Source organism: Protopterus annectens, chromosome 10.part0 (genome assembly GCF_019279795.1).
Source record: "Protopterus annectens isolate FY-2018-M chromosome 10.part0, PAN1.0, whole genome shotgun sequence".
Lineage (NCBI taxonomy): Eukaryota > Metazoa > Chordata > Ceratodontiformes > Protopteridae > Protopterus > Protopterus annectens.
Genome location: NC_056744.1, coordinates 917,226,907 through 917,371,085, shown reverse-complemented (window position 1 = coordinate 917,371,085; position 144,179 = coordinate 917,226,907).

Here is a 144,179-nt window from a genome sequence, read left to right as displayed (position 1 = left end):
TGTTGGTTATCAGTATATTTTGGTCTGGATTTTGCTTCGTTTTCAGTTTATTTTGTGCTATTTTGCACTAGCTCAGAGCATATCTGTGAGTTGCCACTTAGATTCTTGACATAGCTAAAGAAGGCTTTTTGGTTATCTTTCGAATCCTTGGCTATTTTTCTTTCAAAGTTAGCCTTGGATGACTTTATGAGGGACCTTAGTTTCTTACTGATACTGATCAGGGATGTCTTTCCTTCTTGGGATTTGCCTTTTTTCTGAACTAGTTTCCTCCTTCTATTGTACAGCCTGTTTATGGCAGGGGTCCACCAGACTGGTTTCCTTCTCTTAGGGGAGTGAGTCTTGGTTTTGTTAGGGATGGCACGATCCATGCATCCTTGTAGGTGCTCATACAGTGCATTTGTAAAGGTTCCTGCATCTTGGACACTGTTATCCTTTAGTGTGGGGGGCTGTGAAACTTACCACCTCTGTCTTAAGTAAGGTGAAGTTTGCTATAGGAAAGTTTTTCACTGTGGTTTCCTTGGTTGGGGGTGGTGGTGTGGTGTGGACATCCAGAGTGATTAGTTTATGGTCTGATCTAACCAGTGACGGGTTGACCATTGCTGCAGAACAACTGTTGCCCATGTTGGTGATGACCAGGTCCAATATGTTTTCACCTCTGGTAGGGGAGTTTACCAGCTGATCCAGGGCATTTTTAGTTGATAAATTCAAGGAAGCGCTGGACCTGGGAGTTTGTACTTAAGTAGTTTTTCCAGTTAATGGTAGGGTAATTGAAATTGCCCAAAATCAGGGTGTTCAGCAGGACCTTCATGTTTTCCAGTGTTTCCAGAAAGGCGGAGTCATGGTCCTGGGTCATGGAGGGTGATTTGTAGCAGGCCACAATTTGCATTGCAGATTTGCCTGATGTTAGTTGCACATGGATGATCTCAGAGGTATCATGCTGCACCAGTAACCTGAAGGTGTAGGTATCCTTCATGAATATTGATACACCCCCTCCTTTTGTGCTTATGTCCATGTTCTGTGGCCAAAATGTGTGGTATGAGTTGCAGCCCAGTAGTGCTGGGGTGCTCTGTGCAGCCTTGAACCAGGTTTCAATTACTGCACAGATGTCGATGTTCTCCATACTGAGGAGTGCTTCGAGCATGTGCATTTTGAGATTTAAACTCCTGGCGTTGAGTAGCATAACCCTCATTTTTTTATTTGTGCTGTTTACGGAGGTGGGTTTGACTTTTGAGCCTTGCCTAAAAATGGCACTATGGGGGCAGCAAGAGCCTTGGCCAGTATTCAAAAGCCTAGGGGTGACCAGTGCAAGCCGCCTCTTGTGAAGCAATGAGGCTTGTCGAGCATGTCGTCCCAGGCTGACAGACACTGGATCCCCTTTGAATGACACCAGAAGCTTAGCCAATTGTTGAAATTGATCATTTTTTTTCTTTATACTGCGGTATCATTCTTGGTGAGGGCAGGATGCTACTCAGGGTCAGGGTCATACCCGCCTGGGCTACATGATCAGAGAGCTCCTCCATGTCTCTTTTTATGTGGTCTAGGGAGATACATCTCAGGTAATTCACACCAACATGAACAATGACAGAGTCATATTTGTACTTGTTCTGGAGTGACCTGAGTGCTTGTGTTATGTGGTGGATTCTGGCTCCAGACAGGTAGCTATGAGTAACCTTCTCCTTGTCCAGCCTAGTGAGTGGGACATCAGTGTGCCTGACTATAGAGTTGCCTATTACTAGTGTGTTAGGTATGCTATTTCACCTTAAGGGCTGTGATTTTGTGGCACACTGATTTTGTGTTTTATGTGTTGTCTGGTTTGTGACGGGAGGTGCAGGTTTTTTGGGCATCTGCTTTGGAGGTCTCTGATGCTTTTGCAGGTTTTTCTGAGTATGATTTCATGTATTTATGTGTATTTTTGCCAGTGCTGGTTTAGTATGTCTATGTGAGGCTGGAGGTGTGGTGCAAGTGCTAACCTTCTCCTCATGACTGCCTGTTCCAGTCTTGGGTGGAGAGAGCTTAGCCTCCAATTTAACTATATAATTGCATCTCTTGCACATGTTAATGTTTTGTGGTAGGAGGAGAGGGTTGTCTGTGTACATGAGACAGTTGTAACATTGCCTCGGGATACCCAGGTTCACCAGCTGGACTGGAGAGTATACCTGAAATTGCCCTTTGGTCATGCCTGAATAGTAGGGTGAGCTGCTTAGTTGCTTGGTTGGTGAGGGGTGAATAGTGAGCCTTGCCCTGCTGGCAATCAAGTGTCGGGGTATATTAGTGCTTGCTATTAGGTCTGAGAAAGTGTTGGACTGTAGGATGCTTTTTAAATGCTTAGGTTGAGAGTGAGACTACTTTCAAGGGAAAAACTGAAGAGGAGACTTCGTCGAGCCGGGAATAAATTAGCTAACCAGCGCTGCCCGGACATGCAAAACCGTGCAAATGTGGTTTTTACAGCAGGGAAATGAAAGAGATAGAAATTAGCCCAAAATGGCCTATAAACTACTAACTTCTGGGCTGGAACCACTCCTCCAGGGACAGATGGCTGCTCAAAGCTCACTCTCTCACAGGTGAACAGAGAAAGCTCCTTCTATCCAAGTAAGGTATGGGCAACTCAGAAACTTGTAACACAGCCCTGAATTCAGCACTAGCCTGAAAACTGGACTATACTAGCTTAGAAAGGTGGGAAACAAGGAACATTTTTTTTAAAAGATAAGGCAAAAACATTTAAAAAATATACTTAAAACAGCTTTAAATGACTACAAACAGTTAAAAATACACTTAAAACAGCTTTAGATTACTACAAGCAATCAGAAAAGGCTTTTAAACAAATTACCCAATTAACCAGTAAAAAATCTCAAAACTGAGCCCTGTTCCTGTAGTCTTCAATCAGACAGGCTCTAACTGCGGACTCCTACATAACCTACATTTGTCTGTTTCTCCCACATGTTCAATGGACTTTGCAAACCAATGTGCTTGTAGTCCACTATCTTGGGCTACTAATATTAACCTTTCATCTTTTAGGTTTAAATTCACCTCTCCTTAACCATTCCTGTGTTCAATCCTGATCAACATGAGGTTGTTCCAATAGTTTTCTATACTTGCAAGTATATTTATACATTTTCCATATGTCTTGCCTTCTCATCTGATTCTTCTCCTTGTATTTTTTCTTTTGTTTTTTGGCACATTCAGCTTCTGCCTGATTTTTATTGACATCTTGTTTGATTTCCATTCACGCTTAACATCGATATACTTCTGATAAACTAAGCAGGGAAGTCATCTTAGACTTCTTCTCCTCATGTTTTGAAACTTTCATTATGTTTGGGTCTTGTGAGATCAGCAGATATGTATGCAGTCCTATGATTGCAGATTTATACATGTAATCAATTTCGAGGAGGCCCATACCTCCTTCAGAACAGGGAATTTTTATCTTGGTATATAATGATTTTATAATTCATTTGATAAACATGAACCACTTTCTTGTTTTCCTGTTTAACTGATCCAACACCTTTTGGGGTCAGTCAGTCACTCCAAATCTGTAAGTTAGGACAGGAAGAGTAGATGTCAGCGTTGTTTTTGGTAGCAACTTTAGTCTTCTAAAATATTCCTTACTAAGTTTTATTTACATTTGTTCATGTTTTGTTGTTGAGCCCTCATCAATTCCCCAATATTTATATACTCCCTCTTATTCAAGTTACTCTTTATCACATTCCTGTTCCAGGCTGAAGTTTTCTTGGTGCTGCAGCTTTCCTTCTTTAAAGGTTGCTTTCGTACATTTATCAAGACCAAATGACATTCTTATATCATTTGTAAAAGTTATGACCCCATGCACTTGTGTTTTCAGTTCCTCACCTGATGAACTATACAATTTTAAATCATCTACAAAAAGAAGATGATAAGTCTCGTTATTGTTTTCTGGGAGCCAAACTGTAGTCATGATCTAATCTGTTAAGTAAACAGCCTAATGGGTTAAGGGCAAGACAAAAGAGCAGCAGTTACAAAGAGTTACCCGGGAATATTCCCCTTTGAATTTTTATCCCTTTTATAATAATTTTTCCTTAATCATGGCTTAACTGTAAAGTGGTTTGTCACTGTTTCATGATCACTGTAATGTAATCAATCAGTTTAGGGTGTATCTTATACATTTGAAGTACTGTTTTATCCATGAATGTGTGATACTGTCAGATGCTTTTTTGTAGTCTATCCATGCCATACTTAGATTATTCCCCTTTTTATGTTCTCCTTTATGACTTTAACAACAAATGATCCATTGTTCCATATGAGCTTCTTTTGTTACCGTTTTGCTCTGTTGCCATGACTGAGTTTTCTTCTAAATGACTATAAACTCCGTCTACAACAATTCCAGTGTACAGTTTATACGTTGTCAGAAGGCAAGTTCTTCCCCAGGATTCAGTAAGGTTCCATGGGATCTATATCATAACATCAAAGTGTCAAAACTTCGAATGTTACAACATCAAACTCAAAACCAAGAAAGCTGAAAACCTCGAAAACTGAAAACAGCTATTTTTTTCCCCTGGGAAAAAAATCGCTGTTCCAGTACAAAATGTGAAACACACGAACACTACAAACTATTTCTAATGTGGGGGCTTCACCCCCCCACACCCCCAATGTGGGGGACTGTGTCCCCCACACCCCCCTATGTAAATATACCAACTCAGAGATCGCACCACAGTGGAGGAAATAGTGAAGCCGTGAAAATGGTCCACCAAATTCTTTCCCTGGGAAATAATTTGATGTTCCGCAGTTTCAATATTTTCAGTCTTCGATCTTTCAAGTTCTAGGTTTTGGTATTTACATTTTTCAGCGTTCGATGTTTAGATATATACCCAGTTCTGTGCAGGAATAGCTTATTCCTGCACAGAAGTGACCGTTTAGGAACAGCATGGCAGTGCGCCATGCATAGTAATGAAGGCACGCTGCCTCAGCGCCTAAACAGACACGGAGCATGGACAAGTGCAGGCGGTGTGTCTGAGAGCAGAGCTCTCACAATATACATGCCCCTGCAGTCAAGAACTGCCATTTGGCAATTACAATGAGCGAGACTGCTCATAGTAATTGCCAAACGGCAATTACTATGAGCAGTCTCGCTCATTGTAATTGCCAAACAGCAGTTGGCAATTACAATGAGCAAGACCACTCATAGTAATTGCTGTTTGGCAATTTCAATGAGTGAGACTGCTCATAGGGGGTTGTATACCTCCAACAGCATAGATCAATGCAGAATGTCCAGATATGTGGCACATACATCTGGCCTGGCCCTCATTTACCCTGCCAAATCACTGGAATGATCTCATCAATGAAGTCTGAAATAACGGCAAACATATGAGTGTTAGACTTCAAATCAGTCAGAAAATGTACATAAAAACAAATCCCATTACCCTAGCAACACCCCAAGTTTATAAGAGCAATACTTAAAATATAATAATGTAAACACCTTTTTTTATCAGATTAAATTTAACCGTAGGCGTGCGGGTTTGCCCATTGCTTAGCTACGCATACTGTAGCTTAAATGGCACAAGAAGATAAATATCAAGATACATGCAGATGAATCAGTGCTGCAATAGTGTAGTGGTCAGAGCATTCGCCTTACGAGCAGTCATTCCTGGTTCGATTCTCACTCCAGTAAATTCATTTTCTATGTCAAATCACTTTATGAATAATATTTTTGTTGTATAACCTACTAAATAAAATATGTTTGTGAACTGGAGTGCTACATTAAATGCAGATGTGAGGTGCTATTGTAATAATGTTGTAAAATCCACAGATAAACACAAGTGCCCCATACAGTATATGTACACGTGAATCAGGGATACAAATAGAAGGTATAGGTTCATAGGCTCATAGGTAGGTACTAGGCTATTGACCCTAGGGCCTATACAAGCCTAGCCAAAAAAGGTACCCTGGCTTTCACCACCCAAGAAAATTATTTAATATAATATATAATATAATATAATATATATATTTAATATATATATAACATATATATATATATATATATATATATATATATATATATATATATATATATATATATATATATATATGTGTGTGTGTATATATCTATATATATATATATATATATATATATGTGTGTGTGTGTATATATATATATATATATATATATATATATATATTTATATATAATATATATAATATAATATATTTAATATAATATAGTATAATGTGTATTGAATGATAACTTCATAGAGTGTCCAAATCCATCACCTTCTCAAGAATCATGTTACATTTCTGTCTAAATTAGTGCGGGGGTAAGTGTGAGTAAGCACTTGTAAGCAGTAGTAAGTGAGTTTCAGCCCATTTGTATGGGGACAAGCAATGCGCACACAGGTTAAGCAATATTGAAGCTAACTCTCTGTAAGCATATTTAACTGGAAGTTAGCATTGCTTACCATCGCACAAACCTTCTTCAATTGCTTAAAAGTGCCGTAATCACCCTGTAGCCAGCATCCGCTGTTCTGCCCAGCAACAAAATAAATAGCCCTTTCAGGTCTTGAACCCAGAACCCTGTACACTATAGTCACATTAGTTATCCAGTAACCAATCACAGCAGTCCATAAGATTGAGGTATCACCAAACAGATCCTCACTATAGGAAAATCAGAATTTACATGTGAAAGGAATCTATATACAGTTTTATGTTGTATAACCTACTACATAACATAAATATGTGAACTGGAGTACTGCATTAAGTCCAAATGTGAGATGTCATTGTAATAAAGTGTTGAAATCCCCCAATAAACACAAGGACCCCATACAGTGTATGTACACATGAATCATGGATACCAAACACATATATAACATGTAATGAATGATAAATTAATGCCAAACAGCAAATAGTGTGCAAATTAAAAATTAAGCAATGCTAAGCATTGCACACCCCTTCTTCCTAGGTGTAAGCAATGTGTAGGCCAGCTAAATCAGGTTGCCCATTGGTATACTCCTTTAACCAATGCCAACCTTAGGTAAGCAGGTTTGCCCATAGCTTAGCATTTTCAAAACCATCCAATCACAGCAAAGTGCAGGAAATTGGCCCTATTTAAACCCCACAGGTGGGAATACCTCTCTTAACTGGTTGCAGCTTCCTCCTGTAGGCACTATGACCAGTATGGGTGAAGGAGTGCACTTCCAGGTACAGCACTGGGGCATCCAGGAGTCCAAAGTCATGGCAGGACTCCTTATTAAAGACCATGACCAGAGACTGCTGCAGGGCCAGTGCCAGGGTTCCCAAAATAAAACAGAAGCCTGGGACCATCTTGCCCGTGACCTGACCAATGCCACTGGCATACCTCGAACTGATGAGCAGGTCAGGCATCACTATGCTGACCTGAAATGGAGAAAGAGGGAGCTCTTGGATCAGTGGATCCAAGTGGCTAGGCAGACGGATGATGTCCCAGCCGTGTGTATCAGTCTACTACCTGTTTAATAATTGCCAGCTCATGTATATTATGGATAGGTATGGCTAAATATTCCTCTTATGTTTTTGACAGTGGCAGACAAGCGGGCTTTGAACTGGGAAGCCCATGCCTGTAGATTGCAGAGGTTGCATTGTGAGACAGGTTAGTAATAATCTTGCATGTACTGTCATAAGAAATAAATCTAAAAGTATTAGAAAGTTAATTGCCAGTATAAAACCTGTTTTGTGTATGGCGTGTACTGAATAAATCAGACAATATGGCAGGAAGAGTCTCATATAGGTTTTATATAAATAAAAGGTTAACAGACTGACAATAAAAGTCTAACTGTTGGACTAATTGTGTCTACTCTGGTATCATATGGTAATGTAGTGTTGCAATCTCTTAATAGTACTGTTGTATTAAGCACTGTTACCCACACTTTGCTACATAAATAAAATGTGTAGGAATGTCTGTATATGACTGTTGTAATCACAATAGGTCATATTGTACAACTGAGAGAGACTTAGAAAACAGTGAAAGGGTAGACAACATAATCCAAATAGCACACTCAACTGAAATGTGAACTGTTGTATTTTTAGCACACATAGCCATGCTTCAAATCCTGGGAGTGGTAGTAAGCTGTGTGCAGAATCATACCCCACAACTGTACAGATATTGTCAGAAAGTCCAGATAATCGGTGTAAGTCCCCTGCCTGTCTCTCTATCCCCCTGGCAAATCAGTGGGATGATCCAAGAAGTTTAGGCAGCAAATGACATACAACTGATTGTCAGACATCATAACTGTCAGAAATATATCCATAAGAACAAACCTGTCACTCAAGCAACTCACCAAAGTGTTATGAGAGTAATAAGCTAAGTATGTCCCAACTCCACCCCCATGTTGTGAAGCTATGACCAGAGTGTGTGCAGTAACAGAGTGAGACGTATGTGCATAATAATAATCTGGAATCTGGGAATATGCGTAGAAACAGTCAAGTAGTGTTAACAAGCAATACCTCCATAGGTATACCAGGTAAGAGGTGTATACTTCAGGTAAAACACAGTTCAGGTATATAGTTGTCTACATCCATACCACTGTCCAAACTAAGGCCATAGGGTAGTGCAATAATAGCTGTAAGGTACAGATAACAGCACTGACTAGGAAAGTAATGATAATTACAGGGATATCCAAGTTAATTGACATCTTCCCCACCCACCATATCTGCAACAATAAACTAAATACACAACTCAACCAGTATGTGCACTATTAAATTTACTGTTGGGACATATGTCCTATTGTTTGATAAATACTGAAATTTGTTCTCTGCATGTGCCATGCTGAAATACTCCCACATTGGTGGCATGCTGATATCAATGTACCTGCATACTGTTGTAATGGCCACTGTGGTTCCATATATGCATGTGTTCTGTTTACTATGCAACTGTTCCACATCTGGTGTTTTGGGTTAATATGAATACCTATGCATGCTGTTATACCTAATCCTAGAATGTGTTGACTATTACTAACCCACATATGTTTTAAAATTGAAATACCATAGGACGTTTGGGAAGGACGGTCCCAGCGGACACACCTCTCCCACCTCATCTGGCTGTGGCACCAGGCACTAGCACATCTGAGGCCCATCCCGGGATCTCCTCACCCGCTGGTCCTGCACCACCTTCGGGTGGAACCGGCTCAGGGGATAGGACTCACCCCCCCCGGGAGTTGACACGAACAGGATACTGTCACCCGTCATCAGGTCCTGGGCCTGGTACATTGCAAGCTCCGCAGGGAGTTTGGAGATCTGCTATGCCAGCTTGAGGGCCACATGGTGCAACTAGAGGTTCAGCCTGCCCCTCCTACTCAGCCCCTAGCACAGCCACCTTCGGGGCCGTGAAGGTGCAGTGGTGACTGCTCATGGGTGGGGACCTCAGTCCCACTGTTTCCACTAGGGGTCCATGAGGGGACTCATGGACTTACGACTTCCAAGCACCCCTCCCCATCCAAGGTGTTTACTCCCCACATGTGTCATATACCACCACTATATGGTGTCTTGTCTGTCTTGTTTGTTATCCTACCCAACCTGCCTCCTCAAATATACCTACTATCCCTCCCCAACATCCCACTCTCACCTTAAAAAAAAAGGCAGTCTGTTCCCAAAACAAATTTCGCCCCCATACATAGCTGTCCATTTCACACACATGTCCACTGGACACATGTAATCGGGTCTGACTGACTTCACAACATATTATTGTTGTCTTGACCCCTCTCGCAGGAGTATGGGTGTCCAAATCTACCTCCAAATCAGTGTATATGGACAGCTATTTCTGTAGAAGAAATGGGAGGTTATGGACCTTCCCTACACCCATCCTGCACATCCCTAGCTATTTTCCCTACTGTCTTTCCCTCTTTGTGCCCCTTTTGCACCACTTTCCTATCAACCCTTTTTCATTTCTTTTAAAGAAATTAGTGCGGAGGTAAGTGGGAGTAAGCATTTTTAAGCAGCAGTAAGCAGGTTTAAGCTTGTATGTGTTGGGGTAAGCAATGTCTACACAGGTTAAGCAATTTAGAAGCTAACTGAGTATAAGAAACTGTAACCAGAAGTTAGCATTGCTTACCATCGTGCAAACCTGCACAAACCTGCTTACAACTGCTTAAAAGTGCCTTAATCACTCTGTATCCAACGGCCCTTGTTCTATCCAGCAACAAAATAAACAGCCTTTGCAAGTCTTGAACCCAGGACCCTACACACCATAGCCAAAGTGATTTACAATTAAGCCATGTCAGATACATAAACCTGCTGTTTTCACAAACATATCATCCAGCACAGTCATTCAACAGTACAGGAAATGTATTTATATATGTAGATGTATGTGTGTGTGTGTGTGTGTGTGTGTGTGTGTGTGTGTGTGTGTGTGTGTGTGTGTGTGTGTAGAAATATATATATATATATATATATATATATATATATATATATATATATATACATATATATATATATATATATATATATATATATATATATATATATACACACACACACACACACACACACACACACACACATATATATATATATATATATATATATACAGATATATATCTATAGATATAAAAAAGAACATAACAAATACATATATGACCAAAGGCACCGTTAATGGGGGAGAGGGGGCCCAAGCTAAATACCTCTTGTAAGTATCGCTATCACTTCCTCCCCCACAGCCAAACAGATCTGCCCTGCAGCACAATACCAACTGTTGCAAGTCCCATACCCAGGACCCTACACAACATGGCCACAAGACATTAACAGTAATCTGTCCGACCTGTATGATGTCAGGATGGTATCAATAACATATCATGCAGTACAGTCTGGCTACCACAGGGAATGTACAATGTGGAAGCAATAAACATTCCAAAGATACATATACACACGCACACATATATAGTTTCATAGTTTCATAGTATAGTACTAGGCTATCTGGCCTGGGGCATTTGTAAGCCTAGCCATAGTGATGTGGCTTTTGCCACCCCATGAAATGGTACAAAAATGTACAGAATAAGTTTAGAATACTGTGCCTCTGTCTAGTAGTGGCACAATGAAGGTCCCCTTATATAATAGAATTAGTTTACTGTACCCCTGTCTAGCAGTGACACAGATGTGACCCCTGGGGTAAACTTACAATCTCCCATCCACTCATCAAGATTTCTCTTGAAGAGAGTCAGTGAGGGGCTCTGCCTAATACGAACTGGGATCTTGTTCCAAAGCATGGGAAGCCTCCGGGTTATGAATCTATCCCTCACTAGTGAGATCTGACCACAAACTAATCACCCTGGATATACATATCCCACCTCCACACCCAGCACAAAAGACCACAGTGAAAAACTTCTCAAAAGCAGACTTCACTCTTCTTAAGACTGAGATGGTATCCTTTAAGCCCACTGTGCCAGTGGATACCACATCCTACAATGCCGAATCCTTCATAAATGCTTTTACACACACCCACACAAACACACACACACACACACACACACACACACACACACACACACACACACACACACACACATACACACACACACACACACACACACACGCGCGCATATCTATATATATATATATATATATATATATATTTAGATATATATATATGTAAATACACATACACACACATAGATATGGATAGGAAGATACATATTTAGAGGGTGCACAACATATTGAACAGCCAGTAGTCCTACAGTTGCCACCTTTTCAAATGGACAGTGTATGATTCACTCATACAAAAGGCAATTGTTGCATGAAACATATACCCACACAGAAGTCAAAGAATATGACACCACTCACAGGTTTGCATACATAAGAAATGTTTATTTGTGTGCTATTACAGTTATATATGCCATGTCATATAGCTGTTAGGTCTTTGAAATACATACTAACTGAATAATGCAACTCTCAAGCAGAATATTTTTATACAGTACTCCAGGAGCATAACATATGTTGCTGTCCAGGCCAAGGCCTTCAAGTAATACAACAGTAAAGAAAGACTGGGCCAGAGGATAACAATCAATCAACAGTAAGTAATGCAGATGTATAGTTCAGCAGCCTCAAATTACACTCTGTACTCAACCTCTAGGGGGAAAGAAGTAATTTGCCACAATGAGGCTGTATCTGTTACATAATGCTTAACTGAAAACATCACTATCACACTGACAAACAGAACAGTCTTTATGACAGTAAGCACTAGGCCACCAATGTTCCCAAGGTGAAATGTATGGAAATGTACAGCCATATACCTTAAGGCGGCTTACTACTGATATCCCTCACATGTTGTAACAGCCTAGGTTATATAGGGTGCATACCCCTCCCCCATAGACTGACTTCCAGGGGCATATAACACTGTTACATACACTGACCTCTGGACTGCAGAAAGGCACACATGTGTTGTGCAGCTGAAGCCCACATATATATGGACCCTACCCCACAATATGTGTGGGGGCCACAGCAGTACTGGAATGATGGCAGGCATGGCAGCACAACATAATCACAGGCCACTATATAACAACCTCTTACTGCATGTCATCTGGACAAAGCCTGGTATATAGGTGGAGGGCAGAGGCCGGAACACAGGGCCATATGTGAAATAGTGTTGATATACACTGAGAAATTTGCTGGTGTTACAGGATAGTCTGCAACATATCCTTAGTCAGGAATATGAAGTCAGAAACACAGATGGATGTAGCCATGTACTGATAGCACTCAATAGACACAATGACAGTGATATATCTGACACAAGACCTGTGTGGTGGACAGACAAAACATAACAGGCACTCCTCTGGCCATCATGTGGATAGGCCCACAGTTGAGAGCTATGCAGACAGACTGCATTCCATGTTAAACTAGTATGTACGCACAAACCCTGTAACACTGGTGCTATACAATGCATATAACAACACTACTCACACTGTCTGTAGGTCTGGAACCTTATACAGATATGTAGCTGGCCTGAGTCTGCAAGTCCTCTTGTAAGAAGTATTTTATTTATTTTACATTTGTTAATCGGGCTAGTCTAACTGGATACATGTTCATTTTCAGTAGAGGCCCGGGGAGAAAAGCTCCAAGACACATACATAAATACAATATTGTATAACAGCTGTTGTTAGTAAAATACAATGCTCCTAGTGAGCATAACACAAAACAGTACAAGGTAATGTACAAGAGATACTACTATATACATATATACATATTTTAAATTGCAATAACATGGTCTTTGGCTGATTAAGGATAAGTCTATAAAGATGAAGAGTATTAAAACTAGTGTATAGAGAGAAAGTTAGTCAGGGTCAGTACAGGGGCATAAGCAATGTGTACTGAGAAATAGTTTTAGATTCTGTTTAAAAAGTATTGCTACCTGCTGTCTGCAACACTGCTGCCCACATACAAGAAGGATGTCCTTCATACAGGAAAGGTAAAGGGACCATGCCCACATGATGTAGGAATTTATAGTAGTGGGTTGCAATCACAGTGGTAATTGGAAGTACTACACAGCATGCTGCATGCAGGTAGCAAGTGTTGGACACTGATTGGTGCAGAGGCCATCACCTGATCATGTGCTTCACCTACAAAATCCATGCTGAAATCTATTCAAAGCAGCTCAATCCATTTAGTGTAGAGAGACCGGCATATATATATATATATATATATATATATATATATATATATATATATATATATATATATATATATAGAGAGAGAGAGAGAGAAAGCAAAAAAAAAAAAAAAAATACAACAAACAAAAAAAAAAACACATTCATCCAGCCACCCACACAGCAAACTATCCATAAGAGACATCATTCCCACAACAGGTGTGTGGAGTATATATGCATGTAATTGAATGTAGTACTTGGTCCATAATAATGGGATAGATGATGTGGAATGATTTATATGTGCTATCAGGTGTTGTTGTAATGATGTCCAGCTGAACATCTGCTCGGGACAATAGTGTCTGTCCCTGTGGGCAGTGGGCCATACCTGTTAACTGTGCAGATCAGCACTGACTGACAAGATGTAAGCCATCATAGTGTGTGTTGTTTAATGCAAGATATGTATATAGTGTAACCAATAGCTGGTGGTGGAAGTAATGCCATTATGATGGATACGTGGGTTCCAGAGCTGACCACTTGCAGTACAGTCATGCTAACGTGTAATGTAGCATTCAGAAATGCCATAGGTGTGTAATAGGCTTACCTGCAATCTGTCCCTATATATACCCCCCTAATGATAGGCTGTGTCCACATGTGGCACCTGTCTGTGTTGTAGCAAGGCAGAACAGTGCAGCTGTGCAGGAAGGAGAGTTAAAGAGTGTGGACCTGATGTCTGAATGCACCCCATATAAATATAAATATATATATATATATATATATATATGTGTGTGTGTGTGTGTGTGTGTGTGTGTGTGTGTGTGTGTGTGTGTGTGTATATATACATGTATGTCTACAGATATACAGACACCTATATGTGTGTGTGTGTGTGTATATATATATATATATATATATATATATATATATATATATATATGTGTAGAGAGAGAGAGAGAGAGATACAACTCATAATATATATCTACACACACACACACACACACACACACATATATATATATATATATATATATATATATATATATATATATATATATATATATATGTGTGTGTGTATGTCTACATATATACAAACACACACACACACACACACACACACACACACACACACACACACACACATACACACACACACACACACACACATATATATATATATATATATATATATATATATATATATATATATATATATATATATATATATACAGCAGTAAGTGTGAGCAAAATGGATGGTTATGTAAGGTGTGAACCCCATGTTGGGAACACATTGCCCTTGTTTGTGAAGGTGGGATTGAGAATTTGGGGAAGGATAGCAGGTATATTTGTGGAGGTGGTTGGGTTGGAAGATAGAGAAGACAGCCTACAGGGCTATATATGACTCATGTGGTGGGTAACCACCCTAGATGGGGAGTGTCGTCTGCGATGTGGAAGCACCATGAGCCCCAAATGGAAACAATGGGACCAAGGCCTCCACCCATGGCCAGCCACAACATCAGCTTCACGGCCGCGAAAGTGCCTGGGCTGGAGGCTGAGCAGTAGGAACATGCAGACCCTGTGAGTGTGTACTAAGGGCCTCAAAGTGCCGTAGCACATCCCCCAAGTCTCTGTGGAGCTCCATATGCACCAGACCCTGGACCTGACCTCGGTTGACAGGATCATATCTTTGTGTGCTCCAGGGGGGGGGGTGTGAACACCATCCCCTGAGGTGGTTTCCCCTGAAGGTAGTGCAGGACCAGTAGATGAGAAGCCCCCAGGGTGGGTCCACATGTGATGTGGCCTAGTAACATGGCCAGATGAGGTGGGAGAGGTGGTTCTGCTGGCAAGTGTTCCCTAAACATGCTATTGCGTCACTGTTATACAACATATGTGGGTAGTAATTGTCCACACATTCCTGGATCATGTCCAACAGCATGCATAGATATCCCCAATAACACAAAACAACAGATATGCAGCAATCGCATGGCAAACAGACCACATGCATATATGGAACCATAATGGCCCTTACAATGGCATGCAGGTGAAATTGTCCGTAACAGGTCACCAATGATAGTGTCCCCACAGGGAACATGACTACAAACACATAGCACAAAGTGTTGTACAATACTATATATGTCCCTATGGTATGTACTCTATAGACATGCCTATTAAGTTGTGTGATCAGATTGTTGTTGCAGATATGGTGGGGGGAGACAGAGATGTGTGTTAAAAGCTATGATAACCTTGCTGTATGAGGTTCTCAGATCTGTTTCCATCTTTATGTCTTTCAGGCAAGATGTCCCGGGAGAGGCTTCCCATTTATACAGAGGAGGAGAATTATATCATCATCTCACACCTGGTGCAGCACTACCAGGTGTTGTTTGGCTGAACAGCCCATGAGCAGCAGGAGCGGACCTCACTGTGGAACGATCTTGTCCACAGGGTAAACGGTGGCCTGCATAACTGCAGTTATGAGCAGGTCCAGCATCATTGCACAGACCTACTTCGCAATGCCCATTGGCATGCTGCTGCAGTCAGGGGAGATCAGCTCACAATGGGGGGGCCATGCCATCCAGCTCCCCTGACACATGTTGAGGAGCTCCTTGCCAGCCTCAGGGCAGCTGCCCACCCACACACACAACGCTTGGCGGAGAACATAGTGGAGGTGGGTGCTACCCACACAATGGCAGAGGAGCGTGCAGGTAAGGCCACAGGGCACATCAGTAGACCACTGTTGTGTATCCATCTGCATCTGTACAGTTAGATCATGCATATGTGAGATGACATATATATATATACATATATATATATATATATATATATATATATATATATATATATATATATATATATATATAGTCTGTTGCTGAGTAGTAGTAATAAACAGATGTGCATAATCTGTAGTATTGTGGGCTTGTGCTGTTGATGTACTGTAATGCTGCATCCACCCTGTACCAATGCCACAGCTGTGGCTACTGACGTCACATCTCTCACACACTTATGTAGGTCCTCCTGGTATACATCCAAGGCAGCAGATTGTAGTTGGTGAGTATTGTGTTTGTTCAGGTTTGCCAATACACCGGTCATGTTATGGCCATGGTATATTCCATGCACACATTTAACACACCTACCCATAATGCATGCCGTACATGTTCACGTATTGGTTCTGTTAACTGCACTGCATCACAGTGGTCACCATGATGGTGTATCTGAAGGGTATGTCAGACTCCTGCAATATAACTAACATCCTGTCATTGTAAAATGTGTGCACAGAGATGAACATAATGGTGGGACAAATGGCCTACAGTAGGAACATGTGTGAAATATCACCCTTATACAGTGCTGCAACAGTGTATATACCAGTATTACAATGGCAACTGTTACAGATCTAAACTACTGCATATCACAATACTGCAGTCCACAACCCTTGCAACCTGCAATGTGGTCCTAACATGAGCAATGAGTGTGTAATATGGAATCGTATGTTAGAACAGCAAATGTGGGGAATACATACCTTCACAAACACTGGAAGCATATGTGTGCACATCCCCCCGATAAAATATAGCGGAAGCAGCTGTTGAGGTACTGACCACATGCATTTGTCATGGAAATGCACCTTCCAGCAAGTACATGTCCCCAATGTCACATCAAGAAATGGTCTGCTGTCCAAGACATTTGGCCTTCAAATGTGCCCACTTACCTGGAACAGAGGCAGCCGTGGCTTGCACATATCTTACATGCCATGGTGTGGACCCCATACCCAACAGGTAGCACCCAGGAGTTGGACATGTAGCCATACCTCACCATTGCATATACCATGGTAAACAGTGCAGACAGTCATGTATGTGGTGAGGATGTACGAGACAGGAATAATTTAGGAAATAAACAGATGGCCATCCAAGACGGATGATGTCACATGTAGCAAACCGGTCATGCAGGCTGCCTAGTAGCATGCCACAACAGTGAGGGAGTTGCAGGAATGTCTAGCAAGTACTAGCTGTGCAGTACCCATGTCAGCAATTGCATGGACTCTGCAAACATGAGGCCCATGGGTTAGGATAATCAGATGGGACATTTGTACTACAGGAAACATCAGCCAGGCCTCTCTACAGGTAGCATATGCATAACAGAAAAGGTCCCCAAAAGGCATGTGTTGCAATGTGTACTGGTGTACCAAGACCAAGTTGGAAACCTACAGACAGTATCACGTAAGATACATGTGCTGCACAACCAACACCTCACCCAACCTCAGGCCCACCATCCCCATCTGTACCGTGCCGATGCCAGTGTACACCTGTATGTTTGCCATTCATTAGCTGGGACTAGGCTGTTACATGTGGTGTTCAGTGTTTGGGACACTGCAAACTGACACACATGTGTAGGCCATAGTTGTCAAGCATCTGCAAAAAGGCTGAAGGTGGGGAGGGTTGTCATCATGACACAAAAGTGCACTGCAGCAGGGATCCAATGGATGCTACAAATGGCTGTATCTGCACACAGTCAGGGTCAGGAACTGTGGCAGACATAACCCTGACTACACAGCAATAGAGACGGCAGTGTGTGAATCCAAGGGATCTGCACATGAGTTGGCCTTGCAATCATGCAGAGTTGGGGGACATGTGTAGGGCAGACTGACCAAATACTGGCAAATTCAGATGGCCCATGCTGGTATACCCCTGCCAGGAATAGTGACTGCTGTAGTATACATAACAGTAGGTGCAACAAACCATCATGATAAGGATGTGCACACATATGCACCCATGAAGTGTATGCATCTCAATCAGCATCAGCACAACTAACACATTTGTTTGACACTGCATTTGATTTTACAGGACATATGTCAAATATCAGGCTCATGCAATGTTAACAAATGCAGTAATGTGGTCCCATGGCATATCAAGGAAGAGGGCGTCATATCAATATGGGTGTGTACACTCCCCTTAGCCACGGTAAAGTTTGACAGTTGTCAGTGTAATTGTATCGTATTGGTCATACATGCACCGCTGATGATGACATCTGTAAATCAGACATCAGGCATTCACAAATGACATCTGTCCACATATCATCCCAGGTATGTGTTGGACAAACACATAGGGGCTGTGAGCAGCAGGGCAGACATAAATGACACAGTAATATGCATTCAGCAATGGTGTGTACACCTGTGAGGTATGATGCACAGTACATGGCAGGGTGCTGAACAGGTGCACAGCAATACTGTGTACATGGGTGCAGTGTATCCCAGGGGAAGGGGCATCACCTACTAACACAGCCCATGCATCACACACATGTATACTGTTGTTATCATGGATTGACTATAGCTGCACTGCATGCTGTTGAGTACCATATGTTATGCATGTTGACAGATGGGTAATAGGAGGTCCGTGTGTAATATCTTCGTGCAACCTCACCTGTAAGTGTGTGTGTGTGGGGGGTAGGGGTGGGGGCTATTTTGTCTGTAAGTGCAGTCTGGTGGAGTGGAGGGGGGTTGATGTATGTAAGATGTGTGTGTGTGTGTGTGTGTGTGTGTGTGTGTGTGTGTGTGTGTGTGTGTGTGTGTGCATGTGTGTGCATGTGTGTGTCCATGTATGTACATGTGCAATTGTGGGGTTGTTCATACATCTCGACTTCCCTTTGAAATCACACAGTATATGGACATGGACTGACACATGAGACACCAGGAATACTTGTCTGATATGTAAACTCAGGACAGCTGATAGTATAATAAGGTCTGTAGCATGGAACATGCATTGGGAAGAAAACTAGACACCAGGTATACTGTTATAATTGCAATCAGCAGAAAGGTGAAAAATACACACGTATGCAGCACTGCAGATGCATTGGGGAATTACTAGACAACACCAGTGAGTGTATCCAAATATTATTGCTGTCCACATAATAAGTTAAAAGAGCAACAGATCTTGCATCTACTGAGCAATAGTTACATATAACACTCCAATGCGTGACATTATTGAGTGGCTGTAGTAGCCTCTAACATATTGGGGCCATGCTCACGATGTCTGGACATACCCAGGGTGAACACTGGATGACAGCAGTGAATCCTTGTAAAACTGACTTTAATCAAGTCAAAGAGGTAATGGAGTAACAGGTCATGTTTTGTAATCACTTGTCTAGGCAATTAGTAGAATGATACATTAATGATTGGTATTAATGAGTGTAAGTTTCAAGTGTGATGCAGTATGGGGAACTTAAGAGAATAAACTTGAGACAGTCTGTAAACTCAGGGACAGGTAGGTATTATGGTAGAATAAACTCAAAAGGAAGGCACTGGTAAGGCTATCAGTCAAGAAAAATGTATTGTTGACACCAAAGCACACTGATAAAAAAAGATAAATCCACACCAACGCTTTAACTGTTTTCACCACGTTTTCATCTTATAACTTCATCAGATGAGTTACCAACAGTTATTATGTTGGAATGTCAGGGTGTGTGTGTGTGTGTGTGTGTGTGTGTGTGTGTGTGTGTGTGTGTGTGTGTGTGTGTGTATGCATGTGTGTACTGTTAAGCAATGAGGTGCAGGTCTTAAAATGCTTTTCTTGTTTTCCCCTCACAGGTGGTGATGTATGTCAGGGTCCCCTCCTGCAGGGAATCTGATGTTGGTGTCTATACAGACACTGAAAATTATGATAGGTGTGTTGAGGCACAGGCGGAGTTCTCAGAGGCTGAAACTGCACCATCGTTTAACTTCCCCCTGTTATCCACCCCATCCTCACACACAGTCACAGTGCCTATAGATACCCCATCACCAGTGGCCATAGCAGAGGGACAATTGGTGGTTGGTGGCAGTGCACAGGACAGTGTGGTATCTATGGCTGCAGCAGCCATAGCCAGATGTCCAGCAGGGTACCACATAGGCAGATGTACAGGGGTGCTCGTGGGAGGGCTGCTGGTTATTGTGCCCCTGGCAGAAGTGCCACATCTGGTACCACCAGACTCATGTTTCAGGCTATCATGGAGGTGCAGGCATGTATGGAACGGTACACCAGACAGGGTCTGAGACTGCATAAGGCTGCTGTTTCAGCTGTGATAACATCCGTGATCTTGCAAGTGCCCTCCGTTATTTTACAGAGGTCATGGATAGATGGTGGGGTGAGATGGTGGGACTCCTCGAAAATGGATTGTCTGTGCTAGAGCATGTGGTGGGAGTGGTGCGGTAGCCACGTGGACATGCAAGGACACCAAGCCATTTCCATAGTGGCAGTACCAGCCCCAGCATGGCAGGGATGGTGCTGTCCACACCACACCACAGCAGGCCACGTGCACGTGGTCCTGGCCAGTTGCAGGAGGGACCTGGTTCCAGCAGACATATGTCGTCATCAGGGGAGAGTAGCATATTGAGGTTTGTACCTGGACGTGCCCGTGTAACCCCTGGCAGGTACATTTCTTGTGTCCATGGCCAGAGGAGATAAACTGCACATCCTGCCAGGTATAGTCTGCAGCTGTCCAACAAACAACTGTATAGGGCAGCCACATGGCAGAGCTGTGTGCATGCATACTCACACACAATACAAACACACCTAGAACAACACCATACCTACACACACCACATCACCACGACCATATCAGTAATTAAACCCCCTCACTCACACACATGATGTCAAATGTATGGCCCAGCCTAGGTCTCTGGCAAACCAACAACACACCCTGTGCATATGATGATACCTCTGCCACATCTCTGTCATCCATAACATCGATGCAGGGACAGGCTAATGTGGTTCTGATGCACACAGTGACTGTACTACAGTGTACCAATGTACTTCTGTGTAACATGTTGTCAGCAGTAACGTTTAATGCTTACATGTCAGGTAGTATAGCTGTCCAGCCATGATGCATTATAGCTGTTATAAACACTGAGGGATTGTGGTCTCCATAATGTTATCCATTTTTGTTGTAGGTATCCATGTGTCAGCAGGAAGATGATCTGCAGTCATAGCTCACAGGGGGTATGGCACTGTGGTGGCACCTTGGCTGTGCCATATCCTGGGTACAGGTGAACACATGTCATAGGCCTGTATAACAGTTACTGCCTGTGCCACATGGCCGATAGGTCTGGGGTGGTGTATACAGGTGAGTGCATGGTGGCTGTTGTTAGCAGCCCTTCTACAGTGGACAATGGTAGTTGTACTGGGTGGTACACACCACATGTTTGTGCATAACACACACAGAGGCTTAGGTGTTGATGCATTACACAGAGAATACTGTACACATGGATGTATGTACCTGTGCAAGGAACCCATTGTAGCCTATTTAATTCCACCAAACCAGAATACACAGAACAACACATTGTGCAATAAGCAGTCCGCTAATTTAATGTCATTGATGATGGTACCAGCAGGGTATATGTCCCCTTCCCAATGTAGTGCAATCTTCAACCCGGTAAACATATGTGTGCTGGTGTGGGTGGCACACACCTAGCCTTTGGAAGGTGAGAGGTGCTGTAGAACCACAGATAGTGTGATAGACAAATACCTAACCTGTTAACATGAACTGTACAGTATTACGGCCAGCTGCATGGGGGAATACACTCATCAGTAACCGCAATGATGTTGGATGTGTCCACAACAGCCACACCCAGCTATATATACCAACCCTAGTATAGCTGCACACCTATACAGCAGGGAAGAGGCCATTTACACAGCTAACAGTAGTTGTGATGGGATGTATGTCCACAGGATGATACCTGTGACATGTTAGCATCTGCCACACAGTTCTTGGACAGACAACCCCCTGGGACATGTATATTCTGCAACTTGAAGTATATCCCTCCACATACATGCACGCTCTTACTTGGCAACACTGGGACTAGACCCCTACCTAGGTATATAGTACTACTGATGTGTGTGGCTTTAATTGCACACACCACACAGCTTTTAGGATGAGGTGTGTTCCAAGTTACATGTTATATGCAGAACATCCCCAGACATGTACAGTATGGTAATAGGGGATGTAATGGTAGTATATGGACAATACATAGTGTGACATACTGTCATATACACATTGACAAACACATAACAGTCAGACACACATCTGAGAGACCTGGGCCTATCAGTGCTAACTACCTTGTCAGTATGTCCATTGTGTTACAGGTAGGTTGCACACAGCACATGCATAAGTGGGCTGGATAGTGTTATCATTTACCTGTATTGTTGAGGGTGACAGTGGTCACCATACAGTGGGTACCATGGTGTAATGACAGCATACCCAACACCCACAACCCACTGTGGATATTGTATGCAGTGGAACCCATGATGACACTCTGACATACCCACCATCACACATTGACCAGGACTGCAATACAATCCCTTGTCCATCTCAAGAGTGCTACTACAGGGATATGCATCTAATGCACATACCACAGGCATAGTAGGGTGATGCATTGTCATGCCTCTCATATGGGCAGCAACATCACTATCCCTAATACTGTGTGGCAATGCATATTGTAATAGGAGTATGTGACCTCAGAATACTGTACCCTACATATATACACACATGCATACATACACACACTTGCAGAACTCAGTGGGTATCCTATACCTATCAACCCATACCTATCAACCCATTTGAATAACAGTGTTGTGCTGGTACTGGAAGGCCCAGCCCTTAGGGAGAGGAGTGTAACAAGGTACATGTAATGTCCGGTACAGCAGCCACATCTAAGAATGGCAATGTGTGGTGCAGTTGGTGTGAAGAGCCTCAGAGTATTCCCAACTACAGGTCTACAAACACACAGACACTGATATTCTCAGTAATGCACACGTACACATTTGTCAATACTGGGGTGCATCGGTGCAGGTGTTCATAGGTGTGTACCAGGCTATTGTACACGGAGAAATGGGAAGTGCAGGGGATGTGTGCACGTGTCTATACTGAATCAGCAAATGCTTAAAAAAGCGAATGCTGATTCATCGACCCTAGTTCAGCAAACGCTGAAAATCCCGAGCACCCGGAACCGCAAATTTCTTCTCAGGCAAAGAAATCGCTGGGCTGGTTTCAGGAGTTTGCCATTTCCTCCACTGTGGTGCGATCTTGGAGTTGGTATATTTAAGTAGGGGGGTGTAGGGGGCACAGCCCCCCATAATTTTTACTGTTTTAAGTTTTTTTTTTTTTTATTGTGGAACAGCGATTTTTTTTTCCCCCTGGGAAAAAAATCACTGTTCTGAGTGTTCGGCATTTTCAGCTTCACTGAACTAGGGTCGATGAATAAGAATTCACTTTTTTAAGCGTTTGCTTATTTAATATAGACCCGTGTGTATGGTGGTATCATGCCATCTGCCATGTGCCAGCAGGCAATCTATCAACAGACACCACTGTGGTGACCCTCAGGCTGAGAGTGACATGCATCACCCAATCCTCTGGGTGCCTCCTGCAGAGGTCCAGTGAGGTGCTCCAGTTGACATGTATGCAACATGTATTACATAACATGGTTAGTGTTTGTCTTGGAGACCTGTACCCAAGCATGTACTGTTGACTGTGGTAGTGTAGTTGAGGTATCCATGACATGTGGTGTGTACAGGGTGTTGACTCCTATCTGTGGCATTTATAACGCAGCTGGGCAGACATGTCAGTGTCATTCAAGCATAGATTGCCTGTACGTATCCAAGATGGACACCTGACATCTGCACATCTGTACAGGGACTGACAGACATCAGCTCACCAACTAGCTATGCAGTAGGATGAATGTGTTGACAGATAGACATCTGACACCGATAGGTATGCCATTACTACATGATGGCAGCCCTCACTGACATGTGTTATACACACAGTAGTCTACAGTTATTTTCTACATGTCAGATCATTATCCAGTAGGAAATATATAATGAGACACAGCTCACACACCATTAACATGATAGTGAGGACTCAGACTCCATCTCTGCATGTGGGGGTATTTGTTTCCAGTACTACAATTAGCAATCTACTCTTACTTGGGAAAGCACTGTCAACAGTAGTAACGTAATGATACACTACATGCCAGTGTGACTGCATATAACCTGGGATACTACCCTTGTATGTAACACATTCACATGGATAAGAGTGCTGTACAAGCCATATATACTCAAGTGTCCCAGACAGGAGACTCACACCCCTTGCTACTGTAATGACAGCCCATAGATGCATGTTATGTACATGGCATTACATACACTTATTACAAATGTCATTACCCTGCTATGTTATCAGACAGGAATGTGAGCACTGGTTATCAGGGCTGAGCCATGCTTAGCAGGTATCAGAATTGCTGCCATATAACAGCTAAGCACATTTGCGCACTGATAAGCAAAGCCTACACAGTGTAAGCACCTGTACATTTAACCGTACCTTAGCAGCGCTTAGCTTCACACAAACCCACACAAACACACTTAAGGCTGCTCAAAATTGCCTTAACCACTCTGTATCCAGCAGCCCTTGTTCTGCCCAGCAACTAAATAAACAGCCCTTGAACCCAGGACCCTGTACACTATAGTCACAACAGTTAACCAATACACCATGACAGCTGTGAAGACAGTTGTTGTTTTTCCAATATATCTGTCAGTACACATATTGAATAGTATTGAACAATTGCTGTGACATCTACAATTGTGTAGTGCTTGTTAGTGATATTACTGTTGCATCATATGTGTTGTTATATCTAAATATACACATATCAGATACATGCGGTGTGCTACATCTGGGAAGGTATACACAACAGTAATGTTTACACATGACAAGGATATGGATATATACATATACATATGTAGATATATGTGTACATGTACATACACATATATATATCCATATATATATGTATTTATATACATCTGTATATTGTATTATATATGGCCATATATAGATCTCTCTGTGTGAATATATATATATATATATATATATATATATATATATATATATAACTATATGTGCATATATATATATATATCCATATATCTGTATATGTGTAGACATTGACGTGTATATGTGTATATATATATATATATATATATATATATATATATATATATATGTGTGTGTGTGTGTGTGTGTGTGTGTGTGTGTGTGTGTGTGTGTATGTATATATATATATATATATATATATATATATATATATATATATATATATATATACATTTATATTCCATATATGTATGTAGATATGTATATATATATATATATATATATATATATATATATATATATATATATATATATATATATACATTTATATTCCATATATGTATGTAGATATGTATATGTGTATATATCTATATAGATATATATATATATATATATATATATATATATATATATATATATATATATATATACATATATACACACACACATATATGTTTACCATATGTCTAGAACATGGAGTGGAGTCATACCTCAGCACCAATAGTCTCAACCTCTTAGTGCAAGGGGGTGTCATGTATGTATTGCATGTATATATGTAGACTGTTGCTACTGTAACAGGGGTTGTCTTAATAGCAATGTTGTGTGTGGGAGGTCACACCTACTATTGACATGTATTCCACCAGTTACTGACAGACATCCTAAGGTCATCAATTTACAGTACCACTGATATCACAGTAATGATCCTGTGGACTACAGCAGAGATATGACAAATAAATGCGGACAATCTGGCACACTCTGCTCAGTCCAGAAGTGTACACATATCCCCTTAGTGCGAGACATGTGGACCAAGCCTGACAATGTGAATGTTAACAGCCATGTCAACTGGTATATCACGTAAATACTGGACTACATATGCCCACACAGTTTATGCATTCACACACTCCTGTCTGTCCTGACACATAATAACCGATGGTACAGAGGTAACATGGCCACATACTACCCACTAGTTAGTGACATACATCTGTATGGCATCCCACTGCTTTGTCAGAAATACATAGTTATGGTGGCCCGGCAGCAGTACATCTGGCAAATATCTGGACATAACATAACACTGGGTAAGTACACTAAGTTGCTAGGCATGTAACAAAGCACTGTTCAAACTACAGCAAACTGCCACAACACTGGCCTACATTTCTTATGGGGGAATACACATGTACCTGCAAATATAGCAGACTCTACAGGCATGTCACAGCACAGAGTAACAGACAATTGTGTAAAAGTACATACCCACAACCAATGTGAACACAGCCACAGCCACATATGGTAAGCAAGCTTAATATTACAGTATATGGACTGTCTGATCCAAACCATCCTCATATGTGTCACTCACGCACTAACCCTACATATACTGGGCCATGGCACAGTGTGGTCCGATGCCTGTTTGTGGTATGGGACATATGTGTGTTTGGCCCTACAAACATGTAAGCCCATAGGGTATCATACACTGGAGCAGCATGTAACATCAGATAGTACAGGACCAAGAACAATGATATCTACCACAGTCCGTACATAGGCCAAGGTGTGTATTCACAATACACATACTGTAGACAATCACCATAAGTACACAGACCTCACTACTGAACACACAACCACAGAATGTCCAGTTTGTGTCATCAAATATAACACCTACAATATATAACATGTCTAGCAGTCTGATATCTCAGTGGCTTGTTATCAGGTATGATGTCAATAAATAGTGGTGTACAGAACATATGCACCTCTTACTGCATGAAATATGTACAAAGGCTGACAGACTTTGGGGCTGGAGGCACAAACACAGGGTCAATATTGACACGTTACTGTCATAACCTCACACATTTACTGTTGTAACAGGGTTTGTTGTGACATATGTCCTATGAGGGATATGAAGTCAGCAACTCTCATGGCTGTCACCATGTACTGACTGCTATCTTCAGACTATGCTTCTGCAGTTCTAAGATAGGTAATTTGTGAGTAACACAAGACACATAAGACTCCAAACACTAGCCAGTCTGCAGATAACACTACAGGTGGGAGTTTCCTCACACACATAACACTGTCATGACAGGTAATAAATCATGTAGACCAGCCATATCCACACAAACCCTGTTAAACCAACATTACTCCAAATGCAGAAGAGCAACACTTACATTCTGCAGTCATGTCTGGAACATCCCCCTCCTGTTTGTTGGCCTGTCTCCACAGTGTATGTTGTTAGAGGTATATCCCACTACCATCTGTGATGCTGTTTGCCAAACACCGTCATGAAGTCCTGCTCACAGTGAATGAAAAGGGCCAACACCCACATGATGTTCCTAGTTATAGGAGTGTGTTTCCATGCAATTGGCTATGGGAATGTTACCACAGCTGTTCCACATGCAGTCAGCTAGTGGGGGACTGCAAATCGTGCAGAGGCCATCAGCTGATCATGAGCATCACTTACAAAACACAAGTTGCTGCCTAAGCAAAGCAGGTGTACTTCTCCACATCCACCAGAGAGGGAGTGAGAGAGACAGACAGAGACAAAGTAAGACAGGGAGGGGCTGGGAGAGTATAAGCATGTTTGTGTCACACACTTACCAGTACGGGGTTTCAACCCCCTGCCTAATTATGTATTGCTATTACATGTCTATGCAGTTATTGCATGTGCCACAGAGTTTATATGTTGGAGAGTTGTCCAAAGGTATATTTGACAGTGAGTGACATCAGCAACAGTGATAAAAGAGGAATCAGGTAGGTGTAGTACACGTGCCTGTCCACAAGAAGAGGTGTCAAGGTTGACACAGCTACACTCTCTCAGGGACTCACACACATTATCACAGTTGGCAGGGTCAGGATTAGACTTCCTAACTAGCTAGTTTGCCACAATACAGTAATATACAGGTATCACATGCACCACAGGGGTTATTAGGATGATATATGGGCAAAGGGTATATCAAGGTGTCTGACATCATATACTCCACACACACACACACACACACACACACACACACACACACACACACACACACACACACACACACACACACACACACACACACACACACACACACACACACACACACACACACACACACACACACACACAGGTTTGCCAGTACTGACATGCATGGGTGCATTGCTTCACAGGTGTGTAGTGGTTGACTGTGCCAGAAGGCTGTACATGGCTAGGTAAAGGGTATACCTTGGCATCAGGCTACATGACAATGGTCTGCAGTGTGGCTCAGTGGTGTAGTGCCTGGATTGGCCCAGACAGGTGGGTATTGCATTCGCCATCCATTCATCTGGGTTACTATTGTGGGTGGCCAGTGCTGTGCAATGCTTACCATGTATGTGTTTTATACTCCATAACATGGACAGTGTTTGAGATGTGCACACGTCCCACATGCATGTTCTGTGACATGTGGAAGTGTACCTGGGGTGTCTGGGGCATGTTGTGTAGACAGATTGTTATCATCAGATGTCCCATTCCTGACCTCATGTTGTGAGAACTGGCAATGGAGACGGTTGACCCTGCACCTACATTGACAGCATGATACAGGTATTCCCTGGTGTCAGTGGCATCTGTCTATACAGGGCATGTGTATAAGGCATATTATGTCCTTTGTGAGTTACATTTGCTGGCTCTACAGTTGTTGCAGGCATTCAGTGGGGAACATAGCGAAAGAGCACTATATGCAATGATTTGCCTATTGTAGGGATGGGGCAGGGTGCCATGTCCTCTGTAGTCCACTGCAATTACACCATGGTTACTATCTGTGGGCAATATGCAGGGAACTACCAACATAGTGTTTATTGCCTAGCTGAGTGTGTTTGTGTATGAGACATGGGTGGAGAGTATTCTCTGGGTAATACAAGGGTTGCTTATATTGTTCCCCCAGCCATGATGTCACATGTATGGGTATGGATTTTCTACCCCAACCTCTCTGCTGTTTGACATCTGTTATCCTTGTAAGGCGGACACTGTGACATATAATAGGCCCACCATATGAGAAATTTGCAAAACCCATTCCACAATGAGTCCTGTTATTACACACTCACAGCTACTTCCACACAGGATAAGTATAACAAACATACACACACAAAGTCTCACATTTGCTATGTCTGGGATTAGAATACCTACCTAACTAGCATATCACACTACAGCATTACACAGTTATAGCACAAGCCACGGAGCTTATTGGCTACTCTTTCCCCAAAGGTGTATTTCAAAGTGAATGACATCATCAGGCTTGCCAAAGTAGGGCAATGGAAGTTGTAGTGACTGTGAATGGCCTCAAAAGCATTGATCCCTACACAGACAAACAAATGCACACATTTGTACAGTTGCCATGTCTGGGATTAGAGCTCCTACCTAATTTGTACATCACACTACAGCATTACACAGTTACAGCACATGCCACGGAGCTTACTGGGCTACTCCTTCTTCAAAGGTGTATTTCAAAGTGAATGACATCAACAGGCTTGTCAAAGTAGGGCAATGGAAGTTGTAGTGACTGTGAATACCCTCAAAAGCATTGATTCCTATACAGGCATACAAACACACACTGTTTTACAGTTGCCAGGTCTGGGATTAGAACTCCTACCTAAGTAGTAAATCACACCACAGCATTACTCAGTTATAACACATGCCACGGAGATTAATGGGCTACTCCTTCCCCAAATGTGTATTTCAAAGTGAATGACATCAGCAGGCTTGCCAGGGTTGGGCAATGAAAAGTGTAGGTCATAGGTTCATAGGTTCATAGGTTGCTACTAGGCTATTGGCCCTAGGGCCTATACATGCCTAGCCATGACAATTCCCTGGCTATGTTTTCCCACAATATTTGCTTCCCTGGACCCCTGTCTAGCAGGGCAACTGACATGATCCCTGGGGTCAATTTCCTATCTCCCATCCAGTCATCCAGGTTCCATTTGAAGAGGGCCAAAGAGGCACTCTGCTTGACATGTATGGGCAGTCTATTCCAGAGTCTGGGGAGTCTCTGGGTCAGGAACACATCTCTCCAGCATCTATTGTTCATTGTGATGACAAGGTTTGGATCCCTGGAGCATGTGGCTGTGAGGGTTTGGAATTCTTTAAGTGAAGCATGTCTGACAGCTGTGGATTTGACATGGCATTGTATGTTAAGCAGAGATCACCTCTAAGTACACGATATGTAACAGAGTATAGCTAAATGATTTTCAGACGGTCAGCATAGGGCATCTGGTTTAGGCCTGTGATTCCTTTAATGACGTATGTCTGCAGCCTTTCTAGTTGTTGTAGATGTCTTGTGAGGTACATATGTAATGGGCCATTGTAGTTTGTACTGGGTCTACTGAGAGATGACTACGGTGGGACGATGGCCTCCTTTTTCCTGGATGTAAAGCCCTTAGTGATGAGGTGTGCCACATAGGTGGATTTCCTGACTGTTGTGGTGATATGGTTATCAAAGGTGAGACCACTGTCCACCTGTGTCCCTGCATCTGTTATCACACTTTAGGTGTTTAATGTACTGCCACCTATGTGGTACTTCACAGGTACAAGTTCCTTCCTAAAGGGGATAACTATACATTTCTTGGCATTGATCTTGAGGCCATGGCTCAGGCACCAAGCATCTTTGTGTATAAGGCCCTTCTGTAGAATATCCACATCATGTGGGGATTTAATATTGGCTCCTAGTCTGCAGTCATCTGCGACCTCTGTTTGCCAGAGTCCATTAGTGTTGGACTGTACTTCAGAGCAGTAGATGCCAAACAAGGGTGGTCACAGAACTGAACCCTGAGGTACTCCAACTGTTACTTGTCTGGGGCTGGAGTTGTTGTCACCTACATTTACAGTGTGGGTTCTGTCAGTACAGCAGTTGGTAGCCCATTGGGTGACATAGGGATTACTGGCCAGCTTGGTACATTTATCTCTGATTCCAGACTGGGGGATGGTGTTGAAGGCCTTAGTGAGGTCCGGATAGGCTGTGTGAGCCACCCTACCCTCATCCACAGCTCTGGAGACTGATTCAAATTTGTCAATTAGGTTGAGGTGACATGATCGGCCCTTCGCAAACCCAACCTGATTGGGGTCCAGTGTTTGCAGGTTGCCAATGTCTTTGTTTTAATTTCCATGATAATACATTCCATGGCCTTGCAGATCAGGCAAATCATACTGCTGGGGCTGTAGTTCCTAGGATCCAAGGTGGATCCCCCCTTGTGTACTGGAATAACTCTAGATGTGTGCCACACAGTGGGCATGAAGCCTGAGGTGTGGCTATGATTAGACATGGCACATAGATGAGGTGCCAGTTCATTTTATAGTTCATGTAGTACACAGCCCAGGATGTTGACTGGTCCCATGGCTGCTGTTGTCTTAGCTCTGGAGAATGTGTTTTTTACCTGTGTGGCCATTATTACCAGAATCTGTCAATCCTTCAATGTTGAGATGGGCCATTTTGGGGGTGGGAGGGGGTACAGTTGGCACTGAATCGATCTGACAGGATACTGGCAATATCCTTGGGAGCAGTATATTTAATACCATCCTGTTGTAGCTCAGAGCAGATCTGAGCATTGCCATTTAGATTCCCGACATAGCTATGGAACTGCTTGCAGTTGTCTTTGGCATCTTTGGCTACATTATGTTCATAACTAGCTTTGGTGGATGTTATGCGGGATCTCAGCTTCTTACTATGGATGGTAAGGGAGTATTTTGCATCCTTGAAATTCCCTCATTTCTGCAACAGTTTCTTCCTTTTGCTGCACTGTATGTTTATGGCAGATGGCCACCACTTTGGCTCCCTTTTCTTGGTGGGGAGCATCTTGGTTCTATATTGGATGGCACAGTTCATGCACGAGTGGATGTGCTCATACAGTGCTTTCATGTAGGATTCAGCAGTCGTCCTTTCAATTCCCATCTGCATGGGTGTCATGACATTAGTCATGTCTGACGTGCAGCATGACATTGGGTTTGGAGATATGTGTTACAGAGGTTTCCTTACTGGGGTGTGGGGGAGAGATGTGGATGTTAAGGGTGATTAGCTTATGGGCAGACCTGACCACTGATGGTGTGACCATAGGTGTGGAGCATTGATTTCCCATTTTGGTAATGACCAGGTCTAGGATATTTGAGCCCCTGGTGGGACTATGGGTTACTTGATCCAGGGCATTAGGAGCTTTGACTTCCAAGAACCATTGGGCACATGTGTTGGTACACAAGTACTTTTCCCAGTTAATGGCAGGGTAGTGTAAGTCACCCAGTATTAGGGTGTTTGGTTGTATTATAATATTTCCCAGTATGTTTCAAAAGGTGTAGTGGGAATCTTGGGGCATGGTGAGGGATCTGTAGCAAGCTATAGAATTTGGATTACAGTCTGACCTAGTGTTAGTGGCACCAGGGGGATTTCAGATACATTCTGTTGGGCAAGTAGCCTGGTGGTAGGAATATGCTTGGTGAATATGGACACTCCTCCACCTTTATTGTTTTGGTCCTGGTTTGGTGGCCAACAGGTGTGGTGAGAGCTGTACCTGGTATTGCAGGGGTGCTCTCTGGAGCCTTGGATCAGGTCCCTGTTACTGCACAGATATCAATGTTCTCCATTATTAGGAGTGCCTAGTGACTGTGAATGGCCACAAAAACATTTATCCCTACACACACACAAAGCTTCACAGTTGCCATGTCTGGGATTTGACCTCCTACCTACCTAGTACATCACACTACAGCATTACACAGTTATAGGATGTACCAAGGAGATTACTGGGCTACTGCTTCCCCAAAGGTGTATTTCAAAGTGAATGACATCAACAGCCCTGCTAAAGTAGGGCATTTGAAATTGTAGTGAGTGTGAATGGCCTCAAAACCATTGAGCCCTACACAGACAAACACACACACACACACACACACACACACACACACACACACACACACACACACACACACACACACACACACACACAGTCGGCATGTCAGGGATTAGAACTCCTACCTAACTAGTACATCATACTACAGCATTACGCAGTTATAGCACATGCCACTGAGCTTATAGGGCTACTATTTCCCCAAAGGTGTATTTCATGGTGAAGACATCAGCAGGCTTGCCATAGTAATGCAATGGGGAGTGCAGTGTGTGTGCATGGGCCATAACCCATTAATCTGGAAGCAGACACAACACTCAGGCCCACACAGGTTTATATTTCACAGGTATGTGTATACAACTGCTAGATGACTACTGACTTGTACAGTCATGTTACACATTTATCACAAGCACCACAGACACTGTAATGCTGAGGGATACCAGAGGCAAATGTCTACAGTGATTGACATTTGCACTATCATGTGGTTTTAGCCAATTGGATGTGTGCTGGATGAGACAGGCCTCATGATGGGAGTCACTTTGTCACTTTCTGTTACTCTCTTCCACACATCTATGTATGTGTAATTTTGGCCTATTATAGTGTGTTGTCCTTGGATATATGTTTGTATTCCTATCCAATGTATGTGCAAAGCATGACTGGTGTGTACTGAAGAGTGTGTGCACAAACATCTGTGACTGTCAGATATGTATAGTCCGCTGTTGTTGCCAGACATGGGCTTCATTTCTGTAAGTGTGGGAGCATGCCCAGTATGACCTTCTGTATTGAATGTGTGAATCCATTTCAGTGCAGGCTTTTGTGTTCTACACCTACACCTAGCAACCTGTTTCTGTGGGATATCTGTAGATCGGTTGACAATATGGGGTCAAAATGGGCAAAGGATAGTGGGTTACTGTAGGTAATTGTGTCTGTGCTGCTTCTGCTAAATGGTCTTGGTTTTAGCAGAGATATTCAGACATATGTACTGTTTTACACAGTGATGTTTTATGTCATCGAGTACTGTCAGGTATACATATTTTCCTGCAGTAATATCCTGGGGAACATGGGGTGAATGCAGCTGTGTCCAGTATTGTGGTCTGCAGCCTACATATTCTTGCACAATCATGCCATTCTAGAGGGAAAGTTGCTGACACTTGCTGATGGGTCTATGTAAATGGCTCAGCACCTTGGTACAGTGGTGGCTGAGGATCCCATGTTTGTACATCCATCGACGTGACAGTATGGCCATATCCAGCTTTGGCCATATCTCACAACTGTACAGATTCACACAGGTTACCCTGAGGCAGCGGTCATAATTCTGGACATTACCCCTTCACATTGTTGTTTACAAGCAGGTTTGTAGCCACCCATTCCTGTGTTTGCAGGCAGGGATGGTATGTGCACATGGCTGAGTTTAAGACTTCACACACTCCATGCCATCCATGCTCCTACCCCACCTCAATTAATCTATTCTCTTACAAACATTATGCAAACATTATCTGATATGTTCCCTATAGTTATCACCTCATCCCAGCAGTAATTTGGTGTTGGTCCACAGTTCATGCAGAAGGACATGGTGGACATGTTGCTGTGATTTGTCCACATGGCCTTGCACTTGGGTTCTGTGGACTGTGTTATGTTGTTATTTGGGAGTCCATGACATAACATACATTGGCAGTATGGGCGAGACACAGACCTTTGGCAGAGGACTGTAGGTCATTTGCTAGTGTTGCAGGCCAGCTGTATCTGGCTGTTGCATTGTGTCACTCCTACAGTCCCAGACTGCAAGACACTATATTCCCCTGGGGTGACAAGGTAGGTGTGCAAGGTGTTAATGCCAATACTTTCTGTCATTATTGATCCAGTGGTGTGGATGCTGGCAGGGTGCTGCTTACAGCTAGGGACACACCTGCATGGGACTCCTGTTTTGCATGCTGCATTCTCTGGCTATTGCCATACAGAGGTGGGGGTCATATTGTACTCATTCCCAACAACAGGGATAAGACCAGAGAGGTACCTGTGGGTAATGCTGGGGTGAGCTGGGTGCATGTGTGCTATGGACACTACTTGCATCTGACTCACAGATATGCATGGGACATTCCACTTATGCTGGCTTGTGCAGGAACATAAGCAGTTTCTCAATACTTCATACCCGTGACCTTTGTGGTCTGCCAGTGTTTGGCCAGACGACATCGGTATTCCATACTACAAACCCAACTAATGTGCTGCTAACCTGTATGTACAATTCCAAAGGTGTGTCCATTTGACAGTAACATATTATACACTGCATGTCTGGGGTGTTTCCACTTGTGTACTGTTTGTATGTCTGGGCCCACATTCATGCCATGTCCATCTTTCAGATGGTGACAGATATTACTTCCAAACATTTACTATGGCTTACTGCTGGAATATGTTTTGCTGTGATGTATTGTTTTTGGCACTGCAGTTGTGTGAACTTGGCCCTGTCATCAGCAGTACTGGCCAATGGCCACCAGGACAAACCTCACCATGGCTACATACTGACCACTCTCACACAATATACAACACACACCAACCTAGCACACGCAGCCCTGCATATTGTACATAGGTTCATAGGTAAGTACTAGGCTATCTGCCCGAGGGCATCTATAAACCTAGCCAGAATGTATTGGCTTTCACTGCCCCTTTAGATTAGTTCCCTGTGCCTCGGTCCAGCAGAGCCATTAGTTCCCTGTGCCTCTGTCCAGCAGAGCCACTGCAGTGAACCCCGGGGTAAATTTTATGTTTCCCATCCACTCGTCAAGGTTTCTCTTGAAGAGTGTTAGTGAGGGGCTCTGCCTAATGTAGATTGGAATCACATGCTACAATCTATTCTGCTACTTTGGCTGGCTCAGATAATCTGTGCTCCACAGTTATTATACCTACACATACATGTTACTACATTTCTACATAGGATTGGGGGCACACCTGACACTTGTACACATTTGCTATGACTGTACTGGTATTTCAGGTACTCCATTTCATTCTATATTCTGACCTATCATGCTGACTAGAGGCATATCAGTGTACTAGAGGTCTTAGGTTTGATTGACCTATATTTCAGTTTCAGACTTCTTACCCTTCAGAACTAACATCCCACTGCCTGACCTGTTGTAGTCTGTCTGTGTAGGTCTGGAGGGGGATGTTTTCCATAGCCATCAATCAGAGGCCTTAGCACAGCCTTTGTTTGTGTTTGTCTATGCTTGTCCTGCTGGCTGAGACTGTTGTTGGGTATGTGAGCCTCCCTGACTGGCATGTGTGTGTCCTATGGACACACATGTGGCCCACCACATTTCCTGCAGTGAGTTTTGTCACCTTGTCTAGTACTGGCTACTATGGTGACACCAGTATTTGTTACAGATCTCATCCTGCCACTATAGGTGTCTACTATCTGCTGGCATCCCATTCAGCCACCCGATTCCCTTGCATGCTCACATCCATACCATAGATACAAGTAACAAAATATACTACTACATTTAGCAATTGATAGGGAGAGTGACTTACCTTGAGGCTGTGCCAGTATTGAGGATGGTGCTGGAGGGCTGACTATGTCAGATGCACATAGTACACTCTCTATACATGGTTAAGCACAGGTAGGATCATGTTTGGCATCCCTTTTACTGTATGTGCAAGTCAGAGAGAGGTGTCATTCCCTGGGTTCCTACCGTGTCAGTATATGTGCTATGCGTTGCCTCTGCCATGGTCTGGGCATACTGGATGCACCTTCTTCTGCCTACTGGGGCAGGCTCAAGTTGTTCCCCTCTGAGTCACTCTGTGCCTGTGCAGGCCTTGGCAATGGTGGGGGGCTGTGTGGCCTTGCCCTGTGCTGTTCCTGCTGCAGCTGTTTCTGCAGGATCATATTGTGTAGCATGGCACATATGATGACAGTTTGGGTACATGTAGCTGGTAAGTACAAGAAGGCTCCACCGGATGTTTCCAGGCACCAGAACTGTGACTTGAGCATCCCAAACACACACTCTATTATGATTCTGGTCTGTGCGTGTGCCTCACTATGGAATTCTTTTTCGGGTGTGTGTGCATTTCTGATGGGTGTCATCAGCCATGGCTCCAGTGCATAACCAGCATCCCCTACTAGGTGGCCATAATGGATGTCCCTATTGCAAATCTCTGGTACAGCTGCGTCATATACCAGATGTAGGAGTCGTGATAGCTTCCAGGACAGAGAGCACACACATTCATTATAATGCCTGTGCATCATATATGACCTGGTAGTTGATGGAGGGGAAGCCCTTGCAGTTGATGTAGACCCTACCCCGCACACCGCGTGGTGCTTTGATGCATATGTGCGTGCAGTCTATAGCACCCACTACCTAAGGGTATTCTGCTATTTGGTGGAAGTGATGCATTTTGCTGGTCAACACCTAATGGCTGTTGTGGAAATATATGTGCTCACTGGCATGTGCTGACATGACATCCAGGAATTGGTGGAGTACCCTGGATGCTGATGCCTGTGAGATCCCCATGATATCCCCATTTGGCCTTTGGAAGGTACCTGTGGCTAGTATTCTTAGGCCTTCACATACCTTGGTATCCACTGGGATGGGTTCCCCTCTGCTGGTTCTGTGTGTGAGGTGTAGCCGGCACAGCTCAACAATTTGCTGTAGGAGGTCCCTGTCCACCCTATAGCACTTCAGTATCTCCAGCTCATGTAGCCCCTGGTAGGTTACCCTGAGTCTGTGCACTCTTCTTCTTCTCCTCACTGTGGGTTGGTCATCAGCATTCTCATCCTCACCACTCTCAGCCTCTTTCACATGTTGATTTATGATAGCTGCTGCAGCCCCTATAATTTTGTGTCTTTTGTTTGGTAAAATTTCCCCGCTTGTGTACACCGATGGTGTAGAGTTTGTGGGAAAAACCAGAGGGAAAGGTGTTTGCATAATTTATAGTGGTGTGCTAGGCTGGGCCGATGCCTGTGTAATTGGCTGATTCTGATACATTTCACCTGCCAGCTATGCTAGTTCTCCTTGATTACCTTCCTACTGCTGTTTTCCCTTCCCATTGCTTTCCTGTTTAAGCCCAGAGGTGTGCTGCTCAAACACAGTGCTCAGATGTGCATGGAGCTGCTATTTCCTGGTTTACCTTTTTTTTCCTTTAAAACACTGTATGTGGTGTGCACACCCACTTAGGCAATGTAAAGAGTACTTGGCAGCTTCAGACACACCCCCTTGCTTAGCTCTGCTAAGCTAAGGGCACACCTGAGCCACAGGGCTCCAATAAGCTTGCAGTATGCCTGACACACCCCTCTATGATGTCAGCTAGCTCTTAGTCTTGCACCATGGTCTTCCTGCACCTATACGGTTGGGTGCAGGCTAGCCATGAGGGGGAATATGGGATTCAGTATCATTCCCCTCATTTGCATAGGATTGCCTGCTAATGCCTAGTTACAAATCTGATACTGAGCCTTCCCCCTTAGAAACCACTATTCACTGGCCATGTTGTTTTCTGCCTGCCATTGAGTATAATGGCAAAATTGTGATTTTGGATAGAATGCTTATTTCAATTTTTTTTTTCAAGCCGATCCCATTTGTGCACCACTGCCCTATGCTGAAACGGCCAAAATCGTCCCAAAAAAATAAAAGTTATTATTTTTTTTATTTTTGCAACTGTTTTCCATGCCAATGGCCATATATTTGGCCATTGGCATGCTTTACATGTTATATAAACCCTTTATTTGGAGCTGTCATGACTCCGTTTTGTAGTTTGCAGAAATGTACTGGGTTACTACCTGATTACATTTCTGCAGAATACACAAGTCTTGCATGGCTGACTGCTAGCTTTCTGGATCACAAATTCACCTCATTTTCATGGTTTTCAACTGCAAATGGGGTAATTTGCATACAGGAGCTGTGTCCATGCAGGAATACTGCAGGAGCACTTGTGCACATCCCAGGAGCTTGTTCCTGGATCTCTCGGCAGCCATATTGCCTCCAGCAGCTCCTGCACTATTCCTGCACACTGTGCAGAGCTTGCTAAATCCTGGGGATTGATTCATAGGTTCATAGGTTCATAAGTGTGTACTCGACTAATGGCCCTGGAGCCTATATAAGCCTAGCCAAAGAAGATTCCCTAGCATCATGCCTCCCGAAGTTAGTTCCCAGTGCCCTTGTCAAGCAAGGCTACTGAGGTGATCCACGGGGTGAACTGCCGCCCGAAGTTAGTTTCCAGTGCACTGTCTAACAAGGCCTTTGAAGTTATCCCCGGGGTGAACTTCCTATTGCCCATCCACTCGTCAAGATTTCTCTTGAAGAGGGCCAGTGAAGTGCTCTGCTTGACATGAATGGGAAGTTTGTTCCAGAGTATGGGAAGTCTCTGGACTAGGAACCTGTCCCTCCAGCATGTTCTGTTTATTGTGGTAATGAGGTTTAGGTCCCTGGAGTGTGTGGCATGGAGGGATTGGTAATTCTTTACATGTAGCATATCTAAACAGCTCTGGGTCAGACATGGCTTTGTAGGTCAAGCAGAGATTGCCTCTAAGTAGACGATATGAGACAGAGTATAGCTGGAGTTTTTTGAGACTGTCAGTGTAGGGCATATGTCTAAGGCCTGAGAACCTCTTAGTTAGATATTTTTGTGGCCTTTCCAGTTGTTGTAGGTGTCTAGTGAGGTACAGAGGTACATACCAAATGGAGCATTATATTCTATAATAGATCTAATGAGGGATGAGTAAAGAGGGATTATGATCTCTTTCTTCCTGGTTGAAAAACCTTTTGTAATGAGATGTGCTACATAGAAGGACTTTCTGACCACAGTGGCAATGTGGTTATCAAAGGAGAGGTTGCTGTCAACCTGTGTCCCCAGGTCTCTTATCACACCTTTGGTGTTTAGTGGACTACCGCCTATGTGGTTTTTCATGGGCACCGAATTTTTCCCAAAGGGAATGACAATGCATTTTTTGGCATTGAGCTTAAGGCTATGATTCTGGCACCAGTCATTGGTCTCAGTGAGCCCTTGTTGTAGGATGTCTACATCAGTTGGAGAATCAATAATGGCTCCCAGTTTGCAGTCATCTGCGAACTTGGTCAACCAGAGTCCCTTTGTGTTGGCTTGGACTTCTGAGAAGTAGATGCCCAACAGGATCGGACCTAGGACCGATCCCTGTGGAATGCCACTTATAACTGGTCGGTAGTCAGATTTGTAGTCCGCTGCTTTTACAGTGTGGGTTCTATCAGTGAGCCATTTGGCAACCCATCTTATGACATAAGGGTTTATGCCTAGTTTAGTGAATCTATCTATGATTCCTGAGTGAGGGATGGTGTCAAAGGCCTTGGTAAGATCTAGGTAGGTTGTCCGAACTACCTTGCCCTTATTCACAGCTCTGGTGACAGACTCGAAAAAGTCTATCAGGTTGAGCATGCATGATCTACCTTTCACAATCCAAAACTGTGTGGGGTCCAGAGTTTGGAGATTCCCTATGTCCCTGTTAATAAGGTCCATGATGATGTGCCCCATAGCCTTACATATTAGACTCATCAGGCTAATGGGATGGTAGTTCCCAGGGTCTGTAAGTTGCTCCCCCTTTGTGGAGTGGGATGACTGTAGCAGTGTGCCATTTGGTAGGAACAAAGCCTGAAATGAGGCTGTGATTAAGCATGGTACTCAGGTGTGGTGTCAGTTCATTTTGTAGTTCATGTAGAACACAGCCCAGGATATTATCAGGCCCCATGGAAGCTGTATTCTTGGTTTTGGACAGTGCAGTTTTTAGCTGTGTAGCCATGATGATGGGGACTTGGCATTCCTCAGGTATTGTGATGGGCCTTTTAGGGGTGCAAGAGGGGTGAAGTCACACTGAAACTGTCGGCCAATATGTTGGCAATATAAGTTGGTTCTGTATATGTATTGCTATTGTGCTGTAACTCGGAGCAGATCTGAGTCTTGCCATGTAGACTCTTGACATAGCTATAGAATCCCTTGTGGTTGTCTTTAGAATCTGCAGCTTTAGATGATTTGATGAGGGATCTCAGTTTTTTGCTCTGCCTAACAAGGCAGTTTTTTCAGTCTTGGGATTTCACTCTTTTCTGCAAGAGTTTTTTCCTTCTATTCCAGAGTTTGTCTATGGTAGGGGACCACCAGATTGGCTTCCTTTTTTGGAGGAAAGCTTCTTGGTTCTGTTTGGTATGCATGCACTTGTGTATGTGCTCATACAGAACACCAGTGCATGATTCAGCAGTCATGGACCTATTTTGCATTTGCGTGGGCATCGTGAAGTTTGCCACCTCTGTTTTTAGAAGCCCAAAATTGGCTTTGGAGAAGTTTTTTATGGTATTTTCCTTTAGTGGGAGTGTGGATGAGATGTACTAGAGGTCCATGGTGATAAGCTTGTGGTCAGATCTGACCAGGGAGGAATTGAATTCAGGTGTAGATCAACGGTCGCCGATGTTGGTAATGACCAGGTCAAGGATGATTCTACCCCTGGTGGGGGTAAGAATGAGTAGGTCCAGGGTGTTGGAATTAATGAATTCCAGAAAACATTGACCAAGTGTGTTGGTACATAAGTAATTTTCACAGTTAATGGAGGGGTAGTTAAAGTCTCCCAGTATAAGGGCATTGGGTTGTATACTAATATTTTTCAGTGTGTTTAGGAATGTGGAGTGTGAGTCTTGGGACATGGTGGGGGATCTATAGCAGGCTACAACCTGAATTGCAGTTTTACCCAGTGTTAGCTGTACCTGAAGTATCTCTGATGCGTTATGTTGGGCTACTTGTCTGGAGGTGTGCATATCTTTTATGAATATGGAGACACCTCTGCCTTTAGTGCTTCGGTCCAGATTAGGGGACTGAAAAGTGTGGTATGAGTTATAGCCTGGTAGTGCTGGGGTGCTCTCTGGAGCTTTGAACCAGGTCTCAGTCACTGCACAGATGTTGATGATCTCCATTTTAAGAAGTGCTTCGATCGAGTGCATTTTGAGATTTAGGCTTCTAGCATTGAGTAGCATAACCCTCAAATTTTGTTTGGTTGTAACTGTTACGGGGGTAATTTTGTCTTCAGGACATTGCCTAAAAAAGGCACTATAGTATTAGCAAGAGCCTTGGCCAGTATCCAGAATCCCAGGGGTGACAGGTGCAGGCCATCTCTGGTGAACCATCGAGGTTTGTTGATCATGTCATCCCAGGCAGACAGATACTGGATCCCCTTAGAATGACACCAGAAAATTGGCCAATTGTTAAAGTCGATCATTTTCTGTTTGTGCTGTGGTATCATTCTGGGTGACGGTAGGATACTACTCAGAGCTAGGGTCATACCTGCCTGGGCTACAAGATCCAAGATCTCCTCTGTGTCTCTTTTCATGTAGTCCAGGGTGGTACATCTCAGGTTGTTCACACCAACATGGGCAATGACAGAGTCATATTTGTACTTTTTGTGGAGTGACCTAAGTGCATGCATTATATGTCAAATCCTGGCACCTGACAGGCAGCTGATGTAACATTCTCCTTATTCAGCCTAGTGACTGGGACATCAGTGGGCCTTACTATTGAGTCACCTATGACTAGTGTATTGGGTAAGCTGTTTTGCCTTAGGGGCTTTGGTTGAGTGGCACACTGTTTATGTGAGCTATGTGTTTCATGGTTTATGCTGGGATGTGGTGGTTGTTTGCATTCCTGCCTCAGAGGTTTCTGTTGTTTGGGCAAATTTTTATTGAGAGCCTCCATGAAAGTAGGTGTGTGTTTTGTGTTATTATGTGAGGGCTGTGGTGATGTATGTTCTAGAGGGCTATGTGTTAAATGTGGTGTGGTGCAGGTGTTAACCTTCTCCTCTTGACTGGCTAATTCAATCGTGGCTGGAGAGTGCTTGGCTTCCGGTTTGGCTATATATGTGCATCTCTCACAAGTCATAGTGTTGCGGGGTAAGAGGAGAGGGTTTTCTGTATACATGAGGCAGTTGCTACATTGCCTCAGGATGGCCAACGTCACCAGGTTGACAGGAGAAAGCACAGGGAACTGACCTTAAGACATGCCTGGTTAGATGCTCAATATATTAAGTACTGGAGCTGTTATCTTACTTTCCTTTGTGGAGAGTTTAGGGCTGGCAGCAGTATATATGCTACAGTAAATGCTATAATTAGTTCTGAGCAAGTGCTGTTCTTAAATTATCTAGTTTGAGTGCAAAAATGTGAAAGCTAGCAAGATCTAAGGGAAAATTTGAAGAGTAGACTTCCTGGCTCTGGTAATGGTTTACCCTAGCTTAGTGGTGCTGCACGTTGCGCAAACCCACTCAAACATGGGTTTTTAAGGCAGAAAGTTAAAAGAGATAGAAAGTAGCCCAAAATGGCCAATATGGTACAATTTCAGAGCTGGAAACCACTCTTCTAGTGATAGCTAGGCTGCTCAGTGCTTACCACTCCCACTGACAAGCAGAAAGACTACTCTCTATCACAGCAAGGTCTGGACAACCCAGAAACTCAAAATACAGTCCTGGAATCAGCAAATCTGAAATATGGACTATTCTAACTAGAGAAAATGGCAGGAAATGAACAAACAGATATGATTTGTTTTTTTCTTTTTTTGGAAAATCAGTCAGAAAAACAATTTAAACAGCAGTAAACCCACTTTTAAGGCACAGAAAAGGCTAGCACACGAGCGTGTAGCCTACAACAGTAAGTGCAGTAGAAATAACTTAAGAAACGGCTAAAAAGTGCAGTAAGCAATCTTAAATAGCAAAATCCAGTATCAGTAAATGCAGTAAGCTAAAAATGGCTAGTTTAAAGTGTGGAAAGCAATTGTAGGCAAAAAAAGGCAAACGGAGGTACTTATAGTCAATCAAAGTCTCTCTTTCTCCTTTCTGCTGCTGTAGTAGTTAGTCTTATCTACTATTTTAACACCTAATGTTCTTGTGCAGCAAGAATCCATGTAAATATGTATATTTTAATAGTTACTTGATTATAATAACAACTGTATATAAGTACTCTCTCATTTGTCATATTATTATAATGATGGTAATAACAACTGTATATAAGTATTCTCTCCTTTCTTTTTTTCTCATTATTACCTTCCACCTACTTTGTACTTCATCTCTCTTCCTATGTAACTGCTTTTCTCTGATATATGTACCATCAGCTTTGTTTTTCTGTTTTCTTTATTGAATTGTTAATCTCAAATGTAATTTCATTATTGTTTGTATGTACACTGGAACTTTTCTTCGGGTCTCCACTGAAAATGGGCTTCTAGCTCAGTTGGACCAACCCAGTTAACAAATGTCAAATAAACAAAATAATAAATAAATAGTTTTTAGGATAGCTTGCAGGTTTGCTCTTAAGTAGGAATATTGTTTTTTCTGTTGTTAGCCAGGTTGGTGTCTGTTTGGGGTACACATAGAAATAGTTCTTACTCATGGCTAAATTTTCATGTGAGATGTTAATATCTTTAGCCAATTAGAAACTTTTCTTAACTTTGTTTCAATTTCTCAGGCCATTACTTCATCCTATTTCATATCTGTACATTTGAACTTCTTATTCTTTCTTTTACTTTGGAGTCTGCATGTCCTCCCTGTAATCGCATGGGTTTCCTCCAGGTGCTCTGGTTTCCTTCCACATCCCAAAGACATGCTGTAGGTGGATTGGACACTCTAAATTGGCCCTAGGTGTGAGTGTGTGCATGTGTGTGCCTTCTGTGGAAGGTTGGGCGCCGGGCTGGCACCTCGACACCATAAAACTCCACTGCCAATCATGAGCGGACAGGTGATCCACTGTGGCGACCCCTAACTGGGAAAAGCCGAAAGAAGAAGATTCTTTCTTTTACTTCATCTACTCATTCAGCATATTTGTTATGTTCCACAGGACCTTCTTAGATATTTCTCCAAAATGTATTTATTTCTTTTTTTTTGGTGGTGTTTCAATTCCTTCTGCCATGTCTTCCATTTCTCTATACATTTTTTTGGGTCATCAATAAATTGCTTATTTTGTACTTTTCTTTTATATTTATCTGCATATCTTCTAAGTTTTTTTTTGGCCTGTGCTGATATTTTTAGTTTATTATCTGCAATAGTACACAATAGATTGTGATCTGTTCTGAAACTGTACATTGCTTTTATCGCGTCTATCTTTTTGAGCATTTTTGTTGATCTGTTCCCTTTCTGCAGTCTTCCAACAGTGACACTTCTTGTCTTAATTGCTTTATAGTTTTCTCTATTCATTAGTTCCATGATGGCATGTGATTTCTCCTCTTCCTTTCCCTTACTGCCCTGTGTTCTTATGATAAGACATTATCTGTTATTAATTTAACTGCACAGTAATATATCCTGTTTGCACTCGTTATATTGCATGAATTTCTATAAACAGTCCTTATTACTGGGTTTATTTGTTTTATCAAACTTCTAACTTTTTGGGGTTTTATTGACTTTCTGTAGTCTACTTCTTTCATTGATCTTAACATGTCTGTCCATCTTCCTGTGCCACATTCTCTTCAGTTTCATCCTTTGTCATCCGTTCCTCTTTCATATGGGAACTCACTGGCCTATCACTCTACAACATTGACTGCATCAGAGTTGCCAGAGCTTCCTGTTCCTTTTCTTGCTCTGCAACTCCAACAGACCTTTTGTATTGGTTTCCTATGGAAGGCTCCAAAGTATCTCCATATGGCAAATGATCAGATGTTTCCCACTCCACTGGTTTCTCCTTAATTTGGGGAGCCATCGCTACATCCTGCTGTTGTATTATGAGAGTTAGATTTTCTACACTAAATCCTTCACTTGGCAGGTAATCCATAACCTCAGTTTCTGTTTCTTTAACTTCTCCATACTAATCCTCTTTTCTATGTTTCCTCTTTGTTTTCTTATTTTTTGTATTGTAAAATTTTCCATATCCAGATGCTTTTGCCTGTATTTCTCTTCAAATATCTTTGATGCTGCTCTTTTTGTATTGATTAGTTTTACTTTCTGCTTTGCATATGTATTGCACCATATTCATTTTTTTTTCTTTCTAATGTCCATATTTCTTCTTCAGATGTCTCCTGCTCCTCCTGTTTCTATTTACTTGGGGGACTCATTGTTCTATCATGCTGTGATATAACCTGTGTTAGACTTTCTACACTAAATCCTTCACTTTGCAGGTATTCCATAACTTCACCTTCTATTTTTTAATGTCTACTTTACTAATCTTCTATTCTGTCTTCCCTCTTTGTGATCGTATTTTTTATATTGTGAAATTTTCCATATTTAGATGCCTTTGCCTATATTTCTCTTTGAAATATCTCTTGTGCTACTTTTTGGGTTGATTAAATTGGCTTTCTCCTTTGTATAAATATTGCAGCATATCAGATCTCTCTTTCTTTCCTATGTCCATATTTTTTTTGTACATTTCAGAAATCTCTGTCTTTATATTTTTCCACTTCCTCAGTTGCTTCTTTTTCCAAATGGCCCAATGTTTCGTGGTCTATATAATATTTTTCATGAATCTGTTGTATTAATGAACACAAATCTGCATTTGAAGCTTTTGACAGTTTTTATTGTGCAAGTATTTTTCTTTCCTCTAGTTTCTCTCTTAATTTTTTGTATATCTTCTGTCTGGAAATTATGGGCTTCTTGCATAATAATAACAATCCTTTCTTATCCTCAACAGTCCACTCTATCTTCTTTATGGCTGTTTTTTGGCCCACCAGTTTTTTGTGGTTTTTGTGGACTACTACATCATTCTAAAATGGGGAGGCGGGGGCATCCTCCCCTGAACCTAGCCTAGCCACATTGTAGGAATGTTTTTGTGTGTTGAGGATTCTACACTTTCATTGTTTCCAGTCCTGGCACCAGTGCCTACATCAGGATTGGACACTTTTTTATCTTAGGACTTGTGCACCCAGCTGTCTTTTTAATTTTTTAACCTACTTCTCTCCATGATATATGCTATATAAAGTACAGTTTCTATATCAGTGTTGTCTTGGTGAAATTTTGTGAAAACAGGGTCCACCAGGTGATGGTACTCACCAAGACTTGAGGATGAATTCAGTTATAGCAATACTACTCTACTTTGCTTGCTGATTTATCATTTCTCCATTCAGTCCCCTATCTCTCCATTCAGACTGCCATCTCTCATTTGGACCTCTCCATTTGGACTGCCATCTCTCCATTTGGACTGCTGTCTCTCCATTCAGAGAAATGACGATGTTATAAATTCTTAGTCCTTCTGGTACAGTCTCAAATGCTATATATATACCTGGGTCTCTTAAATGAGTCATACAGCCTTACATACTAAAGCTGTTAAGAGCAGTAATGATCGAATTAGCAACATCATGAGACAATATGTCTGGTTGGAGCCCACTTGTAAGAGGCATATTTTATATGCCATAGCAATAGACATGCCTTTGATAACATCTGTACACAGCATTTCCTATTAAGGTGAATATTGTAGATGCTGTAAAAGTAATCTGGCTTACTTTAATGGGGAAAGCCTATGGAAAATGTACTGAATTCTTCATGATAAGTGTTACCAAAATGTAGACTGAAGAAATCATGCTTAGGCAAATAGACTAAACTATTACAGGACACAAGTAGAACTTTTCAGGATGGAATATCTTCAGAGAATTATGGATAAACGTTTTTGCAAGGATATCTCATACGTATGGAATTGACTATCAGCAATGCAAACTTCTCAACTGTCCCTATTTGGCAGACACATTCCTATTTTGAGGCCTGAATTACTCCTGTGGATAATGTACCTATTTTTGTTGGTTTGTCCCTATTTTCACGACTGATTTATCCCTTCATGCAATTTTGTGAATCCTCCCTATCACAAATTACTTTCGAAGCTTTTTAATACACACAAAACACACACACACACACACAAACACACACACACACACACACACACACACACACACACACACACACACACACACACACACACACACACACACACACACACTACATGACCGACATACTAGTGGAACCAGTAATTTAAAAGAAAGAAGGCACATATCTTACATCTCCTTTTTTCAGAAGCAAAAATAAATGACCTTGTATGGTAGAATTTTGGTATATGGTTCATTAAAGCCTACAGATTCTGCATTGTCTCTTTGAAAGTGTTCTTATAATTTTTATATTTTTTGTCACTCTTTGTTTTTTAAATGTGTTTCAGTAGTATGCCACATTCCTTTGGAAGCATGAAGAGATATGTGCTATATGTGCTATCGGGTGTTCATATTTTATGATAATTTGATTACAGATTTTTGGCTGGATGTACCTACCTTTTAAGAGTCTTTGTTCCTATTTTAAATGTCTGCAGGTTGAAAGGTATGGAGAAAAGTGTTGTGTCTGATTTCAGTGATAAGAAACTTGAGTGCTCACAAAACTTTTGATGTGTTTTTACAAATTTCTATGACAAGAAAAGGTTATAATAGCACCATCTGTGAAGAATGAAGCACTTACAGTCACTCATCTTTAAGTAATCCATTCTACATTTATACCCACTGCAAGAAAGGGATTTCTCAGAGGTGAACCAAAATTGATAGTCAGCATAGCCAAACAACAGTGTATGGCCAGCTCCTAGTACACCTGTGTGTATATATATATATATATATATATATATATATATATATATATATATATATATATATACACACACACACACACACACACACACACACACACACACACACACACACACACACACACACAAACACACATTTAATACACACACACATTTAATACACACACCCCGGAATTCATTAAGCTTGCGCCATGCGCCGGAGTAGTGTCGGCGATCTAGAACCAAATATGGCCGTCGAGCGATTCAGGTAAGAGCTGTTTCCACGTGCACTACCAGCGTACACCAGGGCTGCGTAGATCCCGGTGCATGTATGCTAATTACCCCATGTGCAGCAGTGTAGCATGCAAATGAAGGTTTATAGCGATTCATGAAGTTGTGCAGGCGTAGAGTAAGCATGTAGAAATGTAAACCAAAAAAACGGAGCCATGAAAGCAGACCAAACTTATGTGTTATAATGTTAATATATGCCAATGGCTACATATATAGCCAATGGCATAAAACAACATGCACAGCATATAAAAACTAACATTTAATTTCATGGCCACACCAATGCAAAGTAAAACCGCAGTGCATCGGTGCGCAAGCGGGATCATAATGAAAATATATTTAGATGTCATAAAACTGTAATGTAACGCAATTCATGATATCCTCATAATAGTCAATGGCATGCATGCTACACCACAAACATGGCGCAAGGGTTGCTAAGGGTCTGTAACTGTGTTCTGTGCGGTAACTAGGAATTAGCAGTCAATGCAATGCAAATGAGTCAAGTAATACTGAATCGCAAATGTCCCGCTGGCATAAGGATGTACCACACGGCATAGCATTACAACACCGAGGAGTGGCCTGGAGGTAAACATGACATCAAGAGAGGGGCGCGCCACCGTATCTGTAAGCACATTGGATCATTGCTAATCCATGTTGGGTGTTGCAAAGCAAAGCCGCAGGATAGGGGTGTGAAAGTAGCCATAGCTTTGCTTAGCTGAGAGCACACAAGGTAACCGAAAGTTCATGTGAACGTGGATGAAAACATGCATGAAACCCGATAAACAGATGTGCGTGGTGCGCACCACAGCTGAAACAGGAAGGATATGGGAAGACAATAAGGAAATGCTGCAGCATGGTAATTGGAGTACAAATGAGTAATTAACACCTAGGAATTCACAGTGGGCCATTGACAACAGCTAATAAGGCTGCTAGCAGCTACCTGCAGAACAGGAAAGGCAAGGTGCCGTACTGCAAAGAAAAGAGAACTGTCACAGCAGAACAAAGCAAACTTGCAGTAGATCAGCTACATAACACATTTCCCAACACAGTCCTGGGTTGTGGAAGCACAAAACAAGAAAGGCGGCAGCTGGATGCATGCCTGACAATGGGAGGTGAATCGGGTTGAAAACAGAAGTAAAGGGCAATAGATGAATCACGGCAGACAAGCGTAAGTCAACACCAAAGGACCCACAATAGCAGTACCTGCTGTAAAACCAATAATTAAGATACCCTACAGCTGGAATAGCACAAACACACCCAATTACACTAGCATCATCCATTGCATAATAGTATAAGGTGTGAAAGCCCCACACACACACACACACACACACACTTGTGTATTCCCAGACACTCTGCACCATTGGTGTATACAGACGGGGAACTTTTGATATGTATATGTTAGGGGCTGCCATAACTTTGATTCACCATCATGTGTTGGAGACTGACGGTGGTGTGGAGGATGATGCTGACAACCATCTCAGGCACCGGAGGAGGAGATGAGTGTTCAGACCCAGGGTAACCTACCAGGGGGCTACATGATCTGGAGATAGTAGAGTGTTACAGGGACATCATACAGCAACTTGTTGAGCTGTGCTGGCCACGCCTCAGAGCCAGAAGTAACAGAGGGGAACCCATCCCAGTGGACACGAAGGTATGTGTAAGCTTGAGAATACTAGCCATAAGTACCTTCCAAAGGCCAACTGGGGATATCATGGGGATCTCACAGGCATCAGAATCCAGGATACTCCACCAGTTCCTGGATGCCATGTTACCCCATGCCAATGAGCACATACACTTCCCCCGAACGCAGGAGGAGTTGGCCAGCAATACGCGTCTCTTACACCATGTGGTGGACTACCTGGAGGTACTGGGTGCAATAGACTGCACGCACATACACATCAAGTCATCACCCGGTGAGCAGGGTAGGCGCTACATAAACCGCAAGGGATTCCCCTCCATCAACTGCCAGGTTGTGTGCAATGCCCAGGGCATTATCATGGATGTGTGTGCTGGCAGTCCTGGAAGCTATCACGACTCCCACATCTGGCATGCCTCACAGCTGTATTAGGTATTTGTCAGGGGGGACATCCCATATGGCCACCTGGTGGAGGATGCTGGCTATGCACTGGAACCATGGATGATGACACCCATCAGAAATGCACACACAGCCACTCAAGAACACCATAATGAGGCACATGCATAAACCAGAATCATCATAGAGTGCGTGTTTGGGATGCTGAAATCACGGTTCCGTTGCTTGGACATATCTGGTGGATCCTTGCAGTGCTCTCCAGGAACATGTGCCCACATCTTCATAGAATGTGCCATGCTACACAATATGATTCTGTGGAAACAGCTGCAGCAGGGACAGAATGGTGAAGGCCCTCACAGCCCACCACCATTACCAAGGGACCCACAGGCACAGGGGGGCTCAGACCATAAACACCCTGTGCTAGCCCCAGTAGGCAGACAGAGGCATGCCCAGTATGCCCATGCCTTGGCAAAGAGGGAATGTATAGCACACACACTGACAGTGTAGGCACTCATGGACTGACACCCTTCTCCACCTGCACACACAGCAAACATGGATGGCACACACAAGACCACCTGTAAATTGTCATGTAGAGGTGGTCTACTGTGTGCATCCTACATAGGTAGCCCTCAACTATTGTACACACAGCTGCCATTGGCACAAGGTAAGTCAATACCTGAACAGTATATTAAGCTATCAGCATGTGTCCATACTGTATGTACAGGTTCATAGATACATAGGTAGGTACATGCCCAACCGTCGAGGCCACTCATAAGCATAGGCAAAACGTGTCTGCTGTCACCACCCCATCAATCAGAACTGTCCTTCTGTGGAGCAGAGCCACTTGTGGGATCCCTGGGGTGTAGCTACTGTTCACCACCCACTCTGCAAGGATTCCCCGGACTGTTAGTGAGGGGTTTTGTATAATGTAATCAGGGGTGTGTTTCCAAATAATGGGGAGTATCCCTGACAGGAATCTTCACAGATGTGTACATGTTACATAGTATACCTAAAACACAGTTTGAATATATAGGTAGTTTTCCACAGAATAATAAACATGTAGAACACACAACCGCTGAAATGTGCATTCATCATCCTTGCACTACCAGTGCCTGCACTGAGAGGTAAGATATCACTGCCAGGATTAGAACATGCAACCATGTACACATTCATCACCATAACATACCACTAAGCTACCTGAGATGTACCAATGGCAGTCGTGTATGCTGACAGGATGAAACACAAAAAGTAGGAATGTGTTGAAATAGGACAAACCGGCATGTACACAATGACAGGTATATGTTATTTTTATATATATATATATATATATATATATATATATATATATATACACACACACACACGTCATCATATATATATATATAGAGAGAGAGAGAGAGAGAGAGAGATATGTTGATATATGGGGATATACATATATATGTAGATATATAGATAGGTTAACAACAGCTACATAACCATGGAGGTACATATAAATGGGATATCTACCACATACCGACTGATTTATATACCGAAGAACGTAATCCCGAGGCTTAAGGTCTGAAAGAACACAGTACCAAAACACCAGATGCGCGAGGTGTAATCTCACAATGTTAATGGGCAGTTAGTCAGTGCTTCTGGTGTTGCGGTTTGGGTAGGTTACTATGTGTACGTGTGTTTCTTAGGGCTGTAGTGTGTATAAGTGTGTGTTCTGTGTGTGGTGTGTGTTGTTGAGGGACTATAATGTGTGGTTGTGGGTTAGCTTTGTGTGTCTGTTTGCGCGACCTAGGATGTAGAATATTAAAGTAGTGGGTGGTGTGTGGGGCGCAGACACCTACATGGGGTGTGTAGGGGGGCTTGGCCACCTGCTCATACATAGTGTAAGATTTTTTTTGGGTGTGTTGGGTAGCAGTGTGTCTGTGTGTGCATGTGTGTGTTCCATGTTCGTGTTACCTTCGCAAGTTACTGTCAATGTCAGTAATGTGGAGTATGGGAGTATTTTCCCGGGACTGTGTGCGTCGGAAGACTGTGGTTTCAGAATTCCGTAGGTCTCCATATACAGCGGTTGAAGTGTTCACATATGTGTATAACATAGACCATAGCAATCACACATTCCGCCACTACCAACCTTTATCAACAAAGGATATGAAGAGTATATGCCTATACACCATTACAAATATGTGCTATGGACATGAGCCAGTGAAAGTGTTACCACCTGTTCCACTTTGCGAGGGACACTCCCTCTTTGGGCGGTTGTGTCCTGACCAAATATATTAAACGTGGCAAATGTCCTGGGATTGTAGGACATAATTATGTCCCATATGTACTGTAATAGTTGCATACAATAGTTATTTCTGTATCTAAAGTACCTACATGGTACAGGAAACAGGATAAGCTACTAAACTGCTACAAGAATAAGCTTATAATTAGGCAAGAAAGGAAAGTTCTATCCCTTGTACTGACCGTGGGTTTGTGTTGGCCTGTAAAATCAGATGTGTGTCCCGAAAAGAACCCACTATGGACATATGAAAAGGTGGCAACCTTAGCCAAAGAGGGTCATTCACCAACACAACTACGATGACTACAAATACCTATGACAGAAATACTCAGCTATCATGTAGCAACACGTTATTACATTCAGATGTATTACCGAAGGGATTCAAGGACTAACATCACCTGCATGCTATACAGGAACCACATAACAGTGCCTTAATGAATCAGCCTGCAAACACCATTTTATTAGTCCAGAAAATGATAGGTGTTCAAATAGGGAAGGAATCCTCATGCACATAGCAATTATGTATAACAACAGTTCCTACACACCTGCATTTGCTAAGCACACCCACCAACATCACCCCCACACCCAAACATATTACAATACAAACTGTAATAACATCACAAATCATTCACACACTGTACGACATCTGCAGAAGCCTTAACATACCTTGTCAGAGACACACTAACATGGCCCTAAGTGAAATAGCAGCTGTTATATAATGGAACAGCTGCTGATGTAATAGGGTTTGTTTGCACGAATCCCATTTCAGAGGGTTGTGCGTACACCGGGATGTGTTAGCAATTAGTGAGTAACAGCACAGTATGCTACACTTGTACACCAAATCAAGATGTCTTGTGAGCACACTGTACACCACATAACAGTTAATGCATAGCCATATGGCCTTGAGCAGGCCAAACATCCTTGCCAGACTTAAACATCTGCAGAAGTATCAGGTACAAACAAACCCTGCATACGTAGCACTGTTCCAAAATATAACAGCTGTACTCACATGTAGAACTAAATCGTCTAGCCATTACACACAGTCCATGGGAGACATGAAGCTAATATATCCCTGTGTGTCTCCATATAGCTGTTGAAATATACCGCAATAACACATCAAGGCCATCTCCCTCAAAAGTAAGGCAAACGGACAATGCCTAAAAGGAGTACTCACTTATAAACCACTGTTGCCATGGTATCGGCTAATGGAGTAGCTGCACAACTGATGTGCATCCAGTTAACTACTTTGGAACAGCAATTGGTGGACAAGATACCACATGTTATCGTATGTAACTAGAAAAGGATGTGTCATCACACATTCAAACCATCCGTATATACCAGAGGAACAATACAAATAACATTGAAACACAAACCGAAAAGGATTGAATCAACTGTTAATGATACGTCAGGTTACTAATAAGGTATGTAGAACAGTCAGTATGTCTGTGTATGTAGTACTATTCTGTATTATTAAAAGTGCACACAATCTATATAGTGGAAACAGTTATCTTGTAGTGATGTATTGTTGAGCATAGTAACGCTTGTAGTATTGTATTTGTGTGTACTGCTGTAGGTCACAAGGCAAACACTGCATACACCACAAGGGATGCTATATAAGGGCTTTGAACAGAAATACTCCTCACCAGCCGATGTCAGTGGCAGGGTTGGTCCAACAAGTATGTGCTATAACAGGGGATAGTATATGTTGATATATTGTAACTGTAGCCATATGTATGGGTGTAATACAGAGAATAACATGTGGAAGGTTGGGCCACTGTGCAAGTATGTTTTGCATTGTGGGATATTGTGCCAATAACTGTGTAATGTACAGTATTATAGGCAGATATGTATTACAAGCTACATAGCATTACTGTAATGATAGGCAAACATTAGTTATGTCAATTGGCATTTACAATACACAATAACAGGATACATATGTCTTTTAGTGAGCCAACAGTTTATCAGCATGATAGCAAAGTAAAATGGAAGAGCTATTTAACTATCCATGCACATAAGACATGTAATATGTGCAAAGGTAGGTACTAGGCTGTCTTACCAAGGGTATCTGTAAGCCTAGCTAGCGTGTGTTGTCTTTCACCACCTGTGTGCCTCTGAACGGCAGAGCCAATAATTCCCTGTGCCTCTGTCCAGCAGAGCCACTGCAGTGATCCCCAGGTACATGTCTGTCTCCCATCCACACATCAAGGTTTCCCTTGAAGAATGCTCGTGAGGGGCCCTGCCTGATTTACATTGGAATGACGTTCCAAAGCACAGGGAGTGTCCGGGTCAGGAATCTATCTGTTCAGCATGTCATACTCATCGTTGTGGTTAGGTGTATATCCCTAGAGCATGTGGCTCTCAGGGGCTTCTGTTTAGGTGGAGCATATCCAGCAATACAAGGTTGGACATGGGCCTTGTATGTCAAGCAGAGATCACCTGTAAGTATGTGGTATGCAAATGAGTACAGCTGGAGTTTCGTAGGTTGGGCTGCATAGATCATCTGTTTGAGGTCAGTAATCCTCTTTGTGTGGTACTGGTGTGGTCTTCCAAGCTGTTGCAGTTGTCTTGTAAGGTATATCCCAAATGGGGTGTTGTATCCTTTAATGGATCTGATATGACATGTGTAGAGTCACAATGGCCCCTCTGATCTGGATGCGAACCCATTAGAGATTAGGGGGGCCATGTAGAAGGATATTCTAACCATCTTGCCATTATGGGTATCAAAGGAGAGATTGCTATCTACTGGTGTTTCTGGATCCCATATTACCTTTTTTGTATGTAGGGGACTAGCGCCTATGTGGTAGTTCGTGGGCAATTAGTTATATCCAAAGGGGATGACTATGCACTTTTAGGCATTCAGCTTGATGCCATGATATTAACACCAGGTATCTGTCTCAGTGCGATCCTTCCAGAGGGTTTCTGTAACAGCTGGGGAAACAATTATGTCCCCTAGTTTGCAGTCGTCTGCAAACCTTTTCAGCCAAAGCCCTCCTGTGCTTGTCTGTATGTCAGAGAAGTATATACCGAACATGAGGTGTCCTAGGACTGAGCCCTGGGGGACGGCAGTTGTAACTGGTATACAGTCAGACCTAGGGTATGCAACTCCTACTGTGTGTGTTCTGTCCATGAGCCACTTTGCAAACCATCACATGATGTAGGGGTTAATGTTCAGGCGGATGGGTATGTTGATAATACCAGAAGGAGGAATGGTGTTGAAAGCCTATGAGAGATCTAGGTAGGCTGTGTGGACCTCCTTACCCTCATCCAATGCCTTGGTAACTGTCTCTAAGAAGCCCACCAGGTTTAGAAGGCATGGTCCGGCCTTAACAATGCCAAACAGGGAGGGGTCAAAGGTTGGGAGGTACCCAATGTCTCTGTGACAGTGATCCATGATGTGCACCATAGCCTTGCAGACCAGGCTAGTCAGGCCTATAGAGAAATAGGTCCCATGGTCCATTGTGGTGCCACCTTTGTGGAGTGGGATAACTGTTGCTGTACGCCATTCAGGGGGCACTATGCCCGATGTGAGGCTATTATTGAACATGGTGCATTGGTGAGGAGATGATCCGAAGTTCATGTAAAACACAGCCTGGGATGTTGTCCAGTCCCATGGATGCTGTGATATTGCCTTCAGAGTGTGCAGCTTTGAGAGGGATCTGCCAGGATGTTGCCAATATCAATTGTTTCTGTAATGTTCATGCCTTTGTGCTGTAACTCAGAGCAGATCTGGTTGTTGACATCGGGACTCTGTTGTTGTTGCTGGTATTAGTTGCATTATAGTTTTCGTAGCTAGCTTTGGAGGATCATATAAGGGATCTCACCTTCTTACTGAGGCTGGCCAGGGATCTCCTCCACACATGGCATTGTACTCTCATTTGCAACAGTGTCTTCCTCCTGTAGTACAATATGTTTATGGCAGGGGACCACCAGATTGGTTTAGCTAATTATGAGTATAGCGTCCTGGTTCTGTTTGGGATAGCACAAGCCGTGCACTCCTGTAAGTACTTATAGAGTGCATTTGTGTAGAATTCAGCAGTTGTAACAGTACTGTCCATCTGCATGGGCATCATGACATCCACCACGTCTGCCTTAAGAAGTATGTCGTTGGCCTTGTAGACATATTATACTGTGGTTCGCTTAATGGGGGGTAGGTGCGGGATGTGGATATCAATGGTGTTCAGCACATGGTCTGATCGGACCAACGAGGAGTTGGCTTCACGTGTGGAGCACCAGTCACTCATGTTGGTAATGACTAGGTCTAGGATATTGTTGCCCCCGGTGGGTGTGTGGATATGTTGAGTCAGGGCATTGGTGTTTATGAATTCCAGAAACCGTTGAGCTAATGTGTTGGTACACGAGTAGTTTTCCCAGTTAATGGTGGGGTAGATACAGTGAGGCTTATGTGATGAGTGTGGTGTTGTGCAACTGTGTACCTTCTCCACATGACAGTCAGGGTCTGGCTTGGTTGGAGAGACCTTTATCTCCAGTTTGGCTAGATGAGTGCATTTCTCACAGGTTGTAGTGTTGGGTGGTAGGTGGAGAGGCTTGTCTGTGTACATGAGGCAATGTGTACATTGCCTCAAGATGTCCAGATTCATCAGATAGACAGGTGAGAACACTGGCAGTTGACTCTTGGACATGCCTGAATATAGAACTATATTCACCTAGATAAGTGAGGAAAGTGAGTACAACAACTACATTACTCTATGCAAGTGAGAAAAGTATGTACAAAACCTGTTCACCCTTACCTCTAGGTGATGTGGAAGATTGAGTGCTATAGTAATCATTAGCTTATGTACTGTTTACAAGTCCTGAACAAGTGCTTAGCATGAATAAGCAATCCAGATAGGGTCTTGGATAATATAAAAACATGTCCCCCTCCCCCCAACAGGTACACAAGCATATATCCATGTACACCATAGGGCCCCTGTACCCACAACTTTGCAGGTACAAGCTGCACTCTGTCTGCATGGGACCTGCCCACATCACAGGTTGTATCATACACATATGGCAAAACAAGATGCTGTCCACGTACACATCATGTTAAACATAGCTCCATTTCAGGTTGTGTACACACTGAATGGTGCACACCAACAGGTATCACAACCCAACAAAGGGGGAGACACCACTGATAATGGGAAGTACTGCACTACTACCCTGCTGAGTCTGGTCTGGAAGGCCATGAACCTTGATCACTTAAGTGATGTCAGTAGTACAGATGTAGATGACAGTATGGTTGATGTCACACTGCATATCATAACCTTGCCAGGTCATAGGACATCATCACCCATACTGTGTACCACCTACAGTCGTTATACTAGATGTACATTCCTATGTCACAGGAGTATTTAGCAACAGGACTGCTGTCAGAAACAACACTACAGAAGATGTCTGAATAATACGTGGTCATCATACCAGTGGCAGCTACAGTATGTCAGAGTTAATGAATTCTATTCCGCCTCATTGTAGTCCATACCTCACAGACAAACAGAAGGCATCTGCCTATTGAAGTATGCGAATGACTATGACCTAGGAGCAATAACTGACTCGCATTGTCACCCCTATGTTAATAACCTGTAGCCATGAACTACCACCTAGGCAATGATCATCATAATGGACACTTGTGTGTGAGGGATGCAGCTGGGCAGTTGTCTTTCCTGTGATAGCTACATCACCACACCTGTCAGTGCTTAATACAACAGTACTATTTCTATAATGCAAGAGTACAACAACATATCAAAGAAAATGACACAGACACACTCCAGGAATTATACCTTTATTAAAGACTTAAAACACTTTTCTAGAGGCTCTCTCATTTATTTTATATAACAGTACATGCAGAATAATTATTAGGAAATTATTATACCTTTTTTTATTGTGCTAAAACACTTTTTTCAGGCTCTCTCATTTATTTTACATAACAGTACAAGCAGAATAATTACCAACCTGCCTGGTGGCACAGCCTTAGCAGCCTATCTGCATAGGCTTGCTGATTCGCAGCACGGACACCTGCAGCTGTGAAGTAAATGAAGTGATATTGAGACATACCTATCCATAGTATACAGTAGAATAGCAATTCTTACATACTTAATTCCATGGCTACTTACTCAGTAGTGGGGCATTTTCCATCTCACGGGCCTCCTGGATCCACTCATCCAGTTGATCTGCCTTGCGTCTCTTCAGGTCTGTATGGTGGTGTCTGACCTGCTCACCAGTATGAGGGACACCTGTAGCACTGGTGAGTTCATGAGCTAGACAGTCCCAGGCTTCCACTTTGTATTGGGTGCCCTGGTACTGGCCCTGCAGGAGTCTATCCTCATGATTATGGACAAGGAGCCAAACCATTACTTTTGACTCCTCAATGCCCCAACGTTGCGCTTGAAAATGAGAGCCCTCTCCAACACCGGCCATTGCTGCCTGCAGATGGGAGCTACAACCAGTTATGGCAAGTATTCCTACCTATGGAGCTTAAATATGCATCATTTCCCGCACTTATTTGTGATTGGCCAGTTTTGAAAAAACTCAGCTGAAGGCACACCTGTTTAGCAATGGGTAAACTTCCATTGATATGTATGTGTGTGTTGAAAGTGCATGCTTATGAAAATCTGTCATGGCTTAGTGGTTCAGTACTGTGATTATGGTGCACAGTATCCCGGGTTCGAGGCCTGTCATTGCTTTTTATTTTACTACTGGACAGACCGGTTAAGAGGTGTGGCTGTGTTTTACCGACTTTACTCAACTTTGCCCGACGTTGCTCTACGTTGCTCTAAATTGCCCGACGTTGCTCTACGTTGCTCTGCATTGCCCACTGTTGCCCACCGTTGTGCTGGTTAGCGCGGTGTGCAGCTACGCGCAAACATCTTCTGTTTCCGCTCATTTGCATGATGCGCAGCTCCATGTAAAGCTATTGCACTAGTTAAAGCAGTGCTTAGCTATGAGCAATTATATTTAAATATTCTTAATACTGGTAAACTTTGCTTAGCAGTGCTTCACATTGCTTAAGATACGTTACTTATGCATCCATCAATATGCATAACCATTTCACTTTCATATATATATATATATATATATATATATATATATATATATATATATATATAATTTATTCACTACTACATAGACCATTTCAATGCTTTTTACTGAAATTTAAATGATAAATGTCAGGGATTATTTTTATATACAGATTTCCAACAGAAAATAGAAAGGAGAGTGGTGGGACTCGAATTGGGAATGCTTCCTCTTTGTGCGAAGGCTCTACCACTACGCTATTGCTATTTTGCTTAATTTGCATATAAGTTTCTCATTATCCTCTTCGATGTCTAAACTGCTAACTGCAGCTAAGCAATGGGCAAACCCGCGCAAATACGGGCAGCTATATCTGGAATAATAAAAAAAAAAAATTAAAGTTTTACATTTTATAATTGTACAGGGGTTTAGAATGTGGGGGAGTGTAGTGTTGGGTATGTACACATTTGAGCAGACTCGCTCATGTAGGTTGACATTTCCCGACTGAGAGACTTGCATGGGCGTGGATTTTTGGACTGCTCAGCAGTCCGACACGCCCCCTGCACTCATGCACGCTCCGAGTTAGCCTTAGAGTTGAGGCAGTGCGCCCTCATTAATATACATGGTGTGCTGCTGTCTTACTCTTAGACTGGCATTTCCGTGTAAGACTACTTTAGTCTTACACGGAGGATTCGTGAATCCTGGGGACAGTTTTCTCTTTTTTGAACATTTTATATGATTCTGATATTGTTTCAAATGTTTTCGTAATTATTTCAAGTACTTTTTTCAGCATGTTACTTGTCACAATTTTGAACATTTTGTTTATTCAGTAATTTGTTTGGAATGCTTTGCTTTATATTCATTGATGGAAAAATCATTTAAATGAGTTTAAGAACCTGGAAATATTTTCTGACCTGTTTATGAGTTGTTTGCAGTCGTTTGAGCCACTCTTGTATATTCCTCCATTTCTGACTGTGCGCCCCATGGTTTTAAGAAATTTTGACTTTGGATCCCATTCTAAGAGCATGTCACGCGTCTTGTGTATTCAAATAAGATGACGAGGCTTGGGTGCTCATTTAGGATATTTATTACACACAAACACATCAGGATGGATGACTGGAACATAAAACTTAAGCAAACTAGCTAACTGACTGACTGCTATACATGCTTTCACTTCAGCTGCTTACACAAAATGGCACTCTGCTTGCACATGCTCAGTACTTTCTGTGCATGTGCTCATGAACTACAGTGGCTTTAAAAGTACAACACACACACTATCATCTACACTCCCTGTGTTCGAGTGGGTTTCCTCAGAGTGTTCCAGTTATCTCCCACATTCCCAAGACATGCTGCAGGTGGATTAGACATTCTAAATTGGCTTTAGGTGTGAGTGTGTGCATGTGTGTGCCTACTGAAGATGGTTGAATGCTGAGCTGGCAACTCAACAATGTAAAACTCCACTTCCAGTTGTTCTGCAGACTGATGATCCACCATGGTGATCCCCAATGGGCACAGCCAAAAGGAGAAGAAGAAAACTAGTCTTTATAGCTAGAGAGTCACAGATAATAATTAAACCAAACCAGCCATCAGCTCAAGACCTATAAAAACCTATCACATTTTGTCTATTTTCAGCAACTAAAAATTGAAACCTGAAAAGAATTTTAAATAGAATATAACAAAATAGTGTCAGGACAAGAGTTGGTTGATCATAGATCCACTTGAAGCGTCCTGCTTGGTGCAGTGGGTTGGGGCATTGGGTGCTCAACTGATGAGTGATGAGACTGATTCCGACTAATGGTGGCAAGAAGAACCAGTGGCATTTATTATACTGCAAGGTAAGGATATGATCTCTGGCAGGCTAGAATTGTCCAGTGTTAGGATATGTTTTAGTGGGTGAGAGTCCCACAGTACCAGGGCAGGGCTGAAGTCTGGTCATCAATAGCTTTCACCTCCTTGCAGTGCTAAAAAAAAAATGAAGTAAATTTTGGTCCAGACTAATTCTAATGATCTATTATGAATGCTACGTGCTATGAGTTGTGCCAACATTATGTTGTAATTTTTTATCCAAATTGCCACTTCAAAGTGTCTATACCTCCTAACATCTGATCACTATTCATACTATATAGGGACCCTGGAAGTTTCACATCCCTCTTTAGGAGGCTATATCACCCACGTTGAGAACCACTGCAAACGTAACTCAAAAGTAACTCACATTTAAGTTACTAGTTACTAAAAAAAGTAATATATTACTATTACTAGTTACTATTTTGAAAAAGTAACTAGTTATATTACTAGTTACTAGAAACTGTAATATATTACAGTAATACATTACTTATTGTAATAGATTACTCCCAGCACTGCTCAGGACTGACACATTCCCCTAATGTTCAACTGCAGAATCAGCAATCCAGTCAGTTTGAGTGGAATAGAACCCACAGCTTTCTGGTCTTCCAGCACCAAATGTGGGTGTGATAACTGTTGTGTAACTGACACTGCAATCATACAAATGGTGAAAAGAAAAGGTTGGGGAGGTAGAGGAGGCTTTGGTCAATGATGTTGCAAAAAGACAGCAAAGGTGGTGACTCAGCAAATATAGAAGTTAACAGGAAGTATGCGGAAGGGTCAGGAAGAAGATCAAGGCTTTTTCCGAAGTATATATATCAGAAAGAAGGAAGGGGAAAAAGACTCTTTCAGGATGAGCAAAGATGAAAGGGAGATCACAGAGTACTAGAAAAAAACAGATGCTTCTGTCTTTACGAATTAAAGCAAGGAAAGGGATTACTGCTGAAAAGGAAGGATGAAAGATTGCAGAGAATAGTATTCAGAAATCAGGAGGGTCAAGGGGGCAACTGCCCTGGGTACAAAGTGTTAGACGTCCAATCCATCATCTCAATTCACAACTACTCTGTAGTGCAAATACCAGCTTTTAAAAGATGGTATTACATTTATGGTCAAACCTAAGCATTGAAGTGCTCAGTGTGATCTAAAGTGTAGCTGTAAGTGTAGCAATCAGTTTGCTACAGTTTAAAATAAAACAAGAATTTTGTCTTATTTATTAGTAAACCAGAGCTCTGCAATGTTCTATGTGTGGTCTAACCTATTCGCAACTGCTTATTACATTGTGGTCAGGAGTTTACTACAGTAAAAAAGTAAAAAAAAAAAAAGTTGTCTATTTTTGTTAGTAAAAGCTGAGCATATTACTGCTTCATGTGTGGTCTAACCTTTCAATATAAATTACTTTCTACATTGTAGCAAACAGCTTGCTACTGTTTAAATGTAAAAAAAAATGTTTTAAGTAAAACCTGAGTGCTGTAGTATTCTGTGTGGGGTATAAACTGTGACAACTTCTTGCTACATTTGTAGCAAGCAGTTTGTTACAGTTTATAAGAAATATGGATTTCTTTCATCTTTTTAAGTAAATGAATAAAGGAGGGATGGGAGCAGGGCACATAGATAGGACCTGATTGGATCCTACATTTCAGGAGCTCCAGGTACCTGATTGCAGACTTTTTTTTTTATCTTCCGTTGAAGAGCTGGGGTAGGATGGAGGGGGAGTATACCTGGCAATCCTGCAGCACAAGAAACAGTTCTTTTTGTGCTCTTCTATTGAAGAGCTGGGGCAGGAGGGAGGAAGTGTATATTTTCCACATGGTTGGTGTGCCAGTGTGCCAGTAGATGGAACAGATGCTTTTTGTTTGTTTATTTTATTGATTGATTTTTCTTCTATTGGGTATTGTCTGCAGGAGTATAGCAGAAGTTTTTTTTTTTGGGGGTGGGGTACTAGGTCGTGAGACTAACACAGGGTATTGGCTGCACCAGCTACACCTCTGTCTGGAAAGTCCCCTGATAGAAACTATCCACAGATTACAATCCAGGAAGAAATGCCTAACAACTGGAGGAAAACAAGAGTAGTACCACTGTAGATTTGGGAAGACAGGAAAAATCTAGGCAATTGCAAGGATATTATCCTTATGGCATTGTCAAGAAAAGGTCCTGTAGGGAATCCTGAGGGGTTACATGATTAGTTTCTAGTAGTTCAACAATTTCCAGTACAGCAACCTGCATGCCTTCATAGCCTGAAGGAACAATAACTCAAATCTGATTCATATTTGTTGTACTTCAGAATATATACTTTGCCAAGCTTCATGAACATGACTGGGGAGTATTGGTCATTAGTGACTACCTGGACTAAACCAGAATCTACAATTTGCTCCCAGAAAGGTAGCTAATAGGAAAATTGCAGAAAGCAGGATCAAGACAAAGACCAAGGAAATGGATTGTTGCATGGTGGCTGGATAGGACATAGAAGGTCCTAGTTAAAGGCATGACATCAGCAATAAGGAAAGTGACTAGCTAAATATCACAAGGGCCAGTTTTGTCTCAGTACTTATCAGTGTGTTTGCCTCGAATGCGCCAGCACAAGAAAATTACCTTTTGTTGTGCTTTTGTATTGAATAATCGAGGCATGAGGGAGGGGGCATCTACCTGTCTACCCTGCCAATACAAGGAATGTACCATTTTTTTTTTTTTTGTTCTCTTCCCTTGGGTGAGGGGGACATGTATCTGGTCACCTGATTGGTGTGCCAGTAGAAGGAGTTCCTACAGTATGCCAGTAGAAGAAGCTTTTTTTGTTTGATCTTCTATTGGGTATTGACTGAAGGAAGCCAATTGGCTTCCTGGATTATTGCAGAAATTTTCTTTTCTTTTCTTTTTTTTTTTTAGGGGAGTGGGTCACTACTTCATGGGACCAGCACAGAATGCTGGTTGTACGAACTACACCTCTGTCTACAAAGTCCCCTGATGGAGATTATTCACAGACAACTGTCCAGTCCAGAAATGGGTAACCCTTTGCTGATGACAGATGGACTAGCGCAGCAGTGGAAAATGGGATGAAGAATTTAAGGAAGGATTTGTAAAGGCAGTCAAGACTCAAAGCGGACAAATGCACAGTATTGAACTTGGTCCACAACAGCCATGGAATAAAGGATCAGTGAACAGAATAGAACTTATGGCAAGAAAAACAAAATTAGATCTGAGAGCATTGATCATACCAGCACAGGACCACCTAAGGCAGAGTAAGAGGGCAGAGGCAATAGAAAACAGAAAACTGGGGTGCATCCTTAGGGTTATACATTGCAGAAAAATAGATGTAACATTTCCGCTAAGGGCCCTGATCAGGTCACACTTTGAGTCTATATGCAGTTCTGGAGGCCAGAAACTTAAAGTGACAAAAGGATGCTGGAAGGAGTCCAGAGGAAACCTATCAGGAAGTTACATGGGATAGAAGAGAAATCATATGACAAGGAACTGGAGTTATTCTCATTATAGACCATACGTGCACAGGAATGTGATGCAGGTGTTTAAGATGATATTAGGCAAATGTGTAGGGGTCAACATGATCAGGAAGTTGGGTGGGAGAGGAGTAGGCAGAAGAGGAAAATTTTAGGGACTAGCTACTCTGTGTATTTCTTTATTACAGAGAGGGATGTAGAGCCATTACAAAATCAAAAATGGGTGGTGGTGAGAGAATCCAGAGAGGCACTGAGCAAGGCGATGCACAGAAGAAAAATGATGAGGAGGAAGCTAGGGATAGAAGGAAGGAAGGAAGGAAGGTTGAATGGTAAATGCACTTAATAGACAGACTAGATAGGCTTATTGTCACCTACCGGCAAGCAAATATAATGTGCTATAATGCATGGTAAATGTGGATTGTCTGTATCATAGAACATGGCAAATTACAGAAAAAATGCAGTTAAAATGTATCTGCACGAAAACAAATGTTGCATATTAAATGGAACATTTGCTGTTGTATGTTACTCTAAACAAAATTCATGTATATTGATGTAAAGTGAATATAATTAACCCAATTATTTAAAAAATAAGACAGTTTTGTGACATAAATTTGAATGAACTATATCAGTGAAATAATAAATGTTTATTCCATGCCATGTTTCTATCATTATTTAATAAGTGACTGCTTAATACGTTCATATTTTATTTCTACATACTGTAGCTTTACATACGAGAACAATTAGTCTAAAAATGAGGATAACAGAAAAGTGGCTCCAGCTCCCATTTGTTCTTGTACTATCAAAAAATAATCTCTCTCATTTCCTGTAATGAAACCCACAGAAAAGCCCCGTAAAGACATGAAAATGGCTAGCTTCTGATGCAAAATATGCCAGCACTTTCAACAAAGAATTTTTCAGTATAAGGGAAATATAAACCCAAACTTTAACTCTCACATGTAAATTACCATGACCTACATTTTCTAGTCATTTAAGACATTTAGGCAAATCTGCCAAGCTACATGTGGAGCTTTCCAAAAAAACAAAAGCAAATGGATGTACTTAATGACAGAGCGTCACAGCACAATGGTTCTAAACTAGCTCTAAATTTGAAGTGATTTTTATTGAATGTTAACTAGTTCAGTGCTGGGGGCTGGTAATTTCTAAACATACTCAAATGCCAATAAAATGGTAGAATAATTAGCTATTATTTATATAGCAAATGCAATTTTAATTGTTTTCTGTATTTTTGTACATTTTAGTATATGAGTAAAATGCGGGTTTGTTTTCACTTGATATCATCTACTCCGTTTTATGTAAATTGCAAATCAGTGTCTACTACAAAGCTAAAAAGGAGCTTTCTGAATCTGAGCAACTGGATTCTGAAAGAATGCATAGAGAATGTCCTTGTAGCAGTTGTAGAGGAGCAAGCCCACTTGTCCAAATTTGGTGTTGTTCCAGTAATAGTGTACATCGTTAAAATGTAAGCAATATTCTGAAAATATTCAAAAATATGAAGTCCAGTTTCAAATGAAAGACCTTAGAGAGCTCATTGCCACCTGGTACCAGATCATGGTGCCAATTTGCATTATAGTTTCAGCAATGGGAAACAAGCGCATGAATTTTAATACCATTCTTGCTAATGGATGACAAATATGATCTTTAAATTCATATTTATGCTTTTTATATACAGTGCTGTCATTTCTTACATTTGCAGCAATATTTTTAAATCTGTACTGAATACATTTTTAAGCATGTCTGATTCATAAAGAATTAGAGAAGACCTGTGCAGTAAGAATGGATGTAAAAACAGAACATGAATGATGCCAGAAACTGAACGGATTTAAATCAAGGGCCAGACATTTTACTTTGTATAAATAAGCAATGAACATATAGTGGGATGCAATATGCAGACAAAACTTAAGTTTTAAAATGTATAGCCCTTTAACTTCGCTTTAGTAATAACCATGTCAAAAACATTCAGCAATAAGCAATGATGCACTAGTCATTTGTTTTCATGTATTCATTCCAGGAATATCCACTTTATCCAGTTTAGGGTCACAGGGTGGTCAACACTGACACTGGAAGTCAGTTGAAGCAAGACAAAGAAACTAGCCCTAGCCTGTCATTCATTCTATATCAGCTATACTAGGATATGTGCACCTATCTGTACACACACACATGCATGTGCTAGCTCACATACGAACATGAAGACTTGGGTGCGCGCACACACACACACACACACACACACACACACACACACACACACACACACACATATTCACACGCATGTATGACTACACACACACACACACACACACACACACACACACACACACACACACACACACACACACACACACATACACGTGTGGTAGCTCATACATATAGACATGCATGCTTATACACTTGCATACACACACGTTCACACACATGTATGACTACACACACACACACACACACACACACACACACACACACACACACACACACACACACACACACACACACACACACACACACACACACACACCATGCATATCTATGAACAGTTTGGATGATTCCAATTTTAGTGTTGACATGTCTTTGGGATGTAGAAGAAAATTGAAGTGTGTCTGCATGTAGCAAATATTGCATATTAAGTACAGCATTTGCTGTTGTGTAATAGTTTGCATGACCTCATGAAGATTATAAAAATGAAATCTCTCAACAGTAGGCACGTAGCTAAGACCAGAACTGTAGAGCCAAACACTCAGAAACATTCATCACAAACATCATCATCATCATCAACCCCATTTTTCCCATTTTTACACAGGGTTGAATTGTCATGCCAACTGTCACCATCTCTCCTGATTCAATGCCACTCTCTTGCCTTCTTTTCTGTCATACAATCCATACACTTCTTTGCCAGATGCCCTCATTTCCTATTGCCTTCTTCCTGTCTGTCTCAAATCTCTTTACCAGATTGTCTTCTGCTTTTCTGTGCATGTACCCAAACCAGTGTAATCTGTTCTCTATGACCTTTTCTGCAACTGGAACTGCTTTGGCTTCTGCTCTTATGTCCTCATTTCTTCATCTGTCCCATAGTGTGGATTCTATTTCCAATTTCAGACAGTTCATCGCCATCACCCCTAGCTTCCTCAACTGCTCTGCCTTTACTGCCCATGTTTCTGTACCATACAGTAGTACTGGATGCACCACTGTTTTGTACACCTTACTTTTCAGCTTCTTTGGCATCCTTTTCTCATACACTACACCCAATACTCTATGCCAGTTGGCTGCAGCCCCTCTGATTCTAGCTTTAACCTCTTTATTCAGACTTCTCTTCTCCTCAACCCACCCCTCCCAGATACTTGAAGCAGTTAACCTGTTCCAGTATCTTCCCTATCTCAATTCTCAGCTTCTTCTCATTTCCCTCATTTGCAGCCATTACAACTGTTTTACCTGTAATCAGTTTCATCCCATGTGCCTTAGATTTTGCATTCCATTCTCCTATCCTTTGCTGAAGTTCTTGCTTAGAGACTGCCTGCAATGCCACATTGTCTGCATACAGCAACTTTGTTGAGCTGTCCCTTCCAACCGTTCTGCTAAAGTAGTCCATCACCAGTATTAATAGCAGTGGGCTAACTTGCACTAATTCTATGAAGGTTTCTGGGACTTCAAACTACTGCAGGACTCCTCAAATCAGCTTTCTTGGGACTTTGTCATATGCTTTCTCCAGGTATAGGAATGGCCAGTTGGACTATTTCGTAATCTCTCGCTTCTTCTCAACTATTAGTCTCACTGCAGACAACAGATCTAATTTGAATCCAAACTGTGTACTTCCCATCTTATTTTCTATTACTTTGTGCGTTCGTTTATCAGTCACCCTGTCTAGAATGTGAGACATTCAGCAAATTATAAAAAAAGTCCATGACATACTCTTGAAAATTCTGTGTATTATTTAAGTCAACTGACACTGAACAAAAAAAAGCAATCAGAAAAATTATGGTAGCCTATAATATTCAGCTATGTCCACTACAGCTAGCTGATTTTTAGATGGGTAGTGTATCTAATCTGGATTCATGATAATAGGACACATAACCTATTAAGAGGTCGACGGTACTCCAAACCTGGAAGGCCAAACATGACCATAGCCCAAATACCAAATGTCCAAGATAATTGCAGACATAAAAAATGTTGAAATGGACTAATGCAATACCATGAAACCCAATCATTCACACAGCATGTGATCTAATACAGGAAAAGATTACGCAACCACATTACCTAGCAAAACTAATGTTGTCCAATGTTCACACAAGCATCAGAAAAAAATGCCCTCAAAAAGTAACGAAATGCCTGTGCAGGTGATTGTAAATGAAAATCTGTGGAACACAGAAACAGATTTTCAAACCTTACAATAAACCTATCAAAGCCCCATCTTTTTCACCATAATAGACTGTGATGTTGAATTTGAAATGCAAACATGAACATGCATGTGAAGTGAATTTGAACATAATCCACAATTATAAACAGAAATCCCCGATGCAAAGCATCCTATTTTAGTCCCAATTGTCATTAAGCATTCCATATGTAGAGATCAGAAACACAACTAAAAATGACAGCATTAACAGTGTGAAACTAAATGTCTGAAAACTCTGTTAGCATACACTCCATCATATAGCGGCAATATCACAGAGACAGCACAGAAAGCATAGACAGACTTGATTCTTCCTGTACAATCCAGTAGTAAAGAGGACAGATAATTGCTAAAGTTTTAGTGGAAAAGCTATTGACTTTAAAAAGTTAGTCTGTGGAAGAGAATTCTGATTGGCAATTACCTTCAGAAATTGGGCATTTCTCTGTTCAATCTTACACCATTTTGGTGAGGGTGGATGTCCTGTACTCGGTTTAATCTGTAATTCCTCAGCCTATTCTGGTCACCTACTAGCACAACAATAACAGCATATAAGTCACACACCTGTGGTCCTAAGAAGCATCTCAACTGATGGTGCTATGCTTCTACTGTGTTCTATGTCCTGGGAAGGCAGAATTTGTTTATTTCAGAAATATTCCCAAACAACACAGGGAAGATTGGTGGGAAGCATGTCAGCTGCTGTTCTGGAGTTGAATTTGTGGCATTTTCCACTAATGTACACCTCACTGAAGTACTTCAGCAACTCTTTCCCTTCAATTGGAAAGTCTTCCTTAAAATCCTAGAAAGCACACACCACCTCTCCCTCTGGCAAAAAAGCATGGAAAATTAGTTTCTTATTTTGTATTTGGAATGTAATACACATACTATACAGTACATTCAGAGCTAAATGTTACACTCTTCTCCACACATTTTGTCCAAAATGAAGTAAGGAACCCTTGCTTATTGTGCCAGACACATTCCTCTGATCACTCCTGATAGCCATCACTTCAGAATCACAGAGTACATAACATACAAGTGTGAGGTGAAACAGATCCAACAATTCATACATGCACTGCCACATAAGATTGTATGCATGTGAGGACTTACAGGGCATTAGACAGTATACAAGTGGAATGGGTTTCTGCCACCTGTATACTGTAGAAAGATATGTATGCTATATAGTTGGCAACACAATTTGCCACTGATGAAGAACATGCGATCCATCAAGAGTATTGTGGTGGTGCTGTGATCAACTAAGTTCTGCTGCATTGAAAACACAACACTTACATTACAGGCATACATGGAGCACTGTAAAAACTCACCTGAAGGTCTGCCTCTATGCAGTACAAATCATGCAGAACTGTGAGGGGAGAACTACTGATGCCTCCAGAGGGGCAGACCCCATCACATGATCTACTATTATACAGGGCATAACTCTTGATAAGTCTGTCCTTTTCCTTAATTCAGCAGCGGAAATGTATAGCTCAATTTCAGCTGCATTACATCCAAGCTGATGGGCTGAACTCTTCAGCAGGGTTTTCCCCTTCATTGTAGACAATGATACAGCTCTTTTTTTTTAATTTCTCACTGAATTTGTATTTCCATGCCAATACTTCTTGCCATTTACATTTTTCCTAAATATGTATGTAATATTCAACCGGCAGCAGTGGATGTCTTTTTGAGACTGCACTGTGTTGTAGTTGCTGCCTATTGCATAGGGTGTGTGTAACTGTGAGCCTTAAGTTGCCATGTTTGGTATTTGCAGAGTTCTAATGAGTTTCCACAGCATTATGTTTTATAGCATAATTTTTGGGCTTCTGGATTCAGAATTCTGTTGTCTTGATATTCTTGTTATTCCGCATCACAAATTCTCACATATGGAGTCAATCTTGCTGGCATTCATTCCATTATCATGATTCCTATCTAATCTACTTATTATCATCCAATTCTTCGTTGCTGACTATAGTGAGACCAGATGACAGACAACTAAATACTGTTGACTGTTTATTGAAACTATGATTTCGATAAGCGTTGTTATTGAGAGTGATGTTTCAGTAAGACTGTGTTACAGATAACCTAAAATATAAGTGATTGTGTCACATCACATTTGTTCAGTATTGAACTCAGCATTTGTTTGTAATAAAACATGAGAGCATGCCTTCCGATGTTATGGGAGGAATTTAAAATACGCAGGAGATGCTATCTCTTAATCTTAAAATCATCTTAAATCATCATAGAATCATAGACGATACAAGGCAAATTGGCCATGTGGCCATTTACACCTTGCTAGCATCCACCCTTAGACCTGATCACACATTTTTAAGGACCAATAAATCAGTCATGCCAGGGGTGAATTTGTGAATACCCATCCAATTCCCTTTTTACTGGAAAATAGTGTGTCACATGCTTGATCTGGAGTGGAAGTTTGTTTTAGAGATGGGGTAGTTGTGTGATTAATCTTTCTCTCCACAGTGATTTGTTTATTTGCTGAAGAAGGTTCAGGTATCTGTACCTAGAGTTTGCTGGACAATTTGTTTTCTGGAGATACGTGAGGTCTTGGAATCTGAATCCCTAATGTCCTGAAAAGTAAGCCATAGTTCACCCATAATGAGTCTACAGAACAGTGAATACAGGGACAGAGCCTCCAGCCTCTCCTGGTAGATCAGGTTTTATTTTGCCCAATAGCTTTTTTTGTCAGGAAATGCAGGGGTCTCTCCAGCTATCTAATATATCTGGCATGAAATATCCTAAAAAGGAGTACTGTATTCTATGATGTGCCTGATCAGTGCAGAGATTAGTGGGATAAGGATTTCTCTGGACCAAGATGAGATACCCTTTGTGATCAGTTGTGCCAGACAGAAGGATTTCCTAAAAACTGTTGCAACATGATGATCAAAGGAAAAGGAATTATCTACCATGTTCCACAGTCTTTTACAACATCTTCATTTTGAAGTGGGGTGTTGTCTCTACACTAAGCTGGGCTGAGGGATACTTTTTCAAATGTGATAATACTGCACTTTTTAACATTTAGTTTCAGCCCATGTTCTGTGCACCAACTACTAACATGTGTAAGTTCAAGTAGTAGGTTCAGCATATCAGAATGGGATTTGAAGATGTCACCCAGTTAAAAATTGGTTAACCAGAGATCCACATTTTTTATTTGAAAATCAAAGCAGTACTATAGATGTCTGATGGACTCCACAGGTTACCTTCATGCTACCTGAGGATGTACCTGACACCTAAACTGTCAAGGTTCTCTCCCTCAGCCATTTTTTAATCCACGTAACTACATAAGAATCAGTTTGGAGCACCTTTAGCTTAGAAATTCTGTTAGCATGCGGTATGGTTTCAAATGCTTTCGTAAGATGTGCTGTATGGACAGCATTATCACTGTCTATGGCTTGTGTTACTCTCTCAAAGAAGATTATTACATTCATTAGACTGGACCTACCCTTAGCAAAGCCAAACAGATGGGGATAAAGTGTTATGAGATTTTTAATATCATAGTTTATGAAGTGAGTTATGAGCAGTTCCATGGCCTTCAGATGAAACTTATCAAGCTAGTGGATCGGTGGTTTATGAGGTCCTTGGAGAGGCCACTTTTGTGAATTGATATTGTACTTGCTGAGTGACATACCTTCTGAACAAAGCCAGTGGCTAATCTCAGGTTGAGTAGCTGTAGGAGTGGGTCCACCAGTGCATGTTTAACGCTGTACTGCAGGCAGCTGGGCATGTTATCAGGTCCCATGGCGGATGGATTTTGTGTTTTGGAAAGTCCATGTAGCAAATCATGTTTTGTGATAATAAGGAGATTTGAGGTCCTTTGGAATATGTGGGTTTTGTATAGCTGTCTCAGGAATGAAATTTACAGTGAATTTGTTAGTTAATATATTTCTGATATTTACTGGATTCAAGTAGGAAGTGTCATTTATGTTAAGGGATACTGTTTTTCAGGTGATGTTAGTGAGAGAGAGAGACAGACAGAGAGAGAGAAGCATTGTCCACCAACCTCCAATTGAATTTAACATATATATATATATATATATATATATATATATATATATATATATATATTTATATATTTGTGCATGTATGTGTGTGTGTGTGTGTGTGTGTGTGTGTGTGTGTGTGTATATATATATATATATATATATATATAGGTATATATTATATATATATATAAAATTATATCTATATAAACAAATATATATATATATCTATATCTATATCTATATCTATATATATATGTATAGGTTAATAGGTTCATAGGTTGGTACTAGGCTATCAGCCCTAGGGACTGTACAAGCCTAGCCACAACAATTCCCTGGCTATTTCTTTCCACACTATTTACTTCCCTGGACCCCTGTCTAGCAGGGCGACTGACATGATCCCCGGGATGAATTTCCTTTCTCCCATCCAGTCGTCAAGGTTCCTTTTGAAGAGGGCCAAACAGGCACTCTGCTTGACATGTATGGGCAATCTATTCCAGAGTCTGGGGAGTCTCTGGGTCTGGAACCTATCCCTCCAGCATGTTTTGTTTATTGTGATGACAAGGTTAAGATCCCTGGAGCATGTGGCTCTGAGGGATTGGGATTTCTTTAAGTGTAGCATGTCCAACAGCTCTAGGTTTGACATGGCCTTGTATGTTAAGCAGAGATCACCTCTAAGTAAACGATATGCGAAAGAGTATAGCTGGAGTTTTTTAAAGCGGTCAGCGTAGGGCATCTGCTTTAGGCCTGTGATTTTTTTAGTGAGGTATTTCTGCGGCCTTTCCAGTTGTTGCAGATGTCTTGAGAGGTACATACCAAATGGGGCATTGTATTCTATAATGGGTCTAATGAGGGATGAGTAAAGTGGGACAATGACCTCTTTTTTCTGGATGAAAAGCCCTTAGTGATGAGGTGTGCAACATAGAAGGATTTCCTGACTGTTGTGGCGATGTGGTTATTGAAGGTGAGACCACTGAACACCTGTGTCTCTAAGTCTCTTATCACACTTTCGGTGTTTAGTGTACTGCCACCTATATGGTAATTCACGGGTACATGTTTTTTCCCAAAGGGGATAACTATACTTTTCTTGGCATTGAGCTTGAGCCCATGGCTCTGGTACCAAGCATATGTTTCTGCAAGGCCCTTTTGTAGAGTATCCACATCATTTGGGGATTCAATAATGGCTCCCAGTTTGCAGTCATCTGCAAACGTTTTTAGCCAGAGCCCCTTAGTGTTGGCCTGTACTTCAGAGAAGTAGATGCCAAACAATAGTGGTCCCAGGACTGAACCCTGAGGTACTCCACTTGTCACTTGTCTGGAGCTGGATTTGGAGTCAGCTACTTTTACAGTGTGAGTTCTATCAGTAAGCCAGTTAGCAACCCATTGGGTGATGTAGGGATTAATGCCCAGCTTAGTAAGTTTATCTATGATTCCAGAGTGGGGGGGGGGGGTTGGTGTCAAAGGCCTTGGCAAGGTCTCAATAGGCTGTGTGGACCACCTTACCCTTGTCCATGGCTCTGGAGACTGATTCAAAGAAGTCAATCAGATTCAGGAGACAAGACCGGCCCTTCATGAACCCAAACTGGGTGGGGTCCAGTGTTTGAAGGTTGCCAATGTCTTTGTTTATAAATTCCATGATAATACGCTCCATGGCCTTTCAGATAAGGCTCATCAGACTGATGGAATGGTAGTTTCTGGGATCCAAGGTGTATCCCCCCTTGTGGAGTGGGATAACTGTAGCTCTGTGCCACTCAGTGGGCACGAAACCTGAGGTGAGGCTATGATTAAACATAACACTTTGGTGAGATGCCAGTTCATATTTTAGTTCATGTAGTACACAGCCCAGAATGTCATCTGTTCCCATGGATGCTGTATTCTTAGCTTTGGAGAATGTGTTTTTTACCTGTGTGGCCGTTATTACCGGAATATGGCAATCTTCCGGTATTGAGATGGGCCATTTAGGGGGTGAGAGGGGGGTGAAGTTGGCACTGAATCGATCTGCCAGGATATTGGCAATATCCTTGGGATCAGTATATTTAATGCCATTCTGTTTTAGCTCAGAGCAGATCTGAGCATTGCCATTTAGATTCTTGACATAGTTATAGAATGCCTTGTGGTTCTCTTTGGAATCGTTGGCAATTGTATTTTCGTAACTAGCTTTGGAGGATCTTATGAGGGATCTCAGTTTCTTACTGAGGCTGGTAAGGGAGTTTTTTGTATACTGGGATTTTCCTCTTTTCTGCAACAGTTGCTTCCTTTTGTTGTAAACTTTGTTTATAGCAGGGGACCACCAGATTAGCTTCCTTTTCTTGGATGAGAGCATCTTGGTTCGATCTGGGATGGCACGATTCATGCATGAGTGGATTTGCTCGTACAGTGCCTTAGTGTAGGATTCAACAGTTGAACTTTCAGTTCCCGTCTGCATGGGTGTCATGAAGTTTGTCACTTCTGACTTGAGTAGCATGAAGTTGGCTTTGGAGAAGTTTTTTATGGAGGTTTCCTTACTGGGGGTGGGGTGGGGGTGGAATGTGGATGTTAAGGGTGATTAGCTTTTGGTCAGACCTGACTAACAAGGGGGGTGACCATAGGTATGGAGCATCGATTTCCTGTGTTGGTAATGACCAGGTCTAGGATATTGGAGCCCCTGGTGGGACTATGGATTAGTTGATCCAGGGCGTTGGAATTTATGAATTCCAAGAACCATTGGGCAAAGGTGTTGGTACATGAGTAGTTTTCCCAGTTAATGGCAGGATAGTTAAAATCACCCAGTATTAGGGTGTTTGGTTCTATCTTGATATTTTCTAGTATGTTTAGAAAGGTGTAGTGAGAATCTTGGGGTATGGTGGGGGATCTGTAGCACGCTACAATTTGGATTGTAGTTTTACCTAGTGTTAGTTGCACCTGGAGAATTTTAGACGCATTGTGTTGGGCAATTAGCCTGGTGGTGTGAATATCCTTGGTGAATATTAACACTCCTCCACCTTTAGTGTTTCAGTCCTGGTTTGGTGGCTGAAAAGTATAGTAAGAGTTGTAGCCTGGTATTGCAGGGGTGGTCTCTAGAGCCTTGAACCAGGTTTCAGTTACTGCACAGATATCGATGTTCTCCCTTTTTTAGGAGTGCCTCAAGAGAGTGCATTTTGAGGTTTAGACTTCTACATTGAGTAGCATTACCTTCAGATTTTGCATGCTTGTACCTGTTACGGTGGTGGTTTTGTCCTTTGAACTTTGCCTAAAAAAGGCACTATAGGGGTGGCAAGAGTCTTAGCCAGTAACCTGAATCCCAGGGGCAACAGGTGCAGACCACCACTGGCAAAGCATCGTGGTTTGTCGATCATATCGTCCCAGGCAGACAGATACTGGATCCCCTTTGAATGACACCAGAAGCTTAGCCAATTGTTGAAGTCAATCATTTTGTCCTTATATTGTGGTATCATTCTGGGCGAAGGCAGGATGCTACTCAGGGCTAGGGTCATACCTGCCTGGGCCACATGATCCGAGAGCTCTTCCATGTCTCTTTTCATGTAGTCCAGGCAGGTATGTCTCAAGTCATTCACTCCAACATGGACAATGACAGAGTTATATTTGTACTTGTTGTGGAGTGACTTGAGTGCATGCATTATGTGGCGAATCCTGGCACCCGATAGGCAGCTGACTGTAATTTTCTCCTTGTTCAACCTGGTGAGTGGGACATCAGTGTGCCAGACTATAGAGTCACCTATGACTAAAGTGTTAGGTACATTGTCTTGCCTTAGGGGCTGTTGCTGGGTGGCACACTGGTGTTGTGAACTATGTGACACTTTGGTTGTGATTGTTGTTTGTTTGCGTTTCAGCTTCAGAGGTCCTTGTTGCTTGGGCAGGTTACAGTTAAGGGCCACTGCATATGTGGATTTAGTGTTGCTATATGTCGGTGTTGGTGGTGTGGGTTTAGAAGGGCTATGTGTTGCTTGAGGTGCAGTGTGGGTGTTAACCTTCTCCTCTTAACTGTCTAGCACAATCTTGGGTGAAGAGAGCTTTGCTTCCATTTTGGCTATGTAAGTGCATCTCTCACAGGTTGTAGTGTTGGTTGGTAGGAGGAATTCACCAAGTGGACAGGAGAAATCACCGGAAGCTCACCCTTGGACATGCCTGGTTTGGTGCTTTTTTTTTTTTTTTTTGTAAAGTACAGGAGCTGTTTTCCCTTACCTTAGCAAGGTACTTTGCAATTATAGGCTGTTTAATGCCTACTATTAATTTCTCCTTATTAACAAGGAGAGTTGAGTGCTTGTATCAGTTTAAGGCTTCCTGGTGCTTTCCAGCAGGTATTAGAGCAAGTGCTAGTCACAGGGATGCTTAAAGGTAGGATGAAAAAAAATGCACACTACAGTGTGCACTAGAGAAGTTAGATGTGAAAGTAAGTAACTTAAGTTTTACCTGTTAAAAAAGTTAAGGTTTAGTGGAGAGTTACTATTTTTAAAACAGCAAGATGGATTGAAAGGGGTGGTCACTTTTGTATTCTGGTACTATGGAATACAGTAGGAATACAGTAGGCTGGTCAATAAATTTAAATAGTTGAAGGGGAGGGATTCCAAAAATGATGATTTTGTGGTTACTCACACAAGCCAGTGAAAGTAGAGAGGAAATGAGATATATGGTCAGATTAACATAAGAGGCAGGCAACTAGAGAGACAGTGGTATTTAACAAGACAACTGTAAATGGGTGGGGAGGTGGGACAAATTTCTGCCTGACTCAGAAGAGACAGAGCTGTGGTCTCTTTTGAAGTTTTAATATGTTGTTAAAGCAGAATGCAAGTAAAACACAAGGTAAAGAAAACAAACCACAGTATTCAAAATATAAAAAGACAATAAAGTAATACAAAATACAAAAAATAAAAGCAAACTAACCTTTCCTTCACAGCAAAATGTAGCAGAGTCTGGATGAGCCTTTCTGCTAAAGCTCTCTCTCTCTCTCTCTATATATATATATATATATATATATATATATATATATATGTATATAAAACACAGAGACACACACACACACACACACACACACACATATATATATATATATATTTATGTGTATGTATATATATATATATATATATATATATATATATATATATATATATATATATATACACACACACACACACACACACACACACACACATATATATATTTACAAAATCTCGAACTGCAAATAACCGTAAGCAAAAGATCGAGTTTCGTAAACTCGAACTTCTGAAGCGAAACCAAAAAAAAAAAAAGACAAACTTTGCCCCCCACACCCCCCCTACTTAAATATACCAACTCCAAGATCGCGCTACAGTGGGGAAATGGGAAATCTCCCGTCTTGCGCTGTATGTGGAAGTGCAAAATGGGAGATTTCTCATTTCCTGTCAACACCGCAAAAAAAAAAACATTATGTACACACAGAGCATGCAAGAATCCTTGCCTCTGTGTGCACGCAATGTATTAAGGTAAGTAAACTCTTATTTTTACACACTACACATATTCGATTTACTGAAATCTCGATCATATGGTCTCGACCATATGCAATTCGAGAGTTCAGTAATTGATATGTGAAGTGTTCCATATATATATATATATATACACATATATATATATATATACACACACACACACACACACACACACACACACACACACACACACACACACACACACACACACACACACACATATATATATATATATATATATAAGGATAAGTGGAACCAGCCTTTTTTGATAGGTAGTCTGGAATGACTGAGTGGACAGCACTTTTTCTCCAGGTGTGCTGTCATTGCTTGGCTAACACTGTCCAAGATTAATATGGGTCAGTCTTCAGTTTAATTTCCTAGGTGGAGTGCTTCTTGGTTGGTCATGCATAGTACCCTTTCATTGATGTCCTGCATGGAAAAATGAGTTAGCTTAAAGGATCCATACCTTATGATTATTATTACTGCAGCAGTTTGGTACCATTTGGATACAAAACCTTTTAGGCTGATACGTCTTGTATTTTAGTTCTTTATTGTAAGCAGATGATCTGCTCCAGATGATGAAGATGTTGTCAATGTACCTAAGGTAGCAGCTCATGTGGTGTTAGAAAGGGGAGTGGTAGATGACCTTATCTTCCCATTTCCCTAAAACTGCATTCATAAGGCTAGGAGCCATAACAACACCCATTGCTATCCATGTGGTCAGTCTGAAGAAATGTCCTTTACATTGGGAGTAGTTGTTCCTTAAAAGTACATTAAGGAGATTCCCAATTATCATTTTTGCAAGGTAACACTTCCCATTCCCTGTTATAGACTTTGATGACTGCTGTGATGCAATATTGGTGGGGTAGTACTGTGTATAAAGCTTCTACATCTAATGTGACAAGAATAGAGTGTCATTACCTGGTGATGTTCCTGAACTTAAAAGTCCATTGAATCCAGTATGAAAGATCTGTTACTTTCTGCTAGAGGTTTAATTTGCACTTCCAAGTAAATTGAGATTCTCTCTGAATCTGGGAGGCACTGATTATCTTTAATCCTGTGAGCCCAGGACTCTCAATTCTAGGTCCTGGTTCTTTGCTTACACTCAGTGAATCATCCCAGCAACCTTCCGAATGATGGTAATGGCTACAGGAACAGATAAGATGCTCTGGTTTAAAGGCCTACTATTCGCCCCAAGATATGTGGAGAGTATTAGCCTGGAAACAGCTCAGATCAGACCTCCAACAATGCAGAACCAAAGGATGATACATTCAAAGAATTGGAAAAAAACTTCAAGAAAATAAAAAGCATCCAGTGGGGAAAACTGTACCTCACTAGTAGCGTCACAAAAGGGCTAATACCTATGGGCTTGAAAAGAAATAAAGAAACATGGAGAGACATGGAAGATGGTCTAACAACTGAATGTAACAACACACTCAAAGAAATAGGGCTTAAACTCAGAGACATTCTTTTGAGACATAACAGAAACCCACAGGCAAAGACACAGATCAGACTGAGTAAACTGGAGGAAACATGCGAGCAAAAATGCAACAAACAAGCAAAATTCCTTGAGGTCCTAGACAAACTGAACATAAATGAGAGGCAAGTTCAAAGAAAAGAAACTAAAGAAGCTTCAAAGGGATTTATATGATCAAACACCCTGAGGAAAAATAAAGAACACAGATACCACTTCACAGATATCAGACACCCAACACATACAAGAATGAACAGAGCCACACACAAGATGAGCACCATCTACAGAAAAACAACTTTCATGACTCACATCATTTTTGCCAGGGTCCCAACACACAGGAACCAGACCCGTACTGTGCATGCGACAAAAGTCAGCAGACAAAGTGAACACCAGATCCACCAAAGAACCAACAATACTCACCCAGGGCTCCCAAGAACAACAGACCACCTCTCTCTATCCCATGATAATGAGCACCACAGTCATAGCAGTCCAGGGGCAACTAACAACCCCCAGATGGAGAGATCCCCACAAGGCAACTTCCACCAAAAGGAAACTTCATGGCAGGGCAAAAGAGACCTTAGACTCCTGTGACATCCCCCGACAGAGACTTCAAGCCATCAGGGTCAAAGGAACTGAGAGCAGGAGTCCAACCAATTGAATATGGAGCCAGTCAGTAAAACCAATAAATGACACCGAATAGAGGATCCTAACAGAGGAACTTACTTTTACTCATGCCAGTGGTGCAACACTGTGGATACTGTCATAGACCTTAAACTTTTCACCCAGAAGGTAAACTTCAAGGTATTCCTTCATGAGGTTGAACAACAAAGGGATTCCATACAAACTGAAACCTTCCCCAATTAAAGAAAATGCAAAAAATTACTAACTTTTGCCCACCACCCCACCCAGCGATTAGTTCTTTTGAAGACAAGTATGAAACAGACATCAGAAAGATTCTTAACAGATGACCTAAGGAAAAAAAAATTAACCTCAACAAGAACAAAACTCAGGCATTGAAAGAACTCAGCAAAGACAAAACAAGGAGGATCATGAAGGCAGACAAAAGGGGAGGTATATTAGTTACAGTAGCTTCTAACTATAACAAGAAGTTTCTCAATATGGTAAACAACACGGCCTTTTATGACACTACTGACCCAAGGAAAATAATGACAGCCTATGAATAAATCTTATTGGAAATCACCAACCTAAATGAAAAAGACTTTATCAACAATAATTTGGATGAATTCCTGACTGTAACCCACCCTAAACTCACTTGCTTTTTCGGCTTACCTAAACCCCACAAAAACCTACAGACCCTCCACTCTACAGAACGGTCGTAGCCAATGGAGGCTCTATTTCAGAACCTATCTTGAGTTCTTGGAAGTGCAAATTAAACCTCTAGCACAAAGCAACAAACCTTTCATACCAGACTCAATGGACTTGGATGTGTCACGTCATTTATCATATAGTGCCTGTGGCTTCACAATACAATGTTTATATGTCACAGTGTATATCATATACTTCTTGTGGTTAGGGTTATTGTCAATATATAACAACCTAACAAACAGCGCCCGAAGTGGAGAAAAAAAATGGCCACTCAGTCAGATGATAATTTTAAGCTTTCTTCCACTTTAATATCGCGTGGACTTCTTCTTTTTCTGAAGAAGTCCACGCGATATTAAAGTGGAAGAAAGCTTAAAATTATCATCTGACTGAGTGGCCATTTTTTTTCCCCACTTCGGGCGCTGTTTGTTAGGTTGTTACAGTTTCATTCGGGTTGCCGAAGTTTTTTTGTACTGTTATTGTCAATATATATATATATATATATATATATATATATATATGTATATATATATATACTACAATTTATACATACACATATAATTGGACATAGAACTGTAGTACTATATGTATGCCTTCTGTGAGAGGAAGAGGGCAAAGTGCTTTACCATGCCTGCATGTATAAACAGTCATAACAGTAGATGTGTATGCATTATTGTTTGTTTTTTAAAAAAAATATAGCAGTGTTGAAACAGTCCACTGAAGAAACTGCATTATTTGCAGAAGGGAAACGTACATTTATATAGCACAGAACCATTGCAGAGTTTTTCTGAGACTGTTCATACTGCTGGTGGCCAATGTTGTATTAAAATGATCACACTACATGCCAAACCAGCAGATGGTGCAAAAAAGATGGCAGTGTTGTCCCAATTCTGGTAGTGTAAGGCATGTTTAAGGTAGAAATAAATAGGTAGGTACAGTGCCAGGGCAATAACATTACACATACCTGGGGATTACTAATGACTGCAAGAGCTGTGGTAAAAGAGGCTGTTTATATGATATACAGATTTGCAATTCAAAGACATATTAGCTGCAGTAAGGAAAGACTTCATTGTTAGCTACTTAGCATGCCCTTGAATTGCCCTTGAGTTCCATGAGTGCAATTCAGCACTTTCCTGCAGTAGCTAAAACTGGCAACCTGTGTACTCCATTGACCCATCCAGCCCCCTTATTCACTCTCTCCCACACATATGCACATTCAAAAAAATGCACCCACCACATACTTCTTACCTCTCTCTGACTTGTCAGAACATACCTGATGTCTTTTCACATGTTTATGTGCCTGTCCTTGTAAATCATGGGTAATTACAGTCAGCTAATAGTTCCAGACATTAGACTTTCATTCTGCCAAGTGATCTTTTACTCTGTTCACTATTTGAGTCCATGTAATAATTTCAGCATTCTTCCTGGTGTCATTAAATGTCACCTCTGTTTTTTTCCTGAAACCTCTACCCACATGGACACACACACAAATCCCTTTCAACTGTCTGTCCATATGTTTACAGTATGCTCCTGCTGTTGCCTCCTAAACATGGCCTGTACTTCTTAACTCACAAACCATTGTAGTCATTGAATAATGCCAGAGATTAGAGTTTCATTCTTCTTAACATCTAAGGAAACCTCGGCTACACTAATGGATTAGTTAGAGCAGTGGGTTAGTGATGCTGATCTCTTTGTCATGGTTGTGAAGTTCAAAACCTTTGCCCCTCCCTTGTTACTTTAGTTTTTTCCATCACTTAAATGTAAATTTTCAATATCCCTGGTGTCTAATGGTGCTACAGAGGGCAAATATCATCTGTGTGAGGTGGGGGTGTGACAGGGTTTAAAATCTTTTAGTGCCTTTATAGAATATTATACATGGTATCTCTGGTGTTTAGTGTTCCCCCCAACTCGTATATTTTTAAATGCTCTTAAGGCATGATATTAAGAGTTATCCCTGGTGTTTAATGTTCCCCACTAAAATAATCATAAGTCCTTTATTAGCTTTCTTAGGAACCAAGGAACAATGCATCACCCTGAACTTGTTCAAAATGACATCTGTCATTCACTCCATGTTATAGTACCAGTATATTTGCCGATAAATTCAGAATGAACTGCACACCCAAGACTACTATCAATAGTCTAAAAATTCTGGAATCTTTTACCATCCATTTTATCAATTATGTACTGAAGACAGATGTATAGCTAGTTATTTTTGTGCCCAGGACAATACTACTGTCTAGTGCCTTCTCCACTTAAAAAAAAAGGATACTATCTCCATGGGGTCTAATACGTACCCCATTGTTGATCCACTCCACAAACTGTTTAACCTAAGCTTAGCTACAGGTTTTGTCCCTGAAGAGTGTTGCACTGCAGTTGTGATGCCACTACATAAGGGTGGACATACCACTGACCTTGAGAATTATAGACCTATCAGTCTTACCAGCCTAATTTTCATGGCTATGGAAGGTATAATTACTGATCTCATAAACTACAAAATCAAAAACATTGTTAGACTTGACCCTTAATAGCTTGTCTTTGTCAGTGTAAGAGCCTGCCTATTACATGCAATTAACTTCTTGTTAGGGTAACACAAGCAGTTTACAGTGACTATGCAAAGCACACGGTATATTTAGACCTGGCTAAGGCATTTAGCTATACCCAATGTTGGCATCGCAGGAAAGCTAAATGATTTAAAAATAGATGCCTATATGATAAGATGGATGGCAGACTGGCTAAAAGACACAACCCATACAGTATGAATAACAGGTTCCGCATCAGAAAGTATTAAGTTGGCTAGTGATTTCCCTCAAGGTTTTATGCTAGGATCCCTACTTTTTGTCATACACTTTTGTTGCCTCCAGGCAGACAGTCAGGACCTCTGGCTAGGAGTTATTAAGTCCCCCTGTGATACATGAACCCTGAGTAAGATGCTTCCCGCTTAACTTTTGGTGTACAAAAATGATCTAAAATCAAAGGCTAAGAAATGCAGAATCATTGCATTTGGAAGACAACCCCCTCATCTCAGAGTAATGTATTGCCGAAATAACCACTGCAATATTAAAATGTAATTAGGTATCTTGGAACTTGGGTTGCTAACTCCTTATCTTCTGATCATGTGACAACAATAGCTAGGAATTCCTTATACTTAGCACTTACCAAGGGAATATCATATAGATCTAAGGAGGTCCTTATTCTGTTATATTCACCATTGATTAGGCCAGTTATTGAGAACAACACTATCTATAGGATATAATTTTTTAGACATATCAAACAACTAGAAAGGCCACAGAGGTGGCTAATCAAGAGGATAAGAGCTGCTAGGAGATGCTGGAAGCACTATCTCTTTGGTTCATTCTTAAGTAATTTTGAGGGGATACCAACGCCAAGTCATCCATGACTTTGGAGACATGATTGTTTTTGATCTCCATTATCTTTGCAAGTCTAATACTTCCACTAACAACAGAAACAGGGACCTAAATATTCACTAACTGATATACAAAACATGGTGGAATGACAAGCTTATCACAGAGAGCACCTCCCCACCTCATAAAAGACTTCTTTTGCAAATTATATAGTGCGATTCACTAGCGTCATTGATTGGATAGGTCCCCACAAATTTATGTCAGAATTAATTGGCTTAGTCCTCCCTCAGAATGGGGTGTGGCCTGAGGATGGGTACTGACAAGGTGGATATAGTCCTCAGACTAAAGTTCCTTGAAATAGTTATGAATCTGTGGGACTGCTTCTCTGCATTGTTTTCTGGCTCTGGCTGTGTGTTTGTGCATGTGTGTGTGTGTGTGTGTGTGTGTGTGTGTGTATGTGTGTGTGTGTGTTCAAATTAAAACTAATTCCAGAAGGCAGTAATTGTCACTGAAGTCATTTCTTGACTGGAGTTGTCACATTCTGCTTTATATTTTATCAAACAGAACAGCTAAACAGTGCTGTATCTATACTTTTTCTGACTGAACTATGACACGAAGTGGAGCAGCAGAATTTTATATGGCACTTTGTAGTAAAGGCCAAGTAAGATGTGCAAGCGCAGACACACACACACACACACACACACACACACACACACACACACACACACACACACACACAAACACACATTTGAGTTCCTGCTCACTCATGCACACATGCACTCAACACACATACACACATGCACATACACACACACACACACACACACACACACACACACACACACACAGACACAAACACAAGCTCAGACATGTGCTCGCCTGCTCACTCCTGCACACACACACACACACACACACACACACACACACACACACACACACACACACACACACACACACGCACACACACACACACACACAGGTTTAATTTACTCATTGACAGTGCTACTTAATCTTTATTTTTTTATTTAAACTGTACTTCTTTGACTGGAGGGGTGGCTTGGATCTGAGTAGAGTTGTTAATTTTGCTACACACTTTAGCAAGGGAAAAGTAACAGAGTATTTTTTAATAATACTGTAAAGCATCATTAAGCATTGTAGTACTTTCAGTCTGGTGTAGAAATGTGACATTCTGATTTGCATTTTATCAGAGCAGACATTTAGAAAATGAAACTTTTCTGTGCTAATACTTGCTATATTTGAACTGTACTTCTTTGACTAGGTATGTAATAGTTTGCATTGTTCTTTATAGGGATGTAGAACATGCTAATGGGAATAAACACATTGCTAATATGCTGTTTAACAACTTTGACATTGCTAGCTAATAGGTTGACAATTTGATAGCTCTTTTAACAGCTACAGTTGCCAAGTCATTTTACGGTTGTCAAAAGCGATGACAAATCAGGGCTGCCACCAGGGGAAAGTGTTAATGGTTACAAGGCCCAAATGGTGGAGTACCAGAGTGAGAGCCATCAAAAATGTCTTGGTTGTTTGCATTGTAGCTATTTGTGTATGGAAGAGGTTTCAAAACTGACTGAAATACGGCTAAAAATGGAACCCCACATTATTGCCTGTGATTTTGACAGAGAGGTTTATAACTTCTGAGTTACTCCTTCAGGGACAGTGATTAAGAAGTATGTTTGTCTTTTTTTTCAGATATTGTCAAAAGTCAGCTATTTGATGAACCAATACATAGAAGTTTCTTAAAAATGTCCTTCCACTCAGAAAGTCATTAAGCTCTTAGAAAATAAGCAAACTCATCTGCTCTAATGCAGCTCTCCCTGACCTACAAGTAATGACCCAACAGTGCTTTAGTACAATTGAAAAATGGCTATCAGAAAGGAATCTCATCCTAAATCCCAAAAAAACCAAGCTATTACTATTCTTTCCCACCTCAGCTCCTTCTCCAGTGCAATACCCCCCACTAGATAACAATAGCACCTTCTTCGTTCAATCTAATAATGGCACCATAATTAACCCTGATACTAACACTAAACTACTAGGGGTCATTATTGACAATAAACTTAAATTTAACTTACACATCAGTCAAACCATAAAGACTGTAAATAAGAAACTTGGATCGCTGTATAGAATTAAGAACTTCCTTACCCCCATTGCCAAACTTACCATAGCACGCACTCCATCTTCTCTCCACACTACTGTATGCTTCCCCTGTTTTCTCTTTCCTCAACATAGGGGACATCAAGAAACTTTCCGTGACTTACAACCACATTGCTAGATTCATTACAGGTGCCCCTTATAGAACGCATCACTGCCTTAACCTAAAGAAACTTGACTGGTTAGAACTTCCAAATATTCTCAAACTTAACCAACTCTCCGAAGCATATAAAATTATCAAAGAACCTGAAAAAACTCCCTCACTAGACAACCTACTGACCCCTACCTCAACCTAAGTAGTCTTCGCTCCTCTAACAGATTACTGGTCCAAACCATCAAATCCAACAATATGGGAGGGGATGCTCTCTATGCCAATTCTATAGGCAAGGTATGGAACTCCCTACCTAACAACCTAAGACTCTCCAATTCCCTTTCTCAATTCAAGAAAAATCTTACCCAATTCTTTAAGGAACATTGGATATGCCCCTGCAGAAACCCAGGCTAGGTCCCTGTCAACTATAACTCATCCTACATTACTTGAACTATTTGGATATCTTCTCAATTTCTTACTCCAACTGACTATTAATCCTACTCAACTGTAATAAAGTTCGAGTTTCTCTATCTACCCTCAGAGCTCTAGATAAACAATGAACTGGAATCTCGCAATAGTACTTTAAAGTCCCTTGAACTGTACTAGTTTTTACTAGTTTTTTCTCTCTTTAGAAATGTTTTTTAACTGTCATTCTGCTATGTAGACAATATATTAACAAGCATACTTTTTCTGCAACATATGTAATGTATAAACTTATATGAATTTTTTTTGCAATATTGGAGCTTTTCTCCCCGGGCCTCCGCTGAAAATGGACATGTATCCAGTCGGACCATCCCGGTCAACAAATGTAAAATAAATAAAATAAAATAAATAAATAAATGTAAAACATACATTTCACTCTGCCATTCTAGTGTATTCTAGAAATGTTCTATCCAAGTTATGGTCCTTTAACAGAAATCAGACCAAACAACAGCAATATTGCTAAAACAGCAATATTAAAAGAAACAGCAGGTGGGAAAGCAAAACCGCAGCAAGATACATTTTAATAAACCAGTGACATTTGAAATCATCGCCACCTTCTCTTTGCCACACATCCTGCCTTTTATATAGAAGGATTACTTACTTATTTTACAGTGCAGCACCTTCAAATCTCTTCACACGAGTCCAGACTAAATTAGACAGCCTTTAGTTTACTAAGTTCACTGATGATTGTAAACTAGGCACAATCATTGAGTCCCCAACATTGATAAATACTACAGGACGGACTAATGCAAACAAATGGCTGGTGCTAAAGTCACAGTCTAAAATTAAAAGCAAAAAAGTGCACTATTATCCCATTTGGCAAAGCAGAATTCTCCAATAATTTATAATATCGACAGCACCCCTCTAAGTTCAAACCCAGTGGTGCGAGATCTGGGAACACAGGTCAACAGCAATTTTAACTTTGACCACCACGTTTTCACGGTGGTAAGGAAAGCTTTCTACATTGAGTATCTCATAAGTAAAGGTATTGCATCCAGGTCTAAGGATGTTATAACCCCACTTTACTCTACCCTAATCAGACCATTTATAGAGTACAATGCTCTCTTCTGCATGTGCCTCACTAGACACCTGCAGCAACTGGAGTAATTTCTCACTAAGATGATACAGGGCTTCCAAACCATGATCTACATGGATAGACTGAAAGCCCTGTAACTGTACTCTTTATCATATAGGCTACTGAGAGGCGACTTGTGCCTGGCCTACAGGGCAGTCTCTGACTGTGACCTGATAGAAATGCTGCACATCCACAAATCAAATGGCACTAGAGTCACTAGCTCTAGGGATCTCAACCTTACCACTGACATTAACAGAACATGCTGGAGAGACAGGTATGTCTCCCAGAGATTACTGGTGCTGTGGAATAAACTTCCAGTTCATGTGAGGCAGAGCTCCTCAATTACCATATTCAAGCGCAACATGGACAAATGGATGGGTGACAGCAAATTCACCCTGGAAATGGCATCCTTGTCCCTCATGGACTGGGTTAGTCAGTGCTGATCTGTAAAGTACATCTATCTAACCAAGGACAACTTGGGCAATCCGGGATTAACATGGCTATGCTTATAAAGACTCTAGGGCCACTAGCCTTGTAACTTCCTATGAACCTATGAACCTATGTTAGACAGTCTGTGAGAACACAAACTCCATGAAGTAGATGAACCACCAGGTATGCTTTAATTCTGGTACCGTGGCATTTCTCATTCAGGGGATATTTCTTTGTAATACATACAAAGAAATATCCCCTGAAGGTGAAATGCCGAGGTGCCAGGATTAAAGCATACCTGGTGGTTCATCTACTTCGTGGAGTTTGTGTTTTATTTTAGATTTTGTTTTGGTGGAGTTTTGTTGTTTTTGGTATTAGTCTGTGAGAACAGATGACACAATAGATGTTTGCTCCATTTCATTTTTAATGTCTATCTTTTTTATATCAATGGCTCAAGTACACTTGGCCTTGCCACTTATTCCACAGTGTCAGATCAAACAGACCTCTCAAACAATGCATGCAACAGACCAAGTGCTAGTCACAAAAATGAAGATCAGTGGAACTATCCCTGAGTTTTTCACTCACATAACTGTTCATAAAACAAAAAAACAAAACAAAATGATGACACTTTAGACACTGCTACGTCTTCTATTTTAGGAGGCTTATTTGGTAAGTTTGGACAAGCATGATGCTTATTTACTTCTTGCTATTCATAAGGTATGCATGTGTTCAAAGGTTCATAGGTTGGTACTAGGCTATTGGCCCTAGGGCCTATAGAAGCCTAACCATAACAATTCCCTGGCTATTTGTTCCCACAGTATTTACTTCTGTTAGAGAAAAATACTTTAAAAAGACCAAAAGCATAAGGTTCAGTTCAGGTAACTTTATTCTTGCGCAAGGAGACAAAAAATGCAGTTACAGAGTTTGTCTGGCTAAATCAGGAAGTGTCACAGTTATTATACCTTTCTTTCAAGACATTGCCCACTACGACTGATGTAGCAGATCACCAGTTCACAATTCTGTTATTTTACAGATATTTCTCATACTTCTAGCTGACTCTTCAAAGTTTTAAAAAAAGATTTTTTCAGTAAACAGGATGGCCTTGACGACCACCGGTCAATTATAACTTTCTTGCTATGTGATGTTACAAGTCTAGGTACTATGGCTAATTCAGGCACAATGCAAGTACAGATTTCTGAAGCAGTTTATTGTTCTTTATATCTAACTATCTTGCAGCTTGTGCACTTTTTCATCGAACAGAGCTTATTGTCTATAATGAATGGATCTACAGAAATTATTATTCTCCTTTTAATTTCCTGACCTAGCAGAAAATCACCTGCTTTCCAGTACATTTCCAAGGCATAAACATGTATTTTGCTGTGCTAGCAAACTAGGTCAGAGTGCATCTTGCAGTGTCAGAAAGCACAATTTCAGAAAAGCACATTTGCAGTCTCAAATAAAACTAATGCTGTAAATAGAATAAAAACGTGTTAATCTTCCCTTATTAGAATAAGCATTGCACACATATGTTAATACATATTTTTCTAACATTTCCCCCCGTTAATACTTTTTATTCTATTTCAGAAGCATAAACAGTTTGTTTTCTTCTCCTAACCTCTTCCTTTGAGGATTTGCAGCTAAGAGAGTCATTCAGTTTAAACTTATGACAGTGTTTCCTTTTTCAACAGTTCTTCAATTTCAGTACTTTGATACAAAGTCTCAGAAACTGACATGTCTATAAAATCTTTGATTAATTTTTTCATGCAGGGAATTCCACAGCAAATGCATGCTCCTAACAATAGTAATCCCACACAAATGGCAATTAGGATGTTCATTAGGATAGAACCCCACCCCCCCAAACAAATTCTGGAAAAAGTCCGTCAGTGGGTTTGGGCCTGGCCTGGTCATGTCTGACACTTGTTGGATCACTTCCAAATGGTCATTAATTTCGTGCTTATTGTCGGGAATGAACAAACAGCACTCGTCTTTGATTAAAGTGCACGTACCACCTCTTGCCACTAGGGTGAAGTCAAGAGCCATGCGGTTTTGAAGCACCACAGTTCTCATTGCATTCAGTTCATCAGTCATTAATTCAAGAGCAGAAAAAGTTGCATTGCTCATGACCTCGAGAAGCTTGGATAGCTTTCTCAGTTCCCAAATTGATTTAACTGCACCATATGCAGGGGCTATGCCAGCCCAGGATATTATAGTGTCACTCAAGTCCATGTGTGCTAGTTTACTTTTGTCTTTCACGGAGTTATGATTCCTCCAGCCTGCTACGATCTGTCCCACTGGATTCTCAGGTTTCGTGATTGGATTTTCAGGTTTCTTCGCGACATCTCTGACGTTTCGAATTCTCCCATGAGGCAAAGCTGTAGTGTGTCATATGGCCGGGACCAGGTAACCCAAAAAACAACTGCCGGACCAATTCTCAGGCAACCATTTGTATGCCTTTTTCCCACATATGAAATAACAGTTTTCTACCTTAGTATTGATATACACCTTCCCTGCATGAAACATTTTCTTATCTATAATAGACAGTTGCTTTAAAAGAATGGGATTATGTTGTATATCACTGACAGTTTTATGTAAGGACTCAAAGTATGAGTCATAATCTGCATCACAAATTGTTTCTACATTTTTAGCATTTTTAGGTTTAATATAACATTTATAAGAAATAGTCACATTACATCTACTCCAACCTACTTGAATAGTGTCATTCTTAAAAAAAGCATACGATTCCTGTTTGTGTAATAGGCAGAAATAATGCAATTTTGTCTCTAGATTTCACAGGTGTAGTCTCAAAAATCAAGTTTTCCCAGGTCTCATTGACCCCTAGGGGGACAGCAGCCATCAATAATCCCCCGTATGCTATTGGTATAGCTGTGCAAATCCAACAATTTGAAATATTAAAAGTCTCAGCATACACATATTTGATTGCTTGGTAAGTGTTAAAGTTCGGATGCCAGTCTATGAATGTTGAATCACGTTTATTCAGTCTAGCTGGTGTGGCTGAAGAAAAGAAAGGCCACAGCAAAAGCCACAACAAAAAGAACATTGTCACTAATGCAGTTACTAAGATGATTATGCAACACTGCTGAATATACTGCTGAAATCGTTCAGTATTCCTATTGTGTCTAGGTCTTGTCATCATTTTTTATTGCTGCTGTGTGTTAGCAAGAGTTTTATCAAGTTCAAAGTTTTTGACTAGTTTACAATGTGTTAAATGAGTCCAAGATGAATGTTCCACAATCTTGACTGCTGTGGGCATGCTCAGCAGTACTTGATACGGACCTTCCCACTTTGGTGTCGTCCAATTCTTCTTTTTGATTGTATTCACCCAGACCCAAGTGCCAGGGGCTACTGCTACTTCGGAGGTGTTAGTTTGGTCTTTATCTGAAACAGAATTAAACTGTAAAAGATGTTTGTTATTTAGCATATTCCTCATGTAGTCTGCAATTGTCCAATCTGCTTCTGCAGGCATGAGAGGTTTCCACTGAGGTATATAATAAGTTCTTCCGAAAATCTTTTCGAAAGGTGTCGATCCTTTTTCATTCGGAGCAGTTCTCATGCTCAACAGTGCCAGGGGCAAACAGTACACCCAATTCTTCTGTGTTTCTGCTATAAGCTTCCTAAGCTTATTCTTTAAAACTCCATTGTGCCTTTCTACCAACCCTGCAGATTGAGGGTGATATGCACAGTGATGTTTTAAAGAAATCCCAAAATACTGACTTAGCTGTTGTATAGTTTGCTTAACGAAATGTGTACCATTGTCACTGTAGATCCTTTCCGGTATGCCAAATCTAGGAATAATCTATTTAACTAGGGTCTTTGCAACAGTGGCTGCATCTGGTTTACTAATCGGAAAGGCCTCCACCCATTTGGAGAACATATCCACAATGACAAGGCAGTACTTTTTGTTTTCACATTTGTTCAATTCTATGAAATCCATACAGATGGTATGAAACAGATACGGTGGTGTAGGGAAACTCCCTTGCTTGGGCTTTAATGCCCCTTGTGCATGATGTTTATTACAAGTGTGACATGACAGGCAAAAATATTTTGTGTAGTTTGAAAACCCATATGTAGCGAACACCTGATTCACTAACTGTACCATCCCCCCTGTTGAGATATGGCTCTGCCCATGGCTCAACAAAGCTGCATATCTAAATAAATTAGACGGTAATATTGGTTTTCCCTCTTTGGAGATGTACAGCCCTTCCTTGAGAATTGCTCCTCGTCTTTTCCATTTTTGTTTTTCAGCCTGTGTAGTAAGTGTCTGCATTGTTTTCAACATTTCTAAGTCTAAAATCTCAGAAGGTTGTAATTCCTCGTTCAAAAGAAATGCTTCTGAGGCTGCTTGCTTTGCAGCTGTGTCAGCTCTCGCATTGCCTTTTGAAATCCTATCTTGTTGTTTTGTATGAGCTATGCATTTACAAATAGCTACTTTCTGAGGCAACTGAATAGAATCTAACAAATCTAAAATAAACTGTGCATGGTTAATCGGTTTGCCAGTAGATGTCACCATTCCTCGATTCTTCCACTGTTGTGCAAAAACATGTACAGTAGAAAAAGCATACTGGCTGTCTGTAAAAATGTTTACACTTTTACCCTTTGCTAAGGTACATGCCCGTGTCAAGGCAATCAACTCTGCTGCTTGTGCAGATAAGTTATGTGGTAGAGGTTTCGCTTCTACAATCTCAGTATCAGAAACCACTGCATAACCTGTTAGGTTCTGTCCTGTAGGACAACTTTTGCATGAGCCATCCACGTAATATGTCACCTCGGCATTATCCAAGGGAACATCCATGAGGTCTTTTCTAGGCAGTGTCTTCTGCTCAATTACCTGCAGGCAGTTATGGGGTGTGTCATCCACAGGAGTTGGGAGCAAGGTAGACGGATTCAAAGTAGTACATCGTTCAATTGTCATGTGAGGTTGGCTCAGCAATATAGTCATGCAAGAAAGATGCCTAGCAGGGGAAAGATATGCTATTTTTTCTTGCAGTAAAATGATTGTGACTGCATGAGGCACTCTCAATGTGAGAGGGTGGAATAACACTACTGAGGCCGAAGCCTGCACTGCCATTGCAGCTGCAACTACTGCTTGTACACAGTGGGGTAGAGACTGCGCCACTGGGTCCAGTTGTAATGAATAATAAGCAATGGGGCGTTGTTTGTCCCCATGTTGTTGAGTCAATACTGACGTCATATAACCTTGCTTGCAATCTACAGTTTGGAAAAAACGTTTGTGATAATTTGGTAATCCTAAAACTAATGATGGTGCTATTAATTGTTTCAGCTTGCAGAAAGTTAATTCTGCTTCTGGTGTCCACTGTATTAAATCTTGTGCTGCCATAGGCTTCTTGAAAATCAGGTCGGTTAAAGGTGCAGATTCCAAAGCATAGTTTGGGATCCAGCTCCGACAGAAATTAGTCGTACCCAGGAAGGACATCATTTCCTTCTTGGTTGTGGGTTTTGGTGCTTGCAAGATCGCTACTTTTCTGTTTTCATCTAGTGTTCTGCCATCTTTGGATATTACATATCCAAGGTATTTCACTTGTTTTCTCCAAAGTTGCAATTTATTTTTGCTTACTTTGTGTCCTTCAACTGCTAGGAATTTTAATAATGCTATAGTATCTTCCTTACAATCTTGCTGGGTAGGGGCAGCCAGCAGGATGTCATCAACATAAAGTAAAATTTGACTACCTTTTGGTGGGATAAATCCTGCTAGATTACTTGCCATTTCTTGTGAGAATATTGTTGGACTTTCACTATAACCCTGTGGTAGTCGCGTATATGTATACCGTTTCCCCTGAAATGTAAATGCAAACCAATACTGGCTGTCAGGGTGTATCGGTATCGAAAAGAATGTATTGCTGATATCTACCACAGAAAAATACTTCTGTTGAGGTTTTAAATCATTCAACAAGGCATGTGGATCTGGCACCGTAGGTGCTCTTGGTATTACTGCGTCATTTACAGCTTGTAAATCTTGGACCATACGCCATTCTCCGTTTGCTTTTCTAACTGGGAATAAGGGTGTGTTACATGGTGAATCAGGGGATTCCACCAGTATTCCCCTCTTAAGCAAAGCTGCTATGATAGGTTTAATACCTGCCTCTGCATCTTTTCTCAAGGGGTACTGTCTCTTTTGTGGTCTGAATGCTGACTGTGGTGTGATCGTAACTGGTCCTGCTGTGCGAATAAGTCCTACGTCTGATTTTCCTGTTGACCAGAGAGTTTCTGGTATGTCTAACAAAGCTTTTTCTTCCTCTTCTAATAAGAGGGCTTCTCAGCTGTCTTTGCTGGACTGCAAGTGTACTGCTGGATGTGTTTGTGTTATCCAGTTCAGTTTCTGTCTTTGTATTCCCTGTTCTGACAGTTCTGATTCTGTCTATTTTTCCCATTTTGTGACTTTTTCTCCTAGGTCTATCCATTTTAAATCTTCCTCTTTAGTTAAACTAACATGCGGTATTAGATTTGATTTGTAAAGTGAAAAGAACTCCTGGGGTAATGAACAGCTAACTACACTGTTCCCTTTTATGTCCCAATACACATTACACAGTACTAATCTGTTTGCATGATTTTTAAACAATTCTTGTTCATATTCTTTGTCAGGTCCTGGTGTATTACAATAATACAGGGTACAGTGCAACAGGTGTTGTATGTCAATGCAAAGGGAGGGGAACTTACTGATAGCTACATTCATTAACTCTTCAGTTACTGCTCCAGGGCCAGTTGTAACTAAGTCCTGGCTGTACCAGTAAAATGTCTCATTTTCCGTTTGCACTGAAAAAGTATTGGTCTGTTGCTGTGCTTCCATACCCTGCATGGTTGGAACTACTGCTATGCCTAATAGTTGCATAAGATCTCTGCCCAAAAGGTTCACTGGGCATTTTGCAGAAACAACAATTTTACTTTTCAGGGTTAATCCTGAAACAGGATCTGTTATTGTAATGTTATGGGAGAGAGGCTCCCAATACAGCTGTCCATTAGCTGCTTTTACTAGTATAAAGTCATGTGATTCTGAATTTTCTGGTAGTTTGGAGGGGTGTACCAGGGTCCGTGATGCCCCTGAATCACACAAGAATTTGACTTCCCTCCCTACAACCAGAAGTGTCACTTCTGGTTTTGTGTCAGCCAAATAGAGTTCTAAACTCAATAAGGCTAGGTCTAATATTTTGTTTTCTTCACTATCGGTAGCTTCCTGCACTTCCTCTATTATCACATTCTCTGCTCCTTCTATCACATTGTCATTTGTCTTTTCTCTATTATTCCTATCTAGTGATTCCTGACTTTCAAATAGTCAGTCCTCACCTTCATCGTTTTTGTCTTCCACTGCTGCTTTCTTATTTTTCCTGCAATCCCTTGCCATGTGTCCTTTTTTTCCACATTTGAAGCACTCACCTCTTTTCTTTCTCCCTTCAAAGTCCTCTGATCGCTGATCAGATTGTTTATTTCCCTGGGCATTCTTTTTGCCCTTTTGTCCGGACTGTACTATTTTTATTTATTTATTTTACATTTGTTAACCGGGCTAGTCTAGCTGGATATATGTCCATTTTCAGTAGAGGCCCGGGGAGAAAAGCTCCACACATTAATCAACATTAAGAGACATATAAAAAGCATTTTAAGTAAATATGAATATACATTAGGTAATAGGAACAAATACCTAAGGCACTTACAGTTTTTATACTAGGTCAATAGTAGCACAACATTAAATCATCTATAGATTAGCAATTAGTTTTCAATAATCAGTCAAAGAGAAAGAGGTAAAGCAGGAGATTTAAAGGGATTAATGTAGTAATACAAGAGAGAGAAAGAGTGAGAAACAGTAGTCTAGTAAGGAGATGAGGTAGGAAGATGGAAAAGAGCACAGGGGAGAGATAAGGAGGAGAGAGGCAGAGCATAAAAGTAGAGCAATGGGGCAAGAAAGGGAAATAGTGTATATAGCTAGTAAGCATAGTATATAGTTATAGTAGAGTGGGGAGAGTGTAGAAGGTTAGTTAGGAGTCCTGCAGGAACACAGCTAGTAGCTAGTTAGCATGGTATATAGTTATAATAGAGTGGGGAGAGTGTAGAAGGTTAGTCAGGAGTCCTGCAGGAACACAGCCAGTGGTTTTGGAAGTACAGTTTGATTCTTTGTTTGAAGAGTGGTAAGGAGGAGATTAGAGTGATATCAGTTGGTAGTGTATTCCATGTCCTACCTACAGTATTAGTGAACAGAGAGTCACCAGCTAAGTTATGTGATTTTACAGATTTGGTCATGAGTTTAGAAGAAGATCGAAGGGAGGCTAGATTGTTATAAGGGATTAGAAGTTGGGAAAGTATTGGGGTGTTCTCTGGTTGGTAGAGTATCTTGTGGGCGATAGTAAGTTGTGAGATTATAAGACAGTTTTGTAGCTCTGGCCAGCCTAGGAGTTTTAGGTTATGACAGTGATGTGTTCTGAAAGGGTTATTGGTGGCAAAGCGAGCAATGCTATTATAACAGGTTGCTAGTTTATTTAGGTTAGCCTTTTTAAGGTTAGTGAAAATAGGTGAGGCGTAAAAGAGAGTAGATATCAGATGGGAGTGGGCGATAGTAGCTCTGGTAGAAGGTGTAAGAAATGGTTTAATACGGTATAACGAGCCTATTTTTTTGTTAACTGTTTTGATAATGTTATTGATGTGTTGATCAAATGTGAGATTGTTATCAATGGTTATTCCTAGCAGTTTAGTTGTTGTTTCAGGAGAGATGATAGTGGTGTCATTGGACAAGATGTTGAAGTTTAATGGGGAAGCTCTAGTGGTAGGAGTAAAAAGGAGAAGTTTAGTTTTTATAGCATTGAGGAGTAGGTACCGTCTAGAAAACCAAGTTTCTACAGTGTTGAAAGTAGTCTGAGTTAGAGAGAGAAGTTCTGAGGAGGTAGATGCTGAACAAATAATAGTGGAGACGTCAGCGTATTGGATGCAGGTAGCTTGTGGGATTACAGTGTTAAGATCGTTTATGTAAAGGGAGAAGAGAAGTGGGCCAAGAATGGAGCCTTGTGGGACTCCAATAGAAACAGGCAATAAGGAAGAGATATGATTGTCCCAAAGAACGGCTTGTTGTCTGTTGCTAAGATAGGAAGTAAACCATTTTAAAGCCAGGTTATCAAATGATAGGGATTCAAGGATGTAGATAAGGGAAGAGTGGTTCACCATATCAAAAGCTTTAGAGAGGTCAATGAAAAGAGCAGAGGAGACAAGGTTGAGTTATGTAGTTGTTGATGGTGTCAACAAAGGAGAGGAGGGCAGAGGAGGTGCTGTGGTGAGGTCTGAAGCCATGTTGGCAATTGGCTATAATGTTGTTTAAAGAGAGATATTGTACAAGTTGCTGATGAATACCTTTTTCCATTATCTTAGCTAGAGGTGAGAGAAGAGCAATGGGTCTATAATTGGTGTAGTCAATGGAGTTACCACCTTTGTGTAGTGGGATGATATGAGAGACTTTCCATATATCAGGTATGGTCCCCTCTTGGATCGTCCTATTTATGAGTATAGATATAGGGTATGCAATCTGTTTAGCAGCCTTTTGAAGAAAGAGTGAAGGGAGTTTGTCGGCAGAGGGGGTGCAGGGTTTCAGTTTGAGAATAAGCTTGTAGATGAAAGAGGTAGAGATGGGCTGTAGAGTGAAGTTGTTAGGGGAGGCAAGCTTACTTGGAGGGTAAAAGTTATTGGTGTTTAGTTGTCTAGCAAGAGATTGAATGGTTTCTATGAAAAAGGAGTTAAAAGCGTTTGCAGTATGGTTAGGGGTATCTGGGTCAGCGTTTAGGGGCAAGGGAGTTTTAGCTGTTCCAGGAGAAAGGAGTTTGTTGATAGAAGACCAGAATTGTTTGGGTTTGTTGAAATGGGTTTCTTGTAGTTTACAGTAGTAGTTCTTTTTGTCAGAGATTATGGCTTTTTTGTAAGGTTTCTAAGTTGGCAAAAATGGAGAAAGTCAGAGCTGATTCTATGGTGTCTCCATTTGGCCCAAACTTTATTTTTAGTTTGAATCAATTTCTTTGTTTCCTTTGAGAGCCATGGGGCAGTATTAGACTTTATTCTAATAGAGCGTTCAGGAGCATGTTTATCCAATATGGAAAGAAAGGTAGCGTTAAAGAACGATACTGCTTCATTAAGTGGAAGTGATTTCAAGAGGTTCCAGTTGCATGTTTCGAGTTCATTTTGAAATAAGTCAGTTTTAAAGTGTTTGGTAGAGCGTATTATTGTTATGTTGGGGAGGTTTTGATAATCAGTCTTTTCCCTAGAGATATAGGTTAGGGAGTGGTCACTGAGGTCATCAGGCAAAGTTCCTACCTTATATGAAACATTGGCTTTGTTTATGAGTATCCAGTCTAAGATACTCTGTTTCTTACTTGATTTATTAAGCCTAGTTATAGTGGTAATGGATTGAGTAAAACCATGTAGGTTTATATGACAGGAGGGATTTTCATTATTAATGGTATTCCAGTCTATATTAAAGTCACCCAGAATAATAGTTTCTCTGGGGTAGTTGGAGGAAATAAACTTCTCCATCTTCTACAGCAAATACTTGGGCTTTCTTTTTCTTTTTGTTGTTAAAATGCCTCTCGGCATGTCTAGCATATTCAAGCAGTGATTGTAATCTGCTTGTACGATGGTCTACCATGTGTTTAGTAATAAAACTACTTATGGGTGCAATACTGCCTTTCAAAAATGTATTCTTTAACTGCTGCTCATATGGGGAATTTTGTGTCTGATCTTCAGGCACTTGCATTCCACAGTGAATGTTAAAGCATTCCAATAATCTGGAAAAATATCTATCAACAGTTTCACTTTCTTGTTGGATGCATTGATTAATGCAAGTCCAGTCTGCCCTAGGCTTCCATTTCTCAGAAATTCGGTCTGTCAGGCCTTTCACTCTGTTGTCTAGTTCTGCGCTGCTATGTGGGAGGGGTCTAAGTGCAGCGTCATGGGGATTCTAGTTGCCACTGATCATGTGCCAATCTGGACCTACTATTTGTCTGACTACTTTTTCTACTTCCTCTCCATTTAAGTGATAACTTAATCTCATGCCCTGTAAGTCTTCTAAGAACTTTCTAAAATTAACGTTTGGATGGGGGATTCCCTCTGTGGCTTTCCGGATGTCTTCCGGTGTCCACGGTTGGGTTCTGCCCTTCTTGTCCTGCCTGAGGATTTGGTACTTCTATGAGTGGGCATATCTCTTCTTCACTCATAGCCCATGAATTTCCATTCATTTGATATAATTCAATATCCCCTTTTAAATTACATGTTCGAGACCTAGTCTCGATAGGATCTCTAACAAACGGTAGTGGTTTTACAGGAACAACTGGATATCGTGAAGGTGAGTCAGTTTGTTCTTTTGCTTCATCATTCAGTAAGGGAACTGGTAAGGGAACCGAAACCGGAGTGGGTGGAGGGGCCGATGCTATAACCAAGTTATTATCCTCTTTGTCTAGAAACATTGCTTTTGAATTTTTATTCTTTTGTTCTCTTCGATTTGCTTCCTCAATCCACCTGTGTGCCAGAGGAACTCCTAGTTTACGCTGTTTTTTAACCCGACCTTTAGAATCGTTTTTTAACTGTCTAATAAGTTTGATAAGCGAGGATCTTTCTAGTTTCCCATCAAATTCATATTTATTAACCCATTTAGTATAATATTTAATGTTATCGGCGTGCTGTGATTGCATATATTTTGCATCTTCGGTTAATGGTGGGCTTTGGGGTCTTTTTGTTTTTGTGCACGTATTACCCATTTTGTTCTAACCTTTTTTAAATGTTACGTAACCTTTTTGTTTTTAATGTGGTACCACCAAGTGTTTACAGTCCCTTCAGACTACCTGCCTACTTATTCTGTTTTCCTGATCTATGACAAGATAGCAATATTTCTGTCCCTGAATTTTAAAAATGATTACAGAACAAATACAATCAAGTCCCTGATCTAAAACAGAAAAAAGTATATTCACCTTACCTGAGCCTCAGCGATTAGTCACTCACTGTTCAAATGGAACCCGCCTTCAGTCGTAGATCAGAAAAGTGGCTGGCCTCTTTTGCACGACAATTCAGTCAGAGGTCTTTCAATGAAGAAGATCCGGTGTGGTATCTTCCCTGTGCAGTTTCATGCCACCTGGCCCATCTGATCCCAGGCTAAATGAGTGTTTCTGGCTCCAAAAGGACCAAAAAATGTTAAAGAAAAATACTTTAAAAAGACCAAAAGCATAAGGTTCAGTTCAGGTAACTTTATTCTTGCGCAAGGAGACAAAAAATGCAGTTACAGAGTTTGTCTGGCTAAATCAGGAAGTGTCACAGTTATTATACCTTTCTTTCAAGACATTGCTCACTACGACTGATGTAGCAGATCACCAGTTCACAATTCTGTTATTTTACAGATATTTCTCATACTTCTAGCTGACTCTTTAAAGTTTTAAAAAGATTTTTTCAGTAAACAGGATGGCCTTGATGACCACTGGTCAATTATAACTTTCTTGCTATGTGATGTTACAAGTCTAGGTACTATGGCTAATTCAGGCACAATGCAAGTACAGATTTCTGAAGCAGTTTATTGTTCTTTATATCTAACTATCTTGCAGCTTGTGCACTTTTTCATCGAACAGAGCTTATTGTCTATAATGAATGGATCTACAGAAATTATTATTCTCCTTTTAATTTCCTGACCTAGCAGAAAATCACCTGCTTTCCAGTACATTTCCAAGGCATAAACATGTATTTTGCTGTGCTAGCAAACTAGGTCAGAGTGCATCTTGCAGTGTCAGAAAGCACAATTTCAGAAAAGCACATTTGCAGTCTCAAATAAAACTAATACTGTATATAGAATAAAAACGTGTTAATCTTCCCTTATTAGAATAAGCATTGCACACATATGTTAATACATATTTTTCTAACAACTTCCCTGGACCCCTATCTAGCCCGGCGACTGACATGATCCCCTGGGGTGAATTTCCAATCTCCCATCCAATCGTCAAGGCTCCTTTTGAAGAGAGCCAAACAGGAGCTCTGCTTGACATGTATGGGCAGTCTATTCCAGAGTTTGGGGAGTCTCTGGGTCAGGAACCCATCCCTCCAGCATGTTTTGTTCATTGTGATGACACGGATTAGATCCCTGGAGCATGTGGCTCTGAGGGATTGGGATTTCTCTAAGTGTAGCATGTCCAACAGCTCTGGGTTTGACATGGCCTTGTATGTTAAGCAGAGATCGCCTCTGAGTAGACGATATGCAACAGAGTATAGCTGGAGTTTTTTTAGATGGTCAGCATAGGGCATCTGCTTTAGGCCTGTGATTCTTTTAGTGAGGTATTGCTGTGGTCTTTCTAGTTATTGCAGATGTCTTGAAAGGTACATACCAAACAGGGCGTTGTATTCTATAATGGATCTAATGAGGGATGAGTACAGTGGGACAATTACCTCCTTTTTTTCTGGATGGAAAACCTTTAGTAATAAGGTGTGCCACATAAAAGGATTTCCTGAATGTTGTGGCAATGTGGTTATCGAAGGTGAGACCACTGTCCACCTGTGTCCCTAAGTCCCTTATCACATTTTCAGTGTTTAGTGTACTGCCACTTATGTGGTAATTCATGGGTACATGTTTTTTCTCAAAGGGGATAACTATGCATTTCTTGGCATTGAGCTTGAGCCCATGGCTCTGGCACCAAGCATCTGTTTCTGTAAGGCCCTTTTGTGGAAATCTGCATCATTTGGGGATCCCAGTTTGCAGTCATCTGTGAACTTTGTTAACCAGAGTCCTTTAGTGTTGGCCTGTACTTCAGAGAAGTAGATGCCAAACAAGAGCAGTCCCAGGACTGAACCCTGAGGTACTCCACTTGTCACTTGTCTGGAGCTGGATTTGAAGTCGGCTACTTTTACAGTGTGGATTCTGTTAGTAAGCCAGTTGGCAACCCATCGAGTGACATAGGGATTAATGCCCAGCTTAGTAAGTTTATCTATGATTCCAGAGTGAGGGATGGTGTCGAAGGCCTTGGCGAGGTCCGTATAAGCTGTGTGGACTGCCTTACCCTCGTCGACAGCTCTGGAGACTGATTCAAAGAAGTCAGTCAGGTTCAGGAGACAAGATCGGCCCTTCATGAACCCAAACTGGGTGGGGTCCAGTGTTTGAAGGTTGCCACTGTCTTTGTTTATAAGTTCCATGATAATACGTTCCATGGCCTTGCAGATCAGGCTCATAAGACTGATGGGGTGGTAGTTCCCAGGATCCAAGGTGGATCCCCCCTTGTGGAGTGGGATAACTGTAGCAGTGGGCACAAAGCCTGAGGTGAGGCTATGATTAAACATGACACTTAGGTGAGGTGCCAGTTCATTTTGTAGTTCATGTAGTACACAGCCAGGGATGTTGTCTGGTACCATGGATGCTGTATTCTTAACTTTGGAGAGTGCAGTTTTTACCTGTGTGGCCATTATTACCAGAATTTGGCAATCTTTCGGTATTGAGATGGGCCCTTTAGGGGGTGAGGGGGGGGGTGAAGTTGGCACTGAATCAATCTGCCAGGATATAGGCAATATCCTTGGGATCAGTATATTTAATGCCCTTCTGTTGTAACTCAGAGCAGACCAGATTCCAACTGGAAAACTCCCATTGTCTTTGCAATTCCTTGCCATTTCACTTTTATTCTGCTGCACTCAGAATACAAAATACCTGGCATCCATCAAACACATATTTCACTGAAACATAAACCACCAAACACACATTCGCAAACGTACATTTATCGAAAATGCACTTTCGCCAGAAGGTAAGTAAGCAAACAGTTGTTTGCATGTAGGTTTAGTTGTGCATCAACATGTGGTGTAGATTTTATAACTAAACAAACTGTTGCTTAGCTCGCGGTACAGTAGGGATAAGGGAATATTCCCTTTTCCCCACTGTAGTGCGATCTCAGAGTGAGAATATCAAAGTAGGGGGATTTGGGAGGCACAGCCCCCTGCAAGGGGGGTGCAGGGGGGCTTGCCGCCCTGCATAAATGTGAGTAATCTTTTATTTTTTTAAATTTTGGGTTGTTTTTTTTTTTTTTTTGCGAAAGTGCATTTTTGAGAAATGCACTCCCGTGAAATTGTGTTCGGTGGTTTACATTTCGGTGAAACGTGTGTTCGATGGAGAGTCCTAGATCCATATATATATATATATATATATATATATATATATATATATGTGTGTGTGTGTGTGTGTGTGTGTGTGTGTGTATATACATATATATATACATATATATATATATATATATATATATATATATATATATATATATATATATATATATATATATATATATATATATATATATATATATATATATATATATATATATTTGCACTTGTTTGGAAAACCATTTACAATGGACTGAAATATTTTCTAGGACTGGTACTTGCCTAGCAGTTGAGAATAGCCTTTGGTTCCTCCTGACCATTATCTGTATAACTTGGGTATTAAAAATGGATGAGTGGAAGAGTGTCTCACTCAAGCCAACTCTCTTCACACTCGTTTTTTGACAATGCAAAAAACTCGACATTGTTTTTAATGTTTGTCAACATCACTCAGTTATCAGATATTATATCAGGCCACAGTCAGAGAGATTTCCACAAACTATTCTAAACAATAAGGCCTTCATAATTTGCTTACTTGAGAACCATGTATAACTGATGATGGATTTTTTTTTTCTCTGTGTTGCAAAACAAAACAGTGGACTACAGGAATGTTTTTAAAGGTTGTTGGTGACATGCCCTTATCAATCAGTGTTCTTCTCAGTGCCAGATTACACATGATGAAAGTACTATGGCATCCTAGAAAACTATGTAACCAAAACTACCATCCCTTGGATTACCTTCTTATATTTTATCCAGCAGTTCTGAAGGAATTAATGCAGTGGTACCAGAAGGACTAATTCATTCAGGGTCTACCTTTCTTGCACCCAGTCTCAAATCAGAAGCATATCATGGAATAATTAGATGATACCGACAGGAGGAGGAGGCAAGGCTCTCCTTCAAAGACTAAAAGTATAAGAATTGTGGTTTCCAGCAATGGGTAGACAACATGTGTATGTCAAAAGAATTCAGGTCACTGCTCTAAGTTTGATAATCTTTAAGCCTGTCATGAAGCTAGAACTTCTGCAGATGACTGCAGATAATACAACAATGATATGGTACATAAAGAAGATAGGCACACACATTCATATTTCTTTGCAAAACACGATTGACAATTTGAGAACAAGCACTCAGAGTACACTTGACTATACAAGTCATTTACATCCCATGCCAATAATGTACATTAGCACATATTATATGCTGAGAAATTACAAATGCGTAAATGGCCATTTTTATATTATATTTGCAGTTATATATTTTTAACCAGGTTGTCCATCATGTCTGAGGTAAGCCACCCGAAAATAAAATGTTTTTTTCCTGCTTTGAAGACGTGGTTTCATTGCATTCCTCAATGTAATGAAGAAGTGAGGTAATTAAAAACAGATCTGTGTGTTTTTTTACTTGAATCATCATCTCCAAGTCTTCAGCTTCAGATGACCATACTATAAAGCAGCAATGACTAATGCCTTTCCATTTATACTAGTGCCAGGCATTAAAATTTAACACTTATATATTCTAGAGATCAGCAAGGCTTCTGATCTTGATGGGTTTAATTTCAGTCAGTTAAGGTTCTTCCACTCATAGATGGTGACCAAGCAGTCATCAGAGATAAGCAAACTAGAAATCTGCTCTTATGTGTGGAGGAGGTAAAGTTGTACATCGTTAGTATAACTGTGATATTTTATACCTCTAGTTAAAATGATATTTCTGAATTCAAGAATTTATGTCATGAAATAAAGGGATCCAGAAATGAGACCTGTAGAACTCTAAAAGTGAAAAGTGTATTTATTTATTTATTTATTGACTGGGAAAGTCCACTGGGTGAGAAATCCATTTTCAGTGGAAGATGTGGGAGAAAAACTCCAAGAAAAGATACAACATATTAATACAAAATGTAAACATTTGCATAGTACAGAGAAAAAGTATTGAGTTTTAATACAGACTAACATTACAACCTAGTTATATTAACATGCAATACATTGAACAAAAATCATTCAGAAAACTAGGTAAATTCAAGGAAGACATTGTTTTGATCTGAAACTATGCAGTTCTAGAGCTAGAATTAGGAGAAGTTAGAAAGGTGAAGTTAATAAAATTAAGAGTTTTTAAACTGATATTGAAAGGGCTTGTAAAGAATTTCTAAGAGGTTAGCAAGATGTAAGTTTGTAGCAAAGAAGAAAAAAATAAAATGGATGGTTAACTTTATGGTAGCTTAGATATATGTATACATGAGCAGGTATGACTGTAAATGTAGTGGCATTTTTTCTGCAGATTTAAATGAGGTTTGGCGACAAACCAATTTGTCCAGAGCCATTTAGAAGGAGGTTAGATAAATATACTAGTGGGAGTTAGAGGGTTTGGGAATGGAAAGGGTTAAAGGGAAGGAGGAATGTTTGGGAGGAAATGAGGTAAGGGTGGGAAGGCGCTCAAGGGGTTTAGACAAGTGTAGTTGGGTAAGTAATCACGTTTTGGCGTGAACTTGCTACAGTGCAGGCTTACGTCCATGACGACCAGTTGGTAGTGAGGGATCAGGTAGGCCTTGGATTAATAATTATGTGTAGGGAAGAGCTGGGTAATTGTAATTTACTTCTTCTGTTTTCCTAGTTGGTTAGGATTAAAGCAGGGGTGTGTAGGTTGAGTATTTTGGGCAGTGGAGTGGGTGCTTTGGTAGTGGTACTCCTAAATGAAAGTGAAAGGTTTCACATTTTGCTTGCTTAAATATCTGATCTGCTACATTTTGTACAGTTAACTTGTTTTAAGGTATTATCTAAAAGTGGGAAGACAAAGCAATGTGCAGGGTAACATACAGTATAAGAAGTGACAGTGCGTTTCTAACAAAAGTAGTCTTTTCCACCCGTTTTCTCTTTCTGTATAGTATCTGCCAAGAGCTCTTTTAAACTGTACTTCTGAGCTCAGTGATGTTTTCTAGTTAGCAAGAATGATGACTTAGTTAAATTAGTCAACTGGTTTAAGGTCAGCACTGTGGTCAAGTAAAGGCAAAGGTTAGGAATACTGTACATTGTCATGGCAGCCATGGCTACATCTTAGTATCGGTTATTATACTTATCATCACATCATTTTCCGGAAACTGGTATTTGATTAACATGTATTCCTCACCCAAGAGTAGCCATCACTGTCTTTTCTGAGGTGGAGAGGAAGGAACAGTGGCATTCAGGCTGCGGAGTGACATCTCTTGGCTCGTCTTGTGTCACAGTGTGACAGCAGCAAACAGTTTCATTGCCTGTCTTGTGTTTGTGGCTGTCTTCCTTGTTTGTTGTGGCTTGGTCCTTGATTTGATTTTGGGCCCCTTGCACAGTGAGGTGGTCATTGGTGGTGGCGGGATTGTGTGGTGTTTCCTGGTGTGTGTGCTACAGTCTAGGCTGTGAGTTGTTTTCACAGACTGAGAGATGTGCTTGGATTCCCCTGCATATGCATGGGGTAGAGGAGGGAAGTGGCATGTGGGTACTTCGGTTGACCCATGGCAGACTTCGTTTGGCTGTTTGGTGTTGCCTGTGTGGTCGGATTTTGGAAGTGAGGAATGCAAGCTCACCAGGCTGAATGGTTGGCTTGGGGAGTGGCTCTGGTGTCATTGGTGGTAGTAAAAAAAATTAAATAAATAAGAAAGGAGGTATCAACCTGCATATAGTCAGTGGACAAGAGTGTACTTCATCTTAAAAATAGAGGAGATAGTTGCTTGTGGTTGAAAGTTATGCTTTGTTCCTGGAGCGTGGAACATTTAGTGCAGCCTTCTTGAGAAATTTATGTGGAAATGCTCGTTGGGTTAGGTTCCTTTTGCATTTCTTGTCACACGGTAGTGTAGCAGTGAGATAACTGATGTGATGGTTGCTGCAGGCAGGTGGATTGGCTATTGCTTTTGGTTACAAAGGCGTGATACGTTGGTGCTTCAGACCTCATATCCTTCAGGAAGGTGCATGCAGGGAGAAGTATTGTTTTAACAACATTGTAAGTTTATAAGAGCCATAATTAGAGAGGGGCTTTTCGGTTTTGGTGGATGCTGTTTGTTTCATCAGATTGCTTTGGGCCCATAACGTGGGTTTTTTCTGCTGAGGAGCAAAGACAGTTGGTGGTGTGAGAACAGTGGATTTCTTTTTGCAGGCTTTATGCTGGTAGTGTGAAGCTGCCCTGAGGTAATGGGTAGTTCACACATGCGTAGGGTTGCTGAGGGAGGTGTGCCTGACCAACTTTCAGTGGTATCCAGTCATACCAGTGTCCGGGGGCAAAAAGTTTGTTATACACATTTAATTAAGTTCGACAGATTGTACATCTTCTTTTACATTTCCTTATTAGGAGCTCTAGACCGAGTTTACCAGTTACCTCCTTAGAGTAGTTTAGTAGCTATTGGTCTACCTCATGTTTTCAGTATGGTTCCTCCAAGTAGGTGGTGCTGTAGATAAGGGCTGGTGATAGCTTAACAGTCAGGAAATATCAACATCACTGTTAAAAACAAACAACCCCCCCCTCCAAAAAAAAAACAAAACAAAGAAAAGGTGACGCAGAATTAGGGTTCAGTTATACGGTGTTATGATAATTAGGGAGAGGCAGCCAAGTGAGGGGATAGTGGTATGACTGGTGGGGACCTGATTCATTATCTGCATAGGGCTCCATTTGTCCACTATCCATCTGTGATGATTCTGGAGGTGTATGATGCAACAGCACAATATTAGTCATTCAGCGGGGTCAGACCTACACCCAGTGATGTCAGAAGAGACAGGCATTTTGATAAAAGAGAAACATAAGGAAGTTAAAAAGTAAGAAGAATGTATTCTGCAGGCACTGGGATGCAAAGCTGTTTGCCAGCAGCGTCTTCTGCATCAGTAGTCATTTCTATTCTAATGAATGCAAAATTACTCAGACGGCGTTTACTGTTGCAAAGACTGTGTAGATTGACTTAGCATATGTTATCAGGTTGTTAATATTTCTGGTGCTTCTGCAAATATTTTCTTTTAAATTGTGCTACAACTAGCTGGATCTTATGGTATGACACTAGTGACCTTTATCTTTAATGCGGTTCATTCAAATCTGACAAGGAAGTGCATGTAACTTACTTCTTCATATCAATGGTGGGCTTGGGGGGAGGCTATAGGTAGGTGAAAGTACAGTAAACTCTTAAATGGTTATTTTAACAGGCTAATCAGCTCTGCAGGACTAGTGTGCAGGAGTGAGTGTGTGCATTAAGTGAAAATATTCTGGCTAATGTTGGTTTGGGTGGAATCAAGTTAAAATATGTCACTTTGGTCATTACTATTAAGTTTTGATGCTAGAGGAGGATAGGGATGTCAGTAGGTAAAATGACTGGCTCTGCTGAGATGATAAAGTTAAAAGTCATTAGTATATTCTTACAGGACTAATGTGCATTTGTGACATGCCTTATCTGTGACACTTGCATTAGTTTACAAATGTCAGGGGAGGGGTTGTGGGGCATAATTTGGGGGCTGCTTGGGATTAAAGTCCCTGTCCAGCAGGGAGACAAGTTTAATCTCAGGGGGGTATTTTCTGTTTTCCATCCAGTTAACCATGTTGTGCTTTGAAAGTGCTAATGTCGTACTCTGATGTGGAGAGGGAATCTATTTCACAGAGGGGGGAGTCTCTGGGACACAAATCTCTCCTGCTAACAAGTCCTATGGAGGTTATGGACCGGGTTGAGGTCACGCTTGTGGGTTACTTGGGTGTACATCTGTTATTTTACTGGCTTTCTAGGTTTAGGGGAGCAATATGTTCAGACGGTCCTCATTTTGTGCTTGTCACTCCCTCTCTCAATTTTCTGGCTTTGTCCAGATTTTGCACCCAGAGGTTTGTACCCATCCATTGATGCACACAGTTGTATTCCTTTTAATTCTGTTATCTGTTTTGTGTCAATTGGGAGGTATAGTGTCAGAGGATTTATGCATGGTTCATATTGTTTGCATATCTGAGCAAACAGTGGAAGCAGGCTACAAGATAAGTGATATCAGCTTTATGAAGCAAGAAGTAACACCTTTTAAGCACAGTACTATAGTTGCATTGATTTCTTTGGTATGACTTGGGGCAAAGGTTCAGACTCAAAAAGATTACACACTAATAAAGGTTCATACTGTAGTGTATCACTGTACCGCATTGAGTGGGTACACATAAGTCCTGGCAATTGAGAATGGGGGTAGTATTTAGGCCTACAAGAGTGAGATGTTTTTGGGACAAGTATTAATATGGCCTTGGGTATGGCTAGGGATGGTGGATTTATGGCAGGATTTCAGAACATGGGTATGTTGTCAGCAACTGTGTTAATGGCTCAGATGACTTACATTTTGCTTTTCTTTGCAGATGGTGATGCTCCATTAGGTGTTTTTATCTGCTGCAGCGCTGCACAATGAGGTCACAGATGGGGCCAGTGCAGAGTGGTATCAGATGGTGGTCCAAATGGAGTGGTCTCTTCATGTGATGGATGTTACTGGAGTGGGTTATGAATGCTGGAGCTATGTGCGGTGAGGTCACAGGTGGGAAGAGATCAGGGATGTAAAGGAAGCAGAGTTGAAAGGTAAGGGGTTCTGCTGGGGGGGCGTTCTTTTGGCTGGAGTGGTGCAGTGAGATCATGGGTAATCCTACTTTATTCTGGATCATTAAGCTGGCTGCAGTTTAGGGTAGTGTGGGGGCAAGTGAGGAAGAAGTAGGCTTAGGGCAGTGTAAAACAGTATTGGGATTGTTTATGGGGATTGTGGGTTTCCCACAGGTGGAATGGAGTCACAGCATGCATAGGATCACAGGAAGTTGTTTTCCCATGCTGCACTGCTTGCCCTCATCCGAGAGGGAGATGGACGGAACCTTGGTGTGAATTTACAGTTCCCCATCCATTTGTTTAAACTGTGTTGGTAGAGGGCTGCTGATGTGTTCTTGACAGGATGCTGGAGTTTGTCCAAAGTGGTGCATCTTTGGGAGGACATATTTGCCCTTCAACTATACCAGGTTAAAGTTTTTGTTTGACAGAGTGGCATGTGGACCATTTCACTTCTCCCTTTGGGTGAAATTTGCATATTGGGTTTTTGGAAGCATTGTAGGTATGCGGGTGCATTTGCAAAATTTCAGGAGTGGGTGCTTTGCTGTCATCATGGTAGTTAGAGGACATAAGCAGGGCTTGATTTTGGGGGTCTTTGTAAATGTAGACCAGGTTTCATTTCCTTGCCAGCTGTATAGGTATCATAAGGGTTGGAGAGCTTTAAGGGAAAGGCCAGGGATGAGTAGCAGATTAAGGATGTTAAGCTTTTGGAGTCCTGCAGTTGCATTTTTGTCATGTTACTTGGGTCGTTTTGGATGTGGTTAATATGTGCATTAGTATGTTAGTTGCGTGGGTGACATGGCTAACTGAACTTTCTGAATCTTGATCGGTAGTTTATTGGTTTCAAGGGTTGGGGTAGGTTGATGGCTATGAAGTTTGACTGGCTTTGGTTATTAAGATAAGTTTTTGTTGCAGGGGTTGGAGTTGGGATATGAAGGTTCATGGGTTTATAGTTCATGTGGCACTTTATATGATGGAGGTATTTTAGTCATTCAGAAGGTGGTTTATGGAGCAGCAAATGCTAGGTTGGTTAAGTTTTCTGTTGATATGGCATACTTGGATTTTGAAAGGAAATTGCAACTTTGTATTACATACACTGGGTTGGAAGTAGGGTCACATCTGGGCATGTTGGTGGCAATTGCCCTTGTATGGTTTCACAGGGTGTTGGGTTAAATGTTTTGGTGTTTGCTTTGGTACATAAGATTCTGGGACACCTGATGATATTACGGGTAGAGTGAATGAGAGTTACTTAAGATACAGAAGTTTACAAAATTATGGTTATTTCAGTATTGGAGAAAGATCATTGGATTATTTTAACCATTTATTCACCATTTAGTGTATTTTTTTGGGTAGTTATAAGACACAGTTGGGGTTGATGATAGGGATCCAGGTTGATTTAGGGTGGTTGTTGTACACCGGATGATGTTTGGCTTAGCCCTCCTTTTATCGGTGGCTAGGTCTAAACATTTCCGTAAGAGGGAGGGGGAACAGCCTGGTCAGGCTGGTTGGTGGAGAAGATGGGCAGGCTTGCCTTCTTCTATTCTCCCTTTGGTGTTTGGATGTTCATTTCAAGGGTTTGGGAAAGGAAAGGGAGCAGCTGGAGTCTGCTTGTTAAACAAATAAGTGGAGGTAAGGATGCTGCTTATTTGGTGAAAGGTAACTCAATAAATGGTGTATGAAGTGAGTCTTGGATGCTGCTTCATAAGTAAAGGTTGGATGGGTAATTCAATAAATGGGACATGAAGTGATTCTTGGACACTGTTTCAGAAGTAAAGTAAGCGAACAGAGGTATGGAAGCTGCTTACGGGGGCAGGATGGGTAGGTCACTCTGTTCTGATTAACATTACATGGATGTTTATGCTGTGATTAAAGCAGAAATACTGTGTTCAGTTGTGGTTAATAAATGTTGGTTATCAAAGCTATGTTATGGAAATTTAATAAAGGTCATCAAAAGTCATTCAGTGTGATGTGTTTGTTGAAGGGGACAGGGACAAATGAGGTTTGGCGACAAACCAATTTGTCCAGAGACATCTTCAGAAGGGGGTTAGATAAATATACTAGTGGGAGTTAGAGGGTTTGGGAATGGAAAGGGTTAAAGGGAAGGAGGAATGTTTGGGAGGAAATGAGATAAGTGTGGGGAGGGGCTTAAGGGGTTTAGACAAGTGTAGTGGGCAAAGTAATCACATTTTGGCGTGTACTTGCTACCCAACCTCCCTCCCCTTTTTTGTGGTGGAGTGGTAGGGATTGTGTTTATTTTATCAACTAGGGTAGGTGGAGAAGAGGGGTAGGCTTACCCTCTTCTGTTCCCCCTCTGGTGTTTGGATTCATTTCAAGGGTTTGGGAAAGGAAAGTGAGCAGCTGGAGGCTGCTTGTTAAATAAATAAGTGGAGGTAAGGATGCTGCTTGTTTGGTGGAAGATAATTCAATAAATGGTGTATGAAGTGAGTCTTGGATGCTGCTTCATAAGTAAAGGTTGGATGGATAATTCAATAAATGGGATATGAAGTGAGTCTTGGACGCTGCTTCAGAAGTAAAGTAAGTGAGCAGAGGTATGGATGTTGTATATGGGGGCAGGATGAGTAGGTCACTCTGTCCTGATTAACATTACATGGATGTTTATGCTGTGATTAAAGCAAACATACTGTGTTCAGTTGTGGTTAATAAATGTTGGTTATCAAAGCTATGTTATGGAAATTTAATAAAGGTCATCAAATGTCATTTGGTGTGATGTGTTTATTGAAGGGGACTGAGACAAAAGTTTTTATACAGTCCAAATGAATGACTGAAGAAGGCAGATCATTCCATAGTTTGGCAATGGTATAGGAATAAAGGCTTTGTCCATATATATTAGTGAAATACCCAATTTAGATCACTCTGAGAGGTAAGAGACAAGTACTCAAGGGCCATGGAAGTAGGACCACAGGTGGAAAGTAAGAATCTTCTGATCAGTTATATCATATGTGGCCTAAATGATAATGGACAGCTAAGACAGAATACAAAATTTGAAACAGTAAACAAAAGGACAACTCGGTGCCAAATCCTGAGATAAGCCCAAATTTGGAAACAATGCTGGAGACAATGTAGGTTTATTGGTTAAACACAAACGGAGGTTAAACGCTTTCTTCAGTATAATACTGCCTTCATCAGAACAACAAATATTAGAATTCATCACCTTATATACAAAAACCCCACAAGAAAAACCCGCCTTTTTCATCAATTAATCAATTATACCATTAAGTTCAAAATTTATGTAACATAACCTTGTACTGACAAAGTTTCTGTAAAACATTTCTCATAAAATACGTGAAACCATACATATTACAAAACTCATACATCAAAATATCCACATTACAAGATAAAATATTTTGTAAACTGTTGTATAAAAAACAAAAAATGACCAAAATAAATACATAAAAATCCAATATACTACAATGTTTCTTAAAATAAATCTGCTAACACTATCTGCTTGGACATTGTATCTACCACGAAGCACAAGTGGAAATTATTTGTGTATCTCCTGACTATTTTGTTACTGGTCTGTTTGTACTGACCCAGCAGAACTAGGTGCTATACTAATTCATATCAAAGAATGACAATATTTACTATAGTTATCTAATGTTACTATATTAAAAAATATATATAAGTAGATAGTGTTAGCAGATTTATTTTAAGAAACATTGTAGTATATTGGATTTTTATGTATTTATTTTGGTCATTTTTTGTTTTTTATACAACAGTTTACAAAATATTTTATCTTGTAATGTGGATATTTTGATGTATGAGTTTTGTAATATGTATGGTTTCACGTATTTTATGAGAAATGTTTTATAGAAACTTTGTCAGTACAAGGTTATGTTACATAAATTTTGAACTTAATGGTATAATTGATTAATTGATGAAAAAGGTGTTTTTTCTTGTGGGGTTTTTGTATATAAGGTGATGAATTCTAATATTTGTTGTTCTGATGAAGGCAGTATTATACTGAAGAAAGCGCTTAACCTCCGTTTGTGTTTAACCAATAAACCTACATTGCCTCCAGCATTGTTTCCAGATTCCTGGTGTGGTTTACGCCAATCTTGGCGTTTTTGTTTCATTTTGTTGGACACTGGGATTATTTTTCATTATAAGCCCAAATTTATAAGGATCAAAGTAAACATAGTATGTTCTATTGTAATACAACTGACTATTGGTAACTTTAAACACAGAGAGAAGTTTTGAGTTAGTGTGGTAGTTTTCAATGTCATGAGGGCTGAAAGAAGATTTCTTAGGTTATTGTTTTTTTTTTTAAGAACAGATGGAAAAAAACATGCCATGAAAATGAACACATAATCTAAAAAATAAGTGGCTCTACATTTTTAAGCAAGATGATACATGCCTGATAAGTCCAAGGTTTAGTTTGCTGGGGGAGGAATTTAAAACTGAAGCCAACCTCTTGATTTCCTCATAGTTAACATAAAAAGATCAGCTAGCAAAAACAGTAAATATAATGCCAGTGCCAGTATAAAAAATGGATAACAGTGTAGGAGTAAGTGCATTCATCTCAACCTTATCTTCAATGAGCTGGCCCCACTCTCAGGGTCTAGACATTGAAAAACCTCTCTCCAGAGGGTAACAGAGATGGACTGCATTACCTGCTGATGGTTCAGGAGAGCTCTACAAGGTGGTTTATGAGACAGAGATCTTTTGAAGCAACAAAAAATATTTTAAAGGTCTCCAAATGGTACAATTTATGATCAGAAAAATATGCTTTTATCAGGAAGGTGAGCCTATCTCCAGTTGCATTGCAGTCCCTGACTGTACCACAGCTAACAGAGATGTTGACTGGACCATATTTCACGAGTGTGGTTAGGCAGGGGGTGTACCAGATGTTGAAATAATGCAGGGTTATCCATCTGAGATGGAAAGGACTCCACCTGACACAGAGAGGGGAGTTTTGATGTCATGTGGTAGTTTTCAAGATCATTATTATCTGAAGAAGACTTTTTGCAGAAATATCTTCTTGTACCACGGTAGATGTTATATGATATACAATGAAAATGTCTTCCTGCTCCAAGCAAACATATAAAAGAGGCGGCATTCTTTGCTATAAACCTGAGATAGCTCAATAATAGATTTAAAACCAGTGTCAGCCCTCCACCGTTACCCTTCAGAGGGCACTGTATGTCACATTAAGGGTGCAGAAACTGGTAAATGAGGTATAACATAGTTAGCTTTCTGCAGAGAATTCCAGATTAACCTCCTGTGCCACATCTGAGACAATACAATGCTTGTTGTATATTGATCTGACATTAAATTACTGAATCCCAACAAGTAGAAAATAGGAGGTTCTCACTTTTTTAATGATCATGACAGATCCAGAGTACTTCATCCAAACATAATTTCACCCCAGCGTAGTGACTGGTCACCATGTTGAAATGATTTAACTCTGATTTGGTTAACAATAAAAGATGTTCATATTGCCATCAATGCAACAAGTTCTTTCTAAAAAGTAACCCTTTCAACAATATAGAAATTGCAAGAAGTAAACAATGAAGATTAAACAGAGAATAATAAAGATGTCTCTGTCCTTACCAACTCTCATGCTGCCTAATGTCAAAGAATATCCAGAGACAAACAAACTCACACAAACACACACATACACACACACACACCCCACACACACAGCTACACCCGCACACACATGCAAACACACACACCCCCCACCCCCCCCACACACACAACTACACCCACACACACATGCAAACACACACGCATACACATACACACACGCACACACACACACACACACACACACACACACACACACACACACACACACACACACACACACACACACACACACAAAACACAACATACATTAACATACGCAAAACTCTGAGAACATGAAGAAATAAATGTTAAAGAACAACTAATCATTTCTGCTGATTTCTAACAGTGGGAAACTAAATACATCCTCTCAACTGTCCAGAATTTTGCCTCATATTTTTGGTCTATTCCACCTAATGGTATTCTGGCAAACCACTGCAGATTAAAGTCACTAAATAATGACATACATTTGAGTTTCAGACTTCATATCCTTCAGAAAATGGATACTAGCACAAACCCTGTTATTCTAGCAACATTCTAAGTTTATAAGAGCAATACATAAAATCTGTCCATGTTTTGGGGCTTTTGCCCCCCCCCCACCTCATTATTTTAGGCTTTGTTCAGATTTCTTGTCCTAACAGGGTGAGTGGTATGCTAGAGAGAAGAATTAACAGATGCACTCCTCAATAAATATTTAACTACTAGCAAATAAATCATCCAGACTCCTATTAAAACAAGTTATTATTTATTATTACAAGTGAAGACTTTAAGCTAGAGCACCCGATAATTATCAGCTAACAGGCAACTTGATAAGTACAATCTAGCAAATAACACTAATGGCTAATCTAAAGCATGTAAACCACACAGTCCTAGCTGCAGAAAAAGATAATTTAATTCACAAACAAAAATAATAATAATAAGTGTTAATAACTCAGTAGGCTGCACTCCATTCATTGTCTCAGATTCCAAAGTTATTTCTTAAAGTCTCAAAAACTCCAAACCTGCTTTGTCCACAGCTGTCAAAATTGAAACATACTAAGCATTGCAACGTCACTGCTAAGTTGCAGATATGACCAATTTTATTTTGTTTACTGCTTTGTCTAAATTAGGATGAAACATTAACAGAATATCAATAAAGATTGTGGAGTGCCAATTTTGTCTGAATGCTACTGATTTCCAAGACACTAATAATTCAGTGTTGATTGGAAGAATTTACAAACTTAAACTATTGAAAACAAATTAGTTTTATTATGATCTAGATCTTTTAAAAGAAAACTCCACCCTAGAACTTAAAAAAAATGTTTTTCACTCTATCTTTGTTTCCTGACCTATTTTAACACATCAAAATCACTCTTAAGTGCTTTATTTGTAATTTCAGCCTGTTTTCCACAACATGGCTGCCAATGGGGCTTGATGTTTCAACATGATCTTATATTCCCTCAAGCCTTGCTCTTTCCCATAATACTTCGTATGACTCATGCCAGACATAAGGAATTAACTTTGAATTTCCATGCCATTGACATATAATGGAATTTGGGGGGGTCACTGTTACTTTCTTTACCTTCTGTAAAATGACTGCTTCTTTTCTGTCTCTAATCACCCTTGTTTATGTTTGGCTCAGACCTTGGTTTACGCTATACTTAGAAGTTATCCAGCTACAGCCAGAAAAGTAACTCAATTTCAGGACTTTGTTCAGTATTTTCTTTTGTAGTTTAAGAAGAATTGAGAGTCCCCTCCCCCACACTACTGCAGAGATCTTAAAACTGTCACTGCATTGACAGACCTTTGCAGAATCAATTCCTCAGACTACAAAAGAAAACCCTGAACAAAGGCCTGATCATTCTATCATGCTGTAATGTTATCAGAGTTAGATTTTCTATACCAAATCATTCACTTTGCAGGTAATCTATAACTTCAGTTTCTATTTCTTTAACTTCTCAAGTACTAAGCCTCTTTTCTACTTTCCCCTTTTGTTTTCTTATGTTTTGTACTGTAAAGTTATTCATATTTGGATGCCTTTACCTGTATTTATCTTCAAACATATTTGGTGCTGTTTTTTTGTATTAATTAGTTTTACTTTCTCTTTGCATAAGTACTGCATCATATTAAATCTCTTTTTTTTCCTCCATGTCCATATTTCTTCTTCAGATATCTCCTGCTCATCCTGTTTCTTCTTACTTTGGGGACTCATTGCCCTATTGTGCTGTGACATAACCTGTGTTAGACTCTCTACACTAAATCCATCACTTCACAAGTATTCCATAACTTCAGCATCATTTTTTTTTACTTCTGCTTTATTAATACTCTGCTCTACTTTCCCCCTTTGAGATCTTATTTTTCTGTATTGTGAAATTTTCCATATCTTGGTGCCTGTGCCTATATTTCTCTTTGAGTATCTTTAGGGCTGCTTTTTTGTATTAATTAATTTGGCTTTCGCCTTTGCATAAATATTGCACCATATCGGATACCTCTTTCTTTTCCATGTCCATATTTCTTTTTTAGACCTTTCAAAAATCTCTAGATTTTGTTCTTTATATTTTGCACTTCCTCAGTTGCTTCTTTTTTTCAAACAGCCCAAGGTTTATTGGTCTGTATAACGTTTTTCATGAATCTGTTGTATTAATGACCACAAATTTGCATTTGAAGCTTTTCACAGTTATTTTTGAGCAAGTATTTTTCTTTCCTCTAATTTCTCTCTTAATTTTTTGTATATCTTCTGTCTAGAAATTCTGGGCTTCTTACATAATAGTAACAATACAGAATTTCTTTCTTATCCTCAACAGCCCACTCTATCATCTTTATGGCTCTTTTTGTTAGTCAGTTTTTATGATTTTTGTGGACTACTACTTCCTTCTACCACAGGGTGGCCAGCCTACAAAAGGGATGTCATTGCCTGAGCCTGGTCTAACCCCATTATAGGAATGTTTCCGTATCTTGAGGATTCTATACTCATTTTTTTTCAGTCCTGGCACAAGTGCAACTACCAAGATTGGGCTGAATTTCATCCTGATACTTGTGCACCCAGCTATCTTTTTTGTTGTTTAACCTATTTCTGTCCATAATATATGCTATATAAAACCATATTCCTGTGCACTGTTTCATATATAGTAAATTATTGCATTGTATCTTTGCCTTGTCTTGATGTTTCATTGTCACATGGTTTTAACTCATGAATATTTAAATGTTTTTTAACTATCAGGATGAATTCTGATGAAGTGCCAAGAGTATTTTAGAAGAGAAAGTGTTAAATTTAATAAAGGGGTCTATGTCACATTATTGAACTTCTATTTCTAACACCATAAGTTCGAACTTGGAAGATCGAAATGTGACAACATTGAAACTTCTGAACAGCAAATTTTTTCCCAGGAAAAAAATTTGCTGTTCCGAAAAAAACACACACAACACAAGCACACCAAAAACCTTGTAACCTTCCCTAAACCTTACATACACAACTATCTATGCACTAATCTTAACCCAAACCCTAACCCGATGGTCTGTCACTATCGCACACTTACCTTACCCGCACCCTAACCCTAAAGTCCTTCACTATCGCACACTTACCTTACCTGCACCCTAACCCTAAAGTTCATCAATATTTAACACTTACCTTACCCGTAACCTAACAATAAAGTCCGTCACTATTGCACACTTACCTTACCCACACCCTAACCCTAAAGTCCGTCAATATCGCACACTTACCTTACCCACACCCTAACCCCAACATCCGTCACAATCGCACACTTATCTTAACCCGTTCTGTAACTTTCGCACCACAGTGGAAAAAATATCGAAGCCACAGAAATGGCCAACCGAATTCTTTCCCTGGGAAAGAATTCGGATTTATGCGGCTTCGACATTTTCAACTTTCCAACTTCCAAGTTCGAACTTCTGGTGTTTGAACTTCTGGAAGTTCGATTATGTGACATAGACCCTAATAAAGTACATCATAGCTAAAGCTCAGTAGTGATGACAGTTTGTTAATTATTATGATACACACTGTTAGAAACTCCTTGTGTTCTGATTAAAGAATGCTCTCAGACAATCTAGAAATATATCACTGATAAGTATAATTCTTGGCACTTTCACTTTTCAGAATTCTGCATTGTCTTAATTTTTGCCTGACTGAATTATTTTATATATTTGCTGACCAAATTATTTTATATATTTGCTGGCATTGTTTTTTGTTTCAGATTTATTCTGAAATTGGTTCCCCCTCTATTCCTGTGGTGCTGTTAAAGTTTATAAAACTGGTTTAACAGCGTTTTTGTTATCTGATTGCTTCAAGGCTTGCTGATTTAAAAGTAGCCACTGTTTGTAAATTCCTGCATACACTGTTAGAAACTCCTTCTCTTCTGACTGACTTATTTTATATATTTGCTGGCATTGTTTTTTTGTTTCTGATCTGTTCTGAAACTGGTTTCCCCACATTCCTGTAGTGGTGTTAAAATTTACAGAACTGGTCTAACAGCTTTTTAGTTATCTGATTGCTTCAAGGCTTGCTGATTTAAAAATACCCCCTGTTTGTAAATTCCTGCATACACTGTTAGAAACTCCTTGTGTTCTGACTGATGAGTGCTCTCAAACAATCTGGAAGTATATTGCTAAGTATAATTCTTGACACTTTCACTTTTCAGAGTTCTGCATTGTCTTAATTTTTATCTGACTGAATTAATTTATATATTTGCTGGCTGAATTATTTTATATATTTACTGGCATTGTTTTCTGTTTCTGATCTGTTCTGAAACTGGTCCCCCCCCAATTCCTGTGGTGGTGTTAAAGTTTGTAAAACTGGTTTAACAGCTTTTTGTTATCTGAATGCTTCAAGGCTTGCTGATTTAAAAATATCCCGTTTGTAAATTTCTGCATACACTGTTAGAAATTCCTTCTGTTCTGACTGACTTATTTTATATATTTGCTGGCATTGTTTTTTTGTTTCTGATCAGTTCTGAAACTGGTTTTCCCCCATTCTTGTAGTGGTGTTAAAGTTTATAGAACTGGTCTAACAACTTTTTAGTTATCTGATTGCTTCAAGGCTTGCTGATTTAAAAATACCCCCTGTTTGTAAATTCCTGAATACACTGTTAGAAATTCCTTGTGTTCTGACTGAAGAGTGCTCTCAAACAATCTGGAAATATATTGCTGATAAGTATAATTCTTGGCACTTTCACTTTTCAGAGTTCTGCATCGTCATAAGTTTTGCCTTACTGAATTAATTTATATAGTTGCTGACTGAATTATTTTATATATTTGCTGGCATTGTTTTCTGTTTCTGATCTCTTCTTGAACTGGTTCCCCCTATTTCTTGTGGTGGTATTAAAGTTTATAAAACTGGTCTAACAGCCTTTTTGTTATCTGATTGCTTCAAGGCTTGCTGATTTAAAAATACCTCCTGTTTGTAAATTCCTACATACACTGTTAGAAACTCCTTGGTTTCTGACTGAAGAGTGCTCTCAAACAATCTGGAAATATATCGCTGATAAGTATAATTCTTGGCACTTTCACTTTTCAGAGTTTTGCATTTTCCTTAATTTTTGCCTGGCTGAATTAATTTATATTTTTCTGATTTAATTATTTTATATAAACTTGCATTGTTTTCTGTTTCTGATCTGTTCTGAAACTGGTTTCCCCCATTCCTGTGGTGGTGTTCAAGTTTATAAAACTGATCTAATAGCTTTTTTGTTATCTGATTGCTTCAAGGCTTGCTGATTTAGAAATACCCCCTGTTTGTAAATTCCTGCGTACACTGTTAGAAACTCCTTGTGTTCTGACTGAAGAGTGATCTCAAGCAATCTGGAAATATATTGCTGATAAGTATAATTTTGGTACTTTCACTTTTCAGAGTTCTGCATTGTCTTAATTTATGCCCGACTGAATTAATTTATATATTTGCTGACTGAATTATTTTATATAATTGCTGGCATCGTTTTCTGTTTCTGATCTCTTCTTGAACTGGTTCCCCCTATTTCTGTGGTGGTGTTAAAGTTTATAAAACTGGTCTAAATGCTTTTTTGTTATCTGATTGCTACAAGGCTTGCTGATTTAAAAATTGCCCCGTTTGTAAATTCCTGCATACACTGTTAGAAACTATTTGTGTTTTTACTGAAGAGTGCTCTCAAACAATCAGGAAATATATCGCTGATAAGTATCATTCTTGGCACTTTCACTTTCCAGAGTTCTGCATTGCCATAAGTTTTGCCTGACTGAATTAATTTATATATTTGCTTGCATTGTTTTCTGTTTCTGATCTGTTCTGAAACTGGTTCCTCCCCATTCTTGTGGTGGTGTTAAAGTTTATAAAATTGGCCTAACAGCCTTTTTGTTATCTGATTGTTTCAAGGCTTGCTGATTTAAAAATGCCCCCTTGCTTGTAAATTCCTGCATACACTGTTAGGATCTCTTTGTGTTCTGACTGAAGAGTGCTCTCAAACAATCTGGAAATATATCCCTGTTAAGTATAATTCTTGGCACTTTCACTTTTCAGAGTTTTGCATTGTCTTAATTTTTGCCTGACTGAATTAATTTATATTTTTTCTGATTGAATTATTTTATATATTTGCTTGCATTGTTTTTTGTTTCTGATCTGTTCTGAAACTGGTTTCCCCCATTCCTGTGGCGGTGTTAAAATTTATAAAACTAGTCTAATAGCTTTTTTGTTATCTGATTGCTTCAAGGCTTGCTGATTTAGAAATACCCCCTGTTTGTAAATTCCTGCATACACTGTTAGAAACTCCTTGTGTTCTGACTGAAGAGTGCTCTCAAACAATCTGGAAATATATTGTTGCTAAGTATAACTCTTGGCACTTTCACTTTTCAGAGTTCTGTATTGTCTTAATTTTTGCCTGACTGAATTAATTTATATAATTGCTGACTGAAGTATTTTATATAATTGCTGGCATTGTTTTCTGTTTCTGACCTCTTCTGAAACTGCCCCCCCCCATTCTTGTGGTGGTGTTAAAGTTTATAAAACTGGTCTAACAGCTTTTTTATCTGATTGCTTCAAGACTTGCTAATTTAAAAATAGCTTTTGTTTTTAAATTCCTGCTTACACTGTTAGAAACATCCTTGTGTTCTGACTGAAAAGTGCTATCAAACAATCTGGAAATATATCGCTGAATTCTTGTCACTTTCACTTTTCAGATTTCTGCATTGTCTTAATTTTTGCCCGACTGAATTATTTTATATATTTGCTGATTGAATTATTTTATATATTTGCTGGCATTGTTTTTTTGTTTTTTGTTTTTGATCTGTTCTGAAACTGGTTCCCCCTATTCCTGTGGTGGTGTTAAAGTTTATAAAACTGGTCTAACAGCTTTTTTGTTCTCTGATTGCTTTAAGGCTTGCTGATTTAAAAATACCCCCTGTTTGTAAATTCCTGCATTCACTGTTAGAAACACAATGGGCCGGATTCACAAAGGCTTGCACGGAGTCTAAGAGTATAGTAAGACTCCATGCAGCCAACATGTCTGCCAAGCGATTCAGGAACAGCCGGCAGGGGCGTGCAAGAGAGCTCCTAAAACAACTCTTACACGGACAGGGCTAGGTTATGCAAATAACCTCATTTGCTGCTGAACGTTATGCAAATGAGGTAAATTTGCGATCCAGGAAACCCTAACCTGTCCGAGTAAGAGTAGTGTTATTTGCAGAAATGTACTCCGTTGTCAACTGAGTACCGTTCTGCAAATAGCAAAACGGAACCGTGACAGCTCCAAATAAAGGATGCATCCAGTTGAGGAAGCATGCCAATGGCCAAATATACGGCCATTGGCAATTCTTCCCGTTGCAAAATAAAAAAATATATATATATTTTTTATCTCGATCTCCGAAGTTTAAGTGTAGCGCAGCGTCACGCAAAAGTGGTACGCTGTAAAAACCATGAAAAAATAAATAAAAGCCACAAATAGGGATATTACTCTAAATATTCAACTGCCATGCAAGTGAATGGCAGGCTGAAGACAGCATGGCTACTGAGTAGAGGTTGCTAAGGGGGGAAGCTCAGTCTAAGAGATGTAACCAAGCATTAGTAGGCAATCCTATGCAAATGAGGGTAAGGATAGTGAATCCCAATTTCACATGGCATATGAGCAAAATCCATGGAGTGTAAGAGTAGGATAATGGGAGTATCAGAGTAGAAGATATGTGACATCATGAGGGGGGTATGTATGAAAGAATGTAAGCTCATTGGAGCAGAGTGGCATGTGTTTGCTGTCAGTTACCCATCACTGGAAGAGGCGTGCCAACAGGTATCCTAGCTAAAGACAAGAAATTGAAGGTGTATGCCGTGGATAACAGTAAAGTTTCTTGTAGAAGTGCCGGCAACGTGTATGCACGCGTGTGCATGTCTGTAAAACCGAGTAAGACTGTGTGCATGCGTGTGCGCCTGTGTGCGCATGTTTAAGCCGGAGTAAGCATGTGTAAGGTTGTTGAAACCTGTGTAAGCACATTTGAGCCTGTGTGCACGCGTTTTAGCTGGAGTCAGCAAGTGTTAGGACGTGTAAGCATGTGTGCATGCATGTGAGCTGGTGTGCGAGTGTTTGCGCTTGTTTGCACGGTGCTGCCCCCTGTGGAAACAGAAAGGGAAAAGGAAGCACAACAAATAGTAGGAAGTTAACCAAGAAGAACTAGCAGAGCTAGCAGGCGAAAACAATCAGAATCAGCCAATTACACAGGCAGTACACTAGCCCAGCCCAGCCCAGCACTTGAAACTCTGCTAACAACTTTCTACTATGTTTTTCTCAGAGACACTGCAACACTGAAGTAAGCTAATAGAAGTGAAAACTGAAAAAGCTTTACTGAGACAAAGAAATGTTAGGGGCTGCCATTGCTGTTATAAGGTGACATATGTAACATGCTGAGGGTGGTGACAATGCGAATGCTGCTGAGCAACCCACAGTGAGGAGATGGAGAAGAGTGTACAGGCCCAGGGTAACCTGCCAGGGGCTACATGAGCTGGAGATAGTGGAGCAGTATAGAGTGGACAGAGACCTCATGTAGCAAATTGTTGAGCTGTGCAGGCCACACCTCACACACAGAACCAACAGAGGGGAACCCATCCTAGTGGAAACCAAGGTATGTGTTGGCCTAAGAATACTAGCAACAGGTACCTTCCAGAGACCAACTGGTGATATGATGGGGATTTCACAGGCATCAGCATCCAGGGTACTGCACCAGTTCCTGAATGCCATGTCAGCACATGTCGGTGATCATGTATATTTCCCCAATTCCCATGAGGTATTGGCCAGCAATATGCATCTTTTCCAGCAAATAGTGGAATACCCTGAGGTAGTGGGTGCAATAGACTGCACGCACATATGCATCAAAGCACCAGCTGATGAGCGGGGTAGGGCCTACTTTAACTGCAAGGGTTTCCCCTCCATCAACTGCCAGGTCGTGTGTGATGCCCAGGGCATAATAATGAATGTGTGTGCTGGCTGCCTGGAAGCTACCAGGATTCCCATATCTGATATCTGACACAGCTGTACCAGATATTTGCCAGTGGGGATATCCCTCATGGTCACCTAGTTGGGGATGCTGGATATGCACTGGAGCCGTGGCTGTTGACACCCATCAGAAATGCACACACACCTGAACAGGAATGCCATAATGAGGCACACGCACAAACACGAAATGTAATTGAGCATGTGTTTGGGCTGCTCAAGTCATGGTTCCAGTGCCTGGACACATCTGGTGGAGCCTTGCAGTACTCACCATCTACATGTACCCAAATAGTCATGGTATGTGCTATGCTACATAATATGATCCAGCGAAAACAGCTGCAGCAGGAGCAGCATAGGGCCAGGCCAAACAGCCCCCCACTATTGCCAAGGCCATCACAGGCAGAGCGTGACTCAGAGGAGGAACAACCTGAGCCTGCCCCAGTAGGCAGAAGGAGGCATGCCCAGTATGGTTTGGCCTTGGCAAAGAGGCAACGCATAGCATATACACTGGCTCAGAAGGAACCCTGGAAATGATACCTCTCTCTGACTCACACATATAGTAAAAGGGATGCCTAACTTGACACTACCTGTTTTCAAACATGTATAGGGAGTGTACTATGTGCATCCGACATAGGCAGCCCTGCAGCACCACCTGAGGCATGATTGCCATGTTTTAAGCAATATAAAGCAGTGCTAAACAGCTTTTACCACTATTTAGTATATGTAAACAAAATTGCACACACTAAGTAGCACAACTTTGGGCAATGTTGAGCAATATTGGGTAACGTTCAGCAATGTTGGTTAATGTTGAGCAATGTTGGGCAGGTTTGGTCAAAGTTGAGCAAAAGCAGGTAAACATGGTCATATTTTCTTTACTGTTCCTTCAGCAGTCTGGTCTTCCCAGTATGAAAATATGAAGCAGTGACAGTCCTCAAATCCAGGATACTGTGCACTATAGTCACAGTATTGAACCACTAAACCATGCCAGTATTTCACTGGTCAGCCTATATGAAGAAATATTGATAAGTCTATCCAAAGTGTCACATGGAAACCCTACAGGCACAGCATAATCCCTGTAGAGTTATGACACAAAGGTGAGCCCTGCAATAAAAATACTTGATTTACAACACACATATAGTATAAATGTTAATATTGGGCGTGTTCACACACGTCAACAAATGTAGTGGACTTCACACAGCAACATATTGAAAGGTCACACTGGGCATGCTCACACACTTGAATAAATGAGGCAAATGTCAGGCAACAACATACTGAAAGGCCAAACTGGACAATGTCACACACTTAGGCCATGTCTGAGTACAGCAGTGGGCCACACATATCTGGCAGTTGCATGTGTTAACCCAGGAACGTCTCACAGTTCACCAATCCTGAGTTGTGCACACAGTGATATGACAACAGACACATATATAATATATTGGAACCCTGTCATAATCAAATATGTACTACAGATGTGCACTCCAAACACTATCCGATCCAGGTCATGGAAAGATTATTTGCGAAGGAGTCCATACAGAACCATGACACTTCCTTCAGCTATGTCATAAATAGCAATGTACACTCATATATGTCCTGAGTCAGGGCCAACTGTAAATGACTGACAATGCCAACATCCAGTCAGACAGGCCCATACATACATACCCACCTCCCACTGACAAAAGGCCCTATCATCATACCAGGAGATATCACATGTAGAATGGGTAAACAGCTCCTTCCAAAGCTGAAAACATGGCATCAGTTGGATTACATTGTGCCCCTATATGTGTCCTAAGTGAACTGCAGGACAAACAGACCCAGCACCTGAACACTCTGTTGAGCCTCACCCTCTCTACAGGATATGAAACTGTTGAATGGGTTACAGCAACATATGGCACACTACACAAGTGTTGGTGCACAACAGACCATGGGAACTATAGCCTTATAAGCCTAAGAAGTCTGATCTGCAAGGCCATGGAGTCCATCATGATTGAAGTCAGAAACAGAGCTATTGGAAGCCTATAAACACACAACCCTACCAACTTTGGTTTGGTCATGGGCAGATCATGGTTCCCAAACCTGCTAGACTGTTTTCAAGGCAGCCATCCAGGACATACATCAATGAAATGAGCTACACACGTCCCACATACACTTTGAATAGCCCTTTTCCAACATCCCAGACACATGTCGTATCCACAAAATCAACAACCTGTGCATAAATATGTATTGTCATTGGATGGATTGGCAACTGGGCCACAGATAGATCACACAAGGTAAGAATTGTGGAATCCTGTTCAAGCTGGTAACGCCTGCTGTCCCCCATGGCTCAGTCCTGGGATTACATAAAACTAAGTGCACACACATTACCATGTCTAGTCTGATGATGTCAGCATCCCACAAATATAGCAGTGGAAAGGAAAACTCCCAGGAAAGCATGTAGTGCATCGTGTTAATGTGAATAGCTCCAGTATCATAACATAGGTAGGGGTTTGAATCCTGCAATTGCTGAGTGTGTGTATAGGGGGGTATGTGTCTGTGTGGTTTCCTTTGAGAGTATTGCCCTTTTTGGAGACTAGGAAAACACCTTAAAAGTGTTATATTCCTCTTTGGCAAGTCTGATGATGTCAGCATCCTGCAAATATAGCAGTGGAAATGAAAACTCCCAGTAAAGCATATAGCACATTGTGTTAATGCGGATCTCTCTAGTATCATAACATAGTTAGGTAGGGGTTAGAATCCTGTAATTGCTGAGTGTGTGGGGGTGTGTGTGCGTGTTTCTGTGTGATTTCCTTTGAGCGTATTGCCCTTTTTGAAGATTAGAAAAACACCTTAAAAATGTTATATTCTTCTTTGGCAAGTCTGATGATGTCAGCATCTTACAAATATAGCAGTGGAAATGAAAACTTCCAGTAAAGCATATAGCACGTCATGTTAATGCGTATCTATCTAATATCATAGTTAAGTAGGGGTTTGAATCCTGCAATTGCTGAGTGTGGGTGTGTGTGTATGTTTCTGTGTGATTTCCTTTGAGATGAGTGCCCTTTTTGGAGACTAGGAAAACACCTTAAAAGTGGTATATTCCTCCTTGGCAAGTCTGATGATGTCAGCATCCTACAAATATAGCATTGGAAATGAAAACTCCCAGTAAAGCATATAGCATGTCGTGTTAATGTGTATCTCTCTAGTATCATAACATAGTTAGGTAGGGGTTTGAATCCTGCAATTGTTGTGTGTGTGTGTATGTTTCTGTGTGATTTCCTTTGAGAGGAGTGCCCTTTTTGGAGACTAGGAAAACACCTTAAAAGTGGTATATTCCTCTTTGGCAAGTCTGATGATGTCAGCATCCTACAAATATAGCAGTGGAAATTAAAACTCCCAGTAAAGCATATAGCGCGTTGTGTTAATGCGTATCTTTCTAGTATCATAACATAGTTAGGTAGAGGTTTAAATCCTGAAATGTGTGTGTGATACCGTTGGTCAATGTGTTGTGGGTTTAGCTTTTACTACTGTATGACATATCAGTATAACAACAGTATGTGCATTGCACACTTCAGGTATCTGTGTGGCAAATACATATATGTACATGTGACCTCAATTAGTTCATAGGTGTGAAGCCTGCCTTCTACATGGATACATCTGTTACCTATGACAGATTGTGCTGCTGCTTCTCAGACCTTCGGTCACATATGTATGTTTGTGACAAGGCCAGCCACTGTAGTGATCTGTGGCCTAGGTCATCTGTGTCACACACACCCATGACAGTTTCTATAGAACAGTGTGAGTGAGGGTTCATGCCTGGGGTATATTTCAGACATGTTCAAACACAACAGTCTGTCAATAATGGACATTCATTATAGGTGTACAACAACTTTGTGGATATGCATACAGACCCCTTATTGCTTATGTGATACACTGAGGGACTTCAGAATACCTATGGAAATGTGAATACCAAAGGACAGATGATATAACACTTGGCTGTATGTACACATCGGTACCCGTTCTACATGTTTGGGGCTACTACCTATGTGGTACTGTCAGGATACTATGTTTAGTAAATGTGGATGACTATGCTATATTTGGCTTACAGCTTTACAGCATGGGTTGGACAACAGGTATCTGTCTGTATGATACCCTTGTGGAGGATGTGTCTCATCCGGAGAATGCATTGTAGGCCACTATATGCATTTCCAGATGTGGACGGACATATCCCTAGTGTGTTTGCTTGTACCTAAGAGGGCTATATGCCAAACAGGAGTGATCCCAGGAATGAGTGGTGGTCAATACCACTGGTTACTGGTAAAGTATAGTACCGGATGGATCCAAATGCTACTGAGTTTCCTACATCTGTGTGTCAGTTGTCAAGACATCATCTAACTATTGGTTATAGTCAGGATGTTGAGGTTGTGTATACTACCAGAATGCAAATCAATGACAGATAGTAACAGTATCACCCACAGCATAGTGTCAAACCATGTCATACACACATGTGTACCCAAGTTAAAACATATGTGTATTAAAATGCATACTGGCCACCAATAGAAACTATGAAGTGTTGACACTGTGTAATACAGGGCATGTCACCCTCCCATGTGTCCACTATGCAGGTATATGCAGACAGTGCACCTCCACCATGTTCACAAATGTACACCTGCAAATCTGTTCTGCACACATCACACACATACTGTCCACTCACCAACACATGCTGCCAAAACTACACACATCAGCCAAGTGGCACATGGGTGGACAATACATTTTTGGAATTAACACTGTTGTAAACAATACTACATTGATAATCATAGCTTTAATGCATCATGCCTGCTCAGATATACCTACAAGGATATCATTACACTGTACTGTTGACAACATGCTAACATTGCTACACTGCTATAAAGTCACCCTGTGCATCAGCACCATGTTAGCCTGTTCCTGCATCAATGTTACAGATGACAGGAGGTGGCACAGTTTCATCATATGCACAGGGTGTGTTGTTGGTTTGCCAGAGCTCGATATTGACCCATCCAATCAACATGTATGTGTGTGTGTGTGTGTGTGTGTGTGTGTGTGTGTGTGTGTGAGGGACAACAGTACAGCATGGGTCAATGTTGATCTAATGTGTGTGTGTATGTGTTAGCCCTAGGTGTTTGGATTATGTGTGTGTGTCTGCATGCACACAGTTTCACCATGTGGCTGACATATACGGGAGGTTGTGGGACAGCCACAGACTGTACCTGCCAGGCTGTACAGATCACCGTCTCTTGCCACGGACACAGTACCTGTGCGTGGCAGGGGTGCAATGGACAGTATTGGATACTAAGCCAGACTGGGTACTATCATCAGAGGCAGAGGGATGTCAACTGGATCCATGTCCCTGCTGGGACTGGCCAGAACCACGTGCACGTGGTCTACTATGATGGTCTATTGACAGCCCAGCTCCAACATTGCTGGGGCTGGTACTGCCACTACGGGAGCGGCTGTGACTTTTTTCTTGTCCGCGATGACTGCCAGCCGATGATGTTGCTGGCATATGTCCACGTCGACATCTCAGCCATCCTACACTGTCCTGGCACATGGACATGACATTGCGGAGGACATCTAATGTCTCCCCCCCAATGTCTATCAATGACCTTGGTGTAGTGATGCACTGCACCGGCAAGGTCACGAATACTGTTATTGATAGCGGTGTTATGGGCCCTCTGTGCCCTCAGTCCCTGTCTGGTGTACCGTTCCATACGTGCCTGTGCCTGCATTACAGCCCAGAACATACCTGAGGTTGTAAGACCTGTGGGGGCACATCTGCCAGGGGCATTACAACCAGCAGTGCTCCCACGAGAACCCCTGGACATCCACCTATGTGGTACCATTCCAGGAATCTGGGTATGGCTGCTGTGAGAGGATGCATGTGCCATAGATACCACACTATCCTGGTCAATGCCTACTGTATGCTGTCCCTTAGCTAAGGCCATTGGTGATGAGGGATGTATTGGCAGTATGAATGTGTGCATAGGTGGTGTGGAAAGCTGTATACTGTCAATTGGCGGACCAACGACAGACCCTGTCAAACCTGCCTGTGCCACAACACATGTTTCATCATTTCCACTATTTGTGGCAGTGTCTTCAGGTTCCCTGCTGTACTCAACCAACACAACCCCAGCACCTGTGAGAGGGAGACAGAAAACACACTTTACAATCTGTACATGATGTTAGCACACATGCACACATGAACACATGCACACATGCACACATGCACACATGCACACATGAACAGATGAACACATGCACACATGCACACATGAACACATGCCCACATGCACACATGCACGCATGCACGCATGAACACATGCACACATGCACACATGAACACATGAACACGAACACATGCACACATGCACACATGAACACATGCACACATGCACACATGCACGCATGAACACATGCACACATGAACACATGCACACATGCACACATGAACACATGAACACATGCACACATGCACTCGTGCACACATGCACACATGAACACATGAACACATGAACACGAACACATGCACACATGCACACATGAACACATGCACACATGAACACATGAATACATGAACATGAACACATGCACACATGCACGCATGAACACATGCACACATGAACACAAATGCGCTACTCACTAAAGTAGACACACACACACACACACACACACACACACACACACACACACACACCAACAGCAATCCAGAACATACCCATTAGTGGTTGATGATGGAGTACAGTATCACAAGCCAAAGAGTCCTATCACATGTGTCAGCATGCAAGATGTGTCTAAATACACCATGTGTATCATATTAACATGTACTGCATATGACAAGGTGGTGTATGTTGTGTGCATGTGTATTGACTTTGCCTATACAATGTCAACTACAGTGTACCACAATTGTTTGGGATGCTCTGTGTATAACATGTGTTTGAGGCAGCTACTCATGTTACTGGGATGTGCATAGTCCCACAGAAAACATGCAGAGCATGCATTATGTGTAGGCGTTTTACATGTGTATATGGCCTACAACTCACCTATGACATGCACATGTTATTTGCTATATTAAATGTAGAACACTCACCAGCATGGGTCTGCTGTCTTGCTGTCACACCAGAGGGACCTACAAGGATATGAGACAGTTTGTCAGTGTCAACAACTGTGGCATTGCTGCTGTGAGTTTGCAATTTTACAGTAGTACAACGGTTGACAGTCACAGGCATACAGATTATGTTCCAAATTATCAGTATTGCACAACACCAGGCTCCACATCTTCCAAATACACAGTACACATCTGACAAATGCATGTTCTAACAATTGAGCTAACAGTAGTCTACAGATATGCCATGTTACCTGCACACTCAGAGTCAACTTGCTGGGTGACTCCGGCCTCCATGATGACACATGTCTGTTGTAGTGGTTGTCCAGGAGCCACCAAGCTGAGGAGCAGCTCTTCCACTCTGGTGAGGGGTGGATGTGATGCTGCACCACCACCTGTGGCAAGCTGTTGTCTGCGGACATTGGAGGCATGCTGCCGGACATGTCTAATTAAATCACTGCAGTGATGGCATACCTGCTCATAAGTCCGGTTATGCATGCCTACATCATTAACCTGACAGACAACATCTTGCCACAGTGCAGTGCACTCATGCTGGTCCTGGCTGGTTCTGGAGAACAGCAGGGTGTGATGTTGTAATAGGGTGGATATAATTATTTCCTCCTCTTCAGGGGAATACGCAGGGTTGCGATGGTGAGACATGTCCCTGGAAGACAATAAAACAATTATTGTGAGCAAGTCATGTGGCACACTTAACATTCTAAAGTACAAATATCAATGAAATGCCATATATAGCAACCTATTGGCTGTCAGTAGATACACACTTTTAATACCACACATCAGTGCTCAGCCCACAACTGCCTGACAGTGCCTGGCATGTTCTATATATTAAACCATGTTCTGCACAGCAACAAAGTGAAACCACTATGTAAGACTATACAACAGCACATGGCACACTATATGTGACACAATGCGCCACCTAGCCACAGGAGATATATATGAAGCTAATGCATACAGAAATATGTAATCTATTGAAATGATTGTAAAGTACAGTTACAGTACTACCAGTACACCACACTACTTGTTGATAGCAACCCCCTAAGTAACATATGTGCACATTCATTAATATAGGTGGCATACTGCTGTACTACACTATACATGTTGCTAGATATGCACTTATATCCTGTAACACACATACAACCGAGGCCATGTTACAGGCATACCCACACACACATCAGACATACCTACAAGACACAAAGGTATGGCAACCCAGATGAGCTTTACCTGTGTACCATACAGTACTGTGTGTCAGCACTTACAAAACCTTATGCCTGAGGTATGTAATGTATGAGGACTACAGGTAACAAACAAAACAGTGTTTCCAAGCAATGTGGATATACACCATACTGTGCTGTTTAGGCCTACAGCTTCAGGTAGTACTACAGTTCATACAGGATTTGTATTCACTAGTGTTAACAATCAATAAGCATACATGTACTGCTTTAGCCTACAATGGCACACTCCAGTCAACACCATGGAACTATGTCACACCGTATACCAGACTGCTTTTCCTGCCTAGCAATAGCATACATATCTTTTGTGGGGATCAGAGCTAGAACACTACATACCATGATATAAATTAGGCTATCACACATATACACAATGTTGACACATTCCCCTACACATTCACCATCACACTCAGTCAACCTCACATAGCAATTAATGCAACATGCACATGCGTGTGTGTATTGGGTCCTAGGTAGCTCATAGGCTATTAGGTGTAGGGCCTATAGAAGACGCCTAGCCATACGGTACCCTGCCCTTTAACACCCATGGAATTTAAGTTCATGTGCCCCTGTCATGCAGAGCCACAGAGGTGATTCCCGGGTTGTATTTCCCATCTCACATCCATTCATCATGATTATTCATGATGACTGCTAATGAGGACCTTTCTTTGCTATTGATAGGTAGTTAGTTCCAGAGTATGGTATGTGTCTGAAATGAGAATGTACCACTCCAGCATGTTCTGCTTTTTGACGTTACAAGGTTTAGATCAGTGTAGTGTGCAGCTTGTAGGGATTTTGATCTGTTTACATGAAGCATGTCCAACACCTGTATGTTAGGCAGAGGTTGGCTTGGGTAGGTGGTATGCGACACAGTGTAGCTGTGGTTTTGGAAGACAGTCTGCATAGGGCATCTGTTTGAGTCCGGTAATACTCTTTGTGGTGTTTGTGCCTGGCGTCTACAGTTGCTGTAGATGTCTTCTGAGGTACATAACAAAAGGGCCATTGTACTCTATGATGGGCTTTATGACTGATGAGTAGAGTGGAACACTGACCTCTTATTCCATGGATGACACACCTTTTGTGATGACATGTGGACTGTACACAGTTTACATGACTAGTGTGGCACTGTGATTATCAAAAGGGACACTACTGTCCACCTGTGTCCCGTGGTCTCTTATCACACTTTTGGTGTTGAGTAGACTACCACCTCTGTGGTAGTTCATGGGTACAGGGTTTTTAACAAAAGGGATGGGAATACATTTACAATATTGAGCTTGAGCGTACATATAAACATCCATTGGTGTACATATAGATTTACATGTAGGCACATATACAGTCCACCTTTCATGGTGGGAATATCAATTATGCAAAGGTTGAGAGAGATACAGTTATGTAATAATTTTGCACAGTCTTGTGCAGAATGCATTGAGGGTATTCTCAGGCCATGTATCTTTAGCAGGACTCCCTGTCTGGAAAACTAAAAACTTAGCAAATCATACCCACAGTGTTTAAACACCACATGTCATATACCAGCACTTGTTTGCCACACACTACAACCTACATGAAAATATGCACATAACAACCTTCACCAACATATATATGTCCACCCTTCACAAATAGTTGCAGTATGTACCTTGATCTATGCACATGTTAAGATGCTAATATATCTGACACATAAATATCTCTACATATGTGTGTGTCATACACATACAAGGTACACACTGTTGTACATCCGTAGACCTCACGGATGACCTGTTGGGCCTTGCTACAACATGAACAGTTGTCACATGTGTGCATAACAGTAATATTACAGGGAGTATTTATAGCTGCTAATGCTACATTACTATACTAGCCTGGTACAGCAGTTGCCAATGCTAAGCTACACATTATATGACTATCATGCATGTGTTACTCTGTCACATCCAGGTTTATATAGCTGTTTGCACTACTCCCCCAGACAGCCATTATACACAGTACTGTACAGAACATAGATGACATGATCGGATGTTTGACATTAAATGCTGCGCTACATATGTCACAGTTATGTCCCACTGCACACAGCTACACACTAATTTATCCATGGCTGTAGTCATGCATGGCATCAGTGCATACATACCTACTGCTGCCACATATGCGTGTCTCAAAGTATTTACAGTACTCTTCATAAACATCTACTACTTGCCGGCAATCACATATCTGTTACATACCTGTTTGTCACTTTCAGGTCCGTCTGTGTATGTTTTGACAATTTTTTTTTTTTGGTGTTACAAGTAAAGATTGCTTTTACTTAATTTCTTTTGGTTATTATTTAAGTTTTTTTTTTTACTTAATTAATATATTTGGTTGGTAATTCCCTCAAGTCTTTTTACTTAATTAAACTTTCATGTTATTAAGTAATAATTATTTTTTACTCCTCCCCAAGTTCAGTGATGCTTTAACATGTGCAATGTAATGATTGCATGTGGGGATAGCAAGTACAGTCTGCTTTTATAGGTATCTGCACATGTGCATGTGATGACCTCTGCACCGATTGGTGCCCAGCATTTGGTAAATGCATACAGCCTGCTGTGTGGTAATTGCTGTACTCACTGTCATAGCAACCCAATGCTATAAATTGCTAAGTTTTGCAGGCGTAGCCCTTTCAGATTTCCAGAGTGGGGCCCATGCTTGTTTGCTGTGGACACTGTTGTTTAAGTCAGAAGGTTGGTATATTTCTTATATCTGAAGCTAGAGGTGTAGACAGTGATGTGCATGTTGTACTCAGACCTGCCTGTTGCCACTTCCATTACAGAGCTATCAGTGTAGAGTTTAACTCACCCCTACAAATGCTTACACAAGATATATGTGAGTATGTAGTTTATTTTCTACTTATGTAATTAACTGCCATACAAAAGTAGTTATTGAGAAGTATTCTTTTGACACATGAACTGTTTGTGAACTGTTATACTGTGCATATTGATGTACTCACTTCTGCAGGGTTTGTGTATTTTTATTGTTGACATTAGCACAGGATTTTCAGGTAAACTGGACAATTCCACTACTGAGTATGCCTACCTACATCCTTGGTTGACCCTAAACACACACATATATTTAAAATGTGTGTGGGGGGTGCAGACATACAGAGAGCATTATGTCTTATTGTGTGAGTGTTATCTTACTGGACTTAAAGGATTTGTGTGTACCTGTTAGTTTATCAAGGCAGGTGGTCTATCTGCATAGTTCTCAGCTGTGAACCTATCCAGATGGTAGCCAGATGTTAGCCTGTTATTCTTTGTCTCTGCAACCCACAGGTGTTTTCAGCACTGGTACAGTGGCATTGTTACAGTCAGTTGCTACCAGTACATGGCTACATCCTTTGGTATTTCTGTGTTGTACTCCTACATAAGGGTATGCTTGTGGAAGTCCTCCCAAAGCTATTTGCAGAGTGTGTAACAGCAGATAAGCTGATATGCCTGTGTGTTTGTGCCTCTGCCAGGCCTATGAACACTCAGATACATATTTGCTTGGAGTCAGGGATATGTAGTTAAAAGTGAGGTACACCTTCCAAATAATAGAGACAGTAAGTGTAGACTTGAGTGAAGCAGAGCATATGGATTAGTAATCCTTTTATGAAGTACAAGTGGTGTCTACTGTTATTATTGTCATTATTCATTGTGTAATACACCACCTCTCTGACTAACGTCAGTACTTTTCAAAGGGATTCAGAGGGACACAGCTAAAATATGTTTCACAATCAGGGACATCCCTGAAAAGTAGTCACAGTTAGGAAGTATGGCCTCTGCCCTAATCAGATATTCCAGTGTTTGTCCTGCTATGATACTGTGTGGGGGTTGTAAAGTGCCTCTATAACATTATTTGCTGTTAGAATGGCTGCTTCTCTTATCACATTCATATAATGCAATTCCACAACAATTGCTGGTAAAGATCCACAGAACAAGCTTTGTGTTATGGCCTTCCTATTTTTCTTTACATTCACTTGTATTGCATGATATATTTATTTCAGCACCAAGTTATTGTTTATCTGCTGTGGCTTAGTGGTACTTCATGCAGTCAAGTGTGTCCAAGGTCTGGGGTTCGAGACTGACAGAGGTGTTTTATTTTGCTGCTGAGCAGAACAAGGGCCCTGACATACAGAGTGATTAAGGCACTTTTAAGCAGTTGTAAGTGGGTTTGCGTGAGTTTGCATGAAGCTTAGCGATGCTAAGCTTAGCGCACACATGCGCAAACTCACTCAAACTCACTAACTACTGCTTAGAAGTGCTTACTCCCGCGCTAATTTCTTTGAAAGAAAAGAAAATGGGGAGATAGGAAAGTGGTGAAAAGGGGGCACAAAGAGGGAAAGACAGTGGGGAAATCAGCTCGGGATGTGCAGGACGGGTGTAGGGAAGGTCCATAGCTGCCCATTTCTTTACCAGCAACAGCTGTGCATATGTTACAAATTTGGAGTGAAATTTGAAACCTTCCACCCCTGAGAGAGGGGTGAGGACAACAAAGTATGTTGTACTGCCAATTCTAATTATCAGTTTACATGTCCAGCAGACATGTGTGTGAAATGGGCAGCTATGTATGGGGCGTAATTTTTTTGTGGGAACAGATTGCCCTTTTTTTTTTTTTTTTTCAGGTGAGAGTGGAATGTGAGGTAGAAGAAGTAGGTATATTTGGGGAGGTAGGTTGGGGAGGTAAACAGACAAGACAAACAAGATGCATACAGGGGTGGAGTATGACACATGGGGTGGGTGAACACAATTAACGGGAACGGATGTTTGGAAATCGCAAGCCCATGAACCCTTAGATGGTAACAGTGGGACTGAGATCCCCACCCATGGGCAGTCACCACTGCACCTTCACAGCCACGAGGGTGGTTGTGCTGGGGGCTGCGTAGGAGGGGTAGGCTCACCCATGAGTCGCGCCACTCTCGCCTCGAGCTGGCATAGGGGATCAGCGACTAAACGCTGGATCTCCCTACGCACCACAACCAGGACCCTTCAGAGGGTGACAGGTGGCCCTTCTCTGCCCACGCTTGCAGGGGGGGGATGAGCCCCATCCCCTGCAGTGCTTCCACCCGAAGGTGGTACAGGACCAATGGAGGAGGGTAGCCCGGGAATGGGCACCGAACCTGCTGGTGCCAGGTGCAATCGCCAGCTGAGGAGGGACAGGTGGGTCCGCTGGGACCGGCCTTCCCGTACATTCTGTGATTAGGTGTGTTTAATTACAACATAGACAACAGCATTCCAAATTAGTTGTAACAACATGCAGTAATATTCCCATTAACCCAACATACCAGGGTTCCAACAGTTGAACAGCAAGCATAACACATGCATATATTGAACGACAGTGGACATTACAACAGCATGCAGGGATGATTGGTGGCACCAGGCCACCAAGATTGTGGTGTTTGAACAGGGCACATGCATCAAAGTAAATGCAGATATTTATAGAACAATAGGACATATGTCCCAACAAATGTTTTGAGATTAGACATACCCATTGAGGTGTAGAATTGCATTGTTTATGCACATAAAGTAGGGTGTAAAAAGAAACCTCCATTAACATCTTATAAGTACTTTTACTCTACACTACATTCCTATTGACTGCAGGTGTATATCCCCTACATGTATTATTACACTAGGCAACATGCATTAGTTTGTGTAATGGGTTTGGCTAGTTCATTATATACCTGACCTATATCTGACATACTAACTGTCCAAGATGTAGATGTTACTGCTACATAGTTATATTTTTTATTTATATTTATATATCTACATATCTGGATGTGTTCACGTGACATTTTCAGTTAAATTTCTACAGAACCCTACATTTCATGTAGCACACTCACATTTCTGTGGAACACATTGACAAGCTACTCGTATGCCAGATTTACCTATGCGTGCCAGCCATTTACCGACTGTTGAGGACTGTATATATGCTTCACAGCTACTGGCACTTCCTTATTCCACTTAATATGGGACTGCCCAACTGTGGGTTGACAGCACTTAATACAACAGTACTATTTATTCAATGCAAGGGTACAACAACATTTCAAAGTAAGTGACACAGACACACTCCAAGTATTATACCTTTATTAATTACATTACACACTTTTCCACAGGCTCTCTCCTTTATTTGATATTACAGTGCATACGGAAGACTTATTCAAGACATATTATACCTTTATTAATAGGTTACAACACTCTTTTTCGGGCTTGCTCACTTATTTTATATGACAGCACATGCAGAGATAGTATTCCAGACTTATTTTACCTTTATTAATGGGTTACTACACTCTATTTCTGGCTCTCTGACTTATTTTATATGACAGTACATGCAGAGAAATTATTCATGTCATTTTATGGCTGTATTATTGGGCTACAACACTTTTTTTCAGGCTCTCTCACATATTTTATATAACAAAACATGCAGAATAATTACTAGCGTGCCTGGTGGCGCAGCCTTAGTAGCCTATCTGCATAGGCTTGCTGATTCACAGCACGGACACCTGCAGCTGTGAAGTAAATGAAGGGATATTGAGACATACCTGTCCATTATATAGACTATATTAGCATGTCTTACATACTGCATTCCATGGCTACCTACTCAGTAGTGGGGCATCTTGCATATGATGGGCCTCCTGGATCCATTGGTTCAGTAGGTGCTGCTTCCATCTCTTCAGGTCTGCATGGTGGTGACGGACCTGCTCACCAGTCCGAGGGATGCCTGTGGTACTGGTGAGATCATGAGCTAACCGGTTCCAAGCCTCTGCTTTGTACTCCATCCCTTGGAACTGGCCCTGCAGGAGTCTAGACTCATGATGGTGGACATGGAGCCAAACCATGTATTTTGACTCCTTGATGTCCCAGCGTTGCGCTCGAAAGTGAGTACCCTCTCCAGCACCAGACATTCTAACTGCATTTGGAAGCTACAATCAGTTATGGCGAGTATTCCCACCTATGGAGCTTAAATATGCCGCATTTCCCACACTTTTTTGTGATTGGCCATTTTTGAAAATTCTCGGCTGACTGCAGACCTGCTTAGCAATGGTTAATATACTATTTATAAGTATATGTATGTTAACAGTGGATGTTTATCCTAAGCTGTCATGGCTTAGTAGTTCAGTACTTTGATTATGGTGCACAGTGTCCCGGGCTCGAACCTTGCCATTGCTTTTTATTTTACTACTGTCCAGACAGGCTAGGTGGTGTGGCTGTGTTTAGGCAACTTTGCTCCACGTTGCTCCACTTTGCTCCACGTTGCTGGTTAGCATGGTGCGCAGCTCCGCACAAACCTATTGCTCTGGGTAAAGCGCTGCTTAGCTATGGGCAACTATACTGTGCTGGGTAAAGCACTGCTTAGCTGTGGGCAACTAGATTGTGCTGGGTAAAGTGTTGCTTAGCTATGGGCAACTATATTGCGTTGGGTAAAGTGCTGCTTAACTACGGGCAACTAGATTGAGCTGGGTAAAGCGCTGTTTAGCTACGGGCATTTATATGTCAAGATTCTTCTTACATTTCTATATATACATTTTGTTCACTGATACATAGGCCATTTCAATGCTTTTTAGTAAAATGTTATTCATATATGTCAGGAATTATTTCATATACTAATTTAAAACATAAAATAGAAAGGGGAGTGGTGGGACTCAAACCGTGAATGCTTCCTCTTTGTGCGAGGGCTCTACCACTACACTATTGCTATTTGAATTGATTTGTATAAACATTTGTTATTATGCTTTTCAATGTCGACATTGCTAACTGCAGCTAAGCTATGGGCACACCCGCGCAAACACGTGCAAATACGGGCAGCTATATCAGGAATTATAAAAAAAAAATAAAAGTTTTACATTTTATAACTCTACTGGGGGTTTACAATGTGAGGGAGTGTAGTCTTGGGTATGTAGACATTTGAGCGGACTCGCTCATGTGTGTTGACATTTCACAATTCAGACACTTGCAGGGGCGTGGACCTTAGGGCTGCTCGGCAGTCAGACACGCCCCCTGCCTTCCTGCATGGTCCGTGTTAGACTTGGAGTGGAGTCAGCGTGCCCTCATGAATATGCATGGCACGCTGATGTCATACCGTTCAACTGCAGTTTCCGAGTAAGACTTATTTAGTCTTACACAGAGGATTTGTGAATCCGGGGGCTTGTGTTCTGACTGAAGAGTTTTCTCAAGAATTCTGGAAATATATTGCTGATAAGTATAATTCTTGGCACTTTCACTTTTCAGAGTTCTGCATTGTCTTAAATTTTGCCTGACTGAATTAATTTATATATTTGCTGACTGAATTATTTTATATATGTGCTGGCATTGTTTTCTGTTTCTGATCTGTTCTGAAACTGGCCCCCCCATTCCTGTGGTTGTGTTAAAGTTTATAAAACTGGTGTAACAGCTTTTTTGTTGTCTGATTTCTTCAAGGCTTGCTGATTTAAAAATAGCCCCTGTTTGTAAATTCCTGCATACACTGTTAGAAACTCTTTGTTTTCTGACTGAAGAGTGCTCTCAAACAATCTGGAAATATATTGCTAAGTTTAATTCTTGGCACTTTCACTTTTCAGAGTTCTGCATTGTCTTAATTTTTGCCTGACTGAATTATTTTATATATTTGCTGACTGAATTATTTTATATATTTGCTGGCATTGTTTTCTGTTTCTGGTCTGTTCTGAAACTGGTTCCCCCCATTCCTCTGGTGGTGTTAAAGTTTATAAAACTGATGTAACAGCTTTTTTGTTATCTGATTGCGTCAAAGCTTGCTGATTTAAAAATAGCCCCTATTTGTAAATTCTTGCATACGCTGTTAGAAACTCTTTGTGTTCTAACTGAAGAGTGCTCTCAAACAATCTGGAAATATATTGCTAAGTTTAATTCACTTTTCAGAGTTCTGCATTGTCTTAATTTATTGCCTGACTGAATTAATTTATATATTTGCTGACTGAATTATTTTATATATTTGCTGGAATTGTTTTATGTTTCTGATCTGTTCTGAAACTGGTTCCCCCCCTTTTCCTGTGGTGATGTTAAAGTTTATATAACTGGTCTAACAACGTTTTTTGTTATCTGATTGCTTCAAGTCTTGCTGATTTAAAAGCACCCCATTTGTAAATTTCTGCATACACTTGTGTTCTGACTGAGGAGTGCTCTCAAACAATCTATAAATATATCACTGGTAAGTATAATTCTTGGCACTTTCACTTTTCAGAATTCTGCATTGTCTTAATTTATTGCCTGACTGAATTAATTTATATATTTGCTGACTGAATTATTTTATATATT